Below are 144,179 nucleotides of genomic sequence, written 5' to 3'. Positions count from 1 at the left end.
GGGCCGATGGCGCGATATGGCAGCCTCGCTTCTGTCAGTCTGCCCCGGGGCAGCTGTGGCTACAACCGTAGCCGCCTCCACCAGTGTGTGAATGTGAGAGTGAATGAATAGTGGCATTGTAAAGCGCTTTGGGTGCCTTGAAAAGCGCTATATAAATCCAATCCATTATTATTATTATTATGTGAGTTTAATACATAATAATATTTGGGGAGGCTTTTCAGATGATGCCATGAAGGAGGTGATGTCACTTGATTGCTGAACAATCTGAGACATTGCATAAACTGCAAACTTAAAGTTTAAGTATAACCTTTATTTCCTTTAATTTGTTGTTTGGTTTAATTCACATCTTTATTTATTTTAACCAAGCAATGCATTGTTGCATGATGTGTCGCTAATGTTATTTTGTGATATGTGTGTTACATGCATTTAATTAATATTATTTCATATTTTTAAAGGTTCAACAGGAAAGTTAGTGCAGGCTAATTTGGGTACTCTGCTGACTATTTTATTTTGGTCGTCTTTTGTCTCTTGTGCCTTGTATTTAGTTTTCCCTTTCTTTTTGTCACATCTGATTATTTTCAGCTGTGTTTCCCTTGTGTTTCCACTCCTACCTGATTGCCCTCTGTGTCTGTGTTAAACCCTCAGTCTTTGTTTGATGGTATCAGACTAAATAAATGGTCTGTGTTATGGGAGTGATACACTCCAGCACATCTTAAGAAGATGCTGATGGTGTCAAAAAGCACCACAGATGTCGTCATTTCACACCATAAGTATCAACAGACACCACAAGGTTAAAAAAGTGAGACTCAAAACAAGTTTAGAAAAGGATTTTAGAGACCTGTGAGGAAGACTCAAGGATGCACATTACAAATACCAAACCTCCTGTTGGAAACAGTGAAGACTGTATTCATGCAAGTTCATCTGTAGCATACAGTAGGAGAACTGCCACAGAGAAAGCTGGAGAATGAGGTGCTTCCCTGTAGAGGTAAGAGGCTTTGCTGGACTTGGCATGTCAGTTAGAGCCATCACTAACAGTAGAGCAGTTCCAGAGAAAGCATTAGAAAGCGTATCCTGAAGGTTTCAGACAACTTTGAGCACTATCCAGTTTGATGTTCTGGAAACGTGAAACGATCAACGGCATCTTTACAAGATACCAACGATTGTACCCTTGACCTTTGTAAAAGGTAGTGTGATTGGCCTATAGATGTTTTAGTCAAACAAACACATCATTCTTTCTTATAATGCATTGGATGTGCTATTACAAAGAGTAGCACAAATGCCAACTCTACAGATAAACCCTAATTTGTTAGAACATCAACACACACGATGACAAAAACAATGGCATGTGATTACTGCAGCAAATATCTGCAACACACTTCCATTTAAGCTAAGGAAACCAAAAACGATGTGACATTTGTTAGATGAAATAATAGATTAATGGTCTCCCATGGGGAAATTTGGATAATGTTTCAGTTTAGTGTGATTTTTTTTCTGGTGTTTTGCATGACCTGCTGTTATTTTCAGTTTTGACAAACATTACAGTGTTCAGGGAAAATGAAATATAATCAGGACTGTCATTTAGTATTTTCAGAGGAAGGAACAGCCACACTGCAGCACTAGTGGTGGTAGATGGCAGTCCTGATGAATTCAATCTTGTCACTAAAAACTTCCACCTGTACTTCTTATATTGCAAAGGTTTTTTTTCTGTTTTTCTTTTTTTAATGGCTGTACTCTCAGAGAAAGCAGATAGCATGAAGATTACACACAAAGGTTTGGCACTGCAGCTGTGCATGTGTGTGTACGTGTATAAACAGCACATAGCTTCATTAGAAAATTAAATGTCCAGTCACAATCTGGAAACTGATCTGAAAGAGGCTGATTGTCACGGATTGCCGGGGCAAGCCGTGTGGAATGTAGGAAGGACCCAAAAGGCAGCAGCTCTGGTGCAGGTGAGTGTTTATTAACAGGGGTGGGTAAGTACAAACAGCGGTGGCGACAAAACATGAAACTGGAAACCTAAACTGGGTAAACTAATAAGACAAACCAGAACGAGGATGCAGGGAGGTCCGGAGAAATACATATGGGAAGACGCAGGGAGACCAAGGGGAAACAACACAGACGAACCAGCAATTACTAAGACAGAAAATACAACTTAAATACACTCAGAGAACACAGGGAGATTACACACAGGTGGGAAACACAGCTGGGAGTGATTAACATAACGAGAATAGGGAGGCAAACTGAAAACACTCACATAAGACGCAGACCTTCACAATAAAACAGGAACACACGGGCAGAACAGAGTAAACACTAAACAAAGGAAGAACAGAACCAAAATCGAAGAGAAAACACAAAATGCTGGGTCAAAAGGACCCAGGATCATGACACTGATAACTACCTTATATCTGGCTAGACAACAATGCACATGTTGGGTCTGTTTAATGGGCTTTGAATTGGATTCAAGAACTCAGTGGGGAAGCATCTCACAAATTTATAACGTTTTACCTGCACATGGCAGTATCCAGTTTTTTGTTGGTTTTTTTAATGGTAAGATTCTTTCAATTTTATTTTTGCCGAATAAATGTAAAAAAAAAAAAGCATTTTGAGACCTTTGCATTGTGCTTTTTAGGACTCAACATGTTGCTTGAAGGCTTTCTATTGTCATCTTTATTTATAAAGCTGAATATGAGATTGCACTTAACTACAGTTCAGTACGCTTGAAGTAGGTCCAAACATAATTTCAGGGAGACCTCCCAAATTTATAATTCTGTGTTAGAGGGTACACAGGGTCCCGTTAGCATGGCAACCACAACAAAAAAAAAATCACACACTCCCACACACACACACACACACACAGACACTATCATGTACATATTGTTCACCTACGCTCTCAGTCACACAGACATTTGCACCCACACGCTCAGCATGAACTCCTCCTGAAAATGTAAACTAAAAGCAAAACTCATATAAATTGTTGATTGACTAACTGTGGGTCAAATATAACATAAAAAAAAATTAAACAAGCATTTGTTTGTCAGTTCAGATTCAGGTAAAAAAAAATTAACTTCCTGTAAGTTTCCTGACAGAAACAAGTCCTCCAATCAAAAACACCACAAAGGTGTTTTATTAACCCAATGTCACGGATTAACTGTTAAAAATCACTGCTATCGCTGCAACCAAGTGAAATTCTTCCAGTAGGAAACAAGAAACTAAGGGAAGTCTCCTGTGATATTGTCCAACATTTCCTAGAATTTGTTCATTAAAATTAATTCACCATGACTTATCAGTATCCTCAAACTTTGGGAACAAACCGTTCCTTAATTATTACTTGAATCCTCAAGCTGAGCATATTGGCTGTTTTACTGGTTTGAAACCTAACAAGATAAATGAGGGACAGAGCAGACCGAAATCGTGATCGCTGACCAAACAGCAATGACTTGTATGTGGTGGGTAGAAACATACCCTGCTTTAGCATTGTTTCTGACTGATGTATTTAGTAAGACTTAAACTAAGGAGTGTGGAAGCTCGTTTCTGCCACTGAGATGTTTTTTGGTTTACAAACTGTAAGCCAGAGTTTTAGTTATTTTGAAATTCTGACTTACTCAGAAGTAACAAAATTTTGAGTCAGCAACTTAAATGTTTGAGATGCCAAACTTGGAATTTGGGGGTAACAAAATCAAAATGTCAATTTAATGCTGCCTGGCATTTTTTTATTATTATTTTATTTTTGCTATGAGAAAACAAGTTTCCCAGAAGGAGACCATAAACTGATGATGAAAATAATCAGCTTGAGTGAGCAGTAGCAATGTGTTCTCTTGGGCTTCTGTTTGAGGAGTCGCTCCCTGCTAGCTAGCACAAAGATTCATAGTTCAAAGTACTTTTGCATGTGCTTCAGTTTCTAGACACAGATATTTAAAAGTGACATGATTTTTCTCCAGTACTGGGTTGTTGAACTAATAATTATACAACTAATGACAATTTTAGCTGTTCTGTTTTCCATGCTAATTACAATGAACGCAATTAGCTTACAACGTTAAGCTAGGACGACCACCATGTTAGCATACGTGCTAAACTTTGGTAGGTTAACGCTGTCATTTTGCAGTGGGGCACAATGATGTGCATGAAGACATGCTTCCAAGTTTAGAGTAAACAATAAAGAACAGTATGAATGGATTTTTAAAGGTGGCTTGTAGTCTAAAGTGGTAAGACTAGAAAAGCGCTCTATGAATCCAAACTCTCTTTTAGCTCTTAGTCCAGGTATGCCTTTGTCTATCACCAAGATCAGGCTTTAATAATATGAATAGGCTGTAATGTATCAATACTTACCCTTTGTTTCATGTTTTCTGCTCCTGTTTTTCCCGCTGAAACAGGACAATCTGAGAATTAAAAAAAAAACTGTGCAGGCACATAATGCAAGTCTCAGTCTTCATTCAGTTGCCTCATTTAACCTAACTCCACACCTCACATCTAGACTTAGCCCTAATTTTAGCCTGAGCCCACCACCCAACCCTTCTGTTTTTTTTTAAACCATTGTTCAGAAATCACCTGCATAGACAAATAGTGAGGCACATGCACAAATCCACACAGACAATTGTAAAAGTCCTGATGTTTTTAATCATCTGTGGGGCCCCACCCTGCCAGATAAGCGTCTTGTTACGTGTCTGTAAAGAGCAGTAGGGAAGGTAGAGCCACCACGGCAGATGGCCCTATCAGTGTTGGGTAAACCAGCGGCCAGCGAGCCGTGTTTGGCTTAACGGCCTATAAGTAATTCATTGTGTTCACTGAGAAGGAGCATCTGTCGACCCCTCAGCCCCTGGAGACGCACACATACACACACACAGTTATGCATAGATGCATAGATAAACATACTTACATGAGCATTGGGTCACATGCACAAATGCAGGTATACCATACACAGTTGTGCACACACACACATAGGCACATGGGTTATTTGTAGTAGGCAGTGCAGGTGGCTGGAGAAAAAGGAGAGGTCTATGTTCCATGTGACTGTCTCTAATCAGATAACCACCACTGATCTTAGTTAATACTCACTAAGAACTCATTTACCTGCTAAAATGAAGTCAGGTCTGAAAACAGAAGAGGGAAAGTGAGATGATGTCGAGAAAAGGAGGCGGAAGAAAGACAGCCGTGCGCAGCTGCAGCTCGACAAGAGAGCCTGAGCTTAAAAGTCCAAATACTGGATTTTATTTATTTATTTTTTACACTAATGGTTCAGTCAATTTATGTTGTCTGTCACTTACAGTCCTTATTGAATAAACTCTTGTACACTCACACCTCCCTTTCATGTTGCCGTCTCAGCCTGTAAACAATTTTATGCTTCGACAGCCAGCGCTATTATAATAATGACATGCAAAGGCTATTCCTTTTGACACAAACATCAACTTGTATTTCATTTCTTAATTCATAAGCATGGCTGATAATACCTGCAGCATGGCAAGCTGGAGCACTCTGCGATGTGATAGTAATTTCATAAATTGCTTTTAATTGGAGTTGGAGGCTGAAAAGACTTCCATAAGCTAGATAAAACAGAGTGATGGTGGCTAATAGATGTAAAGGCTCTTAAATAGGGACATTAATATAAACAGCCTGATGTCATGATACAAAAAAAAACCAAACCAAAAAAACTGTTTAAATCTGATAATAACCTTTTTTTATGTTAAGTGCTGCACTCTCAAATGATAACTAATCATACTATTGTTATGTATTTATTCTTAGGGACCTTTTGTGAAGACAGTTGTTTTATATAGAGACTAACCATATAGTAAATGAACAATTTTAGACTCTGATTTTTATTACTCAAACAAAATGCAAATGTAGCAGTTGCCAGGTGGAGAAAAACCAATGTGGGCCAAATTCAGCGGTGGTTAATCACCAACGAATGGGAGCAGTTCCAAAAGGTGGACTGGCAACGGGCAAAATCCAAAAACTAGGCAAAACAATTCACACAAATCACAATGAACTTGAGAAAATAGCTGGAAAGTTGTACTATTATATAAGGTTCACATTTTGTCAAAGGCAGTGAAAGTTATAGAAAACAGTAACAGAAAGGTTCTCTTATAATTACATCATTTGAAAAAAATAAGAACATTGCAATACGACAACTGGAATTAACAAAGTAAAATGAGTAAGATGCTGTTTTATTCTCCTTGATTTGTGTGCTACAGTACAGCATGACAATTTACCATTGATTATCTGCAGTAAGCTCAGCTAGGTAATCTAAACAAGTAATACAGTCTATTTATATTCAGTTAGACATTATATATATGATAATTTGGTCCCTGTTCTTTTAGCATTTATTGTGCTTCAAGAAGAACTGTAGATGGTAAATTCAGCCCTAAATGTTAAATCAGTGTTTGGACTTGTTTTAACATCAGAAATTGTTGCTTTCTCCACATAACTTTTGAATATAAATATCCTGCTTTTTAAGGCGAATAATTCCATGCAAATACCCAGTTAACACTGCTGCTATGTTGCTGCACGTCCAAGTAATAAGAACTCTCTTGAGAACCTGTCGACACTGGATCTTAAAAAAGCAAACTCTGCCATTTTGCAGCTGCTCCCATATAATGCAGGAGGCCAGGGAGGCAGATGCAGGGTGGGATATTATACTATACTATAACATGTGCAACTGGACATGCTTTTCAAAGCTAGCGATACAACACAGCAGAGTTACTTTTACAAATACCATTTCCAAATACTGCCAGTGACTGATGGACATGTTCTTAAAGCGTGGTTGTTTCCTTCAGCTAGCACTCCACCAAAGGAATAATAACAGAAAAGTGGCCATCACTCTGCTTTTCAGCTCACACTCTCAAATGGCAGAAATTACAGACCTGCTTCGGCTCTAGCCGTTGAGACGCGGCTGTAATGTGTACAGCCGTTCGGTCCCCCACCAAGGCCATTCGCCCCTGACTGAATTGGGAAAGTGAGAGGGTAGTAAGGCAAGTTCAGGTGACCTTTTTAAAGCTCTTTCTTTGAGCATAGTCTCTTTTTCTTAGGGGGAGGAAAATGGCACGATAATTGTGTCCCTGACTTTTCATCCTGCGCAGGTAACCTCAGTGAGGGAAAAGTTTGACCCTGTGGAAGGAACTGGCTGCGTCCTGTTCATGATCAGTACTGCCCTGATGTCTCGTGCTTCTTCTCTGCTCTGCCCACAAACACAATGGAAAAACTGGGACGCATGCCTATCTGAGGAAATTATAACTGTCATTGTAAGATGGCAATTTCCTGGTATATGCAACAATCAAGAAAAATCAATGGATAATTGGAAGTTTTCACATTACATAAGCATGTAGCCTGGTACGTATACTGCATACTGACAAAGAAGCACCAGCTGCATTTTCACTATGCTTCCTTTACCCCCCTGTGCTAACCCACATCTAAAATTATGCCTCAGTTGAAGAAAATTGAAATTGAAAATGTGGAACATTTAGCAGGAGGGTTCCTCATAACCAATTACACACGAGAACCAGAACGCAGCTTCCCGAAGCCGAGGAGTTATTTTCGGCTAAACTAAATAACAGAAGGTTGGAGAAAATGTATGATTAATTGAGAGAGATGTGGAAATTAATTAAGCTTAATCCCCCCCCCCCCCCCTTTGAAAAAAAGAAGAAGTCACGTTCAAAGATGATTTTTTATTTTTTATTTTAACCAAGTATCTGATCAAAATTGTTCATGATGGATAAAAAAACAAAACAAAAAAACAAGTGGAGACAAATTCTGTGGTAACCTAAACACTTCTATTTATTTATTTTATTGTATTGTCTAAATGAGATGTGTTTGTGGGTGGAAACAAATTTTCCACTAAATATCAAAGTAACACTTGGCCTGTCCCTCCCCACGCCGCAGGCTGGATGGAATTTGTGTGGAACCAAAATCTTGCAGCAGGAAACACACTCAGATTTACAGCTTCATGTCAGTAAATGTGTCTTTTATCACATGTGCTAAAATACTCTTTGTAAACACACCCACACCTTCAGCCACGAGGCCGAGGGTAGATGGTGAGAGGCATTATGTATCAGAGTGGGTTGTAATTTATTTGATTGCATTTTGCTCCCAGGTTGAAATCAGCAGTGTGCTTTTATTTTTCGGTTTATATGTTCTATTTTTGTATCTGTTGCATTGCATTTATTTTTATTAACAACACATATCACTGCAGTCTTCGTGTAGTTCAATCACTCTTTATGTTAGAGTGAAAAGTGTGACTTTACACTCCCAGCCTGTTGCAACAGATAGGAAATAACTGTGCTCTTTACTGGATGTTGTCTGTCTGACAAATATAGAGTTACCAAAGAAAGCATCACTCCATAAAACACCAAAAATAGCTTCCAAATTGCTGTTTATTTATTATACTAATAGTTTATTCCAGCTGCCGTACTTCAGTTAATGTGACTTTTTCCCTCTGTGTGTCAGACTAACTTTGCACTCTGCACAGAGATTTGAGGACATGAGGAGCTGCTTTTAAAACAATGTGTGAAAAACACTTCTGTTTAAAAAATAAAAAGCTTTTTTCCATTTATTTATTTATTTTACACCAATCATTTGAAATGTTTGCTTTGGTTCGATTGACAGTAAACATACAAATCAGCTGCTTAGGAGAATTACCCGACGTATGACTGATTGTGTACGTGTCTTTTCAGTCTCTCAGTTAGATCCAGCTTTCAGTTGCCACACCAAGATGAAAAAGGTGTAAGTGGGATTTTGGCAGGTGGGGGAACACTACGATTGAGTGTAATGTGGTATTAATTTGTGAGTGCTGGTGGATTAGGTAGAAAGATGTGATGCTGCTTTCAGCCGACGTCTTGAATTCAAGAAGATCTGTGCAGATGTTTCAGATTTATGGCTGATTTCCGACATATAAGACTGGCATAAAATTTAAAATTCAGCAAGTGAATCTAATCAGCATCACCTTGATTATAAACTTGTGTTTGCTAACCTTCCTGTAATCTTACATTGAACACCATCAATCCAACATGCTGCATTACCACAAAAGAACCCGCTTAGCCTGCACTAACATGCCTATTACAGTATTTTCATACAACTTTTGCTTTAATGCAATTTTATCCAAGCTTTGAAGAATTTCTTTTTCAAAAACACATCACGTATAGATCCAACATCTTATTTAAAAACTCTAAAATGAACTAGAACATTACAGATAAGCTTTAAATTTCCAGTTTATGAAACGCTGCTTGCTGAGCCAGGCCCCACCTTTGAAAATAATCTCTCATCTTCCTCTCCTGTCTGGTCTTTCTCTGCGTCTCAGGGGACATAAACCTTTTTTTCCTCTCTCTTCCTGTGAAATACAGCAGCTGTACATTTAGCTCACAGACACACTGTGAGACAAGCTGTGCACAAGTTGCTAGTTGGACTTGTTTGAAATTACCTGACACTTAAAATATTACTCCCTTTACGATTTCTTCTCTTCTGTAGTTCTAGCCAGATGCTGAACCACAGCTGTGACCACAACTTTTTGCAAACGCATCACAGGGACGAGAAGGAAAAAGGGATGTAATGAGCGGGCTGTGGGATGTCATTATTTTCTTATTACCGTGCAAGTATCTTCATGCCATCACTGGAAGCAATGCCAGGCTGCAGAACACAAAAAATTAAATCATTGGACTGTAATATGCATTAATCAGATTTTCTTGTTCATTAATTGAAGGCGCTGGAATGCCGCCCACTTTAACCCCTGGTTACCTCCATCTTTACATGCAGTCCATAGTGGTACTCACCTCGGTGATCAGCTTCTCCTCCATTGTGATACAGATAACCTGCACCCTGCCTGCTCTATCAGGATGTTTTCATATGGTGGTTTTATTAGCTGGTTCTTGAAAAAGTTAAACATGAAGCCTGAGATGCATACAGTACATGTGAGTCCAGTCTTAGGGGTCTGGTGGCTCCTAAAGCACCTGAGCATGTACCGGGTTTGGTTCGTTGAGCAGTCCGTGCATAAAGGAGACACACAAAAGTACATCCCTCGCCCATCTCTCCACTTCCACCTCTTACACAGTCCGGCAGCTTACACTTTGCAGCACTGAAGAGGCTGCAGCAAACTGGTCCACCATAATGCATTTGTGATCACTGTAATTTCTCAGAAAAAAAAAAGCAGAAATCATCCACTGTCACAAAAGACATGAAAAGTTCAGGTGCATAAGGATTGGAAAGTTACAGTGTTTAAATGTCCTATTGTGCTCTGAAATTACACTGGATCGAAAAGTTAAAAGCTTTTGTTAAATGCCAAACACACTTGTCGAAGTTAAAAAAAACAAAAAAAACAAAAGCTGGAGGAAATGGTAAAACAATGTATTTCTCTTTGCTCCCAAAGATTCGAATAACCTTTTCTAAGTGCCATTATATAGGAGCTTTATCAAGCCAAGGAATTTGCTCTATAGTTTTCATCCACATGTCCTTTAATGCAAATGCTCTTTTAAAAATTTCTATTATAATGATGATAATAATGGCAAATGCATTTTGTTCAGCGCCGTTACTTTTTTGTGCCAAAAACAGGGTGTCCTTTCCCCCTTAAAAAAACAAGTTTGTGCAAAAGTCTTACCCTAGTCGTGATTTATATATATATATATATATATATATATATATATATATATATATATATATATATATATATATATATATATATATATATATATATATATATATATATATTTGTACCACTATGGACTGCATGTAAAGATGGAGGTAACCAGGGGTTAAAGTGGGCGGCATTCCAGCGCCTTCAATTAATGAACATCTGATTAATGCATATTACAGTCCAATGATTTAATTTTTTGTGTTCTGCAGCCTGGCATTGCTTCCAGTGATGGCATGAACATACTGGAACAGGAGCTGGAGATCGACCCACTGACCTTCTGATTGGTAGATGACCTGTTGTACGACCTGAGCCACAGTCTTGCTACTTTTCCGTGTTCATTACAAAATCAGTTTTGGATGTCCAACACCAAAACATGTCAGAACCTCCACCATGTTTTACACATGTACAGACTCACTGCTGTACCTCTCTCCTGGCTTCCTCCAGACAAAATAATGATGATTTGAACCAAAGACTTCAAATTTTCATTTATGACCTTCATTCATTGCATCACGTGTTATACCTCAACCTTTCTCCTGTTTCCCCTCCTTAGGAATGGCTTCTTAACAGCGACATACCCACTGACACCATTTCATATGAGGCTTCACTGAATAGTAGCTGGATGGTAGATCAACTGAAGGGGCAGATGGATGTCTCAGGTCCTGTGTTGGGCCTTTACTGTGTTTTTTCCAATTTTTAAGGACATGACTGTCAGATTTCCTCTCCTGTGGATAGTTTTTTAGGCCTGCCACTTCTTCTTTTGTCCTCTTCTTGTCCCGTTTCATCATATTTTTTAAGAATACGCTGCACATCAAGTTCTTAGTAACTCTTTGGGAATCAAAGAGTGCAAAAATACTATTTTATGTCTGTCAAACTGTGTTTTCTTTTGGCATTTCTTACAGATTCAGCTAAATAAATCCAAACAAACAATGTGCTTTTGTAACAGGCTGTGAGTAATAAGAGTGCCTAAAATTTTGTTCTTTGCAAAATTATCTGTTATGTGCAGTTATGTACACAACGCTAGTCCATCCCTTGAGTTAGGTGTCTTTTTCATGCTTTAATTATTCATGGGTGAGTGGTAAGAGTTCCAGATTTTCCAAGTCTATGTTGTTGAGTGGCTTAAACAAACAAAAAAACATTCTAAAAATGGTCGGCTACAAGGCCTGGACTGAAAATAAGTGAAAAAGCAGCAAACACACATAGAAAAACTCTGATAGAAATCCAAGACCATTTTAAACCATTGAAAGAAAATCTGCCTCCTTTCGAAGCCAAGTGTAAAGAAATGAGGGGTGGCTCAAGACTTTTGCACAGTACCGTACATTAGAATCTTGTTTTCTTACTCCCCATCATTTTCCCCCAGTCTGCTGAAAAGAGGACAATTTAAAGTTTTCACATTTCTTGAATCTGAGGTAGGTTGATTGTGCCGAGAGCATGCAGTTAAGAGCAAAATATCTGTGCTGTTTCACCTGGAGAAAGAGATGTGGACAAAAGCAGGAAAAATAGTGACCATCCATTTTGGGCTGTAAAAAGCCCAAAGGGATGAAAAAATGATCTTAAATAAGCACTGTGTCTCCTCGTAGCGAGGCCAAAAAAAAGTGTATAAAAACACTCAGATGCACACTCACCATCTCCTCTCTACTTCATGGGCTGATGCTAAAAGCTGAGGCGAGTGTCCTGTGTACTGCGCTTTATTAGAGGGAAAATAACAGAAGAACAACCATAGCATGGTACATAGTTCCTATTTTGAATTACTCCCGTGTGGATTTTTTGCTGCAGCACACAAAAACCTGTACATATGCGGGCGTGTACAATTTTCAGGCACACAAACGCGGGCGCCGCTCAAACACGAGCGCTCACGGACGCAAACACCACACACCACATCTTGAAGCGAAGGTTTAATCAGACATAGCTGAAAAGGAAAATGCCATTAGATTTTAAAGTGGATAATTTCACATTCTTCTCTCCATTCATTTTTCGTTTTTCTTTTCAAACTGGCCTTTTATGCCCACTACATGTGCTTTTATGGAAAATTACAACATTTAATCGAGACTCTTTGGTCAGAGATAATTGCACAAAGAACCATTAGCAGTCTTCCAAGACCAATGTGCTCTGAGCATTTTTCTTTTTCTTTTTATAATGCTATTCTCCATCCTCAAGAACATGCCTCATTGAAAGAGGATAATCATAATTTAATTATCTATCATTATGGGGAGCAAAGCACAGGTCACCTTGGGTTCACGTATGCTACGTGCTGCTATAAACAAATCAGTTAAATGACATAGGCTAAACAAACAGGACAGTTATATACACTGTAGGTTCAGTGGCCAAAGGTCTGTTGTTTTTCCCTGCCAATTTAGTCAAAGCAATTATAATCATGTTCAAAGTCTTTGGGAGCACTTGCTCCTCACCTGCAAACCCACCTACCGATCAGCAAATTGGCACTTCAGTGAAATCAGCAGGTGTGCATTTGGCTCATTTTTGGCCACTATAAGGTTCTCATCGAAATGCAGTCCACTGCAATTACCCACTTAAAAATGAGTTCAGTGAAAGGATACACTGGGATGCTCAGAAAAATGAAGTAGTAATGGTGGGACAAAAATATCGATACCGACTTCCTCTCGTAGTTCGCTATCTGATGCTAAGGATTGATGTCCGCATTAGCACGTGCAGAATTATCAAAAGAGTGAGCACCAGACAGGCGGGAGCTAACTAAGCCGAAGAAAAGGAAGATGCTCACAGAAGGAAAGCAGCGGGCAGCGGGGGAAAGCAAATCAAAAAGCTGATAAAGTGATTTTTTTTTAATCTATATGAAATGTTAGTGAGAGAGTATGTTCCAAATCATGCTAATAGGTTTTCTGAAACAACAGGCTATTGAAATAAAGTCACATTTAAATTTTTTTAACATGATTTATACAACCACCGGTTTGTTTTGGTGTTTGTGGTTTTGGTTTTTTGGATTGTGTATTTGTTTTTTGTCAGTGGAGTTTTTTTGGAGTGCTGGCCCCACTAACATTAAAGGAAAGTGAATTTAAAAATGTGTATTAAGGACTGAAAGTTGGACTTTTTGATTAGTAATTTAATTTTCTCAGTAAAGTTTTCATTGATAAATGTAGGTATTTGTAAACTAAGCCTATTTGGAATTATTGCAAAAATGACTTAATGCCTTTCAGTCAATCTTTAAAATGAGTAAAATACAAAAAGAAATGTTATAGAGTACAAGGCACTATATTTGCTTCTAAAATACAGTAATGGTAAGATAAACAGCACCGTTTTTTATTTTGTTGCATTTCCTTTGTTTTTATCTAGCTGGCATTGGAATATTTTTATACTTCAGCTTGTGTTGTTGCTCCTTTTGTTGCTTTTGACTGCTGATCGGCCCCTGTATGTTTTCTATATTGTTAATAAAATTTGGGGAAAAATAAACTGTCATTTGATTAAAGACATTTAAGTTAAGTTGGCTACACTTTAGCTTATATAGTGTAATCACAAACGTGTCATTTGATAACAATAATCGATTTATTTATTTATTCATTTCACAAAGGTATGTCTGTTACTGCCATTTAATAATTTTTAAAAATCAAAGTGAACTTTGTGTTTTAATAAGTAGCATTGGTATTCTGTATAGTAAAATCTTACAATGACAAATATAGTACTGTGTACTCTGTCACTTTCTTTTTTTACATTTGTTGTTACTTTACTTATTTAATGCTACAAAGCAGTAAATAAGTAACATAAGTACTGCTTTGTTTATGGTGATTACTGGCTTATTAAATCATGGACAGTATCCCCAGTATAATTTGACAGGAAGACAGCAGTAAATCAGATATAAACTCTTGCAGAAAACCATCTCTGAACAAACAATGATTTGGTCCTTCTTGTATCAGATGGGCTACATCAGCAGAACACCATGCTGGGTTTCCCTCCTGTCAGGTAAGAACAGAAAACTGAGGATACAGTTTGCACTGAGTCACCAAAACTGGTCAGTAGAAGATGGGGAAAATGTTGTCTGGCCAAATCAAATGGCTTCCACAGTCACCAGATCTCAGTCCAACAGAGCACATTTGACATGTGGTGGAACACAATTTGCATCACTGATGTGCTAGTACTACCAATAAAAATGCTACAACTGTGTGACGCTATCATGTCAATATGGTCCAAAATCTCTCAGGTGTTTCCAGCACCATGTTGAATCTGTGTCATGAAGAATGTCATGAAGAATTAGGGCAGTTCTGAGGGGGCCCAACCCTGTATTAGCGATTTGTACCTAATAAATGTCAATGAGTGTACACTACATTACATTTATTAGAGGGTTATGACATTCTCTTTTCTAGAGTCTTGCAAAAAAGTTGTTAAAAACCAAATAATTTTCAAGCTTTTCATGTATGCTAATACATCTGTATTAGGGCAAAGATCTGAGCAAGTTTTCTACACTGTACAAAAGTATCACTACAGCCATGTCAAAGATTAGCTTTGCACAATACTCTTTGTAGTCCCTCGTTGTCACAGACTGCAATGTCCTCCTTCACCTTGGAAGGACGTGGGGGCGCTGTTTTAAATGGCAGCCCTTTGGCGTCTGCGGTCTTCTTCTACGTTTCCTGATAAGCTGTCTAACAACAAGCACAGCGGCTCATGAATCCAGAGACTCCTCGGGCTTTCTGGGATTTGGAGAAACGTGGCAGGTTGCAATGACTCAGTGGGCTGAATGAAATTATTTTAGCGTATGCGAATAAGAGGAGACTCACGTTGGTGGCTAGTTGTGAACGCTTCGGAGGTAAGTTAAACTCGATCTCGTCAGCCAAACTTAACGCTGTTGCTAACACAAGCTGCTGGACTTGGAGAAGACAGAAAGCTTCTTTTTAGACATGCAACAGTTTATTTTTATTGATCATTTTATCAAACGTCCAGGTACGCAATTTACGTTAAAGGCTCAAAGAAGGCGCAAAAAAGAGAAGAAACCATGTCTTACAGATGGTTTACTTAACTTAGCCCATTCTTTATATGTCGTATGTTTGTCTTAAAATGTTAGGACCCATTTGTTAAGTTTGCTTTTTGTTAACCATCTGTGTTGTCCTAAATGTGACAGCTACTGATGGTATGGGCCATACGTGGATGTTAAAGTGAAATAATCACTCTTGTTTTAGTTTGGGCATATATCTCCAAAATCTCACACAGTCTGTTTCACAGGCCTGAACATGAAGACAGGAAGAAAATTTAAAGGTTTTACAAGTTCTTGGATTGCGTAGTTTGCTATAGTCTATCTTTCTGTCATAATAGCAGGTGCACATGTAAAAGTAAAACTCGCCATCTCTAAAACTTTGACACTTTGACAGATATCAAAACCATTTAACACTTTCATCTCTCACTTTCCCTTAAAACACACATGTAACAGGTGATGTAGCTGCTTACCTGTAACTGCTAACAACCCAACTACCTACTGTGAGGGGGTTTAAGAGTCAGACAACTATGGATGAGGACTTCCCAACCTTGAAACCAAGACGCATCCAAAATCAGAATGTGGTCCATCGTCTTGAGAAGCGTAGGATCTGCTCCGGTCGACCTGGAGCTCACTGGTACCGAGTGCGCTGTTTCCACCAGAACCTGTTCCCCAACTTCACTGTGGTTAATGTGGAGAAGCCACCCTGCTTCCTCAGAAAATTTTCACCAGATGGACGTTGTTTTATCGCCTTCTCCTCTGACCAAACCTCCCTAGAGGTAAGAGGAGACAAACCCTCTATTATTTCACATTCCCTAAACCAAATATCTTGTGTGATTCTTATCTTCCATCTGGTCCAGAGTGTAACTCACACAGTCTGTTGAAATACGAAATTCACCAGAAAATATTGTTGTTGTTGTTCATCATACAGATATACGAATACCAAGGCTGCCAGGCAGCTCAGGATCTGCTTAGAGGCCAAGAAGGAGAGACTCTTCTCACCACCAACGATCAGCGCTCCCTCAACATACGAGGACGCCTGTTTGAGCGCTTTTTCTCTTTGCTCCACGTTACAAATGTGGCCTCGAATGGAGAGCACCTGAACCGGGAGTGCAGCCTCTTCACAGACGACTGCCGCTATGTCATTGTCGGATCGGCTGTTTATGTTCCCGAGGAGCCGCCCCCATTCTTCTTTGAGGTATCAGCTTAGTAAAAAATTTAAAAAAGGAAGATGCAGAAATGATTTATTTTTCTCCTGCTGCTCCTTTCATCTACATTTCTCCCACCAGGTGTACCGCAACAATGAATCCGTGACTCCCAACCCCCGGTCTCCTTTAGAAGACTACTCTCTCCACATCATCGATCTCCACACTGGTAGGCTATGTGACACCAGGTCCTTTAAGTGTGACAAAATCATCCTGTCACACAACCAGGGCCTCTACCTCTACAGGAACATCCTGGCTGTGCTGTCGGTCCAGCAGCAGACCATCCATGTCTTCCAGGTGAGTGCTTAAATAGCATGTTGCAGTGATGGGACAGTCTGTGATATAAAGCGTTAATAATTTGCTTTTGTGGCTGTGTCAGGTGACTCCAGACGGAACTTTTCTGGATGTGAGGACTATCGGTCGGTTCTGTTATGAGGACGACCTCTTGACTCTTTCAGCTGTTTATACGGAAACTCAAGCTGAGAATCAGCCAGGCTTCGCCCGTCTGTACACCGACAAAACCATCAACTCCCTCAAGCACAGACTGTTGGTCTACCTCTGGAGGAGGGCAGAGCAGGACGGCAGCGCCACAGCCAAGAGGAGGTAGTGATCATGTTGGATCAGTCGACTTGAATGAACTGCATATAGTGACAGAAAGCCCTTTACAGTTATTTATCTCTAGTACTCACTTACTTATAACTTAAAACTAAATCCTCAGCCACATAAAACATTAGGGTGGAGAGCTTCCTGTTCCTGTGCAGCATTTCCTGCAGAGATAATAATCTTCTTCTCCAATATGTTGTCAAACTGTTGACAGACTCAAACTTTATTGCCTGTTCTGCAGTTTTGATAAGCTGAGTGTGGTGGCATCAGATCTCCACCTGGTTGTGGTTAAAATGGTTGTCTAACTTGTAGCAGATGTCGAGAGGGGGTGAATAACTGTGAGCTGCTTTTCTAGACAGTAGAGGTGGAATCTCCGCTAAGTGTAATTTGCTATTTGCTTATTTATTATTAAGTTTGTATGTGGGGAAAATCCTGCTGTGCACTGCTAGGAGAGCAAGATTAGGCACTTTTGAGTGAAAGGGATGTCAAGCTCAAGTTCAAGGGCAATCTGATATTGTATATACTTCAATATTTAGACCCAATTAATTTATATCCAAACAGCCAAATATTAAGGACCGCTCCATAATTTAAGATCTGATAAAAAATAACCTTTGTTGTGGAGAATAATGGCATACAAATGTGGACAGGGAAAAATGTATATCTATGTGGATATGCTGCCGTGGATTTGCGGCAGATGGCCGCCCCTCCCTGAGCCTGGTTCTGCTGGAGGTTTCTTCCTGTTTCCTTCCCACTGTTGCCAAAGTGCTTGCTCATAGGGTCATATGATTGTTTTTGGTTTATGGTTTTTCTCTGTATGTGTTATTGTGGGGTCTACCTTACAATATAAAACGCCTTGAGGTGACTGTTGTTGTGATTTGGCGCTGTATAAATAAAATTGAATTGAATATGCTGACAGAGCCTTGAGGCCTTTAAACACGGACACTAAAAAATCATGCAAATGTTTTGTGTGTCACAAAGATCTTTCAGACTCACCTGTTCCTAATGCAGCTGTTCACACTAACTGCATAATTTAAAAGAACAAATTTGTGGCTTTTTTTTTTTTTTTTATCCTTTCAATATGCGAATAAACCAATCAGACCACTGCATTTGGCAACAAGCGCAGTTATAACTCACAATGCGGACTGCCACTGAATATACATTGATATGGAAATGGTAAAATAACGCTGTTATAATCCTATGTTACCTTAGACACACAGCTAGATTCTGCTCCAGGACAGTTGGCTGTCTGAAATTATTTCTCTGCCTCCTTAGATTTGGTCCTAACTCTGCCAACAAAAGCTCAAACTGCACCACTGACATCCTGACATATGTACGCACTTTTCATGATGGGTGTGTTTGCTTGTATGTTGTTTATGGGTTCTGCATCTACTTCTGGGAAAGCACACCAAAGGTGGATGTAGAAGGAGCTGCGAGTATAGGACTCGCCGTGTTTATGTTCTTCTTCTTCAAACGATAAATTGTTTGTGCCATCTCTCAGTGTTGGATTTTGCTGAATATGGAGAAAGAGCCCGATTGTCATTCACTCCAGCCATTCTTCACTCACTTATGTCCTCAATGCATGCGAGGCACTCCGCCCTTCTATAAATGGGCAGCAAAAGATGGCAGAGGAGAGAGAGGCAAAAAAATCAGATGCTCAGCCGGATGTTGAGGAGGCTCCACATTATTGGATGTAATTATCAACTCAAATTCCATTATCAGAAAAATAATTCAATTTTCTTGATTATTGGTTGCCATATTTTGTATCTCTATGCCTGTATGGACGAATAAGAAAGCCTTTGTTGTCTGCAGAGGGAGTTGTACTAAATGTCATCATAGGTTGTGATAGATGTTTATGATTGTTTCCAGGCTCTCTAATGAGAACATTTCTTTAATCTTAGATTAACTTAGAGTAAAGATTTTGGGGGTATTTTAATTTTGGTTCAACGTTAAAATCAAATGGTATGTATGGCTTTGGAGAATTGTGATGCGCATTTTTAAACTTTATCTATCAAGTGGTTGATTTGAGTCGTAATCAGTACTGAAAAACTAATCATCAGCTGTAGCTCAAATCTGAAGCCTGAAACAGCACCGTCTTATCTCTTGGCTGTCACAGAGTGACACAATTATCTCCAGTTCCTTGGCATGTATTTTCATCTGTTTGTCAATTCCATTTTGAATTTTATACAAAGTCATGGATGTTGATTCTGATCTGAAAAGTAAAGCCATTGTACACTCGATGTATACTATAATTCCCAGAAACTAGGGCTGGGCCATATTATACCGGTATAATGTTGGGCAACGATAAGAAAATGAAATATTGCGATAGAATATGGGTCAAACGCGCAGGGCCTTTGTTTTCATATGCACATGGCAGAAAAAGCATGGCGGCGACGGAGATTGAGGAGGGCAAAAGCGGATCGTTGAATGAAACTGATGAACCAGAATTGATTTGTAAAATTGCTGCAACTTCAGTGTGGAACTGGTTTAGCTTTCGTCCGTCAGATACACAACAAAGCACAATTTTTGGTAGAGCATGCTAGCGGGCCGTCGTCATTACCGTGTTTTTTGGAAAATACGGCACACTTAAAATCAATCCTTTGATTTTTCTGAAAATCGACAGTGCCCCTTATAATCCCGTGTGCTTTATGTATGAATTCTGGTTGTGTTTACTGACCTGGAAACGATTTTATGTGGTACACGGCGCTCGAAAATCTGTCAAATGTTTTAGTACGACTTTGCTGAGCTACGAACCCGCACCACTTGATGGATTGTCGGAGCATTACGGCTATCATAGGCAGGAGCCTCGCGGAGTGATATGTGCTGTGCTTCAACATAATATTACCGTATTGTGTGTGTATAACTTCTTTTTAACCTCAGTGGATATTATACATGGTTATGCTGAGGATATGTCGGCCAGTTTCCACTGGAAATGCCTTTTGGTTAAACTGTCAGCAAGGAATTTGCGTTTGCACTGTTAAATTTTTATATTACTTTAATGCACAAAAAACAGCTGCTTGTTTAAATAAAGTTGTGGAGTTGTAAAATATTTTGTCCAGTGACAATTATGTCGTCAGTTCTATCGTTATCGCAAATTTTCAAATGTATATCACGATAAATATTTTTTGGTCATATCGCCCTGCTCTACCAGAACACCTCCCTCATTGCTCCTGTGATTTGTTTATATCCCTCTTCACAATGAGTCACATCAAGGCGCTTTATATTGTATAGCAAAGATCTTACAATATCAGAGAGAAAACCTCAACAATCAGACATTTGTCTTTTGAACAGGCACTTGGGGACAGTGTGAAGGAAGAACTCCCTTTTAACAGGAAAAACACTCAGACAGAATCAGGCTATCACTGAATTCATGCATGTTTTTCTGATTGCCAGACAGATTTAAAAAGAAGTAGGGGCGGCCTTATACATACATGGCACACATGCCATATATCTGTTTAATTCGTATTCGTGTGACCTTTACTGCATGCCAGTCCACTTCTTTTTCTACCCAAAATTTCCTCTCTGGCTCTTCACATTTACTGTCTAATAAAGTGTAAGATGGTGACTGTGTTAAATTTAAAAAAAAGAAAGAAAGAGCAGACAAATATTCATATTTAAAAGTTAAATTAAATTTGCTTGGCAAAATTCTGACTTGTGTAATTGGCAAGGTTTTTCAGCTCAGCTTATTTAGTGTTATCTTATTTTCTGTGTAATGCTGTGTGAGTAAATTAACTGCTGAAGCACTGAAACTCTTCATGATTTTGTCCACTGTGCATCTATGATTAATTAAAGGCCATCCAGCATGTAAGTTTCCTTGTTTGTTTGTTTTGGGGTTTTTCTCGCAGGTTTTTCCAGTTTTTTGATCAGCTGAAACGTTTAAGGATGTGGAAGATGCAGCTGTTGGATGAGCATCACCTCTTCATCAAATACACCAGCGAAGACGTGGTCACGCTCAGAGTTACCGACCCCTCGCAGGTAGAGAGAGCACACAGAAAATATGATCTGAGTTTGAATTCCTCCCTCTCCTCTCTTTGTTGCTTTCCCCAGCCTCTCTCTCTCTGTCCTTTGTTGTTTGTGCTGTGTAACAGGAATTCCTCTTTCAGGTCTCCAAGGATACGCTTGTCCTACAGATTCTGTTCAGTTCTGAATTCACTGTGGCAACAAATAGACCTAATTAATGCTCAGTTTATTTTCAAGAAATGTCACATTTGACTTCTGAGCTAATCAGCCATTTTTAATTTACCCTTGAAGTAGGGCTGCTCAATTAATCGAATTTTAATCACGATTACGATCTGGGCTTTCAACGATCATTAAAAATGACTGAGCCGATTATTAGCCCCTCCCTCATTTATCCGCGACACCTTAAAGGCCGGTCCGTGAAAATATCCGGTTGTTCAGTGATGACGCGACGAATCCTACTTCCGGGTCTAAAGTAGTCTGCGTTTAATATGGCTTTTGTGTTGTTAACATGTTTAATGTTATGTATTTTCTTCTATTTGATCTCAAAAAGCTCCTAAAACAGTCAGCGACCACTGTTGACCTCCCTCGGCTTTTATTACCGCTAATCATTTATTTAAGCTCAGTTTTTAAAACCTTACGATGTAACTACAGCCCAGCCCATGCAGCAGTATATGAATGACTAACCTCGTATTGTGGATGGATTATCTCAGTTGTTCTCCTGGCTGAAGTTTGGTCCTTTTACAGCATCCTGCCATGCGATTACATTTGTTCCTGACCACCGAGAACACTCACATTAACTTTTATCGAGTGGAAAAAAAGTTAGCTTGTTTATATTATGCTAACATAGCTGTGTCGCTAGCGGTCACGTAGCACATCATTATATACCAGCTAGCCCAACTTCAGTAACCCTACAAACGTCACTGCTGTTTAGTTTTCTGTCTTCATTTATGCTGGAAGTGATAGCAGAGCTGTACGTTTTAATTTGTTTCCAAAACCCCGCAGTCAGGACATGCTATATTGTATTTAGATAGAAGCTAGCGAGCTAACTCCCTGCTAACTTCTAACTCCGTTAAATGTCATAAATTCCGTTTTCATGGATGCCTGGATGTTAAACTCAATTGTTACACCTGGTAGAGGAGAAGGCTGATCATTTTATTAAAGATGAAATACTTTAGACAGTTTTTCAACTCTCAGTAATGCCATAGTGATCGTTTGATATATGGACCTGCAGCGGAGTTAGTGACGTCAGACTGAACAACCGGATTGTCGGGCATAAACCGGTCCGTGGCGCAAAAAAGGTTGGAGACCGCTGATTAAGAGGACCCGAGGGAAGCTCGGAAAGGTAAGCAGAAGTTATTTGGAGAGTGACTGCCGTTGGTTGAAAAGAGAGTTTAAAAAAAAAAAAAAACTTCAGTGGTGTTGCACACTATTTTATATTATTTTTTTAAAGTCATTGTTAACCCTTTAAAGCCGGTCAGAGCAGCACGCTCCGTTTTGCGTAACTATTTTTAAATCCCTGTAGAACCTGAACCGTGTAAGCTAGCGCAATAATTTGTTTTGCATATGAAACCGGAGGAGTTGTACTTACATCTTATGCCATCAGCTTGTCCTCGGTCACGGTTTCCTTCCACATATAGCTTTGCAAAAATTGCATAAAAAGCGCTTGCAGGAACAAAAACATAATATTCCAGAAACACGCTTTGCCGATCCGATCAGCTGTTCGTAACACTTCCCACAGTGAAATGAGGCACATGCTGTTTTCTTTGCAAATTTGCATCATAGGATTGTTTTTTGTTTTTCCTGCAGTATATAAAAATTGGTGTATCTCCAAAATAAAACTATGAAGACACTCAAAATTACGGAGCCCCCCAGGGGACATGGGAGAAAAAAAAATTAGGGAGGAAAAAAAAAATTAGGGAGGGAAAAAAAAAAATTAGGGAGAAAAAAAAAATTAAGACGGACTTTTGCGAGATCTCGCAAAAGTATTGCGAGATCTCGCAAAAGTATTGCGAGCGCTCGCAAAAGTATTGCGAGCGCTCGCAAAAGTATTGCGAGCGCTCGCAAAAGTATTGCGAGATCTCGCAAAAGTATTGCGAGCGCTCGCAAAAGTATTGCGAGATCTCGCAAAAGTATTGCGAGATCTCGCAAAAGTATTGCGAGATCTCGCAAAAGTATTGCGAGATCTCGCAATAGTATTGCGAGATCTCGCAAAAGTATTGCGAGATCTCGCAAAAGTATTGCGAGATCTCGCAATAGTATTGCGAGATCTCGCAATAGTATTGCGAGATCTCGCAATAAGTATTGCGAGCGCTCGCAAAAGTATTGCGAGATCTCGCAAAACTCCAACAATGGCGGCAGCTACTTAGTTGTAATATTACTCTTTCTGGGTCACAAAATACACTTTTAAGATATTTTGAGGCGTGAATGCAGTTGTGTAAACGTCAGATACCTGCTCGGTTTACAAGACATCACATATTTGCAAAAGAGCTCCGACGTTTTTGGAGATCTGACACCCACTAGCTCGAAGCTAACGGGAGGTCGAGACCTACTACAGCCGGGAGGAACACCGCTTTCCCGGCACATCGTGCCTCGACCTCCCGGTCGGCTTCGAGCTGGCGGCCTCCGAAGAATGCGGCTAAAACTTTTGCGAGATCTCGCAATACTTATTGCGAGATCTCGCAATACTTTTGCGAGCGCTCGCAAAAGTCCGTCTTAATTTTTTTTTTCCTCCCTAATTTTTTTTTTTTCCTCCCTAATTATTATTTTTTTCCTCCCTAATTTTTTTTTTTCTCCCATGTCCCCTGGGGGGCTCCGTACAAAATAAATTTCCTGTGGTGGGAAACTATTTTTTGCAACTTTATTGTATTTAAAGTTTTGAGGGATAAACCTCTTAAATTTCTCCAAGTAGAAATATATGTAAACAAAACAAAAGCGATTTTCAATTTTTTTTTGTAGTATATTGCACTTTTTTGCAATTTATGTAATTACTATGGACTTAATGCATACATATTATTAAAATATGGGCTATAACAGTTGTATTGATGTATAGCAACTTGAAATGCTCCCACAAATGGCACTACAGCATGTAAAAAAAAAAAAAAATAATATAAGCTCTGGTGGACTTGGTTCCATAGTAGGTCTTAAAGGGTTAAATAAATATCGTCAAATAATCGTGATCTCAATTTCAGTGAAAATAATCGTGATTATCATTTTTGCCATAATCGAGCAGCCCTACCTTGAAGACTTTATAAACATTGCCATATTCAACTTGCAGTGACCCTGTAATGTAAACATGCTGAAGCCTTCAAAGCTTTAATGATGCTAGAATGAATGTCTCGTGTCTGACTATGTTTTTTTTTTTTTTGTTCTCTCCATTAAAGGCCTTGATCATGGTTTTGAAAAACATAGCTACATCAAAGTATTAATTACCGATTAAATTAATTAAAGTAAATAATTACAGAATGATTTGTTGTGTTTCTCTAAATTTCCACTCCCCTGTTTGGATCTCTCACAGCCATCCTTCTTTGTTGTGTACAACATGGTGTCCACGGAGGTGCTGGCTGTCTTCGAGAACACCTCCGACCAGCTGCTGGAGCTGTTTGAGAATTTCTGCGACCTGTTCAGAAATGCTACCCTGCACAGCCAAGCTGTCCAGTTCCCCTGCTCTGCTTCATCAAATAACTACGCACGGCAGGTCCAGAGAAGGTACCGACTAAAAAATAAAGTGAAATGATGAAAAAGTAGCCACATGGTGATGATTAACAAAGTCGGTGCATAATGCCAAAAACTACATTTTATCTCATTTGAAGATTTCTGCCAAAGTGAGTCTTGCAGATTAGGCTTCAGTTAAGATTAAGATTCTTACCATAGACTGTATATATAAAACGGCATAAGCCACCATACCATCACAATCTAGTTTTGGACTCTTGGAGCTGTTTTTTAGCATTTTGATCACTGCCATATTGGTTTCTTCTATAACCAGAAGTAACCATATTTTGGACAAGATGATGATAGATCATCTAGCATTAGATAGCTAAGTTGCCATCTATTTCTAACGTGCCTGGTTAGCGAATACAGATTGTATTGGTCTAACAGAGAGACACAGTAACAGACAACAGTAACAACTGCACCACACAGTAAGCTGTATTATTTGGTGGATAATATACCAGAGGATGACATCGGAGATTGCAGAATAAATCTCGACGAGGCCAGGCCAATGATCGCAATGCATGGAAACGGGTTGTGAAGGAAATTCGACAACCATTGGCACCCACAGCAGCGCATGAGTCGATCCAGACCTAATGCCAGCAAGGGATCAAAGAAGAGAAGAAAGATACCAGAAAGCACCAACAGTACAAATACAACCAGTTCAGTGACTCACGTTAATGAAGATGAGGCCAAGCTACGAGCTATTAGCTACAGCTCTCTGTCAGTGTATAAGACATTTACCCACCATACAGTTGTTATGAAGGAAGAAACTGTTCATACAGGCCAAAACCACTTTTTGTTCCAGGCTGTAATGTTGGCATTAAAAAGCTGTGAATCAGGTCTCTGGACGTGTCATGACATTTTTATTTGTATTTTTATTTAATTAGCCACTATCTGTGTTATGTACCCATAATGCTATCTGTGGACACTGCTGCTAACCAAGCTTACTAGCATTAGCTGACAACTAGTCCAAATATATTCATGTTTGTCTTCAAAACCCAAGCTATAAACAGATGTTCCTAATGCCACACAGCATCAAATGTCAGGGAGGATTTTAAGACAGTGGTCAGGAAGTGAAGCAGATCAGCAACGATCGCCTAAAGGAGGGAGGAAAGGAGTTTTAGGACTTAATCTGGATATAGAAGAAAGACATTAAGACGGTTAGTGTGGCTGGAGGAACTGTGATTGAATTTGGTGGTTTGACTGGCCAGCATAGGTGACAAAATCCTCCTGTGGAGGGTAAAGCAGAATGGGGTGGCAAGGAAGGGCGCTGGAGAAGGAGGAGACGATAAAGGATAGTTTGAGTGAGGAAAAGAGCTCAGAATTGGATTTTAGAGTGGTGAAAATTGATGTCAGACAGGAGGAGGGGAGAAATTGAAAGCTGGTGAGCACATTCCGCAAACCCGATTTGTACCACTTACAACTAGCTGGCAGTGAAGCCCAGTTCAGAGGGCTTCAGTCTAGCACAAGCCAGGTAGAGTGAAACAGACAGGCCGGTAAGACTGGAGATAATGTAGTATGAAACAAAGTGAGAGCACGTCTGAAAAATATGGATCCCGAGCTTAGAAGAGTGAAGGGAGAGAGGAGGAGTGAGACCACTGAGTCACTGCTGAGTGCTGGAAATATATAGTGAGAGTTTGGAGACTACAATTTATAAGAAGTTCTCAGAAAAGTGTTTTTTATTTTAAATGCCATTTATGGAAATCTATTCAATAAATGGGGAATTTGCACATAAACCCAGCTGCAGTGGAAACGAGACAATTCAGGATCAGCTAATGTTGAGCTGTCTGTCTGCCGCTTCAGATTTAAGGACACTATTGTGAATGCCAAATATGGCGGCCATACCGAAGCGGTGCGTCGGCTGCTGGGTCAGCTGCCCATCAGCGCACAGTCCTACAGCAGCAGCCCTTACCTCGACCTCTCCCTCTTCAGCTATGATGACAAGTGGGTGTCAGTTATGGAGAGGCCTAAGACCTGCGGAGACCACCCCATCAGGTATGGACTTCATCAGGATGACCAGTCCTCTTGTAATCTTAATGCGTGACGCGATTCATGCTAATTAATGTCCAGAAATTAGGCTTTCTCCTTCTTGACTGCGATTTCCACTACTATCTTGTTTTAATTTATCCTGATTGTTTTTCATTTACATATTTAAAGAAATCCAGTGCCAAAGGACATTTTTGTGTTTATAAACGTAATAAATAATTGTGATAAACAATTGAGATTAACATTTTTTTGACCAAATAATTGTGATGGTGGTTTTTGTGCCGTAATCCAGCAGCCTTACTGACTATGAAACTTGGGTAGTGATGTGGAGGACACACTGTCGCTTAACTAAATGGTTAATCAGCTGTAAATTAAACATCAACGATTTCGATAAAATGTTCTGGAAAAATGCAAAACAACCAAAATATGAAAGAAAATTTAACAAAACTTCTCACATGGTAACTTTCTTTTTTTGTAAGTTTAGAAAAAAATAATCATTTGAGGCCATTTTTGTTGTTCCCACTGGCATTATCTTTATATATCCCAGTAATAAAATGAAAACATAGGCGTGAAAATAAAACATTACTCAAGATAAAAAGGGAATGGCTCAGGGATCTCAATCTGTCTGGTTAGAAACCATAAACCATTGTCAGCCCATTTCACCTGTGTGAGTAAATGAAGTGACAACAGGTGCACTGCAGAATGTGCAACAGGCAACGCACAAAAAGGCAATGGCTTTGCAGGTGCTGGCCATAGACTACTGCGGTGTCCTTATATGTCCTGACTGATTTTTCTCCAGTTCTGCTTTTCGCTGGTTCGCAGGTTGCACAGGTAGTTCAGATCCTCCAGCATGGCGTGGTTTGCTCTGTTTCCTATCATAGTCTCAACAGTGTGGAAGAAATGCAAGGATACAGAGACAAGAGGGAGCTGTTGGGGCTATAGAAGGCCATCAACACAGCAGCAGAAACCAGTATTTGCTCTTTTCTGCGAGGAGCAGCACTACCAGACCCCTACATAATAACCTAAAACGGACGGCTCACGTGCCATGTGTCTGACCAAACTGTCAGAAACAAACTCCATGAGGCCACAGTGAGAGCCTGGTGTCCTTCAGTGGGACCTGTGCTAACAGACCAGCACCGTTCAGCTCACCTGGCATTCGTTAGAGAGCACCAGAGCTGGCAGCAGTAGCAAACTTACACCTGTGCTTTTCCTGTCATTACACATCAAAATGTCTGTTGTGGAGAACTTAGAGCTAAAATCACATCCGCATCATTTCTCTAGATTTACCATTCACTGACCTATCAGCAAAATGTAACAGACTGTTATTAGTTACAGCGTATGAAATCATTTTCAGTTATGCACTCTATACTGAAATCATTAAAAACAGCTGACTGGCACGCTCTGGCCAATAATTATAAGAGTTGTAGAGGTGCCTTCATAAACAGCTTCGTTCAGTTGTAGCTTCTGTCTTAGAGGCGCTGGATGCGGTGATGTGCGTGCCGTTATAAAAACCGCTGTTAGATCAGACACTTTGATTCAAAAAATATGAGAATTAGCAAATTTTAAATTCTTTAATGTTGAGCTGTGATATGCTGTCACACCAGTCAATTCTTAGTAAGACTGGAGCCAAGTGCAGAAGAAACATTCACTGAAATTTAAAGTCATTTGAAATAAGCAATGGACACTGTTGTTTTCACAGCTAGGCTATGATTGCCTGACCCATTATTAGGGCCATTTGTCACTTTTTTTTTTTTTTTTTTTTTTTAAGCTTATCAACTGATTAGCAAAATTATTGACAGGTTAATCAGTCATAGTCTTAGCCGCTTGCTCCCCAAAAAAGATGAAAGAACAATACTTTGGATTTTCATCATAGAGCGTTCTAGAAAAGAAGAGACTGGACTAAATGAGTTTAACGCAGCTTCTGTGTCTCTCATCTCTGACCCACCAGATTTTATGCACGTGACTCCGGCCTGCTGAAGTTTAAGATCCAGGCGGGCCTGCTGGGACGGCCGGTTAATCACGCTGTGCGTCGCCTGGTCGCTTTCACCTTCCACCCTTTTGAACCCTTTGCCATTTCTGTCCAGCGCACCAACGCAGAGTACGTGGTCAACTTCCACATGAGACACGTGTGTGCGTGAGGAGCTGGCGTAAAAATGGACTCACACTTGGAGATAAACTGCGGGCCTGTTGGGCTTCTGTTAGCAGCTACTGGTGACAATACAACAAACATGTCCTCCATCGGGAGGCACAAAACACTTTGTTCTCTTAGTCGCCGTCTCCTCCTCCAGAGAAATCAGCAGCCTTCTCTCTGCATTCTTCTCCTGATGGAAACCACTGTTCCTCTCCTCTTTCCCCTGCCATCACGCAGCACTCACTGCACCTCAGCCCCTCTTCTCTCTCGGTGAGAAGGCTGCAATTCTGCCATTTCCCTTTTGCCTTCTCTTTGCCCCTTCCTCCACCAAACAAAGAGCGACCTGTAGGGAGGAGAGGGTGGAATAAGTGTAAATGGAGATGTGTAGAGAGTGATTGATGTGCAGCTGAGGTGGGAGCTGTAGGTAGCCGGACCTCTTAGAAGGAACCAAAGGTGTTTTCTTTTTCCTGCTGTGCACATTCAGGTCTGAATTTCTTATCCAGTCGGTGAGCAGCAGTCAAGAAAACTTTTTTTTTTTTCCCTCACATGGATGTGGAAAGAGGTCATGTTATTTTAGATTAGTTTTACAGTTTGTTTTTTAATTTACATGCTACTGTTTGTATATATTTTATGGCAATAAAATGATCTACATTTTGCGTTGTGTGTGTGTGTGTGTGTGTGTGTGTGTGTGTGTGTGTGTGTGTGTGTGTGTGTGTGTGTGTGTGTGTGTGTGTGTGTGTGTGTGTGTGTGTGTGTGTGTGTGTGTGTGTGTGGATTTAAGCAGCGTTATTGTCCCCTATAAATAATTGCCCTGTTTATTCTTTGCTTCAGATTCTTCTATATGAATTCATTTATTCACACACTTTAGAGTGCAGAAACAAGTAATCTGCATCGTTTCTCCAAATGAAATTTTCTATATTTTTTCCTTTTTCATCTCTAAACCTGAACAATTTTTTTTTTTTTTTAACTAGCTGTGCCTTTAGAGGCTTTATAAAGCACCAGAAGCGATGCTGGCACTCGTTGGACCTGCGTACAGAGAGCAGACAGGACACAGTGTAAGTGTCATCATATTTAATTTGAAAAGCTGATCCCTGCAGTCTGTTCTGCTGCACTGTATGGGATCATAACGATGCCATGTTATACCCACTCCATCTGTTCTCCGCACTACAGCGCTGGCCATGTTTTTAAGCTTAAACGTGTCACTAAAATGCACGGATACAAACAAATCTACAAATATGCAAATTAATTAACACCTCTCTCCTCCTTCCTGGCACTGATACGAACATGTAAAGGCAACAAGGCACACACCGAGCCAGCTGCGGAGAGGTCACAGTAGTATGGAAAGCAGGTGCTGAGGGATTAAGTGTTCTCATAGCCTCTGGTTACACGTGGACATGGGAAGCTTGTGTGTGTGTGTCTTTGTCTGACAGACGGACTAAAAGGGCTTCGAGGGAAAGGGAAGATGGATGATAGAAGCAGTGAGCAGAGGAGTGACAAAACGGTAGACTGATACTTAAGGAGGCTGTGTTATGTCATTGTCATTATAGCGTGTTTGTGTAAGCTTGTGTGTGACGACAAGCTGTGATAATCAACTAATTACAGGAAGAGCACGCAGCGGGCACACACAGGCCTACATATAGGAGGACACAATGTGTGCTCTCCTCAGCTCTCCTAACAGATTCCTTCCCCCTCGTATTCTCCGTGTGTTTTAAAGCTTGCACTGACAGTTAGGCTGGAAATTGACGCAAGCTCTATTTTCTGCACAGATGAATTAAAAAGCAGTCAGGTTACTGTGGTGCTAAAGTTACAGTCTTCAGTGCAAGCAGGGAAAATAGATGACTGCATGAATCTGACGCCTCCCAGTACTTACTACAATGACAGATGTGTTGTATCTGTCTCCTTCCTCAGAATCAGGTAAACACAGAGCCTTCTCCCTGACCTTGGTTGCTAAGGAAACATAACCGCTCTCTGCTTGGTAACCTAGTCTTTTCTAATTACTGTTGTCTAGGCAACAGCGCAACCAATGTAATCCAGAAAAGGCCACAATCCTAAGTGTTTCCTGTTGCAGCACTAGTCTTCACAGATCTAACTGCACACAGCTGCATTTAATGTTTCGGACAGCAGAACCCAGTGAAAATGTGCAGGCTGGTGCAGCACTGTGCGTTACTCTGTTGTTTAATCTGAGCCCTTCACTCCATGTTCAGTGTGGTTCACAGCAGTCACAGATGCACGACGACCAGATTCTCTACATTTTTTGTTTTGAGGTGATGTTATTTTGTTAGCTCATCATCAAAGCAAAAATGATTCAAGCTGTGTGCGCTTTGGGATGTTATGAAAGCATTAGGAAATTCATGCACAGAGATGTGTTTCCATCACTCCAGAGTACGTTCTTTTTTTTGTTTCTAACTCGTGATGTAACCCTGATGCTGCCCTTAAACCACGTTTTGCACCTCAAACTGAACTGGACCAGCCTCATGTCTTCACAGGACTCAAGTGTGAATGAAAACTTGAAGTTTAAAACACATTTTGAAGATGCCTGACTGTACACAACGACGGATTCCAAAGTTCAATATGCAAAATAAGCCCCCAGTATAACTTACAAACTTTGATAACTATTAAAAATGTTGCACCTAAGAGCAAATAGGAGTTAATAGCTCAGGTAGATTTGAGGCCAAACCAGAGATATGCTTGTAATCGTCATACAAAGTTCTCCACTTTGCTTGTGGTCAAAATTGGTGCTTCCAATTCATTAAATGTTTTAGGACTGTACACCTCCTTCCACACTCAATCCCTAAATGTCTATACTACTGGTGGATAAATGAGAAGAACAGCAACAGCAGGTAATATATTAATAAATGGTGAGATATTTATCTTAAAATAAAAAAAATGGATACATTGTTAAAACTAAAAAGATTTTAACAAATGGTTCAAATAGTTCGCTTATAATAATTAATACAGCATTGGACAGATTGATGGCTAAATGGTAAATAATTAACTAAAAGGATAGAGTTAGTTTAACTTCCAAAGATTAAATCTGAAATCTGACAAGTGGCAATTGGATGCTGGATTTTCTTTTTTTTCCTTCTTTTTTTGACAGGACAGGGAAAAAAGCTGTGAACTACAAGTGTGGGGACTTTCACATATGCACAGCTGGTTTAGAGAACTGCAAAAATGTAACTGACATGTAGAGGAGGAATGAGATAATTGGTGCATGAGAAAAGATGGATATGGTGTCTGGTCCTGTTTCAGCCCGGGAGGCTGTTAGTCAAAGAGAACATAGCTCACTGCACATATCATACAGGCATGTGAAAAATAAACTCTTCACAGGTCTCTATGCAGTCCTGTGAAAAACTAAGTACACACCATACACACCATGATTCAGTAGCGTGAGGAACCACCTTTAACAGCAATAACTTGAAGTAATTGTTTTCTGTATTACTATCAGCCTTTCACTTGGTTGTGAGGGAATTTCTTTACAGCGTTGATTTGATTCATTGATGTTTGTGGGAATTTATTTATGCACAGCTCTCTTAAGGTTCTGCAACATTTCAATCAGGTTGAAGTCTGGACTTTTAACTGGGCCATTGCAACACCTCGATTTTTTTTACTTTTCAGTCCTCCTGCTTGCTTGAGATCATTGTCCTCCAATTTGGGCCAAACTTTAGCTGTCAGACAAGTTGCTTCACATTTCTCAGGAATACTTTTCGTATTCAGAGGAGTTCATGGTCGACTCAATGACTGCAATGACTCGATGACCATATTCTGGGGCCAAACATCTCCACTTTGCTCTCATCTTTCCAAAGGACATTGTTCCAGACGTTTTGTGGTTTGATCAGTTGCAACTTTGTAAACCGAACTATTGCTTTTCAGAGAGGCTTTCTCCTGGTAGCCTTTCCAAACATGCCGTCCTTGTTCCTTTATTGTTTAATTGTAATGTCATGAACATTAACATTTAACATGTTCTGAGGCCCGTAATTTTAAATTTACATGTTTTTTGTTGTTGTTTGTTTGTTACACTTTCTGGGAGTATTGCACAATCTGGTGTTGAGGTGAATTTGCTGGGACATCCACTCCCAGGTTGTGACATTGTGTTAACTCACAACTAAATGATCCAGACCAGAAAAGTGCCAAAAGTTCTGCTTTTACAGAGTTGGTGATACTTGCTTATAATTAGTTAATATATTTACCCTCTTAATTCCTATAGAAGCAGTAAGGACATACAGGGAGTGCAGAATTATTAGGCAAGTTGTATTTTTGAGGAATAATTTTATTATTGAACAACAACCATGTTCTCAATGAACCCAAAAAACTCATTAATATCAAAGCTGAATGTTTTTGGAAGTAGTTTTTATTTTTAGCTATTTTAGGGGGATATCTGTGTGTGTAGGTGACTATTACTGTGCATAATTATTAGGCAACTTAACAAAAAACAAATATATACCTATTTCAATTATTTATTTTTTACCAGTGAAACCAATATAACATCTGCACATTCACAAATATACATTTCTGACATTCAAAAACAAAAGAAAAACAAATCAGCGACCAATATAGCCACCTTTCTTTGCAAGGACACTCAAAAGCCTGCCATCCATGGGTTCTGTCAGTGTTTTGATCTGTTCACCATCAACATTGCGTGCAGCAGCAACCACAGCCTCCCAGACACTGTTCAGAGAGGTGTACTGTTTCCCCTCCTTGTAAATCTCACATTTGATGATGGACCACAGGTTCTCAATGGGGTTCAGATCAGGTGAACAAGGTGGCCATGTCATTAGTTTTTCTTCTTTTATACCCTTTCTTGCCAGCCACGCTGTGGAGTACTTGGACGCGTGTGATGGAGCATTGTCCTGCATGAAAATCATGTTTTTCTTGAAGGATGCAGACTTCTTCCTGTACCACTGCTTGAAGAAGGTGTCTTCCAGAAACTGGCAGTAGGACTGGGAGTTGAGCTTGACTCCATCCTCAACCCGAAAAGGCCCCACAAGCTCATCTTTGATGATACCAGCCCAAACCAGTACTCCACCTCCACCTTGCTGGCGTCTGAGTCGGACTGGAGCTCTCTGCCCTTTACCAATCCAGCCACGGGCCCATCCATCTGGCCCATCAAGACTCACTCTCATTTCATCAGTCCATAAAACCTTAGAAAAACCAGTCTTGAGATATTTCTTGGCCCAGTCTTGACGTTTCAGCTTGTGTGTCTTGTTCAGTGGTGGTCGTCTTTCAGCCTTTCTTACCTTGGCCATGTCTCTGAGTATTGCACACCTTGTGCTTTTGGGCACTCCAGTGATGTTGCAGCTCTGAAATATGGCCAAACTGGTGGCAAGTGGCATCTTGGCAGCTGCACGCTTGACTTTTCTCAGTTCATGGGCAGTTATTTTGTGCCTTGGTTTTTCCACACGCTTCTTGCGACCCTGTTGACTATTTTGAATGAAACGCTTGATTGTTCGATGATCACGCTTCAGAAGCTTTGCAATTTTGAGACTGCTGCATCCCTCTGCAAGATATCTCACTATTTTTGACTTTTCTGTGCCTGTCAAGTCCTTCTTTTGACTCATTTTGCCAAAGGAATGGACGTTGCCTAATAATTATGCACACCTGATATAAGGTGTTGATGTCATTAGACCACACCCCTTCTCATTACAGAGATGCACATCACCTAATATGCTTAATTGGTAGTAGGCTTTCGAGCCTATACAGCTTGGAGTAAGACAACATGCATGAAGAGGATGATGTGGACAAAATACTCATTTGCCTAATAATTCTGCACTCCCTGTACTTACTGAGCACATTCAAAGTCTGTTAGTGTTTCTGAGTCATAACTATAATATGAACAGCACTGTGTGAAGTACAAGTCTGTTTGTTGCACCTTTCTGAGCAAAGTCACCATGGTGCACATTGACAGGCTAATAATTAGCAATAGCAAGAGGCTGTAAAGTTTACGTTTAGACATGTTATTTAAGGGACTGTGTGAAAATTTATCAGGAGTTAGCTTGTAATGTGAAGGACGCAGTGGACTCATATTATTTGTATGTTCTATAACCTGATAGATATTTTAATGGGCTTGGAGATCTGCTGAAGAAATATCATATTTTCTGTCTTATGGATAATTTATTTTAAAGTTAATAAATAAATAAATATAGATAGATAATTTTTGTAATTTGGGGTCAAACTTGGAAGTACTGAGTTGGGTTCAGGAATAATTTTCTCTACTTTTTTTATTGATTAGTGGACAGATATCAATTTCAAATATATAAAATAAAATATTCTTTTTGATTAATTATGGAGCCTCTCAAATGAGCTCAACTTCAAACTTTAGACATCAGATGTGATTATGACACAACTTGCATTTAATTTTATTTATATAAGTGTTCTTGTTCTGTTTCACACACCATATATCTAATGACCACGTCCACAGTCTGAAACCTGGACAGAATTTCCTGATGCTGTGTTCCACTGAAAAGCTTGAATGCCAAAAAACAAAGGAGGCAGCCACTTGAACGTGGGGCTCAAGTTTACTACAGACTGGTGAAAAACATCAGCGGGCTGGTGAAGAAAAGAACAGATAATCATATGGATACTAGGTGAGTGGGGGAAAAAAGGTCAGAACAGATTTACCAGGAGGGGATTTCATTATCCTGTGACATATAAAGAGCAGACTGAATGCCCAATGATGAGAGAAGGGCCACAGTTTTATTACACTGCAGATGACTGCTGCATTTCTCAACTGTATCACTGTTTTAGTCTCTTACATAGCCATGTTTTCCTTCTTTTAAAGAACTATAACTTGCAAATAAGGTGGTAACAATGTTCTGGTTTCTCTAAATAATCATACATACATAGATAGATAGATAATGTGAACCGACAGTTCTTCTTGAAACTGGCTGTCTCTACTGTCTGTGCTTATCTTTCTGAATTAATATAGTAAATCAATGAGGTTTAGAGCCCACCACACAACCTCTGCCTTTGCACCTTTCATATCCTTCATCTGTCATGTTATTGACCACACTCATATTGTCCCTCCTTGTAACATATAACACTATAACAGTGTCAACATTTCATATCACACAAATTAGCACTTTATCCGTCTGTACAGCAGACTGAGACTTTGCGAAGGCCTCCTGGTGAGAAGCATGAAATCACACCACCACCACCTAATGAGCGGGGGGAGCAGGAAGGAGGTCCAAATATTGACAGCTAATACTTGATTGAAGGGTCGGGGTGTCCCCCGGCTCGTAGATGTGTGCTCACACACACCTTCATGCGCTACAGCCGTCTCTGACGTGCACAGAGAGAGGTGGATGCCTCACACACAGTCCTCAGGCCCGGCACCCTGCTGAGACAAATACACAGCTTGACTGTAGGAGATCATTTCTAACTGACTTCATTTCTGGCCCAGACACACCCAGTTGGGTGCCAACACGTACACATACACAAACACTGATTTGTCTTCATCCCTATAACACAAACACACCTGACTGAGCAACGGTTGGGGGGTTTCAGGTGGAAGTCCGCAGGGAAGGTTTCGCAGTATGGTCGACCTAAAAATATAAAGTACTGGGAGGTACTTTGTGGATAAGCTGTAATCCTCTGAACTGGGAAAGAAAGATAAGAAACAACCTCTTAATATGTACGCCTTCATGCTTGTGATAATATGGCATAAAAAGTAGCGGAGGGCTCTTCCGATATAAGATTTATATTATTACAGTAAAAGGAAAACTGAGTGTATTCACTTCAGATTCAGCTGGAAATACAGAGCGTCGATATCCGTGAATCCAGCGCTGTTCGCTTTCACGTTACAATCAGCAACAGGTGATCAGAGTTCTCCACCTGCTGGACAAAAATAACACCTGCAGCTTCTTCTTGATCTCCTCGGTAAGTAATCGGGTACTTTTACCCAAGCACTGCATTTATAGGCGCTCCTAACATTAACTATCAAATCACTTCACTGCACGCAAAATGACCTGTTGTTACTTCGTGGATCTGACATCTTCATGTATGTCCTCGTCTCACAATTGTGGCAGCAGCTTTTGTAAAACCCACAAAAACAGCTAAACACGATCCTACTGCTAGAGGCTGAAAATGTAACCTTAACATAATGGCTTCTTCATCCAGGTTAGGTTTGGCATCAATACATACTAACAGTGACAATCAGGTAATTGGCGCCTGGGCACAGACATGTGGCCTCATCAGGAAAACCCATCAGTCAAATATATTTAGGGACGTTTTCAACTGAAAAGTGATTGACTGAATTATTTTTGTGCTTTTATGATTTTGTTTTGTCTCTTTGTTGTTTTTTTCATATCTGTTTTTTTTGCCTGTAGCAATCACATTTTCTCTTCCTTATATTTAGTTTTCAAAATCTTTTATGGTTATGCTCGCCCTTCAGTCTGTAGTATGGTGTCAGTTTAGTACACACTGTTTACAGGGGCTGTGGGTTTATAACACAACAGATACATAATAATACACCATCACTACAACAACTGAATAAAGTATTATATGTGTTGGAAATTTTGTTGTTCATATGATTTGGCTGATTTGATGTGTTTTAACCACAAGATGGCACTAAATGTTGTGGCTATTAAAGCAGTGGTGGAAAATCTATTTGTAGTCTTTACAATAAGTAAAAACTCCATTACATCTGTTTGCACTCGTTCCTTTTGTGTAACATGGAACCAAAAAATTTAACACTTTCTGAAAAATTCCTAATGTTTCTCCTATTTTGGCTCCTCCACAGTTACAACATGCTTGTTAGTGTACAGTACCAAAGAAAAGGCTGCAGAGGTGCAGCTGCTGACTGAGATGATAACATTGCATGCGTGTGGCAGGGATACATACGATTCATCAGTTAATGTTATGGTGATTTTTCTAAAGAGGTATTCTTTTTCTTTCTTGTCTCGTGTTTGCTGCATGTGTTCTGTATAATTACTGTGGATTACTGAATAATTTATGTGGATTTTACTTCACTTATAAATCAGCACGTGCTCCCTTAATTCTTTTAAATAAATGCTATGGATCAACTACTTAAAAGAGATCAGACAAAGCATTACTGGTATGAGAAAAAAAGGAGGAGGAGCAGGTAAACCAGTTTTTCAACAGGGTTGTTAAAAGACTGAACCAGCCTTGTGGTTTCTAGTGTCCCTCCTTAGAATACCTTTCTCCAGCACTACAAGGCCATGAATGGCCGTCTCCTCCCACCAACACTCCCCCAGTCCCTCAACAACAACACTGAAATACTTCCCAGAAGCAGGAGGGCACCTCCACTCATTTCTCCTATGTTCCTTTTATAGACTGCTCCTCTATATGCCATATACTCATCAAATCCAGCTTTCCTATACAGTTCCATGTTTTTGACCTCTCTCTGAGGCTGAAAAAGATCCATGCTTAAGAAGTCCCCACAACTCTCAGTAACTTCAGTGGCTTTTATGTACAATGCTATGAAGTCCTTCAAAAGTCAATTCTACAGCACTTCAAGCTTTTGGTATGTAAATATTTGGACCTGCTGAGGTGTGTGGACTAGAATGGCATCATTGTGAAGGATGCTTCACAGAGCAGAAGTGTTCAAGAAGTATGGTCATTAACACCAGATAAAGAGGACCTATTCTGCTCATTTCCTGCTCTATACTCCATTGGAGTAGCGTACACTTGCATTCTTTTTCTTTTATACTGGCCTCAAGGGCCCAATATAAAAGAAAGGTCGTCGACTGTCTGAATGGGGCTGTTTTAGCCCCCTAATCCAGCTTTCTTCCGATGGGCTGCCCCCTGTTAAAAATCTTATTATTATTATTATTATTATTATGTTAATTTTTTTGTAAAGCGAAAATGGTCAGATTTCTGAAACTGAAGATAAACTGTTGATATACAAATTAAATTTGTGGCCATTTTAACAATGTTTTCTTTCCATAAACATTTAAACATTTTATTTTATTTTATTTTTTGATCAAATAAGCGTATTTTTTTAATTAAATCATACATATTTTTTAATAGGTTGGTTCAATTTTAAATATCGTCCGTGTGGAGACAGTGGCCGTTAGGGGGAAGAAAAAATAAATTAAAAAGAGGAGGCAGAGGAGAGGAGAGGGGTGGTGCGTGACGTCATGGGTCATGTGACTGGTTTGTTTTGCTTGCTCCAGCTCGCGCTGACAAAAACAGAGGCAGAGGAAGGAAGCGACGACATCAAACCAGCTAGGAGCTCATCTCTATGCGTTGGTGTGTCGCCAAGAAGCTGCCAGCACCGCGGACACGGATAGTTTAATACGTTGTTTTTAGCTTTTATATCGCTGCTTCGAAACAGACACTACCTCCGCCTTCACCTACTGCCAGCTGACCGACTTTGGTGCAACATGCCTTCAGAAAAAACCTTCAAACAAAGAAGGACATTCGGTAGGTCTTACAGTTTCCTAATTTTAACATGTCTCGCTCTGCTTTTCCGCCTTGGGTCGTGGGTTTTCGGTTGTGCCCCGAATTGTCCTCTGAACTGCCCAAAAGTGAATCACAGCGTTGGCGTGCACAGGCCAGGTGGGGGTTAGTTGTTATCCCCGTGCCGAGTATCAGCCTACATTTTGTCAGGCTGCTTCTACTTTCTGCTGCTGCTGATTAACAGAATCAGCCTCCTCGTTGGGCATGTGCTCCTTTTAACTTATAGATGAAAGACAGTTGCTTCCACTCGTGGACTTTGAGCTTTAGATGTAGACGAATATGATGAGGCTGTGAGCTGCTGGCTCGTGTCTCTGTAATGTTTACTTGTGCGAGAGCAGTGCGAGGAAAACAAAGTGGTGTCGAAACGCAGGGCAGAGAGAGGAGAGCTGCAGGATTGGGGGATGGGACAGTTTGTGGAGGAAAAGAAAAGAGTTTAAAAGAGGAGAAAATGTAAAACTGCAACTGAACACGTGGAGTTTACGTGTCCTTCTTTATTTTCTTTCTTCCTGTTTTTCTTTTTTCTTTTTTGGTTTTGGTGCACAGGCCATATAGCCTCGATGCAGAGGATACTTTCACTTGTGTTTCCCAGCCAACAGAGCTAAATGTAAGGCCTGCAAACTCACTGCCGAGTTTCCATAACGCAACGATTATTTAACATTCTTATCCTGTTTATTGGGTTTGCTGCTTGTAACAAAACGATGAAAATCATAAACTAAGTTCAACAGACTTGATGGCCAGAACTTAAAAATATGGAACTTTTTTTTAGTGTTGTCGTTCTAGTTTTTGTTTGGTGTAGTTAGTTTTGCTGCTAGAATTTTGAACATCTTTTCAAATCATACGAATTATTCAAATTTGATTTAAAAATAGCATTTTTATCTCAATGAAAAGATGAAATTTGGATGAATGTATTTAATATTTAAATAAAATAATAATGATACCAAAGAGTGACGTTATAAAAGTAGATAACTTTTTAACTTATGTCCGTATCATAATTACTACCTAATAAACAAAGATGTGTACTTGCTGCCTTCAACGTTAGAAGTATGTTTCCCAGCATGACTAAACATGCATGTGCTTCATGTTATATGTCTAAATATACACAAACAAAGCGTGTGCGTTCCAGCCTGCTCTGACAAACGTGTTATGTGTACATATGATGATGTTAAAGTTGGCATGAAGCTGTGACAGTCCAACAAGTCTGGTCCAAAAACTACTGGTTAACGTGGTCATGTGAAAATTTTTGTAATATTGCCATTTCAGAAACAGTTTTGTGTGTATACATGAATGTTTACTCAGTGATAAGGGTCACTAGCTGGTAGTCATGTTGCCTTTTATCTAATCTTTGTGTTACTGTCCTCTGTGGACAGAATAATCTAGCCCCATGTGTTTAGTTTTGTTTTTTAACATAAATGATCCGTTACGTAGTTACTAGGCTTGTCATAGAATGACTCAGGAACTTAAAGGGAGTTTCCCAGTGTCCCCTTGAGGTAACTGACGAATTCCCAATATTACATAACAAAGATGTATTTAAAAAGCACATCCTTTTAACCTCAAAGTCATTTGCTTCCCATTTAGTTGGTTTTTCTCTCCCCCTATTGGTCTGGTCATGAGAGACTGACGCATGCAGAACTTCCTTGTTTCTGATTGAAACGCAGTTATGGAAAAATGTAATAATAGAAATTTTTTTTTCAGTTTTAGCATGAAAATAAACATTTGTGTTTTGGCCGCAGCATGTTAATCAGTTAATTTAGTTAGACAGTCTTACAGTGGCCGCACAGTTTTCTGAACAACAACTTCTTTCAGCGGTGGGTCACAGGGACACCAGAGACTAAAAGCTTCAGGTTTTTTTTTAATTGTCTCTACTCGACTCCATTCAGGTAATTCAAGGTCCAAAATCTGATGTTTAGTTCAAGTAGGTAGTGCTGCTGCAAGTAGAAGGTGATATTTTTGGTCATATGTGCTGGTTGTAGACTGTGTGTACAAAAATTATGTTGCCACCTGTTGGTTTTGGACTAATTTTTATCCCTGTTTTCTGGAGTCAAAAGCATTAGATGACCAGCTGACGCCAACAAGCTTGGTTAGCAGCTGTATCTATAAGCTGTACAGGTGCAGTGCAATGACATGCATATCTGCTAACCATTGCTAATAAACAGACCAATTAATAGTAGAATTTCAATCCAGTCTTTGGGTTATCACTGTGAAGAAAAAACCCAATTATTAGTTCTGCTTTCAGCCAAGATTTCCAAGGAACTAGAATGCACATGTCCGATAAACGCACACAAGATTTGCAATCCCAGTAATCAGTGCAGACTTTGAATAGATAATAAGTGGATCATAATTTTTTGCCTAATGATCTGCTAATCACTGCAGAACAATGCTGTTGCACCATGAGTGGATTTTAGAAAAGCCCATCTTGTTTTCACTCGAGCGCTTTACCCCAGTAAGCAGTTTGTTCCCGTGTGATTCTGTGCTCCATGTCTCTAATCCTACTTTTTCTTTTTAATTGAATTGGACCTATTATGGTTTTCGTTATGTTCTTACATGTATGCACTGTTAAAATAGTGGTTGCTCATACTGAACGTGACTAAACTTTCAACTTTGAGGCACGTGTGTACAAGTTTACCCTGTGCTCTGAAAACGCACTCTGTTTCAGACATTTTTTTTCTGCTCTTGGCTATGTATGATGTCAGTAAGAGCAGGTATCAGATAATATGCTCAGCAACAGCACCCACCTGCTGCCCTCTTTGTTTAGGACAGCCAGTAAGGATTCCTAAAACAGCTTGTACCAAATGAGAGAAGACATATTCTAAACTATAGATCTGTCTAGTACATAAAGCTTACCGGTGTTATAAATGTTTAACGGGACGCTTTTTTAATCTGTTTCAGAAATTAGTAGGCAGCCACTTACAGCTGTGACATTGTTTGGTCTGATGTGCATCACCTCGCAAACCTGTTGAACCACAGGTTGTAAAAACAGTCACAGTCACCTGATACGAGAACCAAAGATATTATTGTGCAGATAGGGATATGTAAAACAAACAGCATGCAAATAGGATAGGATTTGCTGCCAGCTTTTTTCTTCTTTTTGCCTTATTTGTCATTGACCGTGTTTGTCTTTTATCAGCTCATTCCGGTTGATGCCCACTGACCTTTTTTCTGCTCCACAGAACAGCGAGTAGAAGATGTCAGACTGATCCGGGAGCAGCACCCCAACAAGATACCTGTGAGTTCAAGTACATGTTTAAAATGTCTGAAGCTGACAGTGATGTTGGTGTGGTTGTGGACAAGTGTGATGTGCAAAGCAGCACACAGGAACTTTCCGCAGTAGAAAATGTTACCGCATATTTCCTGGTTGTAGCTCACAGCGACTGATTAAATGTCTTTTGTCTGAAAGAGCTTTCTGTTCCTCGATGGGATTTTCCAGTCGACTCTGTTGGAGATGCATTTATCATTTTAGCAGTTGTGATGTAGCAGCTGTTTTTTTTCTGGAATGTTGTGTTAAAAGTGGGTGCAGCTGCATTACCATGTAAGTGGCCAGCACCTCTTAGCAACCACCAATAAACAAATGCACACCTCGTGTTTCACCTGCTCATTTTATCAGTGAGATAGAGTATCAGCACAGCTTTGCACCTGTCGTTTCATGTAAGGGCTCTTCTCGTCTGTGTGTTTGTGCACGCTTCCTGTGTGCTCCCCGGGGTTATAAACTGCCGTGTCACAGTAAGTATGAGACCAGAGGCAGATGTGCTGTGTCACTGTAATGTAACTCCACCCAGACAGCCACAGTGGAGCCTGAAGGAGGTGGAGAGGCAGACTGCTAATAGCTTTCACATTAGGGTCAGACTCAGTAGTGTCCTGCTTTCACAATACACAGGGGTCAGCACATGTCTAAATACTTCAGGTGATATAGTAGTCTCGCATCACTCTTTCGCCACATTTCTTTATGTTTTGCTGGGAAAAGGGAAATGTGTTCAGTGATTTTAGGGCTGCACGATTAATCATTAGAAAATCGCGATCTCGATTCATACTTATGTGCGATCTCATTTCCAAATGACAACGATTTAAAAAAAAAAAAAAAAAAAAAAAAAGACAACGACGATTGTACCGCATTTTGATCCGGGACGTAATCTGCATGAAAACAAGCGCTCACTCTTCCTGCTCAACAAATGACAAGGGCGGAGCCTTATACCACGTGATACAGAAGCTGTGCCGTGTGATGCTAAAATTTTTTTTTGTTTCCTGTTCTCATGCTGTCCTACCATGGAAGCATAGCATGAGTAGGGGTCTCTTTTTTTCCTCTTGTACTTTCCCCAGTGTAGTGTACATTTCAATGTTTTGTTCTGATTCTACCAATCTCTGACCTGTATCCCCATGTAATGTTTGTGCTATATGTGTAAGGTCGGGGGGGGGGTCCTATTTCACTGCAGGGCAACCTGCATGTGACGAATAAAGCTTTGATTGATTGATTGATTGAAATTAGCAGGGAAAAACAACGGAGAGCACGTGACAGGAGAAAATCCGTCCCGGTCAACCACCCAAACATCAATAACGGAAACCTCATACCCTATACACGCCGAACTCCCGCAGGCACAAAGAAATTACGGAGGCTATTATCACCTGACCAAAGATATGGCTCCCATCAACACTGTGCAAAACCAGGGATTTAGGAAAATGATCAACACCCTAGACAAACGCTACACAGTGCCGTCCCGCAACTATTTTTCTATTGTTGCACTACCTGCTCTATACACGCAGCGTCGAGCAACGGTGGAGACGGAATTTCAAGCAGTACAACATTTTGCGGCAACCACAAAACGTGAGACATTTGTTGTTTTGATGTTCAGTTTCAACTGTTACGAAGTTGATGTGCAGTTAATAAGTGCAATAAATATTTATATTGGAAAAGAAAATCGTTAGAGAATCGTGATCTCAATTCTAAGCCAAAAAATCGTGATTCTCATTCTATGCAAAATCGTGCAGTCCTAAGTGATTTATTGAAATGTGCAAACATATGTGTAAATGGAAAACAGAGTGTAGAATTCTACTGAGTCCCATCTGTCTTTTCAGGCCAAGATATGACTTTTGGGATCCTCAAAAGAGTGTCCTTTCAGGTGCAGGTGTACAGCAGAGTGCTGTCCTGTTGAGGTGGCCTCCTACCTGCTCTGTGTCATGCATTTGTGGAGTGATTGTTGGGTTTGGTTGTTTTAGAACTGAAGGCGCTTTTTGGACTTTGCTCCTCCCTGCGCATGTTGAGGTTTCGCCCTGTTAAAGGGGAGTTTTTACTTTCCACTATCAATTGCTTGCTTATAGGAGCTTATCTGATTGCTGAGGTTTCCTCTGTGTTATTGTAGGATCTTTACCATGCAATATAAAGCGCCTTGAGGCAACTGCTGTTGTGATTTGGCGCTAAATAAATAAAGTTGAATTAAATTAAAAAATTGTAAAATGTCTTCATAAACATAAAGAACCCACTTATTATCTTTTCAAGCACTTGAAACTGCCACGACCTGGGTGATTGAGAGCCCACACAGACATGCTGCCTGCAGACAATTTTAAATTATAAGTTTCTTCTGTGCAAATATTTGAATTACCAGGTACTTTGTGCAAGCAGGAGCAGGTTCAACTGTGGGATGAAATCCTCTCTGGGAAAGCAACCGAATGAGCTCTGGCCAGTCAGCCAGCTGCACAGTAAACTTTTAAAGACTGAAGAAGTTGTGCACTAGTAAATCAATCATGGATGACATTGGCTAAAAATAATAATGAAATGCTCTTTAAAAAATTATCAAATATTCATGGTCTGTGTGGAAGCAGACAAATAGTATTTTGTTATCTGAAATAATATATGAACCAATTACTTTGAAACAAAACAGCAAACCAATTTCCAATGTCCAAAACTGATTGCAGCTTCATTTTCACTTGCATTGCTTGATAAACAGCCCCTAACACGACAATATTGAAAGTCTGGAGAAAGAAAAACAGTACATTTTCTCATCTGTGAGGCTTAAATATTAGAATGTCTTTATCTTGTACTTACTAATAAAATATAAAATTAGGATTTCTGAACTAAACAGCTGCTCTAACCTTTTAACTTAATTCAAACACTAAAGTCAGTCTACACATCACTGGCCTGTGAAAGCAGCCTTGTCATTGTCTTGTGGCACTTTCAGCAGAAATGGTGAAGAGGTTTACTGAGGCCGCTGCTTTTCTGCCCAGATGAAATGCATTAGCATGCCAAGCGAAAGCTGAGGAAGCTCTGGGTCAGCAGGTCTCACTGGATTAGTGCTAGAACCCCTTAGTGCTGTGGTCTGGACTGTAAATCTGAAGTTTCCCTTTGTCAACAGGTGATCATCATGCTGGTATTATACTCACTTCTGGACATGCATACAGACAAGTAATTGTTCTCATTAGACTGTTTTCCAGTTTGCACTTGGTGCCCTTGTAGTGCAGCGTCTGCACACTCACAACTTATCGAAGGGCACGCAAGCATTCACACAATTTGTGTTCATGTGATGATAAAATGTAGGTCACTCAGACCCAGGCAGCCTCTCACACACTCATGGACTTCTGTGGGTTGCACTGGGTGGGTCGAGCATGTAGGACACTCACTCAGTTGCAAGAATTTTGTGTAGCTGACGCCTGTTCTATCACACAGTCCGCTAATGTTGTGTAACGTCAGGTCGCAGTTCATCAGATGTTTGCGTTGTCACAGGGGCCTCCGCGGGGTAGAGTCTACAAACCTTCAGTGCTGTGATGCATGGCTTCATTAGTACCAATGTGATCATTACTAAATGCCATAACTTTTTGAAGGGTTTTCCTTCGCAAATACATTCGCTCTGATTGGTTAGCTGACCCAGGAGAAATATGGCAAAGTTGGTTATGTACTATAACCTTAACTATATAAGCTCTAGTATAGCCTTAACCTCGTAAGAGCTGTTGGTTTGTAACAAAAACCAGAAGTTCAACCAGGTTTCAATCAGAATCCAACAAAGGACACAAGAAGATTTGCACTGGACTATTTGTGGTTTTAAACCATGTACCATCAGACAGTGCGGTGTTGCCTCGGTATATTTAAGCAACACTGAACAATAACACACAATAACACCATAATATTGGTTTTTCATTTCCTGAAACGCGAGTGCATGAAACATCTTGTTCACTCCTGCAGCCGACAACAGAACATTGTTTGTGTTCTGCTCACAGTGAGACATGTTAGAATTAGCAGCTTTCCTAAAGTGGAAAGAGGGAGTAATGCCTGCTGCTAGGCAGGCTCTAAAAAAAGAAAGAAAGAACAGTGTCTACATTTTGAATAAGACACGTTAAACACAGAGAAGTGTCTTAAATATTTGCGTAACAAACGAGGAAAGTTGTGCTAAAAAAACACAACCCCACTGCTATATTAGTTCTCCACAGCTATCCAGTCATTCATCATCATTGTCACCCGAACTGGGCTGGATTTGCATTCTTGTTTTCCCTTGTAGTTGCGCTCCATCAGTTAAAACAGCTAATTAAGACAAAACATGTGATCGGAAACTAAGATTGTGAGTGCGGCCTGAGTGACAGTGATTGGTTGTTTTTTGTTAAGAGAAGCTTTGATTCGTTGAACTTATAGGCCGCTTCAGAGCGTTAAGTAGAGGCTGACAGCCTTTGTTTAATCAGCACATCACTGTGAGTTAAATTGGGTTTTGCCAGCCTTTAATACAGAGTCTGATTGTGATTCTTTCTGAAGTGGAGTCTAATCCTGTGGGTTTGAAACCCATCTTACATATCTTAGTAAAACAATGGCATTCCCTTTCAAGTCTAACGCAAATCTTGATCTAGTAGATGTGGATTTAGATTCACAGGGACCCGACTGTGAGGCAGAGAGCTGTGTTCTTTTATTTAACCTCTCCATCTGATATTGGCAGCTCAAGCTTCCTTATTACATCTCACTGGTCTCAGACACACAAAGGGCACAGGAAATGCACCATTCATGGAAGCTGACCAGCTAAAAGAAGAAAAAGAGGAGAAATGAATTGCTGATAAAGTTTTTGCCTCCTGCAGGTGATCATTGAGAGATATAAAGGAGAAAAGCAGCTCCCCGTACTGGACAAGACCAAGTTCCTGGTGCCAGACCATGTCAACATGAGTGAACTCATCAAGATCATCAGGTAGACGCTGACCTCTTCTCCCCTCCTCACCATCTCTCCTTTACATTCATCATTTTCTCCTCTTCAGTTTTGTTTGCTTTTCTTAAATATCTCCAACTCCTCTTTTGTCTGTCTTTTCCTTCACTTTCACTTCTTTTAATTTCCTTTCATCTCCTCTTTCTTTGGCTTTCCCTTTTCCTTTTTTTTTTTTAAAAAACGTCTTCATCCCTTTTCCTGGCATCAAATTTCCTTTCTTCTTTCTTTCATCTGTTTTGCATATTTGTTACATACAAAACATATTTGCATATATATTCTTCTTACTTACTCATTCCATGTTCTGTATTTTTAATGACCTCAATATACCAAACCTTTGTTGCACTTTTCTGAGCTAGCAAACATATGGATGGATGGATGGATTGAGGGAGGAAGGGATAAATAGATGGATGCCATATTTTTTCCATACATTTCCTTTTCTCTTTCTTTCAATCTCATATTTTATTCACTCTCCTTCCCCTTCTTTCATTTCCTTTCACAAGTTCTTTTCCACTTCTTGATTTTATTCCTCTCCTATCCATAGTTTATACTTAGGATATTTTTTCCCTCTCACTTTCTTCTATTGTCTCCCCTTTTTCTCACTCTTGTCATGTCTTTCATTCCCCACCAGGAGGCGCCTCCAGCTAAACTCCAACCAGGCTTTCTTCCTGCTGGTTAACGGTCACAGTATGGTGTCTGTGTCGGCCGCCATCTCTGAGGTGTATGAGCGAGAGCGCGACCAAGATGGCTTCCTCTATATGGTATACGCCTCCCAGGAAACCTTCGGCGCTGCCACGACTGCCCAGTGAACAACCTTCCTTCATCCTTCAGTTTCTTCTTCCACTGGACCCGGCGACTGGACAGTTGTAGTTTTTAGTTTCCCCGTCCCCCCTTTCATGTCTCTTGTCACATTCTTTTGAGTATTAACTGTAAGAACTAAAACACAGACACAAACTGCTAAATCTAAACACAGCATCTGATCGTCTGTCAGCTCATTTTGGTCCTGGTTATTTGTCTGTGTGCCGCCACTCTCAGTCTGTAGCATAAAGCCGCAAGGGGTGACCAGAAACAGCAGAGTTTAGGTAGAGAGATCCCCACCCCACCTAAAATGTAACCGACTCAGGCCAATAAGAGTCTTTCCTCTCTGGATAAATCCTGTCCTCTGGCATTTACATGTTGATGGCATTTTCAGTTTCCAGTGTTGTGGCTAAACGTCTCCTAGGCTGTATTTATGTTAATGTATATATAAATTTCAGGTAGTGATGTTACATAAAAAGGTGGTGAGGCTCACCACTTATCTGTGTCTATATATACATTAGACAATGAACAAAGCCAGCCTTCTGTTGCAGTTAGAAGATAAAGCTTGGGGATTTCTTTTGCCAGAGAGATTTGAAAATTAAGAAGAGAAGATCCTTAAGCGTCACGTGTCGTCACATTCCCTTCACGGTCTTCCTTCTTTGCCGTTTTTACACCTTGCTGCATTTTGTAGTCTGAAGCATCCTCGCTGTATGATGTTAGGAAACTGCTTTGCTCTTGAAACAGATGATTGTAGTCCACCGAAAAGAGAAAAAGAAAAAAAAAAGATGCCTCGTTTGTTGGTGTACAGATATTGTTGACTTTGAATATAAAAGGGGTTCCGATGTGAGTGTAACCAAGTTGATTTTTGGACACTATAAGGAGCGTGGTCTGATTGCACGAGTGACTGGAGGATTGATGGTGTTGCTGGAAGGAAAAAAAAATGCAGAACAGGGGAGGAGTTTGCCATGTCCTCATCCTTTTTTTTTTCTTTTTTTTTTAAATTCATTTTTTTTTTTTTTTGCAGAAACAATGATTGGAGAGAGCAAAACACAGGCAGGTTCACGAACATCGTGTCTGGCTGTGGGTTTTTTTTTTTTTCCCTTTAACCCACAGGGCTGATTTTTCCCAGAGCTGTCACTGCTGTTCAGTTTCACTTCACTGAATTACAACAAGCACTGTCACTACAGGGGAATTTAGGAATTTACACCTGCCCAGTAGGTTTTTAAAGGGCGGCACTCTTTCACAGATTTGAGTTTTAGCTGCTTTATATCACAGTATTTTTATCTTTTTGGTTCCTTGACTGTACGATGTGTTGCGACTATTCGCTGTCTGCAGTACAAATAGTTTAAGCTACTGTGTGTTTGTAACAGAGGGGTGGAGCATTTGTGTGTGTGGGTGTGTGCATTGTCCTTTCCGCCTGCTCCTCTGTTTCACACACATCCACATACAGCAATATCACACAGCCTCCTTTATGTATTTATGTTGGTATTTTGTAAACAATAAAAGGAGGGAAAAAAGGTTCCTGTATTTTGTTTTGTTTTCCTGACCATTAAACCCTAAATTGACTTCATTACTGCTACATATGTGAAAGGACAGCATTAAAAGGTGATGCTGTAGTTTAAACAATAGAATGCCATATAATGACGTCTGTGCTTACATGTCCAACAGCTGATCACCGATTTGTATAAAAGATGCACATAAAATACGTGATTGCCCGACTGACTAATCACCTTGTCTGTTGCTTGTTTTAATGCTGAAGGGCAACCCTCTTCTGAGTTCTTTACACTGAAAATCAATTAGATTGAACCAGAGCAGACAGGATCATAGCAGTAACAGCAAAAATGCCAAATGTTAGGCAGCTTAGAGAATTCTACTTTTAAATACCACAAATAGGAACCACAAATAAGCCTAAAGCCTTAGAGTAAAGTGCCCTAATATAGTGATACAATATTACGAGATAAGATGGGGCCTGATTATTTAAGACCTTGTATGTGAGGAGAGGCATTTTATATTTGATTTTGGATTTAACGGGGAGTCAATGAAGAAGTATGCCCTCTCTTTCTAGTCCCTGTCAGTACTCTTGCTGCAGCATTTTGGATCAACTGAAGGCCTTTCAGGGAGTTTTTAGGACATCCTGATAATAACTGCATAAAAGTAATTCAGCCTAGAAGTAATAACTGCATAAACTAGCTTTTTAGCATCACTCTGAGACGGGATGTTTCCAATTTTTACAGATATTCCACAAATGGAAGAAAGCAGTCCTGCATATTTGTATAATATGTGCCTTGAAGGACATATTCTGGTCAAAACTGGCTCCCAATGTTCCTCAGTGTTACTGAAGTAGTGAAGAGTTAGGATCTGGTTAGACAGCATGCTATTCAGCTTAGGTAAATCCTTCAAATAACTAGAAAAACAAGATTTTGTACTTCCTGATAAAACAAGGAACAGACAATACTAAATACTGCCAAAAAAAAAAAAACCCAAACAAACAAAAAACAGCCAGTGCAGATATTCAGAGGACAATGGAAAAAGATGTGAAAGTGACTCATACCTTTGACTGCATATAAATGCCGATGCATGTCTTTGACAGTCGCTTAGCCAATTACCGTGGAGCGTGTCCACTGTGTCATCGTCATGTTTCGAAAAGCTAAAATGACGGCAACAAAAACTTTCAGCTTGAGGCTCCGCCTTTTGTTTGTTTTTTTGTTTGTTTTTTTACACATTGTATTGTACATAAACATTCACCTTCAACCTTTTAAGGATTCTCGGAGCAGCCGGTCCCATAATAAATAAGCCACACAGGCACTGTGATAAAAGGGAGAATCCAAAATTATTTAATTTTAAGCCATAAAAAAATCTTACCAACAAAGACCTGGGTAATTAAGTCCAAACTTTCAAAACACACAAATATTTTAAAAGCATATTTAAACAAAGATTTTGGAACATGCATGCATCAAGTTACCAACATCCTTAAAGAGTAAGTAAAACCTACAAAAGTGGAACTTTTTCTGTCTACAAACCATCTCTGTTCTTTGGTATAATCTATATAAAACAATGACAGGATAAACTAGCAATATAAAGAAATTTCCCTCATCTATGTAACTAATGGAATAAAACACAGAACAATTTATTTTACATTATGAAAGTGAATTGCCGATACCTCAAACAAACGCGTACATACTTAATGTTCGGATTTCTTATTTTAAATAAACACCCCACACATCCCTGTGCTGTGCCCTCCAGGGGTACAAAGAGAGTTTCATCTGAAGGACCAGCTGTCCTTGTGTCTGTGCAGCTCTGGGTCCAGCTCAGCAGCTTCCCACCCGCCCAACCCCACCGGGTCAAAGACCCGAACACAGAAGCACTTCCTATTGCTTTCTTAAAATTCCAACATGCTCGACATACTTAGACCTGTACAAACAATGTACAAAAGAACAACTCCCGCTTACACCACAATTATGAAAAGAGAAAATTGGCACTTTGAATGTTCGTCCTGATGTAAACCACATGATATTTTCTGATTGTCGTTGCTGCATTTGTGCACAGAGGGTCATTTCGCCCTCTGGCATGCTCAGAGGTAGAAAGGCTGCAGATCGCCAAGAAGTGAATAAAAATGGCTGACAGGTCCCCAATGCATGCCACTGCATAAAAGCCCAACTAACATGGAATTTGAGTGATGGTGATGTTATCTGCAACCAGAGTCTGTGCAGTACCCATCAGGGGTGGAGACATGGTATTGAGGTCTAAGCACAGTGCTCTTAAACATCAAGCAACCAGAAGAAAGAAGATGCTTTCCAGGCAGTCCAGAATTCACAGCAGCCTACAGACCCAAAAATGTTACATATGAGGGGTAAACATGTTTCCACCATGTTTTTCATAAAACAGTTTGAAACCTTAGATATCGTTCCATTTTCTGTTTTGTATATATGGGTTTAATTATTAGTAAAATCCCTTTCTCCCCCATTAGGAAGGTCTCGGCACTTTGAGACACTTTTTGGCGTTCATCATTTTGATTTAAGGCAAGCCAGCAGTGGAGAAGAAGTTATTTAGCAACACTTTCTTTTAGGAGAGTCCTCAGTCAACCAATCAGCATGCATTAGCAGAGTGCTAGCATTTTATGGGTAAAAACAACAGCGTTGTAAAAAACAAACAAACAAAAAACTAGAGGACATAACTGGCAGTTTACTTCAATCAGGCATATTATTAATGCTGCATTTGTGAAAACTAAAATAAAGCATGTTCTTCTTTGTATAGAAGCAGGTGAAAATAATTATTTTACCTATTTAGCTCCCCTGGGTTTGCAGGAAGTGAAGCTGTTCCCTCTAGATCTGCTCTGACGTAGCCCAGCAACCACCACCTCCATTGTGCAACTTTACTGCAGCAGAATCTGAACTGCCCGTCTTCTACACTGGTTGGGTCGTTTGCTTACCATTCGAATCACCCATTTAACACAAACTTAACTTCCTGAAAAAAATGCCAAAGTCCCTCAAGATGTGTTAGAAGATTCGTGCAGAAAGTTCCTGTGTACACTTCCTGAACAGTGGCCAACAGGTGGCTCAGAAACGAATTAAAAAATCAAAACAAACTGAGCAAATGGAAAAATGAACACTCAAACATCACCGTGATACAATACGCTTCAAAGAAACTATTTTGGTAGTCTTGGATGAAGTGCTGTGTGATAATGTTTAGCCAGCAGTGCTGAGAAAAAGGCATGCACTCAATACCACATGTTCATCCCCTGGTTGTTACTTTGGTTGCACATTACATCAACCATCAGATTTTCCATCTTTACATACAGACTCGGGCTGAAGATGCACAACAGACACCAGTTTTCCTCTTAGATCTCCAGTTGCTGAAGGTGGTTTCCAGTTCATGCAGTCTGTGTGACAGTTAGAATTCATTCATTCAACTGTTAGCACATTTAAATACGGTGTTCCTGTTTAAATGTGGCCGACAGCTCTGTGCACACCTGTATAAAGGCTGGTGCACGAGATGTAAAGCACCAAACCAGACATTTGACTCCTGCTTGTTGATAACCAGAAGCAAAGCAAATGAATAAACCTCTGAATATGTAACTGGTAGATTGAGGCTGTTTTGAAATCAAACAGAGCTTAAATCCAGGTGAATATGTGAATACTGTGACTCAGGATTTGGTCAGGATTAACTTTGGAACTTTCGACCACCTGAACATACAGTGCCAGTTTTAGAAATAGTAGATTAAAGTGGAATCTTTGTGTGGACATGCCAACCATGAGAAGCAACGAGCCAACACTCAAACGATTAGCTGTGGTACTGTGAGATGTTGTGCACCAGTAGATCCTGTGAAAGGAGGGATAGCACTGGTACTTGATTAGAGCAAGAGGCTGCGTATTCTGGAAGACCACATCTGAAGTGCTGTGGTTGTCATGGTGAATGCCCCATCATTTGACTGGGAAGCTTCTTTTCAGATCATGTGACTGATTGTCGGTCTGTAGTGTTTTCTCTGAGGAAGACTTTGAGCTACATCTCTGAGATCAAGCATGGTAGAGTTTATAAATGTCCACTTTTACTTGTGCCTAAAATCTTCTTTCTCCTCCTCTAATCTCTTTGCAAGCTTTGGCTTAAAAAAGAAAGAAAAGAAAAGAAAGAAAGAACGAATACCAATGATTCAACTCAGCAGTCTTTGAACAGACTAACAGTGAACCCTCTGCACTAAAGGAGCAGGCTGTTTGTCTCCTGTCCCTTTTGGGTTTTTTTTGTTGGCTTCAGCAGGACCACGAGGTACAGTTTAGTCTGGAGTTCAAATCCAAAGCCGCCTCTGCTGCTTAGTCTCCTGAGTCCTTGCTGTCAGAGTGAGGTGTGTACTTCAAGCGAAATGTCCCTGAGAAACACAGCAGAGTTGTTAAAGTGATGCCTTGGAGATGTCCCAATCTATGGCATCCCAAAGGGTTCAAAATTATATAACGGACACATGACATTATGAAGGAAGTGGGTAAAATATGTAAATGAAGTCACAAATATGTTTTTAGACTTAAAATTTTAAGTAATGAATGAGAAATTTATTCAAAACAGATTTTAATTTTTAGTAACATCAAAATCTGTTTTGAAATATTAAATTATACTGAAATAAAGAACTCCATCTCACTAAACAGGTCAAGTTTTACTTTTGTATATTACACATCATCATTTCAGTTAATCCAATTACACATTCAAATTAAAGTTCGTAATACCTATAATTCATTTTACAAATTCACCATTTTAATTCCTGCATAATTGTTATACTTTTGTGCATTTGGGCACAGTTTGCAAACTAAATCGTGTGAAGAAAACGACTGAAAACTGAAGTAAAATTTGTTAGAAACAAACATTTTATATTTAAATACAAAATGAAGTAGAAATATCAGTTATTATATTCTCAAATGTACTGTCCTTAAAGCCAATTGCATTTATAAATGTATATCACACCTTAAATATGGTATTTTTCACACTCCGTACTCACTGACTCACCTTGCTGTGTCGCATCCATGGGTGGCTGTTTGCAGTCCTCGGCTCTGTGTCCGTGGGCACCGCAGTTATAACATGACAGGTTCCCTGCTGTCCTTTTTTGCCCACTGTTTCCCATGATGCCATGGGGCTGGTAAAAGCCGAACCCCTGCTGCTGGTCATGTGACAGCGGGCTGTGGCGGTAGAGGGGCGGCGGTACCATCATTGGGTAGGAGAATGGTGCAGCGCCTGTGCCGGCGTTGCTGGACGATGCTATCAGGGGGCTGAGATGGAGCAGAGGACCCAGGGTGAAGAGTGAGGGCCCGGCTGAGAACGGCTGCAGGTAGCTGGCTGCGGCGTATCCAGGGAACGCCCCGTAGGCGCCGCAGTTCCCTCGACAACCGCAAGAACTGCAAACACATACGGAAGGACTGTGACCAGAACTTTGATCCAATGAAGAAGCAGAGGAGGGCGAAGGAGAGGGGCTGGAGGTATGCTGGGGTGGGTAGTAAGTGTTGCCCGGGACTGCAGCCACAGGAACTGTGCTTGCTGTTGCCATGGGAACATAGCTGCCTCCACCACTGGAGCTGCCAGTCTGAGAGGCGGATTTTGAGGAGGTGCAGGAGGAGGAAGCGGAGAAAGACGCGAAGGAGGATGAGGATACAGGGGGGTAAGAGTAAAATCCAGATGGAGAAGGGGAGGAAGAGGATGAGAGGTGGAAGTGGACAGGGGGGTGGGAAACGTGGTGGTGGCTGTTGGAGGTGGAGGTCAGAGCGCAGCTGGTTTCTACCATCAGACTAACACCACCTCCCGCAAGACCACGACAAACCACAGAGTCCTGGAGTCCAGACGAGCCATCCATGTTGACCCTGGAGAACAGGTTTTCCCGTCTTACCCCCACCCCAGCCCCCACCCCGAGCCCTGAACTGAAGCTTGCACCGGCCACAGGAAGGCTCGAGCCCAACGGCTTAGTCCGGTCCTCTGTGGCCAGCGGAGGGGGCCTTGGCTTGCGAGGGGAGGTGAGGATGCGTGCTGGGTTTGAGACCGGGGAGAGCAGCGTCTGTGGGTAACCGCCCTGTGGGTGATAAGCAGATTGCGGGAGGCCGAAGGGGAGGTGGGAGGAGCATGTGGGAGGAAGAGGAGGAGCTGGATCGGTTTGGACGGGCAGAACCTGGGCTGTGGGGCGACTGGAGCCTGTCGAGTTCAGAATGAACATGCAGGGCCGATCCTTCTCTGGACCACTTCCTGCTGTATCTGGAGCCAACACACCTGAAAGAGATTTGTGTTTATATAACATTTGCATATATATTTGGATATAAACGGTATGGAAAAAGCAAAAGTCTCTAGTTTTGCGTCATTGATCTTATCGTTTTAACAAACTTCTATTTCTAATTTTGTTGACCTGTTTCTCCTTAACGTCAATCTAGACTTTAAGAATTGTTCTTCGTAAATCGTGCTGACGCGGTTTGAATTAATTCTGCAGTCGTGAGATAAAAACGTACGTCTGTGAATGTCTCTGGTCCTGTCAAAGGTGGAGTCGCAACTGTGTGGGGTGCGAGGGGAGCAGGAAGAGCTGGAGTAGCCCGAGGACGAGCTGCTGTCTGTGGAGACAGGGTGGTGGTGCGGCACGGCGTCCACCTCCACTCGCAGTTCTCCTGCAAAACATTTGAATACAGTTCAGTTCTGAACTGTTGTAATCCTTCCTGGGTCCAGTGAAGTGAGTCTGCTTCATTATCTATATCTAGTACATGTCTAATGGAACCTCATAGTTCTGGAGCACGTTTATGAAACCGATTTGAATTTGAAACCAAATTTTCTTGGAGAGAAGAGCAGGTCGGCAGCTCGTGATGACCATATTATTACACTCCCTCACTATGACATCATAAAGACGCAAAAGGGAAACATTTAAAGCAATCTGAAGCCTGAGAGTGATTTGGCCATACTTGGAAACAACCCTGCTCTCTTACCTGCACCGGAGGTGGAGTGAGCTGAGGGTCCCATGTGACTGGAAGGCGTCACCCTGGCAATGCCACTGCACGGCCGCTTCTCCATCTTCATCTCCCTGCTGGGAACACGCAAGCATTCGAGTCAGAAACACAGTCTTTATCAAGTGTAGCGAATACTTAAGATAAGTATGTACTATACTGTGTTTATTAAAGGTCAATGAAACAGACACATACGGTGGCTAACTAGACACCCAGGCGGTAACAGTCTAACAAGACACAGTTGAGGAAACCAGCAGCCATGAGCAGAGAGGTCAAGACCTAAAGCCGACTGACTCATTGGCTTTGTGCCATCATAAGTGGACTAAGTGAAGTATTTTCTGAGATCCTTAAACAAAGGAAACATGCAGCTTCCCATGTGTACTTCTTTTAGATAGCTCTTTTTGACCAGAAATTCTTTCCATCATGTTCCCACACCAAAAATGTAATATTCTCTCTGTGAGCATTAGGGACATCCTAGCAACTTGAGCCACTTGTGTGCATCTTGAATCAGTATTTCAGCCATGAACAGTAGAGAGCAGCAACTTCCTGATAGCCCAGCTAGCTGCTTCTTACACACAAGTTTCAGCTGTTGTTTAACTAAGCTTCACTGAAAGAAAATACAAAGGACTTTTTGTCTAGAAGCAGGTGCACTTATTTTAATCATAGATCTTCATTCACTCCTATTTATTAAGGACTATCTCACAAGCGCCCCCTGCTGTGCCCAGCTGAACTGCAGGCAATTTCTGTGCTACAAAAACAACTAGTGTCTTTTACTGACCACATGGGGGAGACATTACCCACTTAACGTGCTCCTCGGGTCTCAGCTGCACCTCTACAAACACAACTATCTCTTTGGAAAATCACCACAGGAACTTTTCCATTTTCTGAGTCTTGTTCAAGCACGTACACACGCAAATACACAAATCGCCTGCCTAATGGGAACCTGTTGATTCTGGGAATGGAAACACAGCTGAGAGAAAACAAGTTCACGCTCAGGTGTGCGTGTGCATCCGGGGTGCGCAAGTTCAGATGCTTGTGTACTTAAATCAGAGCCTGTGTTTTTGTGCTTCTGCACGTAAAACACATCTTATCTCTCCGGCCCATCCTCAGCTGGTTAACCATTGATGCTGTATGGACCATTGGTGCAGGATGTTTACCGGGGAGAGCAGCAGCGGGTCAGTCTGTTTGCCAGTTGTTAAACAGGGTAAGGCATCAGTCAAGTCAAAGAGGTGATTTTGGAAAACAACTGAACTGCAGAATCAAAACTATCAGTGCCACAAGCACACAAACCAACTTCGGTCTGTATACTAATATTGGAGATGGTAGAGAGACAAGTTTGTGACAAATCTGAGTGACTTCTCAAATATTTTCTTTCTTTCTTTTTTTTTTAAAGACAAAAAAACTGAATTTTTGTTATCTGCCCTTACTCTGCAGACTTTTGGAGTTCTAGTTGGGTCTTCAGTTTCTTCTTTGCTCCTTGGGTGAGGTCGTACTTGTTCAGGTCCTCCTCTGTCAGAGCTAAAAACTGCAATTTATACAGAGGAACAAATTCAGAAGCTTTCAAGGAATCAAAACGTTGATCAAGAAATATGCAAATACATTATACATGCACAGGAGTACGACGTTTTATACACACAACATGATGTAATCTAAAGATGTACCCACCTCCTCCATGGTGAGCTGTTTGAAGACGGGGTAATACTTATGGAGGCGGAGCCTGCGGAGCCAGTCCAGGATGCCGTTCTGCTCTGGCGTATTAGGCTGAGACTGGGAGAGCGATTGATTATGGGACTGGGAGCGGGACTGTGAATGTGAATGGGACGATGGTTGGGAATGGGACAGGTGCAGAGTCTGAGGCTGCGTACTGGGCTGGCTGCTGGTTTGTGCATGAAGGTGGTGCTGGGAGGGCTGTGGGTATAAATGAAGCTGACCATGCTGAGGATGCGGTTGGGAGGAGCTGTCGCCCCCGCTTCCTGCAGAGCCACGTGCTGGCAGGGCTGGCACGGGGGGAGGGAGAGAGGAGAGCTGTGGGGAGTGCTGGGGAGGAGGAATGGAAGGTAGGAGAGCCGGAGTCGGAAGAGGAGGGGAGGAAAGGGAGGACAAGTGAGGAGTGCAGCGAGTCAAGATGGAGTTGTGGGTGCTGATGACGGGCTGGACGCTGGCCACTCTGTACACCACCCTGAGAGACAGCAAGAGCCAATGAGCGACGTTGGTACAAGTGCACTTCTAAGACTGTACATGTAGATGTGTTTTAATGCAACGAGGTCAAAGAGGGGCAAAACTCGTACCTGTTACCTCCTTTGTACTGCATCATACAGCCAAGATCTGTGCAACAGATTCACAATAAAAACCATCATCACCATCAGGCGATAGTCACACAACACGAGGCTAACAGTCCACAAAAATCTGAAATGTCAGTCAACTGGGCGAACATTTAAGTAGTAAATATATAAGATTTATTTTATTTATCCCAAAATAGTTATATTCACTTGTTACAGCAGAAAAAAATATTAAGCATAAGATACAACAAATATCTTAAATAAGAGCTAGCGGATATGCAGGTCAATAAAATAAAATAAAATTAGAGAACGATGAGAACAATCAGTATTATATGCACAAACAGCCATAATGATAAAGCTGAGTTAAAATGACTCACTGAATTTAGTAAAAAAAATGGCAAATCTCACAATGATGAAGTATGTTTAAAGGAGTAAAAGTAAGACTTATAAACCTAAGAACATTATTTAAAAGCATGGTGGTGGTAGCATCATGCTATGAGGCTGTTTTGCCAGTGATACTGGGACAAAGTGGATGGAATAATGGAGCGCCTCCTCCAAATTCTCAACAGCAAAACAACTGCAATTTGGACACAAGTGGGTGTTCGAATAGGACACTAATCCCAAACACTCACCGAGACTGGTTTTGGAATGGATCAAGCAGGTGAACATCAAACCTCTCAAACCAATTCTACCAAGAAAATATTCAAATGTCCAGCCAGAATAATACCAGAAGCTTGCTGATGACTACCAAAGGTCAAGGTGCAACTTGACAAAGGATATTTAAGCAAATACAAGTGTATGTATATATTTGAGCCTGTGTATTAGAGAAAAATCCAGAATAAATTCAAACAGTTTTTTTAAAGATGTATGCTGTACAATCATCCCACCATAGCAGAACAGTTCAAAGGAATCATTAAAAGCCCCAATATTACCGTAACATTCATGCCCATGACGAGTGTAGGTACATTTCTGATTGCACCTGAATGGACTAAATATATATATGTAGGCAAAATGTTAGAAATGCTGTGAAAACATGTCCTTATAGCTAATTCCAACTGTTGCAGTCTGTGCAGAATTCACTGATGGGTGTGTTTGTGGAGCAAAACCGGACACATTCATTTTAGCCTTGCTTCTCCTGTGAGTCTGATACCCACTCACAGAGGAATAAACACATGCACAAAGTACAACCACACATAGAAACACACTGCACTGGTGGCTATAAATACCCTCTGGGATGAAGTCACACTAATAGATCGAGCACTCACACACACAGCAACATGAGGTCACCACACTCTAGGCTTCCCAACACAAACATGCCATGCTGAATTCCCACACCGGACTAAAATAGACTGCGTCCACGCCCTCCAACACCTCAGAGGCACGCACTGAAAATCCTGCCTGCAGTCTCACCTCCTCACTACAACCAACCAGGGCTCAGACTTGCAGCCTTGTCCTTTCCATTACCTCTCATTCCTTTCTCATCCCCAAAAACCGAACACAGGCATAATATCTTTTATCTTGCTGTTCTTGCCTTTGATCTTTCATCATCGTCTATGAATAAGAATGTCTCCTCCTTTATATCTCTGTTGCTTGCTATAATTTTTTTGCAATGAAATAATGACTTACTGGAGCTGGAGGTGAACGGGCAGGATGGAGCTATAGGAGAGGTTGGTAGTGAGGATGCAAGTGGGGAGGAGAGGGGTGAGGAGGGACAGTTGGGTGAGAGAGGCCTGGTGGAGGTAAAGAACAGCTGGACACTTTGGTGCTGGAGGACATGGCAGGGCAGGGCTGTTAGACACCTGAGTGGGACAACAGAAAGAAAAGGAAATGAAGTGGGAAGTAGATTAAAAGCTAAAGGAATAGATGCTCTGCTGTCAGATTTAAACAAACGCATATATCTAACTGCAATAGGAAGAAACTTTAACATAAAATCTATATTTGTACAGACAGACCTAACATTTCTAATCTAAACATATCTCTGGTCTGTTTATAAGAAAAAGCCACAGGGTGCCTTTAAAGCAGTTTTGCCAGGAAAGAGTGAGACGAAGAACAAGCAGAGGACAAAACTTTATAACTTGATGGGCCTTTCAAGCGCAGGTGCAACAATAGACTGAGTTTTAAAAAGGCACTGAGCCATGTCAGGAGATTGTTTATGTTTTTGTAGACAATAAAAAGCCAGAATGCAAAACATTTGGATCTGTACGAGGATTTCAAGTTGATATGTTTAGACGTTCACTTATCATCTATTAACAATATGTTAACATCCTGAAGTGCTGCCAGTATTTTATGTGAATTGGGAAAACTAGAGTTTACATAGCAATGCTTCACACAAGACTTGTTTAGGCTAGCATAGTGATGGATTATACTGTAAGAGTACTTCTAATACATTAAGGTTAATTTAACACGAGTAGCTTTGCTAACCAAAGTAAGATACTGTGCAAAAGTCTTGAGCTAACCCTCATTTCTTTATATCTTGCTTCCAAGGAGCCAAGCTTTCTTGTAATTGTATTTTAAGCAGTCTTGGGCAATAGCTCTCCAGGCTTCTGAAGGTCTTTTAAACAGCTGGATTACACTAAAGTGTGAAATTTCTCACTGTAACTTCTGAAGCTGATATGAATTATCACACTTTTTCTCACAGACTGTAAGCTGAGGCTACGTCTACACTAATCCTGATAAATTTGAAAACGGCGTTCTTGTCTAAAAACGCTCGGCATCCACACTATCGTGGGGCTCAAGAGTTGGGAGTTCGCCTTGTAATCGGAAGGTTGCCGGTTTGAGCCCCGGCTCGGACAGTCTCGGTCGTTGTGTCCTTGGGCAAGACACTTCACCCGTTGCCTACTGGTGGTGGTCAGAGGGCCCGGTGGCGCCAGTGTCCGGCAGCCTCGCCTCTGTCAGTGCGCCCCAGGGTGGCTGTGGCTACAATGTAGCTTGCCATCACCAGTGTGTGAATGTGTGCGTGAATGGGTGGATGACTGGATATGTAAAGCGCTTTGGGGTCCTTAGGGACTAGTAAAGAGCTATATAAATACAGGCCATTTACTATCGTTTTCGAACAGTTGTTCATCCACACTGACACGACTGAAAACGCTTACGTTCCTGTATTATGCATGCGTGAAACGTAAGACGATTCGACCTGTGTCATTTCTCTCTGCCGCAAAATGTCGAGGAAAAGCACAGAGTTCTTTAAATGGACTGACAATGAGGTGGAGTTGTTGCTGCGAGTAACTTTGCAAGTACAAAGTTGCAAAAGCGAGTGAGAATTAAAGAATTTGAAGAAAAGCTATCTGGAGCATGTACAGACTGATATTAATCTTTAATAGGGCTGTCAAAACTGAGAGCAAACAAAACAACTGTTGTATAATGCCCTCCGCTATCTTTGTTTGATTGGTCACATGACTGCATCATATGACTAAAATGCATCACTGTTTCCGAAAGCCTCCGTTTACACAGTCTACACTGTGACGCGAAAATGGTGTTCAAACGAAAATGTGTTAGTGTGGACACGGCCTGAAACAAACAAAACACCACCTCAAAAGGATGGGGGTTCTGGGACTAACCTGGGATCCAGTTCCATGGACTGAGGCGGGAACTTCTCCACTCCATCAGGAAATGCTCGTGACAGCTAAGTGAGAAACATTTTTTTTTTTATAAAAACAAAGTAAATAGAGCTCTTTGTGTCATTACACTGCTATGCTGATGATACCAAGCAATGCCTGACTGTTCAATCGCAGCTGATGATTTCTTAATTTATAGGCACAGTTGGAAAAGGTCAGGCTCATAAGGTTTAATGTGCACCTCAAAAACACAAAAACATCACAAAAAGATTTGTAATGATAAAATACGATATTTATCATGTTTTATGAGAAAACATAAAACATTTTTTTACCATAAAATCTAGAATTACACCAATCGTGTAATGATTGATTTGATTTGATTTCAAACAAAGCAGCTCTATCTCCTACTCACTTTGAGACACATATTAGTTTTACTGTGCAATAAAAAGTGCCTGAATGTAACTCGGGCTCATTTTCATTCGTGTGTTGAAATGTTGGTCCTGACCTGAGTCAGCAGCTCTGCTACCTCCTGCTGAGTTCTTACAACAGATACTACCAACCCATTGGTCCAGCTAACCTGGAGGAGGAGAGGAAAGGAATGGGAAGAAGGTAGTGAAGGAGTAGGGAAATGAGGGGGAAAAATATTTAAAGAAAGTCTAAAAAAGTTAGGAGTCAAACAATACATGCCGGCATGTACTCATATTTATAAGGTACCCACCTCAAAACTATACTCGCTGGAGTCTTCAGGCTTGTGAGGAACTCCTTTCAGCACCACCCTTTCAATCACCGCTGAAAGAAGCACAGATCGTTCCGCAGATGATTAACCACATGTCACATATCTGAGACAGCTGCTTCAACACATCACTCACTCGGGGTTGATACTGTAGGTTTCAATGGCCTAGAGGAATTTAAACAGAGCTTACTCTCGCAACATGATGAATCAGAAAAGGACAGAATGACAAGCTAGAGGTGAAGCAGTTTCGAGTACTATGGTGTCACTGGGCCTGTTAACTACATTGTCTCAGCAGAAAAGTCAAAGGTCAAGGGTTGGGGTGAATGTTGTAGCGAGAAGTTTAGCATAAGATTGCTGAGAAATCTCTGTGACTACTTTCTTTTTTTAGCTCTCTTTGTATGAAGTTGTAAAAGAGATTATCCCCCTGCGACAATGAAACGTTTGAATGCTTAAAAACGAAGTAAAACGCTGTACAACATTATATAAGTGTTATCATCTCTTTATAGGAAGGTTTGTAGCTACTTTAGATTTTAGTCCAGTTTATGAAAGTTTAAAAAAGTGAAACTAATAGTCAGAAAGTTAGTGGTGAAATGAGAAAGACTATCTCACAAGAATTTAATCAACAGTTATTGTCAGCGAGGCTTATTTAAATCAAAAACAGCAAACATTTCTTCTCTTTCTAAATGTGAAGAGTTTCTTTCTTTTTTCTTTTAATTCGTATAATTAGAAAATGAATATATTTGCAGCGTTATGTGAAGAATAACTGAATCTACCAGAGTCCAAGCATCAAATCAAATATGTAATGCTGGCACTGTGGAATATCAGAGGCTATAAAGCCTCTGATATTCCACAGTGCCAGCATCTGTGTTACATATTTGTGCAGCATTTTCTATATAAATAGAAAATGCTTTCATTACACTAGCACCCAAAAAGATACCAGGGTGTAACAACTCCATTATTTAAAGAGAATTAAGTTGTTATCCCACAGTTGTAAAGAGAAACCTTCCATTGTAAATGTGAGATGACAGCGTGCAGTCCTGAGCGTTGAGCAGGAGGCAACCACTTAAATTTTCTTCATTTAAGAAACCACACTCCTTGGCTAAGATGTCTCAGACAGAAAGGAGAATAAGACAACAGGCCTGAATTTTCTGACGGTGAGTCCTACGAACTGTTTACTGGTTTTCGGTTTTGGTCCGATTTGTTCTGAGATTTTAGAATCTGGGGCTCTGATTTAACATCCAGTGAATACTCTAAGACCTTGTTCATGCCTCAATCAGGGGATTAAATCCAAACTCCATTTTTCACTCCACATAAGCTAAACAAACTCCCAGTTAGAGGTGGACAATAAAGACTTTTAAAGTAAAACCACAAGTATGATGCTGGTTTTACTATAAACAAGATAAATGCTTACAAAAATACTGCAATTAAACAGTAAGTAAATCTTTTTGCCTCACATCAGCATTGAAAACATCCATCCATCCTCTTCCCCTTATCAGGGTTGAGCCTATCCCAGCAGTCATAAGTACACCTTGAACAGGCTGCCAGTCTATTGCAAGGCTAACACATAGAGACAGACGACCATTCACACCTATGGGCAATTTAGAATCACCGGTTAATCTAAACCCACTAACTGCATGTCTTTTGACTGTGGGAGGAAGCCGGAGTACTCAGAGGGAACCCGTGGGGAGAACATGCAAACTCCTTACAGAAAGGCCAGTTGGTGGATTCGAGCTCAGGACCTTCTTGCTGTGAGGCAACAATGCTAACCACATGCTGTCTGCATTAAAAAACACTGACACAAAAAACAGTAAAGCTGGCCTCAGTGATAATACTAATCATAGAGAGTATAAAAGATGGACGTCACTTCAGGTTTTGAAACGTAAACGTCTTTTTAAGGGTCACTAGAGTCTCAATCATTCACTCGTTTTGGGTCATACTGCATTGAGCTTAATTTTGATTAAGGCTGATTTAGGCTGATTCCTGCTTTTCTTTATCAGAAAATTGGGGTCATTCCTGAGCCCAATCAAATAATAAATATAACTCTACTCATTTTATCCATAAATTAGATATAAACTATGAATACTGTCTTATAATATAGTTCAATTTATGAAGCGCCAAATCATAATAAGGTCTCAAGGTCCTTTATATTGTAATGTAAAGACCTTACAATAATACAGAGAAAACCCCAACAATCATACGACCCCCTTTGAGCAATCACTTGGCGACAGTGGGAAGGAAAAACTCCCCGTTTATAAGAGCTTCCCCCGCAAATGCTTTAATAATGAACTACTTGACAAATAAATAACAGATAACAGATTAATATAAGCAGCTGACTCTCCGGTGAGTTTTTCATCGTGCAGAGGAACTGTAACTCCATGCTGTTGGACTGCAGGTGGCGACAGTAGTCCTTGTTGTGCTTTGCAGGCTTGGTGAGCTCATGCAGCACCATACGAACCAGTTCTCCACCTGATTATACTCTGTTGTGGATACATCCAGCTGGAGATAAAACAGCCAAGCAGTTATTCCTGTTATACTTCTTTGAAGACCACTTGAAGCCCATCACCTGGGGACTTGCTTCATTGTAATGTAAAGTCTCTGCAGACGAGTCTGTTTGGTCCTGAAAAACACTGGCAGACATGTGGACATCTGCACACACACTTGAACTCTCCATCTGATGATGATATTTACATCTCTGGAGAGGAAGCTGTATAATATCGAGGACTATATCCAGTAGGAGAACACAACACTGAAATGGCCTCAGGGTAGCTGATTAGCTAGGTGTCATTTTCTCATGTGAAATTAAAATGTTAAATTACTGGCGAGCTCCTAGTAAACACACATTAGACACACATATTTTAGCAGATACACCCATGCTATCAATTTGAAACTCTCACGCTGCGTTGTTCACGATTTATTGCATTCACAAACTTGGGTGTCCACGCTGACCTCCCGACTAGGAGGGTGACAACAATACCCCACCAACCTTTTACAGCTGAGGGGTAAAGAAAAAAGAATCTCTCTCCAAGCAAATTCAAATTGTGGCAAACTCTGTGATAATGCTTTGAATATTTGCATATGTGCACACATGTTGGGTTTTTTTGGTCTTCTTTTTGTTGTGGATACATGCCTCAGGCACAGTGGCAGGTTAGAGCTGCTCCACCGCTGTTAGATCAGAATTGGGTTGAAAAAGTTGAAAAAGACATTGAGGTGCATGTGTGTGTGTGTGTGTGTGTGTGTGTGTGTGTGTGTGTGTGTGTGTGTGTGTGTGTGTGTGTGTCTCTACATGCCAGGCCTTCAGGTATTGATTTAGGACAATTTGAAACTGCACCTACGTGCAGAGACAAGCAGTGAGGAAGGAGGAGACATGAGCAATATACAGAGAGATAAAGGAGTCGCGCATCTCTCATCACTCTGTCGGGAGTGAGTTGGCAAGCAGCTGTGGAAGGCCTGCCATTCAAACTAATCTGGGCTGCCACACACACACACACACACACACACACACACACACACACACACACACACACACACACACACACACACACACACACACACACACACACACACACACACACACACACACACACACACAGCACGAACCATGAAACCCAGCAGTGTCAACGTCCCGATGAAGAGTCTCATTTATCCACTGAGGAGACATGGCACAGATAAATATCCTTCATGTGGCCTCTCGGTCTTTATTACTTTACAGTTGCAAAAAAGATTTTTGTGCGAGCCAGAAAACATGCTGCAAACCAACACGTGGCCTACTCCGTCTGGCTAGAAGTGGAAAAAATGCAGAGGGAAAATAACAGGGAAGGTTTCACTGTGTGTGGAAATATGCACAGTTCTCTGCAAGTATACTGAACACACACAGTATGTGAATGCTAGGTGTGTGTGCGTGCACGTTTTCTGCTGGTGACAGCTATGTGGTGTGACCATGATGTAGAGAGATAGTTGAGTATTGTGTTACGGACAGAGGCGAGCACCCGCCCTGTAGAGATTCATCCCACCTTAAACCGTACCGTACACCCCAACACACCAGCTGCTCACTGGGTGACAATGTGGCTTTAAAACTGTACGACAGCTCTTTGCTCCCCCAGCTTCCTGTGAAACACTTTCCTGATTATTTTATGGTCTCAGTCGGTATTTTAAGGTCTTATTCAAGACAACATGACATAAACATTTTAAATTCAAGTCCCCACTAGAGGGAGAAAGCACCATAAAGGAGGGCATGCCCAACGTGACTGACAAGCTGCTAACCTGTGAGCATGCACAGTCTCTTACACCTAATCATATCTGCTCCGCATCTTTATAAACATATTTGTGGAAGAGGATGCGCAAGAAGGATATATTGCTGGGTTTTACCACAATATAAATGTTTTTTTCTACCCGTTTGGCGATAGTACCACCCACCCGAGCCTGAAACCAGGTGCATCTCCACTGCAGCCTACACACACCTGAGCCTTAGGGCAGCATTCTTTCAGTGCAGTCAAAGTGTTTAGATGTGCCAGCATGTCACGTCTTGTTTGGCTGGGTTTAACTGGGTGTATAGCGTGACACCCAGTTAAACCCAGAGGGCAATATATTCATACATATTCTTAAATCCATGCAGTGGGTCAGAAATTGGGCAATTTAGAAATGTAAAACACAACTTTTTATTAATGCCGGCTCACCTTTTCCAGAATTCCCCTGCTGGCTCTTAGTTGCCGCATCCTGACTTTGCCCAGCAGGTGGAGAAGAAGGCAGATGAGGGGGCGGCAGAGGAGGTGGTGGAGGAGGGGGAGGAGGAGGTGGTGGTGGAGGACGGAGTTCTTGGTGGGGAGAAGTCAGGTCCTGGCTGACTGTTTGGTCTCCTTGTCCCAAAGCAGCTCCTAATACTGTGCCGGTCTCTCTGGTCTGGCTCTGGAGGGGCAGAGGTGAGAGGTCACGACCACAGAGCGAAGATCAGAGAGAAGCAGTTACAGTTCGGGTAAATATTTACTCCTCAGCTTTAGCCATGGTTGGTAACCACACTGAAGCATGACAATAATTTACTACCAAAGAAAGTACATGACTCACTGTCACATGACTGCCATGACCCACACATTTTCGGTCTTATTTAATGAAGCTCGTAGCTTTTTTTCTTTATATATTTTCTTTCAGACGATACACAGCGAAATAAAACAGAGTTCAACTGACAAATTAGAAGTTTGAAAAAGCAAACAGTGAATCAGCTTCCTCACAACGCCCCCTCCCTTGAGCTGTCGCCTTCACGGGCTCACAAAACACACGACGTTCGACAAGCATCGAGATGGATGCAACGCTTAAAACTCTGTGCTGTCGCCGCGCAAACAAACTCTGAGCGATGCTCTCTCTCCAGCGGCTGGCACGATGCTAAAACCAAGTGAGGAGAAAGATCTGGCAGCGCCAAGCAAACCAATATTTAACGAGGCCCGTCGAATGAGAGGGAGTTCTTATTTATAGCAATGCCCTCGAGGGGCAGTAGTAGGGAGGAAGAGCTGACATCCAAACATCTACTTAAATTGGAGCTGCTGGCTGAGCTGCTGCTACGACTGCTATGACGAGAGACGCCCAAACAAAGCTTGCAAAGCTACTCCGCAACATGCAAACTATTGCATGTTGGTCACATATGGATTATTAAGTTATTATGAAAACAGTTTTTCTGGTAAAAGTCATTTCAGTTATGTTTAGTTACCTTTATGTCCTGAATGCCTCAGAACAAAGTCCACAATGCAAGCCAAGACTGTCAACTAAGTTAAGACTCGTTAAAGCCACTTTAATCAACAACGATAAATACTTCAGATGAACAACAGATGAAGTGATTGTGTCTGACATCAAAGGGCTTATCTTAAGTGGGAAAGCATAAGAGACTTAATACCCAACTCTAAAGTATTTTGAAGTAGTTTACAGGGATGGCAGGAAGCCATTTTCAGCTAAGAATCTGCAAACAAATAGCAGGGAGGACAAAGAAGTTAAAGAGTGTAACGTTCGCCTCAGGAGCTGCTTCAGATATATTAAGACTGTATATAAATAATGGCTGATGCCACTGTGTACTACAAGCCTTGAGTTTAGTCTGTGCCCATCAGCATATTTGCTTTTCAAGTCTAAGGTGACAATATCTGTAAGAGACCATAGAGTTGGAGGGTTATTGGCTAACGGTAGCATTGGCAACCAAGGGGGCGGGGATGCTATTTTAGGCTACCAAAAAAGAAAAAACAGGCTTAAAACACAATGTAGTTACTAGCAAAACTTAGCAGACAAATTTTGAACAGTGTCTCTTGGCATAACCAAAGCTGAACAAGATGAAACCTGTGCGACGCTAATTACGAGCAGCTTTAAGGCTCCCTCACAGGGAACTGAGGCTAAATTATGAGTGTTTATGAGAACAGCAGTTTTGGCATTTCCATGTTGGTCATTTTCTTCAACACAAGTGGCTGCACTTGGTTAACACCAACGCAACCCCGATAAACAGAATAAATATTAGACATGCCTTCATCACATGGCCTTTGATGCTCATGCTAATGTCATCTGCTGGACGTGAAAACGGGCGAATTTGTGCTAACAAGCTAGTCGTAAAAATGTTATAAGGTGATAACAAATTAATGATGGGTTTACAGCTTAGCTTTGGAGGTTGCCTACAGGTTTATGGAAAAAGAGAGGAAAAACATTTCTATGATTACAACAGATCCTCACCAAGTCTGCTGTTTATAAGGTGACGTTAACGCATGCTTTGGTGAAAGCAGAACTTTAACATGCACCATTCCTGCGCTACAAACTGTCAGCCTCGAACACAAACAACACAGTTTGTGAATCCCAGCAGAACCCTCGCGGTTATGAAATATTACCCCAGCCCAAAACCAGCTTTGCAGTCTGTCAGGATAATGCACTGTTTACGTGTTTAGCTGGAGAACTACGTTATTCTTTTGTGTACACAAAGCAGGGAACTCACAGCTGCTGAAGATAACTGAGTCACAGAAGTTCAATCACCAGACTTGAGGCTGTTGTTAAGTCGTTCTTCCCAGTAAAATAAGTTATTGTGTAGTAACAAACCAGTTAACACCCTCACACTCGCCTTTATTTTAAGGTCCTGCACTTAAGGCCAAGGAGGAGTATTTTCAAGTCTGAATTGACGGGATGATCAAACACCCATCAGACTTTTCACTTAACCAACTTAATTCAATAAAAATGCCCTGAGAACCATCCAAATCCATTTAATGGGATAACACTGTAGCCCTTATTGAGGTCAAGTCCTATTTGGTAAATAAGGTTACAAATAAAGGTTTTTTCTTAAGTATGACCAGGAAATGTATTAATGCACTAAAAGGAGAAGTACTCATAAGAAAAATGGTCCCAGTGATTGTTCTATACTTTCATAGAGTGTTTACCTAGTTTACTATAAGCTGCAGCTAATGCTAATGGCTAATGAATTGAATCAGAGAATCAATCCATTTGTATAGAATTATATTAAAAAACTTCCCCATGAATTGTCATTTTGAGGTTTTGCAGACACAAACAATGCAACATTAACTTGACCCCCATTTTCGGACATGTGACAATCATAGTGACAATGTAGGATCAAGTTAATGATCTGGCAACCACCTGTTGCTAAGGAAAACGACATATTCCCCAAATGGGTGGCAGAAACCTCCTTGTGATTCCTTTGGTCACTAGCATATTGCTGCAGTTGCAATTTGATTGGGAGTTACAGACGTGTCCACAAACACTGTCCAGCTACTCTGCAAGCTGCAGTGAAACTGGATATGAAGACGTTTCACCTTCAAAGTAAAAGCTGTCCCTTATGAAACATGTTGGCTGCAGATTTATTATTGCCCGACTAGTAGTTAGCGAATATTTGCAGACAAACATGAAAAACTACAGGCAATCAGTAATCGCTGTTCAGGCCTCTGAGTTCCCTAAACTGTTTTTTTCTAGTATTGGATCTGGATGATGTCAGTTAGATGGGCTATCTACAACATGGTCATCTCGGGCCCTACCCACATCCTGTTCAAACCAATCAGAGGGAGGGTGTGTTCTGGTTTCACAAGGAGGATAAACTGAGGTTCCAGTATAAGGTAAATAAGGATTACTTTGAACTGTGAATCATGCAAAGCTACTGTGATAGAATCCCAGAATAAAAATGTGAAACTGTAAATTAGCATGAGAAGTTCATTTTAAGTACAGTAATGTGAAAAAAAAAAAAACAGTGGGAAGCATCAGCTCTTTAACTGCTGTTATGTCTCCCGGTTCCTCGGAAATTCCCCTTATAATGCTGAGTCATAAAATGAAACACAAAAAGATTAGTGTTACGAGACTTCAGCTGATATGCTCTGATGATTCTTCAAAGGGAAAAAGCCAAAACATACTATAGCCTAAAATCAAACAGGCGGTAGATCTGAAAACAATTAAGTGTGCTACTGCCACATCCGCATGCTACTCGGCCAACTTCTGCTCCATCTGCAGACTGCAAGTGAGAGGACGGAAACTCAGACTGGAGGTACAAGAAGCAAAAGCAGCACTCACGAGAACAACAAGAATAAGCAAGATTATGAGGCAGGAAAGCAGAAAAACAAGGAGTGTGGAAAGAGACCTTCCAAGTAATTCAAAAAAGCTGCAAGTAGCACAAAAAACAACAAAAAAAAAAAAACCCTCCTGAAAACTGTAAAACTCAGACTGGGAGCTGACAGCTGCCCCTCCTCCCCCTGCATTCAGAAACCAGCTCGACTCTGCTGTTAATTCTGACACTAGCTTTGTTTTTATAGACGTATAAAGCTCTCATATAATGAGGCAATTATTCAGGTCTGTGCAGGACCACCAGATGTGGGCAGCATACTGCATTTGCTGTTTATACCAATGAGCAATTGCTGGATCCTGCTGGAGAAAATCAAATTCCCGACCACTGCTCCCTCCCCGGAGTTGCTCAGAATCCAGCTGCTTTGTGTTAAAACGAGATCATGAAAGTTGGCTTTAAATCCTGGAGGAGGAAAATACTGGAGTGGCACTAAGGTCTGTCCTATGTGTAGTTGAGAAAAGCAGAAATGCTGTTAATCTCACTAATAACAGTTTTTCTGTGCATTCTGTGAATTTCCCAACAAACATTCATTAAATTCAATCCTGTTTTTAAAGCTTCATTCATTTTTGGCCACTTGGGGGCAGTAGATCAAGTTGTAAACAAAAGAGCAACAAGTTAGTTACCTGATGATTGCAAACAATCCGAGTCATGTTAGCTTTATTCTCTGTAGATGATAAAAGCTGCACTTTGGGCCTTTTCACACCTAACTCGCTTAGTGTGGAATTTTCTTTGGCATGAACTGAAAATTATAGGTGTGAAACTTACCACAGACCATCAGGCACCAAACAGCCAATCCTGAGACTGACAAAGAGCTGGATCAAACTGAACCAGGGTTTAGTTTGTTTCCAGTGTCAAAACACTCTTGGATGGTTTGGAATTTTGGACCAATGACAGGAAGAAGAAAAAGGGGCTGTCATCAGCACTAAAAGAAAAGAAATGAGCCATGGCAGCAGAGGTAGGTCATGTAAAGTCCTTCAGTGTGCTCACATAAGCTCTTTGAACTAAAACTACAAGGATAAAATCTATGCAGTGTAACAATAAATAAATGAATAAATAATCATGGTATGGACTTTCAGGTTCACCAACTAGTGGTTAATTATGTAGTTGAAGTTTGATGTCAAGCACACCAAAGAACTGTAGCATGCATTGGTTTAAAATGTCTTTTTTATTTCAAATAATTCTGCCTCTGGAAGTAAAGTTGATGAGAGCTAAAAGAATAAATAAAAACAAAATAGGTTTTGGAACACACGATCACTGGAATAAAGGTGCTGCACCAAAAGCTTCCTTGTGCTTGCTAGCAGACTGCCACGATTTGCCTCCAGTTTGAATGGAATACACCCACTAGCACTAGCTAGTTTGCTGGCAGCGCAGTAGTAATTGAAAAGTTGTGATGTAAACTGAAAATGGAGACAGGTCGCCTTCAAAAGGCACTACTCTTACCTTGAAGGCAAACAATCTCCATCTTTATATGTGTCGCACATTTCAGTTTCGCCACAATTTAGAGAGTAGTTTGCAGAAGAGTCTGCATCTTCCATGCAGTCTGCAGAAAAATGCACATTTTTCCCTAGCAACCAGCGGTTGCCAGTTGGTCTCTAGCCCTTTGCTACTGGGGCTTTAATCACTTGAACCCTACACTGTGGTGCACAAAAATGGCTGACAAGTTAGCGTCACATGACTAATGGTCATGTGACAACAAAAGCCCCAAGAGCATGCTGGCAGGCTTAGCTTCAAAAGCTCAGCAGACACAGTGCAGTTCTTATTTAATCTGTGCACAGCATTAATTCACTATATTAGTCTTCCTATGCAGCAATAACCTGCAACATCTATGTTAACACCTGCATCAATCAATAAACCACCCACCAGGTGGAACACACAACACATTAAGTCTCTGTTTAGTATAGATATAAAGACAGAACAGCAGTCTTATGCTGTGCAGTTGTAAAACTGAAAGTACAGAACTGGCTTTAATAGTTTTGTTGTATTAATTATGAGTGTACAGCAGCTGTATTAATAGGCAGTACTGTTTGGGGGGGTTTTATTGTTTCTTTTTAAGAGTTACCAAAGTATATTAGAGCCATAACCTTTACATATTAATAAATTCTTAATGAAAACTCATATTAGTGCAGATCAGAGCTTTAAGTTAAGGTTTTGTGCATTTTCCCATACCACTGATTATGTGGAAATTTGGTAGTGGTTACGTGTTTTTGTGCTCCTAGCATCGTGGCTAGCATAAACCCTGCTTTCAGCTATTGTGTCACACGTGGCAATCCACACAAGGCAGCAGCAGGCTCAGCTGAAAAGCTGCTATAATGTAGATAATGCACATAAAACGCCATCATTCCCTTCAGAGCGCCAAGAAAAGGAAAGACAGACAGAGAGAGAAACAGAAAAGAGGAGGGAGAGAGAGAGGGAGAGAGCATTTATAACTTCCTGGGGATTCACTGGAGAAGCACACACACACACACACACCACAGAGGGTTGATTTCAGCATAGAGAAATGTGCTGACCTGCACTAAGCAAGAGCCAAGGGCAACAAAACACTAAATACAAACGCTCCTCTCTGAGCTGGGTACTTTCCCTTCAGTGCTTACACATGTTTAAAACGGAGTGTCTGCCTGCTTCTGAGAGAGCGTATGCTGTGTGTGTGTGTGTGTGTGTGTGTGTGTGTGTGTGTGTGTGTGTGTGTGTGTGTGTGTGTGTGTGTGTGTGTGTGTGTGAAAGAAAGAAACAAAGTACCCAAACTACACATTTATGATTCATTTCAAAATAATCCCTCAAATCTCTGCAACACTATCTCAGTTGTTACTGTATCAGCTGGTTAATGAACCATTTTGGGAAATCTCCTCCAACAGACTCCACCTTTCATTGCAACACATCCAAGCTGACAGACCACATGCTTGTAATCATTTTAGCACCAATATACAATATTTATGGCTTTATGAGTGTTGTTAAGAGATACTGTTTGTTTTACACAAAGTGCACTTTTCCAATTTCTAATCATTTGTCACTGGATGGGGTTTGGTCCATCCTCAAAAGCCAGGTTGACGGTTCAAACTCCTTGTCCTGCTGACTTGAAAACTAGAATATAACTGACATGAAAATTGATAACACATGTGCTTGATTTCCTTAAATTACTATGCAAAAGTCTCAAGCCACCCCCCTCATCTCTTTATATTTTGCTTCCAAGGAGCTAGACGGTCTTGTCATGTTTTAAAGTGATGTTGAACAGTATTTCTCCAGGCTTTCACGTTATTTGTTCCCATTTATTTAGTTGACTCTATAAAAAAATGCCAAAGACAACAGAGTTTGACGGGCATAAAACAATATTTTTTCACAAACAAGGTGAGAGCTACTAGTGGAAAACATGACATGTCTCAGCATGGTGTGCTATGTGTCCTCAGAAAATCTGAGCAACCTGGACAGGTGGAGGACAAAATAAGTAGCAGGCCTAAAAAAGCCATCTACACCAGACGAACAGTATCTGAAAGTCATGTCCTTAAAAAACTGAAAGAAAAAATCCAGCAAAGACCTCAAACAAGACCTAAGAGATGCATCTGGCCCTTCAGCTGTTTGACAAGCATCAGAAATGTTCTCAGTGGAGGATGGCTGTGACAAAGCCATTCTTCAATTCAATTTATATATCGCCAAATCACAACAACAGTACCCTCAAGATACTGTGTATTGCAAGATAAAGAGACAGAAAACCCCAATAATGAAATGACCCACTATGAGCAAGCACTTTGGTGACAGTGGGAAGGAAAAACTCCTTTTTAACAGGAAGAAGCCTTCATCAAAACCAGGCTTAAGGAGGGGCGACCGTCTGCTGCAACCAGTTTGGGGGTGAGGGGAGGAAGACAGGACAGTCAGATTTTGATCCACCATGCAATGCCATGTGGAAAGCATCTGCAGCTTCAAAAAAGTAAAAGTGCAAAAAACACACAACGGGACACTATCAGTCAGACTGGCCTCCCCAGAGCCCAGACTACAACATTAATGAAGCAGTGTGGGATCATCGAGAATTCAACATAAAGGCAGCCAACTTCAGTCTGTGTTAAAGAATAAATGTGATCATATCAAACAACCTGTTAAAATTATACAAACTCTGCTTTTGACTTATATACTGTATTTCACTGAACCTATTTGCCATTTTTCTAGCACAATATTAAGAAACTGTATATTGTAACGTGTTCTTTCACAGCTTTCACCCTCTTTGTTCAGCTCACAGTGTGTATGAGGGTTGATGTGTACAGCCCGGCACATCAAGCCAAAGAAAACGAGCTAGGATTAGCTCGACTGGTCTCAACATGAAAGATATATTTTATGCCTTGAGCGTCAAAATAATAACATTCCTATGATGAACCCTGAAGCTGCATTTAATAAGACTGTTATATTTATTTCCAATTGCTGAAGTTAATAAATAAATATTTGCTGAATGTTTAAACTTTAACAAGTTGATATAAATCTGATTGATATTGTGCTTATAAAAAGAACATTTATCATTAATTAGTTAGCGACAGGCTAGCGACCTGTCCAGGGCGTAAATCCCTCACCCGGAAGTGAATGGATGGAAAGTTATAGTTAAGTAGGCGTTCACAAGGACAAGTTCGCGTTTGGAGGCAAAACCCCCCTCCCCCCAAAAACAAACTCAAATACATTTTGTGTTTGAACTGAAGCTTGGTGTAGTGTTAAACTATTCCTACCTTGTGCCAGCAGGTGCAGTGTGTGAGGCAAGCTTGGCAGGCAGACAGAGGCAGGTAGGCAGCGCTGGCATCAGGCAGGGAGCAGGCAGTGGGAGACAAGGGGGACAGAGGCAGGGACACCGACTGACGGTGATAGTGGTGATGCGGCTGAGCGTAACAGATGGCAGTTCGTTCACCGCTCGGCCCTGCAGCTTGAGTTTCTCCTCCTCCTCCTCCACTGCTTGCCTGGAACAACAAACACACACAGTACCAGGGTGAAGAGCACAAATATGACTACCTGCAACATGCTGAGTGACAGCGTGATCCATTTATCTATTCATCTCTGGTCTGCACAGGACACAAAAAAGAAATGTGGAACTACCCTCCTGCTTATTTGTAGGAGATTTTCCATCATAATGGAAGTAATTAAATTAAATTTTAGTCATATATAAGAGTTTTTCTGGGAGGAGATGTTTAACTGTGAGATTTTTCTGAGAGAATGTGGAGATACAGAAATTCTTTTATTGCTGCCATATAATCTGCATCATTATACCTGCATTAATAACATTCTTCACAGCATTATTTCATCTAATAATATTTCTCACAGTATTGATACTGCATTACAGTTGTTTATTGAAGATGTCCATTTGAGGATCCTTCCATTATGTTGACTTTTATTACAAGTACGGTTAGAAGTATTTTATACACATTGCATATCTGTGCTTATTTTGAGTTGATGTTCAGTTCATTAAGGGTTTTAAGCTTCACTGGCGTGACTGTCCAGGTGATACATGCTGAGGGAAACTAGAACATAGAAGGATAACTGCAATGCATGCTTATAGTACATATAATACATATAATCTAGGAATGTGTCTGGCCTGAGGCCTCAACTCATTTGGTGTCTTAATATATTTTATTCTACTTGGTAACAGACAAACAGAGTCAATAATTAGCCTCAGAGACCCTGAGGGCTTGAAGTTTATTACCTTGTATGGAAGGTGTTATAGAAAAGAGAAGTTGTATGTCTGCTTATAGCTATTAAAGATGTACGATTAACTGTGACTAATGTCTGGAACCTATTTTAATCTGTCACTGACGCCATGGGGGGGCGTGTACCCCACTGCTTTATAAGTGTCCACAACATGTATTTTGGTCAGAAGACATATGTTGATGTTTTCTCCGGGCTGTTAATAAACTCATCGTTTGATTGCACTTTTCTGGGGCTTCCGTGGTTTGTGACACTGCTCTACATTGATTGATTTCGCGACAGAGAATAACATTGTTATCACTAAAAACGATAAACTAATTCCTGCTCCTCAAAACCTTCAGTTTGCAAAGGACAGCCAATCCCAGCAGAGATAGCTTAAAGAGATTTTAAACGGCTCATTTCAGATGATTAAAGATTATCTTCAATTTTAAATGAAGCAAAGTAAAAAAAAAAAACAGAAAGAAAGAAAGAAAGAAAGAAAGAAAGAAAGAAAGAAAGAAAGAAAGAAAGAAAGAAAGAAAGAAAGAAAGAAAGAAAGAAAGAAAGAAAGAAAGAAAATATTGAGCTTGAAATAAGCACAGGTAGCTCCTCTTCAATCTATTCAGCACTGATAACCCACCACTTGTTGCTTTCACCTACAACCATGTAATTTACCTTGTTCAGTACTGAACAGCACAGACCAAGGTCTGTGGCATTCACAGGCAGCCTGTCATTTACAGTATCTCACCTGTAATTTGCTGCATAGGTAACATGAATGTGCTGCACACCTGTAACCAGCTGGTGTTTCACTTGCTGTAATCACACTTTCTTTTCTGACCAGAAGAGAAACCCTCACCTCTGGCCACGCACCAGTAATAACCCTGGATGGCGAAGCTGAGGTGATCTGAATTTCCATTTTCATCTTGTTTAACTATTTTTGCAGTGGATAATCACAGGATCTTAGTAAATCCCTCAACTGGACTTACGTTATGTATTTGGGTTATATCATTCAAACTTGGTACTGTTTTCTGAAGTGCCTTTCACTTCCTCTTTTTGAGGAACCACAGAAAAATCTCACTGAAAGTCTCTTCCTCTGTGCAGGCTTTTTCCATCTGATACATAAACTGAACCTCCTGAACAGCTGTGTCAGCACCTAAGTGGGAGAATTCAAGTGAAATAGCCTCATTTCCTGTCTGATAATTGTGCATTTTCCCTCCAGAAGTTAGATCCCAGCATGTTTTGCCAACGTTTCTTGAAACAGTTCTCAGTCTGCCAAAAAAGTTGGCACACGATTTCATATCACACTCTGTGCTGTTTTAATGCACCATCTGCCAATCAAGCCAGAACTTCCTCTGACACGTCTACCAATAAATACGGCTCTTGTAAACAAATAAAGTGTGAATCCCCCTCCCCAACTAATTTCTCTCCCTCTGAAGGAGTTATAGGTGCACTTTCTCACCTGCAGGATGTCCTGGATCTGGCTGAGCTGCTGCCTCAGCACCTGCTTCTGGTGGAAGCTGAAGGCGGGGTGGTTGGATGCCATGGTGAACAGCAGCAGAAACTGCTCCTCTGTCCTCCCATCGTTCAGCGCCAGGCCGTAGTTATTGATCACCGTGTCTATGTGGGTCAGGGTCCGGTACAGGACCCCCGCAGCCTCCCGATTGTCTGAACCGAGCAGTGCGAGGGACACCAGCAGCTTGCTGCGCACCACCTCATCTGTGATGTTGGTAAGGCCCGACAGGTCGACGGGGTTGTTGGCTTTGATCTCCGCATCCCGTAGAGAGTGGTAGTCCTTGCGAGCCAAGTCCTCCAAGCACGAGCCGAGGAAACGGAGCTCGATGGGGACGCAAAGGTCCAGCAGGCCGCACAGGAACTCTGCCCTCTGGGCTGAGTTGAGTGAGGAGAACCAGCGGTACACCCCCTCTCTGTGAACACAGCTCTGGCTCTCCACCATCCTCACACACGCACTCACACTGTATGTGGACCGGTACAGTAACTACAGAATTCACTTTAAAAACGACTTGAAGGGAGCGCGCTCGGGTGTGCGCACAAATTGCGCAGGCGTCGTTGGCAAACTCAGTCCTAATTTACCAACTTAGGTTTAAGCGGCTGTTTGCCACTTCAACGTTCTCGGTGTTTGTCTGAGAGCGGCCGCAGGAGTGAAATTTAACAAGCAACAGTCGTTTCCTTTGTTGTCGGAGCAGAGACGACACCTAAGCAGGCCTTCCCGAACCAGAATCTCCCCAAAGTCGTCTCACATGGAGCCAAAGTGGACTGGTCTGCATTCACCACGGAGCACGGCAGCCCAGAGTCCCTCCGCCGTGTCCCCCTCCGCCGGTCGGACCGCGGACCCCCTGACGGCTCAGAAACAGTGGTTGCACAAAGGCAAGCGAGATCAAAACACACCGCCCCATTCAATGATACCCTCAAACACACCGAGACTTTTTGATCCGAGCCGCCAAGCCAAAAGGCACAACAACAAGCCCTTCCTGTAGAGTTGCTCCACCGTCCTCATGGCTTCCCAAAACTTGTACGAGGAGCCGCGGGCACCAGCCAAAGACTGCCGGATTTCAAGTTTGTAAACACAACTAGTAGATCCCGAAGCTACTGCTGGTTACCAGTGGAAATACCACGAGAACATTTCTTAGACATTACCTCATCAAAAGCAGCTGTGGATTAAAAAGAAATCTCACTGACGACTCTGGAGGCGTTTTTTAAAGAAGCCATGAAGGAATTTGGTGCACATTTTACTTCTAGGTTCTTCTCATTCTGCCATGAATCTTGGAAGCGAGAAAAACAGCTGTATATAACATTATCCCAACTCTGGTAACAAGACCAACCTACCACAGAGAACGGTCTGCTCTGATTGGCTGCGAGAGCTGTCTTTAATCGAGGCTCCTCCTGCGATTGGTTCAGAGCGATATCCGTTGCCCTTTTATTCCACATCTTTTTCTCATGCGTTCATACTCCGCTTAGTTATTAGGTATTTAAAGTGCCAGACACACACTCAACTGATGCTTCCAAGGCAGTTTCAGCTTCATGGAATAAAGAGAACTGCAACAGTTGTCTTTATTCCAATATCGAATCAATAATCTCCACGGAAGAGAATATGCAGAATAGTAGTTTCCTGTCAGTACTGGTTCACTTTTTTTTTTGGGTAAATTCGGGGATTTTTTTTGGTAAAGTTCCCTTTAGTCGTTTATTTAGTTATTTATTTCAGTATGGCATCATCAGTGTATTTAAAAATGCATATCATGACTTATAAACTGTCACTTTTGAGGAAGTCCTGGCACAGTATTTTACATTTCCCCTCCACTTAGAGGTGAGTTTTGCTAATAGTTACTGATCTTTGAGTACTTCTGAGCAGAATGATGTGTGTTCAGAGTTTGATACTACTTCATGTGCCTTTAAAGTCGTGTGCTGGGAGTAAGACCTGAGTTAAAGATGTGGGCAGTTTGGTGTTCTTCTGAATGAGGCTGCAGTCGTCAGGGAGTGCAATTTAAGTGTATGGCGGTTGAACTGGCATTAATCTTTGGGAATGCACCATGTTTTTATCCCTTGTGACCCGTCCGTAAATTCATGTCCCACAAAAACATTTTTTATTTTTTTATTTTAGTATATTAGAATCTGGTCATGCTGTTTTGAGCTGGTAATGTGTCCAGCGTTTCCCCCCTGACTTTCGCCCAGTTTTAGCTGGGATAACTATCACTTAACTACTTATCCAACTTAGCTAAGTGGATCTGGTCGTCTCAGTGTGAATGTCAGGACCTAAGACTTATAATAGGATAAATCAGGTTTTCCACTTCATGTCTGGGTTCCTTTTTTCCTTTTAACTGTTGTGGCGGAACAGTGTATATATTTAAACTTTACAGCCTTTTTGGTGTAGTTCATATATAGGTCCAGAAGATGGCAGCAGATGGCTATGCTGATGCCTGCTGCAGCGGCACATTGCCGACGGACGTGGTGTTGTGTCCAGCGTAATATTTGCCTCCTCACAGATGATAAAAAATGTACACACACCCTAAAAGTGCTGCTTAAATTCTGATTTACGTAATAATAAAATGCGCTAACTCTAGTGCACTGTGTCCCCTCACCTCGCCCTACAATGTAGTTCTAATCTTCTTTCTCTTCCACCTGCAGTTCTCCCTTGCTCCATCGTCTCGACTGTTTCAGCACATTAGTCTCTATAGGTAAGCCCCGCCCATAAATAAAGACCCCGCCCTCTGCTGACGGAGGAAAGGTCTAAGGTTGCTATAGTAACCATACCCCTCCCTCCCAAGCAGGTTCTGTACCACTCCCTCTCTGCATCAGGGATGCTGCAAAAACTGCACACACAGAAAGTATGAAAACACAACGCAACGCAAAGAAAGAGAGAGAGAAACCAAAAATACAGGAGCCAAGTCGTTTTCTTTCAAACACTTTCATTATTTTTCTCCACACAACTGAAAAACAGAGTAACTCCCAGAAACGGAAAGAAAGAAAGAAAGAAAGAAAGAAAGAAAGAAAGAAAGAAAGAAAGAGGAGAGTGAAACTATAGAGAGAGAGAGAGCTTGGCATGCTGTAGCATGCTGCAGACTAACGGGGTGGTGCAGGGCATCGTCACCAGGCTGATGACATACAGCAGAGCTTCTAGACCGAGGTGTTGTCAGAACATGGGGAAACGCCAGAAATGAGCCTACAGCCTGAGAAACGCTGTCGGACAGAAAAGCAACAGCAAACCTCTCTGCCCCTCCTGGAAGTTGTTACTGATGGTGAGGGTTTCAGCCATCCTGCCATCCGATCATGAGGAAGGAGAAGGACGAGCAGACACGCACATGCACACACGCACACACACACACACACACAGATGTTCATATACGGTACTCTCTGAGCAGTCATGTGCACACATGGAAAGAAACAGAGGGATTGTACTGGGCGGTTTGAGAGAAATCCAGTTGATTAAAAAGCACGACAGCTGTCTGCGACAGTCTTGCGTGTCAGTAAGCGTCTTGCTCAGCAGAGGAGAAGTGAAGGAATGGAAAGGATAAATCCTCACTTGGCGCTGGCTACTGCTTACTACAACAGCATTGCATCACCTAGCTCCAACTAGGGACTTCAATCTGTGTCGCTTAGTTGAGTAAAATCAATGAGAAAGAGGCCGCTCTCCAAACTGTGCTCCTGTCAAAACCTAACATGTTGCTTCTGAAGCTTCTGAAGCTTCCAGATTCAACGCACAACTAAGATTACAGCACATATGCATGCATTGTTGTACTTGGATCAATTTGCTCTACAAAAGCAATGCAGTTGGGCGACTAGGATTTTTTTCAGACATCTTGCAAGTATAGTATAAAAGATGTTGTCATTATCTTCAGGTTAGGTTTTAACAGAAGCAGTCGGAAAGCCGTATTTGTGAGGCTTCAATGGAAGCGGTATTTTCCTTTAAATACCTCAGCTGGTGGTACAGCAGGCGCAGGGCTCTGCCAATACGCTGTGCTGTGAATGTCCACCAACTCAGAGGAAGTTCCATCCTTTGACCGGTGTGTGTGGAGGTGGGGTTGAGTGGGAGGGAGAGAGATGGAGCGAGTGCAGCTGTCAGCTGATGCTAGTCGGCTAGATGTTGCTGTGCGCCGACTCTGTCCTCGTGAGATGCTCTTGTAAAGTTCATGAACAGCATGAAAGGCCACTGTGCAATTTTGAGACCACACACACAAACACACACACCGTCACACCTACACACACAGGCATACACTGTGATGGCAAAAACATCCAAGCTTGATAGAAACTCGCATTTCACTGTGAACATGATATCCAAACATGCTGCTCCTCACACACAGTATGCGATAAAAATTAACCAGATAAAGAAGAAGAAGGATGGGGTAAAAGCAATGAGTGTGTGTGTGTGTGTGTGTGTGTGTGTGTGTGTGTGTGTGTGTGTGTGTGTGTGTGTGTGTGTGTGTGTGCGTGTGTGTTTGTGTGGACAGCGCATACACACTCTGCAGCTCTTGAGTGTGTCTCAGCCAACACAATGGAACATAAGCACACAACCATCAGTAACAACACCGGGGCAGGCGGAAGAACCAAAAGGCAGGAGTTTTAGAAAGAAGGGGAGGAAGGTTACAAAATAAAGAACATATCCATCAATGTATTGTACATGAGAGAAAATGTTAATAAATAAATTTTAAGTTACAAATCTGTTGAAAACTATGATTTGAAGATGAAAAAGTCTGTCTGGTCAGTCCTGTCTGTGCACTTGCTGTAAAAGCCAGCTGCAGCTTTCGTGCCTGAGAATCAGGCAGCCCACTCGAGTCTTGACGTGAACCTCTGAAGCTCACTTAAGTCCAGTTTCTGGACTATATTATCTCACTGCAGTCCAGTCATCTGGACTGCTTTACCCCTCCTTTGTCCACCCCTTTGGGCTCTGCACTTCAGCATTTCTTCCAGGACGGCCGGACCAAGCTCTGCTTAGTTTGGGTTAGCCACCTTTAGCCCAAATGAGGGTGGAGCCTTCCTTGGTCCCAGCTGGTTGCAGTAATCTCACCAGGAACACGAAGGGGCAGCAGATTCGCCGTAATACTCATATGAATTTATAGTTGTTGTAGCATAGGTGGGCTGACTCTGAAAGCGGTGCTGTTTTTAAATAAAAAAGTGGATAAACAAAATAGCCACTCCAATGTTGAGCAGAATCACCATGACAACCAGGATGGAGCTGTATGCCTGCGTGGGAGAGAAAGAGAGAAAAGAGAGAAAGTGTCAATAATAAAGACACACACACACAGAGCTCACAATAGAGGCTGTTTTCAGTACATTCAACCTGAAAACCACTCACATTTATATTCATCCTTTTATCTCCTCAGATATATATATATATATATATATATATATATATATATATATACACATACATATATATACACGCACACATACGCCTTGAGGTATATCACCTTGAGGTAATTGTTGTTGTGATTTGACGTTATATATAAACAAAACTCAATTGAGCTGAATTTACAGTGGTGCACTTTCACCCATCTCTAAAGCCCTAAACTCACTCCCCAGCAGGATATGGCAGGTTTAATTCAGCTTCAGCCAATATGACAGAAAGTGTGACTTTGGTCAACAAGAAAATGAGAATTCCTGGCATCAGCTAAAATACTCTAAGGCTTGGTTGAACTGGAAAACCTTTTCTTAACACTGCAAACCCTTTGGAGGCTATAGTGGAGATCCTGTTTTCATTATTGCCATATTTTTAGTGCTCACACGTGATTGTCTTAAACAAAACAGTATTCATTATTCTTCTGTTTATCCATTCATTCATTTTCTTATCTAATTTATTCTTGTTCTTTTTGGAAACTGTGTTATTGCACTGCTCACTGCATAACTGCCGCTGTCAGATGAATTCTGGTATTTCATCTGTGGCATATTACTAGTTTACAAATCCTGTAGTTCTGGGATTTTCAGTACAGATCATCTTGAACACACAAGTGTCAAGTTAAATACAGTGTTGTGACATTTTTGAAGACCTAGTCCTAAATCTCTCCAGGACAACAGAAGGAACTTGGAATATCTCTGCTTTTCACAATAAAAGCCCCTAGTTAGTTATGGTAAGTTACCATATTCATTAAGGTATGTTGGACCGGCACAGTAAACAACTCCCAGTTAAAGCGAGCTTAGGATACTGACTTAAAATATGCAATACATGTTGGTTTCTTAATTTAAGCATTTCTCTCAAAGACAAAATTTCAATATCAGATCATGGAACTCTTTAAACAAATGTGAGTATTTTGTTTTTTATACTATTCTGCTTTCCTCTAAAATATATTTAAAAACTGCTGTTAATTTGCTATTTTATGATGTTGTAATAAAAGTCTTAAAAAAAAGTATTTTAAGGTCTTTTTTGTATCCATCTCTAAGCTCAGAATATATTGTTTACAGAAGAATAATACACACACATACACCAACTAATACAATATTATTACTTTTCATTCTTGTTATTTGATTTGCAGTGGAGGTGATACTGGAAAACATGACACACAAAATAATATGTTATCTAAAATATCCATCCTTTCTTTTCTTCTGTCGTTATCAGGGTCACAGGGGGGCTGAGTATATCTCAGCTGTCATCAGTGACGGGAATAACAGCGTTACAAGCAACGGCGTTACTTTTTTCAGTAACGAGTAATCAAACTAATTGCTATTTCTATCGTTACACCGCCGTTACCGTTACTAACAAGAAAATGCGGTGCGGTCGCGTTACTATTTTTCAACAAACAGATGGTTGAAGCTGTGTTCAGCTTATCGCGTCTTATATCAGTTCCACTGAAGTAGCTGTCTACGTAAGTAATCTGGGCGCTACAGTGATTAGCAGCTCCACACGCTCCCGCAGGCAGCAGTCACTTTTTGGCACAACACCTGGAGCTGAGGGGGCAAAATAATCGCATGAGTGCTGCTGTTTGACTGAGAAATACTAAAGTTGTCGTGGTAAGCCAATCACATGACCACTTCAAGATGACAAAGCAACAAGGTGATATATACCAGTTTTTAAATTGTGTCAATAGGCCACGTAAAGCCAGAGTCATGATAAACAATATATACGCGGCGTTTTTTCCTCAATAGTTTCGTCACGTTTACTGTCTAAGGACAGCGCAGCGAGCACTCTCTGCTTATGAGCAAAAAAACCAAAAACAAAACAAAAATCAGCCTGTTCGTGTTGATGGAAAAATGTAACATGTCGACCAATCAAAAATGATATGGCAACATGACATTTGGTTGTTTAGGAAGAGGGGGAAGTTTTAGGAGTGACGGCGAGAGAGAGAGAGAGAGAGAGAAAGGCAGCAGAAAAAGAGAGAGAGCGAGTTTTGAGATGTGACAGATTTGCGACGTTTAGCATGTTTGGAGTGTGTAGTTAATGTGTTGTCTTGTGTAGTTAGTGTGTAGTGTTGTGGATAGTTTTGTGTTGTGTGTCAGAACAATGAGGCGACTGCTGTCTCCAGGTAGAAACAGGAGTGATACACCTGCTGTCAGACCTGCAGGTATCAGGCTGTGATGTTCTCCTTTATAGTGGACAGAAATTATTTTTTTGGAGTGGCACAAATAATTTGTGTTGCATCTTATTGAATGCAGAACAGCTGATTGTTCTGTAAATAGTTTGAAATGGTTATTTAAAAAATCAAGGTAAAAGGTAAATGGATGCAAATAACTTTGTTGTTTGCAAAACTTGTGCATAGGATTTTTAAAACTGACAATTTATATTTGCATTTAAAGTTATGAAATATGATTCATTAAACATGTTTGTGGTTGTTACAGTAAAAAATATAACTTTTTCTACTCGGATTTTATGGGGTTTTTTTGTCTGATTTTAGATCAATTGTGTTAACACAGTATGTCAAAATGAAAGAATAACTGTAAATTCAGACACGTGAGGTTGTGCTTAAAAGGATGATACCAAACAAGGCAAAGTAAATAGTTTTTAAAGGTGAAATGTAGAGGAAACATCAAAAGTAGTTAAAAATGGCCAATTCTACCCTGGACCCCATGGTTAAAGTTTTTTTTTTTAAAGTAACGTAATAGTTACTTTTTAAGTAATTAATTACTTTTAGAATCTTGTAACTCAGTTAGTAACTCAGTTACTTTTTTGAAGAAGTAACTAGTAACTATAATTAATTACTTTTTCAATGCAACTTGCCCAACACTGCTGTCATAGGGCAAGAGGCCAGTACACCCCAGACAGATCGCCAGTCTGCTACAGGGCTAATACACACAGACAGACAACCATTCACACTCATTGGTAATTTAGAGTCACCAATTAACCTAATGCCACTAACTGCATGTCTTTGGACTGTGGGAGGAAGCTAGAGTTGATGGAGTTAAACCCAAGACCTTCTTGCTTTGAGGAAACAGTGCTAACCATTGCACCCCTGTCCATGTAAAATATGTAACCTAAAATAAATGTCACAGAAAAGAAACAATTTGAAAGGGCCAAGTTGCCTTTTTGACCAGCAGTACTTGAGAAAAGACCAGCAGGAGTGGTGATGCATGTAAAAATCCAAAGACAGCTATTGGGTTTTACTTACATAGCTTCTGTTAACTGTTTTAAGCCTACCAGAAATTTTTGTGATCTCTTTGTTGCCTTGCATTGTGTTACCTGTCTTCTTGTTAAAGACTTTCAATAAACACAAACAGGAAAAAGATCGAAGGCGAAAACTGCACGTGAATATAAATACTCCATTTCTGCCTTTATCGAACAAGGAAGCCTAAATTCTCTGAGAGAGTGAGGTCAGAGGTGAAGCTTGGCTGCACTACAGAAGCCTTGAGCTGGTGTCACTGTGGTGTCTTGCTCAGTGACACTTCAGCAGATGCTTGCTGACAACCTGGGTCATGTGGGTGAAGGCCAGTCTTTCTGACCACCTGTACGCTGTGGGTAATTATGTGCAAGTAAAACGAGTATATCCACTGACACGACCACTTTTTGTCTTTTGCAAAATAACGCACTGCACTGGCATTAGCACACACAGAGCGGATTTTTACTCTTAATAAAAGATTTACCGAAAGAGGAGGACCTGCAGAAGACCTATGGTTTTAATTAAGTCTACCTCTGAAATAATTTTAACAATCGCTGCAGTGGGAGAGGGAAAATAGGACTCCGTGAACCTCTACACACACTTATTAAGCTGCATTAGTGCAACACAGTTGTAAATGAATCTGTCCAGAGGCTGTAAACAAGGTTTGTGCTGATCAACACAGCGATAGGCTTATCACAGATCCGTGTCATAAATGATTACCAGACCACAAGTGGATGATTCATCTGATGGCCTGTTTTTGTGTGTTTTATTTAACCTAATTTATTTAAAAAATGAGGTCCTTATTTGTGTTATCACACCACTTGATACTAATGACTTCCATATTGACACCCAACTTCTAAGAGCACCCTTTTAAAAAAGTGGGTACTTGATTATATAATAGATTGGCCTTAAGTCTAATTCCTTCATTGGTTCTGGAGAACGTTTATTTGTAACTAGTATTTTCAATTAGTAAAATATATGGAGCACACACCACAAACATATATCTTCATCCGCACAATATTGCTAAAATTAGAAATTTCATGCACTGTTTTTGCCAAGGCTGCTCTAACAGCTCCCTACACAAACCTCAGCTGATCCAAAATGCTGCAGTGAAAAGACGGGTACCAAAAAGAGACAGAGCATATTTATCCCACATTGGGTTCTCTTCATTGGCTCCCTGTTAAATTTAAAATCCTTCTCCCAACAAAGAAAGTCTTAAAAATTTAGTCCCATCATGTCTTAAAGATCTCATAGTATCATGTTATCCCAACAGAGGCCTTTGCTCTTACACTGCAGACTTTTTTGTACTCTAAGTAGAATGGGAGGCAGAGTTTTCCGCTATTAGATCCCTCTTCTGTGGAACCAGCTCCCGGTTGGGTTTCAGGAGAGAGAAACTCTCTCTAAGCTCAAAATAATACTAGATCAGATGACCATCAGCCATGTCTTAATTATGCTACTATGGGCTAAGACTTCTGAGGGACTTCTCATGCTGCACTGAGCATTTCTCTCTGACTCCTAGCATGTTTACATCCCACTTAACTTTTACCTGTGCTCTCCCATAGTTCGTGTTTTCTCCCCTGAACCTGTTCGCTCCCAGAGCCTGGTTTGCCTGGAAGTTTCTTCCTGTTCAAAGGGAGTTTTTCCTTCCAACATAAAGAACATTGACATGACTTTTATTGTGGACTGGTCCAGTATAAATAAAACTGAAGTGAATTGGGACTGAGCTGGATGCTGTGTGCCTCTCAAATGAATAGCTGCACTTTGTGGAAAACACAATTACTTGCTATCATGCTGAGAGTTAGAAGATTGATGCAGCTGTACTACCTGTGCACTGAAAACACCAGCTAGCGTGTCTACATTACAATATGTTTTGGTAGTAAAAATTTAGCATCAGTATGCATGGTGCATTCCAAATTTAGCCTCAATAAAAAAAAAAAGAAAGAACTGGACTTTTGTTTGAAGTCTTGTTATTTACACCATCACGATGCCCAGCCTGAAAAAATTAGTTTTTCAGACCTGAAATATTAACACTGGAGGACACAACAATTAAATTACCGTAATGTTTTTAATTAAGAGAGTATCCATATAGCTATAAAAGTCTGCATTAAAGGCACTCGCTTGTTGGTAGACGCAACAAGTCACAATACAACTGTTTTTATCCGTCAAACAGTCCTACACGGCATCAAAGACAGAGGTTCTGATAATTAAAGCAGTGATTCAGTTTTGAGGTGACTTTGAAAAAATCCTTAACACAAGCACACAACATACGCCCCAAGCTAGTAACCTTGGTGTGCGTTTTGATCCTCATCTGAATTTTGAAGTGCACAGACAAAATATCGCAAAAACTGCCTTTTTATCATCTTAAGAAATGCTGCAAAAGCACAGCCATATCTCTCCCACGCAGATACAGAGAGACCTGTTCGTGCTTTTATCACTTACAGGGGTTGACAACTGTACTGTAATGGTTTCTTTTGTGGCCTATACCAAGGAAGATTTGGATGAACTGCAGAGAAGCCAAAATGCAGCAGGTGTGCTGACCAGGATTAGCAGGAGAGGACAGATTATTTTTTGTAGTAGATTTGTCTTTTTCTGCTTCTAGTTTACTTTAGAGACTGATTACACGTCTATTTATGCTTTTTATTACACATTCCTGCTAATTTTTCTTTCATCTGTCTCGGGCTTTTCACCTGTTCCTCCACAATCTGCAACTAAGACTAATAAAGAAACAGTCTGGGATCCTCCAGAGGTAGCTAATCTTAAAGATATTTTCAGCGCTTGTCTCAGATGTATCCGCTAATATGCTTTTTATTTTTAAATGTAACTTTAGTTGTTTACTTTTTAGATATCTTCGTCATCGAGTTACTAATGGTTGTTGTAGGACATGGGCCATGGGGATGCAGCTTCATGTAAATATGAGCCTATGGGATGCACAGAGGTTGGCTTCTGTGTTACGTGATGCTGAGTTGATGTTCTTGAGTGACTATTTCAGTCCAGAGTATTCATGTTAGAGCAGACACGGTAAAGAAAACACATCTTTTTTTTAAGTAATTTTATTGTATGCATCTTTCTGTTGCAAACTTGTACGAACACTTCATGGACGGATGTAAGTGATCAATCGACTGATTGATTTTGAGGGCCTGTGTTTGTGCTGCTGCACATCTGCATGCGGAAGGGGCCCCGGTGTCCATTCCCATGGCGTTCTCGCTGTGTATTTATCTGAGTGTGATAGTATCTGTGCATGCTGTGAACCTGTCTTACACAAATCTCACTTGTTTCTCTGCGGCTGCAAACACACAAACACACACACAAGCACCCTACCTCCACCCCCCCCCCCCCCCCCCCTTTGTCACTGACACGCGCCCACTGATTGGCGCCGTTGGAGCAAGGCATACGCTGTTCCCTAGCAACAGAGCGCTGGTTAACCAATAGGGGGCCGTCTGTGAGGATGGGGCTAGTTTGCCAGTCTGCTGTTACTAAGGTGCAGAGAGGATTGCTGGGGTTCTGTGTATCTCTATCAGTGTGTGTGTCCATGTGTCTAAGGCTTTGTGTTTGCATGTAGCAGGTAGCAGCACACACTGAACTGATGAGCAACCGGCCTCAGCCACTAAAGCCATCACACTGCTGCAGAAAAATTCTGATTAAAGTGAGCAAGTTGTTTGAGGAGCGAGGAACTGTATTTAGCAGTTTACACACAAGCAAAGTGAGAGTGCGAGAGGGAGAAATGGGGTGCGTCCTTATGTGCTCAGTGAACGTCTGCGGCGTACGATGTGTGGTTTTCACTTGGTGATTTTCCTGTTGCTTTCATTAGCTAATGCCGCGACCATATTATCACCCAGGATTAGCGTGGATGGGGCCATCCACCAGCCTAAGTCAAGATGAAGCCAAAAAATTATATTACAGCAGCATAATCCCTCCCCGCTCGCTCACAGTACAAAAAAATCTTTCTTTATTTCATAAGGTTAAACCTTGTGCCTCTCCACCCGGATTATCTTAATATGTGGGATAACATTGTGTTATGTCACTGGGGATGGGATGTATCCTCATGACAGTGGGCAATAAATCCTTTTAGTCAAATCAATGTGTGGCAGTGACATGACAGATATGAAAAACGCTCCATTCAGCTGCTGTCCACTGATACTGAAGCCAAGTGGAGAATTTCATGCTAAAATTCCGAGTAATAACTTATATTTTATGTAAACAACTTTATATGAAGTCAAATTGCTTAATGTAAAGTGTAATGGGTCACTTATGTTATACCCAAAGTTGTTCAGTGCCTTTTGGCTTCATACTTACTTGCATAAAACGTGTTTGAGCAGCAGAGTGTTTCCAGGAAATAAAAGTTTGATAAAATCTCTCTTTACTTGCCCAGCACTAAATTGCAGGCAAAGTTAATGAACAGCTGGTGAACTCAGAGCTACCATTCCACTTTCTTTAGGGTTCAGAAACTAGATTCAGTTCAGACTCGAGGACAGTAGAGGGCGCTTGGAAGATAGTCCTCAGTGAATAGAAGTGAAGGGAGCTAAAAGGCTATAAAGACAAATAAGGTATCAAAACAATCTAAAACCAGAATAATGTTTATTTTCTACATGCTTTTTATGAAAAAGACAGATACAATTTCCAGAAGAAATGGTTATTTTTGTAAATATGGCAGGTCCATGAGTCACTAACTTACTACAAGTCCTGTAACTGTAAGAGAATGAGTGTTCCTGACGATATCAGAGCTTATCTCGTTACAGCGTTACAGAGTTATTAAGACATGCTGTCTGAATGTGTTCATAAAGGCCCTGAACCACAGACTGTACATAAAATATGGACTTGGCCACTGTGGCATCACTTAAAGCTGCTCTTATGGAGAACATCATCTTGGCTTTTATGCAGCTAGCAGTCGGAGTGTTTCCACAAGAAGGTGAAGTGCTACATTATCAGCAAATGCTACACTGGTCAACAAGCATTTTTCTACTTGTGCTTTTACAAATTTTACTTGGTGACCCCAAAACTGACAACTATTTTTTATCTAGCATCAACAAAAAAAAAACATTTTTTCTTTTTGTTGTTGTTATGATCTTCTAGTAATTGGATAACTAGGATGACCAGGTGGGAATGCTGATGCATTTTAGCATTTAAGAGTTACATTTGGTCTCCAGGTTTGGTCTTTGTGGATTCTGAAATTCATGAACTGATGCGTGAGTTCAAAAAAACTGAAGCCAACTACATCAGCAGCATAGGACGGATCCGTGCAGGTTGTCCAGAATTTTCTTGGCAATCACAGAGCAGAGAATTATGCTGAGCTTGTGGATAACATGCTGAAATCATATCAGCTAATGAGTGCCAGACTGTCACTGAAGAAGCAGTTTTTACATTCTCTTGTTGACTTTTTCCCACTAAATCTAGATGACAGCGATGAGCGTGGGGAAAGATTTAATCAAGATATGAAAGTGATCGAAAACTGATATAAGGGAAAATTTAATTTGAGCATGGTGGGTGGCTACAAAAATACTCAGTACCTCAAACATCTTTGAGCGCACATTTAATTTTGAGCTAAATAGACAGAAACACGCTTTAATGCATCTCTGAATAAAACACCTCAAAAAAATTTTGCCAGGAAAATTTCAGCCATAGTGTTAGACATATATTATATTGATTAAAGTTTCAAAACGCCAATGATGTGTATCTCAGTAGCATAACATAAAAATAATCTAATTTCAGCAACCTTTAACTTTAATAGGTTTACATGCATGTGTTCTTAGAAAAATTCAACCCCATACAGTAAAGGAAAAATTATCTGCAGAGACTTTAACCATTGTTTTAATCACACACTACATATATTATTTATATACATTCATTGCTCCAAAATGACCAGAAAAACTGGTAATGCTACTAAACAGGTGGACATTAACCTCTCCATAATCTTAATTGGTGTGGTTAAGATGGGCATTTTGGTCCCTCACATTTACTCTTTTTTGGGGGAGGTCTCCACTTGATCTGAACAGCCACACTGGAAGGCAGCGTGAAAAGGTGGTTGTCATTAAAGCACTGATGGGGATGTGATGGCATTTAGCACACATTTTCAGAAAGTCTCACTGGGGACACACTCATGGTGCTTTTTTGGCTAGTACACACAAAAAGTGGCACAAATAGTTGAGTGATAAATGAAAGAAGAGTACTGTGGCGTACAATACTGCAGATAACGGGTGACACAAACACCTTTAAGGGTGATGTCACCCTTAAAGGTTAGTTGCCTGGATCCAGCCACTCTTACTGGATTGTATCATGTCATCTCAACAAGAACAAATTAATTTGCTGAATTTCATGCAGATGCTACATGATTTAATTACGTTCACCATAGAAACATGGAATTATTTAGTTCAAATTACAAGTTTGGATCTTGTGCATGTAACAACCACCCAATTTCATTTTTTGAGTTGACTCACGAAATTCACAAGATCACGTTAGATGTCAAACCACTGGAAAATCACCACACCGCGTGTATGCTGTTACTATTTCTTATGGTTTAACTTGTCAGGGACAACAACATAAAGCATCATCAAGCATAGCTTTCCTACTTTTGTTAAGTCTGTATTGACAGATTAATGCCATGGTGATTCGTGCTGTTGCCTCAGAGCAAGAAGATCCTGGGTTCAAATCCACAATGTGGCAAAGTTTGCAGTGGGTTCTCTCTGCGTACTCTGGTTTCCTCCACAGTTAAAGGGTAACTGGTTATTCTAAATTACCCAAAGGTGTTGAAGTGCAAATGGTTGTTTGTCTCTGTATGATAGACTAGCGACCTAGTGTGTACCCTGCCCTTGTTACCCTATCACTTCCGCAGCCCAGATAAAGATAAGGAGATGGGTGGATTGGAAGTTGCTGTAAATCCGTTGAATTCTTTTGTTGAACATTATGTAATATGAATACAACATGTACTACAGACATAAGTCACATTTCATTCATTCAACAAGATTATCGTTGGTGTAACAAACAAATATTTTAGTTCCTGTAACAAGACTTTTGATGTGCCAAAGTGTTTAAACAATATAAGACGGTTTTAAATAAATCTAATTAGACTAACGTGGTACAAACATGTTGATTGAACAAAAATCAAATTAATTGAATGTTAATGTTAATATTATGTAAAACCTACACACATATATCGTGTTGACACAACACAACCAAGATGGATTAATATAACATGATTTGTTTAGATGGAATATAAGAGGCAAGATAAAATTACGTTCATCCAATGAATTATTTTTTTGAGTGCAGCCTTTCCAGATGTTGTGTTTTTTTAAATGGGCTTGTTTAAGTCATGATTTATGTCATGACTTTATTGAGACAGGGCTGCAGAATCCTTCCGACAGGTTTAAACACAGTATTATATGAAGTTAAGCTTAAGCACATTAAGGCAATTCTCCCAAACAGACTTAGTGGAGGAACTGCTTCCACACATATATAATTACTGAAACAGGTCTGTATGTTTCTTTCACATGGCCACATCCACAGGAATACGACAGTATTTATTAAGACGACCGGATTCAAACCAGAGGAAAGGTTTGTGTTACTGTTCAGTAAAACAAATCAAACTAATTAAAGAAATTGCTGACTCTGCCAATCTGCTCTGCAGCTGTTTGTTCCTGAGAATAATAAAAATGCTTTCAGCACAAATTTATCAGCACAAAGCGTGATAATAAATGAGAGAGCTCATCACGGTCAATGTGCATCAGGCACAGCATATGGCCACAAAATGCACAGAAACCAGAGTGGTGTACTATTGAGCAAGTTTGGCATAGGCAGGATTTCTGGGAGCTAAGAGGTTTAACTAATCTTAACTGAAGCCCAGATCATACAAATTTATAAAACTCTTGCATAAAAGCCCTGTGACAGACTGGTGACCTGTCCAGGGTGTACCCTTCCTCTTATCCCCTGTGCCTGGGAATGGTTCCAGTCCCCCCTTCCCCTCCCCCGGATGGATGGATGGATGGATGGATGGATGGATGGATGGATATTGCATATAGCTGCTTGTGTCCTCTCTCATGCAATGCAACCACACACACAGTACCCCAAGAAAACTACTTATTGTTGTTTTCAAGGCAAGGAACATAAGAGCTGAGTTTTGTGCCATCAGAGGTATTTGTGTTGTAACAGTTTAACTTTCAGGTCTGATTGCAACCTTAAGATTTAAAGCTGAAAAAAATGGTCTGAAGAATCATTAATCTAACATTATAGCAGTCAGCTGTTATATTCCAGTGGCTAGTGAAGCGCAAGTGATGATTTAGACGTTAAGTGCCAGAAATCAACAGCTCTGTGGGGAAAAAATCCCTTGTGCCGTTTTGACCTCGTCTTTTAGAGCTGGTAAAGTGTCGGCGTGTAAGAGAATAAGACGGTCTTACCGAATTGCCTTTGCTCTGTGTGAGGCTGTGGTCCTGCTGCATCGGTGTGATGGGGGAGGATTTAAGAGGGGGGGAGAGGGTGAGGTCCCGGCGCAGAGGCCGTGAGTCCAGCTTCTCCCCCTGTCTGTCCAGCTTGTGCGCTGAGTCCTTTCCCCCTTCCCTCCCCTCTTTCCCTTCCCTTCCCTCCCTCCCATCTCGGTTCTTATGCCTCTGTCGCTGTACGGCGTGTGAACGCCCCTCTCCGTGACCGTGCCTCTCCTCCCCGTGCCCATGGGGCTTGTGGGTGGTTGAGTCTCTGGGCTGTAAAGGCTTCATCTCCATCTCGTAGTTGCTAATTTTCTCCTCGTCCTGCTCCAGCAGCCGGCCTCCCCTGCCGTGCACGCCCCTGTGGCTGGACGTCCAAGAGGCAGATGAGGATGACTCTGTCCACCTGGCCTGTCTGTGATTGGAAGAGCTGTGCTCCCGCGACTTGTGATTAGAGGAGCTGTGTTTGTGTCCGTTGGTCCGGCTAGTGCCTCTCCCACTGACCCCACCTCCTTTTGACAACATTCCCCGTCTTTTGTCTTCACTCCAGCTGTTGGCCCGTGGATACTCCCCCTTCCCTCCTCCACCTCCAACACCTTCGCCTCCCACACTGCCTCCCTCCATCAACACCTGAATTTCTGTCTGCACCACCCCCATACCTTTCTCACCTCTTTCTCCCCCCTCCCTTCCCCTGTCCCCATGGTCCACTGCGCTCTGCCGGTGGAAACGGGCACTCTTGGTGCGTTGCGACGGCCGGGCAGGTGGCGGCGGAGTGTGGGGTGGCGAAGACGAAGGCGGGCTGAGATCAGGGGTTGCAGCGTCGTTAGAGGGGTCGTCAGAGGCTGCGCTCTTCACATACAGGTCAGGACTGTCGGCCGTACCAGCGCTACTCGACAAACCCTCGCCCTCCACTTCACTGGACACTTGACGTTTGGGACGCTGCACTTCCATACCTGCAGAAGACATCAGAAAGGCATTCAGGATGAGAAGGAGGAGATGAAGGAGTTTTACTTGTTGGAATTACCCAATCTGGGTTTCTAAATGATACACCAGTATCACTGTAGAAAAAAATAACATAAAACTTATATAAATAAAAAGTAAGGGCCTGTTGTAAAAACATGATGGGGTTAAATCTTACAATTACATAAAATATATCATTGCAATTCCAATTATCACATGCAACTGTTTTAGGCTGGTGAGTAAGTGTGACAACACCCACAGAAAATAATCCCACAAGTTGCACAACACTGCATAAAATCTCGTTACATGTGTAAAAATGACTGGGTTAGAGTGGGGGCTGAATTTAACACTGTCAAGAAAACAATACAATTTTCTTTAGACATTATGTTTGCAGTGTTTTCCCTACTCCATCTGCTTACAGGATTAAAGCCACTGGGCCAACAGAACTCTCATTTCTCCCACATCACCAAGAAGCCAAAGAGGAAAACATAATGATCAAAGCAAAAATAATTCATTTGATTTAATTAATTTGTGCATGTGCAATGTGGGGTAGACAGAGCACAGAGCACATAGGAGAGGAGACAGAAGAAGAAGAGAAGGGAAGTCATCAGACGACTGTAGCATTTATGGTACAGCAACCTCCAGCTGCTCCAGTCAGCATGTTGAAGTATTGTTGGGCAAAATACTGAACCCCAAATTCCCCCGATTCAGTGTATTCATTAGAGTTTCAGTGTATATGTGACAGAGGATAAGTGCTCAAAAGCCCAGAATAAATGAATAAATGTTTGTGTAAAATGTGAAACTTTGGCTTGTAGTAAAAAAGCATTATTAAGTAAGTCTCTGTTTGTGCAGATCTTTGGGATTGTGGGAATTTAACAACACAAAAACACCAAAAAGCTTGCAGTGTGTAGCCCAATCACACAGTATAAGAGATGGTTGTAGGTAGATGTCACCCACTGGTTTGTCAGGTTCCTTTTTGATGACTATATAGGTCAAATGCTGACTGATTAAAAAGCTGGCTTGAACAGAAAAGAGTTGATGTCAAGATCTCTGCGAGCAGTAAAGACTGTACAAAACATTTTTCAAAAAGCATTTGTGTAAATTGCAAACAATGGTTGCAGTATTTGATAAGTATTTTTTGTAAATTATGACTTTTCTCCATAGCAGCCCCTAAGTGACAGGCCAACCAGGACACTGCCCCCTTCTGACAGTAAATAGCTACAACATGGGCACAGCAACTACGGACAAGCCACGCACAAGCATGCCGGGTTTATGGCTAGTGTATCACATTTGATACATACAGTTTTTGTGAGTTTTTGAGACTTTTACAAAAATAAATAAATAAATAAACTTAAAAAAATATCACACGGTAAATTGTGAATATTCTAGCTACTCTCCATGTTTTTCTGAAACTGTTACGTAAACAGTGAACAAAGCACAGTAGGGAGTTCTGTGTCTGCTGAAGGACTTGTGCACTGCAGCAGTTTCCCTCCACTCAAAGTCCACTTGATTAACATTAACAAATCAGCTACATGGCGCCAAAGTTGCCTGGCAATGCCTTCCAAATAAAAAAAAAATATGTCAAGTATAAAAACACAAGCCATCACACTGATTTTTTATAAGCCTGTTTAAAAAAACATTTACAAAAATTAAACTGGGAGGAGAAGAAGTGTAAAGATCCTTCCATTATCGATCTTCTCATCCATTCCACCTTTACATCTTTCTATACAGTCCTTTATTTTTTGTCAGAAAGCAGAAGAGGCGGCAACAGTAAGGTAGATGATGATTATCAAAACAGGTTATCAAAACAAACATCCTGCAAAATGTCAGCGCTGATGCTTGTTGACAAAGATGCTCTCACAACTCTGTGCGTGTGAGGTTTTTTTTTAGCTGTGCGAAGAAGCAGACGAGCAGAATTGACGGCAAAAGAACAATCACTGTCATCTCAGCTCCGTGTGTGTGTACAGCGCACGGCATGAAGTCACTGTGTGCGTGTGTGTCACGCTGCATGTTGGACTGTGTAGGCTACCTGCAGCGTTCTACAGGTATGAGTGACAGTTGCAGAACCGCAAAGCTGGAGGGTGGTTGGCGTTGACCTTTACCACACACACAGCTCTTGATGTGTTTTGTGTGTTCGGGGTGTATGCTTACGTATTGCTGCCTGCTTGGCTTGGTTTCTGGATCTCTATAGAGACGGATATGAACATGTGCTATATATAAAATTTTTAATCAGTGCATGTATGGTTGCCCACCATTTCCTGGGTGCTGGAAAGAAGGGGAGAACTGCTTGGCAGTGACCCTCGCGATGCGACTCTCTTCCTGGGCCTTCTGAGCTGCTGCTACCGCCGCCTCAGCTTTACCCTGTGCGTGAGCCGTCCTGAAACACAGAATAGTAAAAATAATAACTTTAATTTATATAGCATATTACAAATTTTCTGAGCAAATTTTCTGTTGCTGAGCATTTTGACAGCAGCAACTAAATGAAGCAAACATTTGAAAAAAACGCATATGAGGACAGCTAAACCATAGTAAAAGTAAAAGAGAGAGAAACGGTTTGGGAAATGTATTTAAAAAAAATCAGGAATGTTTTTCCCCTAAAAATATATTGAAATATGAAACTTAAATATAGTAACTGACTCAGCCCACTCAGCCCTGAGCTGTAGTTCATTTGCATGAACTACAGCTCAAAATTTCAATTTAATTCAGTTCTATTTTTATATAGCACCAAATCACAACAGCAGTCACCTCAAGGTACTTTATTTTGGACAGTAAAGACTCTACAACAATACAGTGAAACCCCAACAATCAAACCACCTCCTTTGAACAAGCACTTGGTGACAGCGGGAAGGAAAAACTCCCTTTCAACAGGAAGAAAGCTCAAACAGAACCAGGCTCAGGGAGGAATGGCCATCTGCCACAACCGGTTGGGGGTTAGGGGAGAGAGACAGGACAAAAAAAACCCAAAAAAACCACACACTGAGGAAATCGAGCCACAAAAATAATCCTTGATCGTCTGGTGCATCTCCTCAGCTCATCCACTAGCTGGAATAATCAATTGTGTCTCCTTTCCCCTTCCTTCAAGCAACCATATTATGATTGGCAGACCATTGCAAGAAGAAGGTTTGACCAGAGAGTGGGTGGGGCTTTTGCACTTATGGCTTCAACTGTGCGTACAAATAGACACAGTTGAGGCTATAATTCTTTTATTTTTATAAAAAGTTTGTAGAACAGTGTTAAGTAGGAGTTTTTAGCTATACATGTCTAAAAATAGGGAATATAAAACAGTGCAGTACATTAGAGGGAGATAAGGAAAAGAATAGAATAAAAGAAAAACCACTGTCCAAAAATACTGTAATTTTAAAAAAGTCATTAGAAACTGTCCTTTCGAACAATAAAAGTGCCAACAATGCTCCACAGTGTTTCAGTTTTTCACTGATACAGGGGTATTTGTGGCTGAGCCCCGGCTTATTCACACAGCACCTACAGAACACACCAACTTTGCTCCATTAATTAGATCCCGGTGTTTGTAGCCCAAAGGGTGATGTCGCACTGTAGTAGCTTGAACACTTGCATAGTTAAAAGGAAGGTTAAAATCTGTTTATTGTCACAGTTATTCTAAACAGGGACTCCCTTTAATAGATTTTTTTTAAATAAACATTGCTAAGTATCTAGCTCATTATATAAAAAGCGAAGACACTGTGAGCAACCTTTTTGGCTGACTGTTTCTCAAACTAGCAGAAAAAGCCAACAGCAGTCATATTGGGCATCACAGCATCACGGCACATTTTTACTGATTCTGTACCTTCCTGGAAATCCAATGGAGGGATTTACACCACTCTTTAAAAAAAAAAAGAACTTCATTTAGTGCTTTAAATGGCAGAAAGTGCTGTCTGACACGCATGTCCAAAACCTACTATAACTATTTGAGTGGTTTGAAATCTGATAACCAAGAAAGTCACAACATAAGACTGATATGTTTTTCATATTCAACAAACCATTCAGTAAGGCCTTGCCCTCTGTAGTTACAGTGCTTCTGCTACTTTGACATATCTTGCATTAAAAGAAATGCTATTCTGCATACCTTGGCTGTATGGGTATTTTCCCCCAGAGAAGGTGGGTTATCTGGGTTTCCAAGGCAACAAATGTTCATATTAAACATGGATAAAGTTTAGAAAGTGAGGTCAGTGTATGTACAATTTCCCAGAGGAACCCACCTGAGGGATTAATAAAGTTTTATCTTATCTTATCTTAAGTATCTCTCTGAGCCAAATATTCAGTTCCAGGCAGTTTATTTTCCTACTGTTGGCATCAGCTATAACCACAGAAGCTCCACCCACCTGCTATTAAAACATTTTGCTTTGCAGGGGCTGCCAATCAGAAGAAAGCAGGCTTAAAGGCTGTGCTTTAAAGAAGAGAAGCTAAACGATTAATTTTAGAGAGTGAATGAACTGAAGTGCTGCAGTATAAGACAATCAATGATTACTTTTTGAGATGTGAATCATGCACAGCACCTCTAGTAAAGTCCAAGAATTGAATAAATAAATAAATAAACTGAGGTGTAAATGAGCATAATAGAGCGTCTCAGAGCCAAGCAGGTGATTTTTGTCATTTTTACTCTGTGCAGAAATTACGTCTAAGTAGGAGAAAATTTATGAATGCCAAAAAAAAACACAACTGGAGAAAAGGTCATAATGCTTTGGTTGTATAATAACATTTTTCCTGTCATTATGGAAGCTTGACTAACACACCTACATCAATCACATCACTGCTGTGCCCATATAAAGCATTTATTCTGGGGTATTCTTATTAACAGAACCGGCATTATTCATTTTGTGTTTATATGGAATCTCTTTCATAAAAGACACCTGAGCCAGAAGGTGACAAACACGCGCAGGCATCAGCATATTACATGATACCTCAAACAGAAGCTGCGGAGGGACAATTACTACAGAGCCACAATATGATGAGATAGCATGCATTCATCTGTTTACAGGCGCTGTAATCTTCTGCTTGAAAATGTGTTTACTATCACAAAATAATTCATCTCACTGCCTCTCAGGCTGTCAGGCTTTTCACATCCCCTTCATCTCACTAACAGCCTCTTTTTCAGTCTCCTTTTTAAAACCACTCTCTCACTCTTTCTGTTATTCCTCATTTTTCTTTTTGCCTCTCTCTAATTGCCCCTGCCTTCTTTATAACAAACCCCTTTTCATGTACCTCTTGTCCCACCCTCTTTTCTTTCTCTCTGGTAATATCAAATAGATCTTTTCTCTCAATTACAACCCTCCTCTCCCCATCATCTCTATATTTCCATTCACCTATCTTCCTCTGTCTATCCAAGGGCTCTCCACTCGTCTACAAAAGCGTCTCCATCCATCCCTTTTCCCTCTCTGGGCAGTAACAGTCTTGATGCAGTGTTGCATGTCGATGGCTATTGATTTTTTCTTCTCGGCCTCTCTGTTTCTCTTTTCCCCTCTGTGGACTCTCTGCCAGCATCCACTGTGTCAGGCTCACAGCATACACAACACCACCATGTGAGTGCACGCCTCCTGGTTGTAAGGGAGGTGAGGTATAAAGAAAGGGAAAAGACTGTTTCCTTAATTTACACAGCATAATCAAGGATAGTGCTTTTTTAATAAATAAAAAAATCTTCATGTGGTTTAAATGTCACGAACACACAAGCCCACTCTTAAAAAAGTCTCTCTGTCTAATTCTGTGTCATCCTTTTCCTCCACAACTTCCTGTCCTGCTCTTCCCAGGGAACAACCTGTTTCTGGATGAATCAACTGCCTGGAGAGAAAGGAGCTGCCTGTTCAAAGAGGGCTCGATTATACAACACAGCATCCTGTCCAAGAGAAGACGAAAAAAAAGAGCTACAGATGGAGGGCAGGAAGAGGAGAGGAAAGGAAGCAGAGCTGGAGGGAGGTGATGAGGAGGAGGGAAGGAGGACAAAGGACAGGTACAGTGTGAGGATGGAGAGTGAAGAAGATTGGTGTGAGACTGAAAGAAAGATTGAGTTAAAAGATGTTACATATTCAACGTTACCAAATCACTGTCGGGTTAATTGTGGGAAGGAGGATAACCAGTGGTATCCTAGTCATGGCAGGAGTGGACAGGAGGAAACAAGCTGCTATATTTTTATGCAGACCTGGATTTTAGTACTATCATAGTCTTATCATATTCAAAGCTCAGTTAAGAAAATAAAAATAAATAGGATACCAAAGGTTTTGTTGTGCTGTTGGGAAACGTAGCTGACCGCAGTTCCAGATTTCAAAGTAAAATTTGAGATATCAAAATAAAAGGATGACCAAAATGAGCAAGTCGGACAATCATTCACACTCCCATTCATACCTGTGGCCCATTCAGAATTGTCAGTTAACCCAATCCATGCATGTCTTTGGACTGTAGGTGGAAGCAGTCTGCACAAGAACAGGGACAACATGCAAACACCACATAAAAAAATAAATACAATGAAAAATAATTAGGGGCAGCTTGCCATAAACTTGTAGTATGTGTAAATGTGAGTGTGAATGGCTGTCTGCCTCTGTGTGTTAACCCTACAATAGACTGGTGATCTGTTCAGGGTGTACTCTGCCTTTCAGCTTTTGAAAGTGGCGATAGGTTCCAGCACTCCACCCTGTAGGCCTGAATTGGATAAGTGGAAGAAAATGGATGAACAAACAATGTGTTAATAAAACACAGCAACAACAAAACTGACAATAACTCTGCTGAGAAAGCAAGGAAAACTGTGCTCACGTGTTAGTGACAATCACAACAGAGGCCAGCCTGAAAGCTTATCCTCATATATCACCTATTTAATATCATACTGTAAGACTTCAAATTAGCATTTGAGACAATAAATTAATCAAGAAAGTTTTTACTGAGGTCACATATTGCATGAGAAGTAGATATATTTCCTAATACACGTCTATATAAATAAACTTCTTGTTGCAGCCGGAGGAGTCGCCCCCTGCTGGTGTTAAAAAAGAACAAATTTTAAAGCCATTTCAGCATCGGCTTCACTTTGTAAACGTGGACCTGTCTAAACCTGTCTACATTCATCATTTGTATACAGTCTATGATCTGAAACAAACCGGTGGCCTGACTTAATGCCAGACAGCAAATCTTTGGGTTTGGGGCTGTTGCTAGGGAACAAAAAAGCAAGTTTCTCAAAACGTATGATGGCTACTACAGATACAGTATCTGCACCACAGAGGTTGTGTAGAGCACCTGCTGTGCACAGTAGTGCTAAAATAGATCCCTAAAAGAAAGAAATAAGGCTTAATAAAATATTGTATATTCATACAATCCCCACCCCCACATCTAACTTACATCTCGGAGACACCTTCTAAATGTTCCTTAACTGACGGCACACTTTGAGAAAGCCGCATTGATGCTTAAAACGTGACACATTCAGAGGACACTAAATGAGCAGGGATATCAAGGCCAAAAGGACAGGCGAAATAATAGGACAGGGGACATGAGGAGAATGAAAACAGAGCGATGCAGGAGATACGGAGGAAGACAACAAAGTGCAATGAGATGAGGTTAGGAAAGAGACAGGAAGAGAAAGTCTAATCCGGGGCTCACGCTCTAAGCTCCTCCATCATCTCTGTCATCGCTCTGAACCAGTTGATGATGATGAGGATGATTCATATCTCACAAAGCTTCCCGGTTTGCATCACTGCTAATAGTGTGTGTGTCTGTATTACTCATGTTGTGGGGATATAAATCTGTCTAAACAGTGCCGGGACTCCAACAAAAACAAGCCCCCATAAGGTAAATCTGTCAATTTCAGCATGGACACTTCCGCTGTGTCTCAGTTGGGATATTTCTGTTCCTAAACTTCCACGTATGGAGGCCAATCCATAACTTTTAGTGTTCCACTGTGGGTTTTTTCTATCCAGGCATGCTTTTACGGCATTGGGATTTCCACACTTTGCACAGAAGATGTCAACTTGTCTGCAAATGCTTGCTAGCTACTAGCTGAGCTGGAGTAAAACAGCTTTAAAAGCCTTAAAACACGCCAACCAGAAACAGAGACCAGTGGTTTCCAGGAGGTCACTCGTCTCTAGGCCTGTGTGACTGTTTCAAAGCAGCTCTTATCAGCCTTTAGCAACGACTTGCCAGGAAATGCGCATTATTCCCTTGTGACTGGTGCTTGCCGAGTAGTCACAGGCAGTGTCTAGGCCTTATTTATTTGACTCTATATTGTCACACATCCAAATTGGTAGAGAGAGGCTAAACTCATGCGGTTAAGCTGTCGTGTGACTGCAAAGCCCCAGTACTTCATATAATCATGCTCACAATAGTAAGTGTAAATACTGGAGTACACAGTATGAAATACAGTTTTGGATTAAAGTTAGAATAAATCACCGGCAAATGAATGTAAGTCAGTGTAACGCCCTGTGAAGTGATGGAAACTCAATGTGTGTGTGTGTGTGTCTCTGTGCTGAACTTTAGGCTTACCAATGAAACGAGGTCACAGAACTTCAGCGACTGGAGTCCTGTGACACAGTGAGTCACTGGTACTGACTAATCACAGGTAGCCTGATGAGAAATCAGTTACATCAGCACATGTGACAGCAGTAATCAGGGCACATGAGCTTGGTATCGCACACACACACACACTCACACATATAAACAAATCTGGGATTTACTGTAACATCAGGCACGTGGACAGCTGACCCTGAATTTCTACCAGCTGTTGGATTCTCTTCAGGAGATAAACCCGACCCCTGACCTCACTGCTTGCTGCCCTGCCTTTAGGAACAAGTAGGATGTACATTCAAACTCAGCCTATGGACAATTTTAGACGCACATACACACAGCAAGAAATCGACGAAAAAGGGCCACAAATCCTCACACATTGTGCTTTCATTTTGCTCAAAGAGAACTGAAGCAATTATCCTGTGACTGTTTCACCTCTCAGGGTTTCTCCTGGTGTTCCACAAGGAAATACCCTGCTGTTCTGTTCTGGGACGCACACACACACACATACAGAGAGGCTGTTCTGTGCTGTGCTACATTGCTGCCCGAATCTGGGTTAGACATTCCTGTGTGTGTGTGTGTGTGTGTGTGTGTGTGTGTGTGTGTGTGTGTGTGTGTGTGTAGGAGAGCGGAGAGCTAGGCCAGGCTAAAACTGTATGTACAGTTAGGTTATTCTGGGCAAGTAAAGTTGTGCCGTTATCCTAAATCAGCAACCTGCTCTGAGCAAATATTTAAAGCATCACCACTTTGTTACTCATCAAATTAGTAAAATCTGCATGTTACCTCAGCAATATGCCGACAACTTCATGCTCCAGTCTCAGAACCCTGATGTTAAATGATGAAAAACAGGCCAAAATAAACGTACTATACTAATAAATTGGACTTTACCATTTTGTTTCCACAGAAGCATAAATATATATATATTTATGCTTCTGTGGAAACAACATTAAATGCTTAATACATCCTGAATTAGGTTGGAGCATTCACTAACAACGCAATCAATTGACATCATGATCTTTTAATGACCCAACTCAGGATGATATGTTTACAAATCCATGCTTTCAGAGGGGTTTATTGTCATATTGTTGCCCCTTACTGCCCTTGAGCTGGCACATCTTGCCCACAGCTTTGACAACAAATCAGCAAATCAAAGAACCCCCCCACAGTTTTGCACCTATGTGCCAGTTATGTGTGAATAAGTGATTTTAAAATGCCTTACTTGTATAAGCTTCTACATGTTTACTAGAAAATGGTTCTTTCATACACATGTTTACCTCTCTGTGTAATTTCCTGGGCCAAACATAACCAAACTGTGAGTAAGAATGAAAGTAATCAGAAAGTAAAACCTAAAGGTAAAAAACTGGTTCCAGATGAGTCTGGGATTTCAGGTGTGTTTGTGCCAACACTGCCCTTCCTATTGTGGACTGTGGGCTTTGTAACAGTGGAAACACTCAATCACGCTAGAGTAAAAATAGAACAACAACCTCCTTATGACTAGGAAAAATCGGTTGTTGCCCAGTGATTGCATTGGATTTATTTTGCAGTCCAATTACAAGTATTTGCATCAACTGTTTTTGATCTCAAGGCAGTCAAACAGTTCTTCGACTCAGAATGAGTGCTTGATTCAACTGATTGTACTCTCATTATACTCCTATATTCATTTATATATACTTTCCCCCACAATCCTTATCTGGTCATAGCACATAGCTGAGCTTGGTTCTGCCAGCGGTTTCTTTCTGTTAAAAGGGAGTTTTTCCTTCCCACTGTTGCCAAGTGCTTGCTCAAAGGGGGTGGTTTGATTGTTGGAGTTTTCTCTCTGCTATTGTAGCTGTAGAGGTTACTCCTGTTGTGATTTGGTGGCAGATACATAAATTAAAATGAATTAAATTGAATATTAAGTGCCAGTGCCATTTTGCAGTTACATTGTCATCCTGATGAAACTACGTCCCATTTTGTGGAGGAATCTTTGAATCCCCGTATAACATCTATGAGGTTCTAAGGGGCTGCCACGGTGATGCAACCCCGAGATCATCTCCAGCTGAACTTAAACAAGGAACCCTTTAAAAGCCATGTCAATGCGTAAATCACTAAATTATGGAGCCGTTCTTATTGCATTATTGTGAAGCACTTAGGTATACCTTTGGTTTTAAATGTGCTATATAAATAAAATTGTATTGTTACAGCTCAGACTGGACTCTGATTGTAAGCAGAGTCTAGAAGCAACCGATTTATGATTTTCACAAATTTATCAGTTTTTTGCCAACTTCAGTCCATTCAATCCCAAACTGTTAGCAGACGTTTTCCTTCTTCTTGACTTGTTATTGCTATCTTGATACATCAAAGTCATTTTGAAGGCAGCAATTGACTGCAAGAGGTCACAGACCTGGTTCCTTTGAAGCAACCATTTCAAAGGCAATGGGATCGCCAATCGTCCCACAGTCTACAGACATTATTTTTGCTAATGCGGTAGTAAAGCTACTTTCAGCTGGGGGTCACCACAGCAGGTAACTCCGCATTTGTGATTGTTTTATGCCAGATGCCCTATCTGATGAAACCCATTCAGAAGACCTTACATGAGTTTTTTCAGATAGTTGAAACAAACAAATACAGGTGCGGGAATCACAAAGTAAAACAGGAAGTACATGGGGGTTCAGACAGGAGGGGAGAGAGAGAGCACAGGAAGAACACAGCCATAACGGGCAGGGGAAACATGGAATAAACACAAAGAGAGACGAGGGCTCATAAATACACAGAGGGGCACACAGGGGGTAAGAGTCACGAAGGGAAAACACTTAGGGAACAACACAACAGGACAACTCAGGAAACATGGCCTAAATAAGGAACGAAATACAAAAATACAAGAAACTAAGAATACTGGGCCAACATGGCCCAGGACCATGACATATTTAAGTTCACACACAGGTGTCCTACGTAGCAGTTTTAATAGATGAAACTCAACAGCAAGAGACAGCAAAAACCTGCAGAATGTTGGAAAAACAAAGCAGTTGTCCACGGGCACCACCTAGATTGCTAGTTTTGTGGTCACACTTGGGCTTCAATAAACACAACACAGCACAGATTAAAGCTACATGAAGATGTGTCTAAGAAGACAGTTGCAGCTCAGAAGGAAAACACTCTACCAGTTTGTTTCTTAAACACAACCATGACACAAGCTACAGACTGGCCACTACCATTAATCTAATTTTAAGTAAAGATATGCCCAAACGCCTGCAATACCGTAGTTTGCATTTAACTCAAAATCCCAGCACACATTGCAAAACTATTTATATTGATACGGATGCCTAGTTTCGGTTTTGTTCCAACTGCTTTCATGCAAAAATTTCATTTAAATATTGTTTGTGTCAAGATCTGGGTTTATCTGCTTTAAGCATGCATAAAGTGGCACCCTACTTTAAACAAGGACACTCCGTCCCTCCTCAAAAATAATTCAGGCCTACCCACTTGTGCATGAGCTCTTGCCTTCCAAATATTCAAGCACAATTTAACTCAGCATTCATTAGCTTAACTTTTACGGCATTAGTCTTTATTCCATATTTTGTGTCTTAGACCTGCAAGATCAAGCTGCAAAGCACCGTTTCCAACCACACAGCTACATTTCATGTTATGTTAGAGACTTAGGATAAGATTTTAGGTTGTATTTTGGATAAACATATAAAAACTGAGGTATGACTGCAACAAAGAACAGAATATGCGACCTAGAATATATATATATTTTTAAAAAGAGTTCAGAAAGAGTAAAAATGAAACTGGTGCAAACCACAGAATTAAATGGTGACGAGGAAAGAACAGATATAAACCAGGAAACCCTGCGAGTATGAAATGAATTATACCAATAATGAAATTTAAGTTAAATTGTTAAATAAGTCAGCATTTTATTAAAAATGAAGGAAGACACTAGGCTTAAAATTGGAATGTAATGACCTCTGAAAGCGAGAAAAACTTCATTATTTCAAAGTAAAAGTCGCACCACTGACGTCATTCTGTGTGGCAGATATTTTATGAAATTTAAAATAAAGTTTTAAATAAATATATTCTAGATATATTTTAAATACGGTGACTGAGATAAACACTGAATATTAGATGAATAAACTTTGTTTATTTGAACACCAATAACTAATATGACTATTTAGTGAACTGAAGGGATTTTTATGCCTTTAAAACCAAAAGTCAGCACTTTCAGTGTTTTACAGAGTGACCCAGATGTATCAGTCTGTGTCCAGAGAAAGGTCCACAATCTGAAGCCTAATTTAGCATCGACAGGTAAACTGGAAGCAAAAGTTACTCACCCATAACTCAAGTAGCTACTACAGCAAACTAATGCACTTTTTTATTTTTTATTTTAAAAAATGGTCTCTGTCAAGTTGAGCATTTAAGAACAGTTAAATTCATAAAGTAGTTCTCACAAGAAAGATGAAACCATGGAAACTATGTGAGCCAACCTACAGTATGATGTTTTGGCCTGTGCTGTAAAAAGCCTACAAGTCACTACGAATGCAAATATATTGTCATCATAATATAAGAAACCGAGCGGCTGATGTGTTTGCTACCTTTAATTTGTTTTTCTTTCTTCTATGTACGTGACTTCTCAACAGTGTGAGAGGAATTAGTTGAGCAGCTGTAGCTCGCTGTGGTCACACTGCCCTCAGCGGAAGACCGTCAGCAGGACTAATAGGATTGGATCTTTACTTATTCAGCTCCTCATGCATGCACTCTACAAACACAGACATGTTCAGCAGCTTCATTCACGATCTACACAGGTAAGCTTATAAGCAAGAGCAGGTTAGTCTGTGAGAGAGTAATTCAGCCTCTCTGCTCTTTCAGGCGCTCTGCCAGTGTTGTTGGCATAATGCGGAAATCTGCCCTCACTTCTAATGGGTTTTTTCTCTCACTTTATTATGCCTTTTTCTCTTCGTCCCACCTCACATCATTTCTTTGACACCCTCTGGTGTTTTCAATATTTCCATTTTAACGAGCTCATCCATCTCAGAAAGCAACTTGACATCTTGCGGAAAATTGGCGATCTGCTCCTAAACGTATATGCTGTACATCATTAACAGAGTGCAAAACATTACTGCATTATTGATCTGCTCCAAGGTCAACTGCTAATCAGAAAAAAAACAGCTCAGACAGCTGCTTCACACGCTGACTGACACTGTTGTCACTCTGCAGCCAGCTGTTTCTAATCACACTCTTCAGTATCTGTTGTACAGAAGAAAAGGCGTGATCTGTAGCTATGCAATACTAACATGACAACAAAGCATGTAAACACAAAGTCACAGACAGAGCCAAAGTTCAGATCTTCATATTTGGGTGAAGCACAACCAAAACTGAGAGAGGACAATGATCCACAGCCCAAAAAAATTTATGGATTATATATAAATTATTTTATGACCCACATTCAAACCTTTAAGATTAGAAACAGAAGTTGGAGGATGTTATAACTGATTACTAGGTTTAAAATCCAGGAAGATTCAGACATTTTTATTAGCCAATTCACTGCTCCTGTGTTCTTGTGTTGGGAAAAATATCTTAACTCAAAATAGTCAACTTGCACACACTAAACACTCACAGATATAGAGCAGAATCTGGCTAAGCCTTTAAATCGAAGCTTTAAGTTTTACCAGTAGTCCTCCAAAGCACTTTAATGCATTCCATTTTATAATAAACAAACAAACACAAAACCTACAAACTGAGCCTTAAATTTCTTAAGTCATCACAATGTTAGGCAGGTTATTGTGAGTGGGGCCAGAAGATCAGACACATTTATATAGGGACTCATGTGTGTGTTTAAGCGAGCAGGTGCCATCTTTGGGTCCGCTCCTCTCTAATACGTTCAAGCGTTTCGACCATGTGCTCCAGAAAGCATGAAGGCAACTTCTGGCTGCAAGAACAAGAGCTAGTTTGCTTTTCTGTGTTTGGCTCAATGACATGAAAAAAAATCAAAAAGAAAACAGTGTGAACAAATCAGAAACAGTACGAAGGGTGTGAAATCTGTTACACAAATAACGGCGCCTCTGCTGTGCAGGCCGTCCGTGCAGTGTCAAATTCTGCATGTGGAGTTCATGAAAGACAGCACATACTTAGCCAGCTGACAAAATTTATGTCACTTAGATATATGTGCGTAAATGCACAGATGCAGAACACCTCTCTCTCTTTACATGGGATGTCACACTTTGGTACCAAGTCGATGCTAAATCTCCAAAATCACAGCAGGACTTTTCATAACATAGATGCTACAGGTGGCAAGAGATCTACATGGAGATGTTTGAGTTTGAGTTGCCTGATCAGGAATTTAACAACTTCATGTTTTTTAAAAGAATTCAAAGAGTTTCATCTCGTAATGGCTTTTTTTTTTTCATTTGTATTCCAGTTTTTTCCTTGGTACCTGTTATTTCCTTCCTGTCTAAGCTCTACAGAAAGAGTTTAAAAGCAGCAGCTTTGTCACCACCAGAGGTACTGTAGCCATACCCTGGATCCTCGAAACAACAAGGTCTGGACACAAACTAGGCCATGGGCCTACTTCTGATGAGTCCCCACTTGACAAGAGTATCAATGTGTATCTGTGGCTTCAGGTCCCAGGACAGCTAATTATTTTCTGTTTTGAGTCCTTAGCTGTAAAAAAACAAAACAAAACAAATAAAAAAACAAAAATTGTTCTATATTGCTGTCCAAAAGTTTCTTGCAGCTGTAAAGAAGGTCAGGGCAAGCCCATTAACATCATCAGACAGACTGCTCTCATTGTTTTAGCTGAATGAACTCAGTTTTAATGAGAATCAGCTCTCATCTCCATTCAGCAGAACAGCTTTATCAGAGTCTTAACAGCTCCAGATGGGCTTGTTTGGCTTGCCAATTTCAATCATTCTGTAACCCTAATTTCACCTTAACCTGAATATTATTTTTAATATGTCACTGATCTCAATTACATGGTAAAACAAAGCCATCAGCAATTGTTTTTAAGCAGAGGATGGACAGGTGAAAGACAGAAAAACAGCTGTTTTAAGATGGATTAACACATAACAGCACCCCGTGGATATAAACATGTTGATGCCTGGGCTTTTGAGATGCAGCCCTGGCACTGCCATCTTCCTTGGGGGTTCTGACTCACCCCAGGTAAAACTTGTTCATTTATTAAAGACGTGCCAGAACCTGGAAACACAGTTTTGCTATGAACATGTTTAAATTGATGTACCTAGTAAGCTGACTTAATAAAGAGGATAAAAGCATTGAGGCAATATAATGGACAAGTTGTTTAAACTATGGGAACCATTTTATAATAGTATCATATTAATCGTTTTAAACATTACACGTCCTGTGAGGTGCGAGTTTACTGCTTCTAAAGGATTCAAGAGAGAGTAAGTAGCAGCCAGGTGCTGCTAATCAGATTCATTTAAATAACTGATTATCAGAAAGTGTGAGCAACTCTGTAAAAGCAGAAATTTTGGCAGTTTGCTGGTCCCGAGCATTCAGTTCAGGTGTGTATTAACACAATTACAAAATCTTTCCAGTTATGGTCATCACAACAACTTCAGACCATGCAACATTCAGATAAACGACGAAAAACCCAAGAGCTACATCTTACAGGCCATGTGAAATTTGTGACAGGAAAATAAGAAAAAGACTGAACAAATACGGCTTGTTTGGAAGAGCTCCCAGAAGAAAGCCTCTTCTCTCTGAAAAGAACACGGCAGCACAGCTCAGGCTTGCAAAGTTGCATCAAGACTTCTGTGGAGACGTCTGACCATAATGCACAGCACGACATTTGGCAAAAACCCAACACAGCTTATCTGAACAAACTCCTCACACCAGCTGTCAGCACGGTGGTGGAGGGCTGATGATTTGGACTTCGTCTTGCAGCCACCAACTCCTCTGTCTTCAAAGTATTCTAATCTGTTGTTAATCTATGTTGGCCAAAACTGCATCACGCAACATCCAAGCACAGCAGCAAATCTACAACACAATGACTGAAAAGGAAAAAAGAATCAAGTCGCTGTAATGACCCAGTCAATGTCCAGACCTCAACCTTATTAAAGGCTCTGGCAGGATTTCAGGAGAGCTGTGCATAAACGAACAGCAACAAATTTAAAGCAACATTGTGAAGAAGAGTGGGACGAAATTCTCTGATTTTTGGTTAGCATCCTCTGCTAACAGAAATGCAGCATAGTATAACAGATAATAGTTTTTTTTTGCCTTTAGATGAGAAAAAATTCACAACAACATTTTTAGTAAATATGCTAACACTTCAAGAAATATGCTATTAGCCTTATTGCTGATGATTACTGCAGAGCTGTAAATATGAGGAAGGTCAGAAAAGCAAAGCAAATTACAATCTCAGGCTCTTGGATTTGCTCTATAACATAAAAAAACGACAAATTATGAAGTTAGGGGGGAATTTCCCTTAATGACTATTTATTTATCGTTTTTTTATTAACACTTAGAGAAATTGCCTGATCAGGGTTGTGTGGGTGAGATTTGATTAGCAGTGGCCTTAAAGCAACCCCACACCTGGCATCATCTGTTGATTTAAGTATCACTAAATTCTGATTGGTGTATAACATAAAAAATGACTTTAAAAGCACTTTTTTTCAGATGAACTGTGCCAGCTTCAAACAACTTGAATTTTAAATTAACCAGGACCTAGAACATGACTTCATTAAACGGTATCGCGCCTATAATTCCCTACCTGGAAAGAGCAATCTCAGCCTTTTGCCGGGCGATATCTGCTGCCTTCTGCGCTCCCTCCACGGCTCGGTCCACCTTCTCCCTGATCTTACTGGCTCGGAGGGGGATCAGGTTCTTCCTCTTGCCGCTCACCAGGATGTTCTGCTTGTACTTCCCTTCCTCTTTTGTGCCATCAGGAAACGTGGTGCAGCCATAGCCGTGCCGCTTGTTGCTGAGCCACTCCCCTTCGTACTGCAGCCCATCGGACCGCCGACTCACGCCGAATCCGGTCCGCTTGTCGTTCTTCCACTCCCCGCAGTAGGTCTCTGTTGCTGTGGCGTCCACATCGTCTTCAGCGACTGTCAGCTCTGTGTCTGCATCTCCAAGGCTGGAAAGGGTGAAAGGTTACATTAAAATAGTAAATAATCAATCATGGAAGGATCATAAAATGTTGAAATGAAACAGCCAGAGCCAGACTTCTGTGCCACAGTGACTATATTAAGAATATCTACTACTGCCAGCCATTAGTTTACGAGGTGGCGACTCAACTCAAAATAAGCCGGCTCAATCCAGCATACCTGGAGTTTGACGCCAAGCACTTCCATGTAACATCTAAGCCAGATTAAGAAGCTGAAGTTCACACAATGAATGAAACTGGCATTAAACTTCTCCTCAGGCACCGGTCCAGTGGACCAACATACTGACCTTTGACCTATAGTCTCCTTTGGAATGCATGCCAATCCATTTAAAGGCACTTAAGAAGAATGGGTGTTTGTTTTTTCCTTGAATCCCTGTCCTCCAAATGAAGGACAGGTCACTTCATAGTACGTCATTCCACTACCCTGCCACAGAGTTGATATCTGACTCACCACGTTGGACTAACCACGTTCCAAAGTCATTCCAGTCACAATCTTTCAAAGCTAGACTTCCTCTTGCGTGAATCAAGAAAGGAGACCACAGTAGGTGGTGTTATTTGTATGATTTTTGGTGGATAGACTCATGTTTGATTGACATACTTTTCAAGTAAACATTGCTGTTGAGTTAAAATCCTGCCAGAATTTCTTAGAGTGTTAAATGTCTGACTTTTACAGTAAATTTGAACTTTTCAGGGATAAATATATTAGATTGCATAACTAAAACATGACAACGATGATGGGTATCAGTATGATTACTGTGGAACTGGTCAAGGAAGGATCAGTTTTAGTTAACCAACACAGTATGCTGGATTTCTAAGGTTTATTTTGGGGCTTTTTGCCTTCATTTGATAGTTAAACAGTGTGGAGTAGACAGGAAAGGGCTGCAGGTTAGACTTGAACCCAGTCTGCTGCGTTTTAGTCATAAGGCATATGCATACCTGCTCAGCCAGTGAGCTAAACTGGTGCCCTAGTATACAGCGTGAAACAGGCTTCAAACTAATGAAAAATTATGTTTGAGAACAAAAGGTTTGGCAGATTGCCCCAAATTTGGATGAAAACTATATGTGCAAAAAGGTCTTTGTGGGTCTTTTATATCTGGTACCCTGCAGCAGCCCAAACCTACCACCTCTATTGTCCACGTGCCATTACCTGATGGTAGAGTTGATATCAGATGCAGCAGAGGACACGGTACTCATGCCAGCTTCACTCCTGAATGAGCTCTGTTTAGACCTCTGGGAGGCCAAAGAGCTCCTGGACTCTGACTTCCTCAGCTTGAGACCTGACAGGATGGATCTTCGAAAAAGCCCGCCCTTCCTTTTCCCCTTCAGCAGCTCAGCCTCGCTGTGCGCTGTCAGCACAAAACCTCCCCGAGACACCGCGGGGCTGCTGCCGCTGCTGCCTGTGCTGCACATGGAGACGCTGGTGGTCAGCGTGCCGGGAAGGGGGGGAGGTCCAGGAACCACTGCCCCAGTCCGGTCCAGCAGAGCTGTCCCATTGCTGTGCTCTGAACCGGAGCGGAGAGAGTTTATGGAGGTACGAAGCGGGGAGCGGATAACGGCTGCCATACCGTAAGGGACGCTCTGACGAACTCCGTAGCCATGACGCATCCCGCCAACCCACTGACCCTGAAATGTTCCTGAGGGGGAAAGAAGAAAACACTGATTAGACCTGATCAAGATCACATGGAGATGCATAAACAAACAACAAAATCCCAACCACTGACAACAATCAGTGCTTTATGGCATTAATGAAAGTCATGAAGTGATAATAATTCGCACATAATGATTAATTTGTACACCTTTACTGTGTCAACTGACACTATAGTTCCCACAGCTACAGAGTCAGATACATAATGAATTCAAAAACGGGAAGAAAATGGATTTCTTTATGGGTTAAATGAGGGATTTCACAAGTGATCATTTCAGTCAGCTGTTATGCAAAATACTTACAGTCGCATTAATTAAAATGTGCCAAAAGGTGCTGCCTAGAAATACCTGTCGTCAACACAAAAGTGTTAAACTGCAGTTGTTATACGGGTGTAGGGCAGCTCAAGTTAAATCCCCATAGAGTTTGTTGTTAACATAATGTCTGAGACTGAGATCCCCGAGGCCTCATCCACCTGAGACTGTCTAAATAAGGGATTTAACCCCTTAACGCCTAATTTTTGTCAAAACTTACATAAACGATAAATTTTAATCAATACATTGCAAAAAATGTGGGATGTAGCAAATATGATAAAAAGATTAAAACGAATTTAAGCACATTAATATTTAATTGATTGTTTTTAATTGCCTGAATAAATGCTTAATTTTCAAAAACTTTAAATTTAACTTTAAATTTTCTGGCAACAATTTCACAATTCAGGCTTTAAAGGTTAATATCTGTCCCTAAATATGGAGTTCAGAGATATATACGGATGTGATTGCACTAATGGTAATTTAACTTGAAATGCAGCATTATAAATTGAACAAAATAAGTGAAAATAATTATTCTGTAATGAGTCTGAATGACAGACGTGCATGAACAGGAAGTCTTTCTGTAAAACGGTCACAATATACAGGAAGATAAGTAATGCCCACAGGATCAGCCACTCAGACTCTTTACAAGAAGAGCAGGTCCAGACTTTGTGTACAGGGGTAACTGGGATCTAACAATACCCATCAGCAGAAAGAAACATGTTTAGGTTTTGGTCTCTAATGTTAATATATCTGCTGATAACAGTGGAACTCAACTAAAGTCAATTAGTAAATAATGGACTGTAACTTAACACTGCTGTCAATTAATTGCTGGCAAGCCAGTGATCAAATTAGCAGGTGTACCCCCTTTACAAATACATTAACAAACAAAAATAAACAAACAAATGAAAACGAGATGGCGATGGAGGTTTCAATGAAACAATCCAAAAAGCCACAGCATGCTCTCCCAGGAGAGGCCATCTTTTGTATACAGTGTGAAATATTTCCAAAACCTACAGCATATACTACATGTAGACTCAAATGTATTAATAATTTCTCATTTATATTTGCCTGTATTTACCAATTTTGTCTCCTTAAGAAATTGTAGGAATGAAACTTTAACACCGTCACACATAGAGCAATTATGAATATCCATACGTTTAAGATTATATATATATATATATATATATATATATATATATATATATATATATATATATATATATATATATATATATATATATATATATATATATATATATATATATATATATATATATATATATATATGTTTTAGACTCACCACCAAATACGAAATGAAGAATTTGAAAAAACACTGCAAGCCTGGCAAAAACCACCCATAGGTGGGAAGGGTTTTTTTTTTTTTACCAGTAAATAGTAGCTATCAGCATGCACAACATCACAGCTTTCATCCTGCTAGCTGTCTGGCTGGGCTAGCTTCTCTCTGTTTTCTTTCTGCTTTGCTCTGCTGGTATCTTCACCATCGCGCACTCTTGTTTTTGATATTGAAGGAGAGGAGGCGTAAAGAGCAGTGAGGGGTTTGTGACATTAACACAGTGGGTGCTGCAGTTATGTGGTAAGGTGCACTAACCTACGGCTACTGTGACCCCGAAAGAACCATTTGATTTAGCAGAAGATTACTGAAGAGAGAGGGACGTCGGTTTTGGAGCCAAAAAGGTTTCCTGAGGTCAGTAAAAAAAACTCCTTAGCTCCATAGCTCAGCTTGACTTACTCATACCAAATATTAGTATTTATCTATAAAACCCTCTATTCTATGGTCTCTGGACTACTTAGTTCATTTAACCCAAAAATCCACATTTCAAAGTCAAACTAAAGACCTGAAATAACAATATAAAAACACCAAAACTACAATAGTTTCCCGGCAACATTTGAAAATGAAGGCATCTGCTTCTGGTTTTATTTCTCAATAAAGGCAATACAGACATGACCATTAAAGCATCATTAATGAGGAGTTCCTGAATGACTCAATTAATCGTTATACAGATGATAATGAAAATTTACTGGAGAACAGATTTAATCCAGTGATGTTTAGTTCATCTGTGAGTAATGAACACTTACACCACTTGCTGCAAAGTACTGATTTTTTGTACTCTCTGGTATTTAATTTAACTAATTAACTGTGAGTGCGAACGATTGTCTCTCCGTGTTGGCCCTGCGTCAGATTGGCGACCTGTCCACGGTGTCCAGTGGAGGCTGGGATAGGCTCCAGCCCCCTAGCAACCTGCAGTTTGGTGTAATTCATTCTGCATTTCATTCATTGCCAAGCATTTGTAGATTTCACTAGTTCCTCTTTTTTGTGTTCTCTGTGCTAAGGTGTTGGGAAGCAGTACAGGGGAGTGGCTTCCTTTTGTCACTCCCATTCATTCACACCATGAATCTGCACTGTCCGCATCCCTTGCTACATAACAGTCCCTATATCTCTGTGTTGCAGAAAAGTAGGGCATCTGAGTATGCATATGCATGCATGTGCCGTCATTCCTCTTTCTCTCTCTCACTCTCCATGGAAGTGTGTGTTCCAATAGGAGGCCAAGTAATCCATCCCGCCTGCCCATACCTCTGATGTAACAGCACTCTGATTCATTCTGTAGCGAACGCACTCGCTCAAAACCAAACTACATGACCATATAAGGACTGCAACCACATTCTCTGTCTCCATCACAAACACACACAAATGTTTCCCTAGTGGGCTAAAGTGTCGGTGAAATGGGAAGTGCTGAATGAAGACAATATTATAAGCCAATCGTATTCCAGGACACATGAGAACATGATCACACGGCACAACAAGCACCCAGACGCCGCTTTCAAAAAAGCCCGTGTGAGCGGTGGTGTTAAATCTGAACCTGCCCCCACGAAGTGCTGCCTCATACCACCACTCACCCCCCCCCACACACAAAAACAAACAGAGGCTGTGTCACAGACAGCTGGCGAGCACATCTGGCAAGGCCTTTGTAATCACATCAGCACACAGCTGTACGACCATATGAAAGGCAGATCAAAGAACACTCGCACACACATGCACAAACGAGCACCTGTGCAGCAGCTTGACGAGATCACCATTTCATTAAATGGCCGCCAGAATGCTCCAAGGCCGGCGCAAAAAGAGCGAGCATCACCTGCGAGTGCGTGTTTGTGCTGACAGAGCAGAACGGAAATAACCCGCTGCTACAACAGGTCACGTTCATTTAAAAAGGCAGTTGTGTAAATGATTTTAAAAAAAGAAGCACCAGCCGCATCCAAAAAGGAAAAAACATACAAAATAAATTTTTTAAAAGTACGACTATTACACTGATTTTTCATAATGCTGCTCCTGTACACAAATGTACAAAATGTAAAGGAGTAACTGCTCACGGTTAAAAATAAAATTAGAATATGAAGCTGTCGGCTTCACCCACAGGTACTTAAAAACTCATTATACCAACACTTTCATTTATTACCAATCCACTTGAAGATATTTCTAAAAGAAAAAGAAAAAATCAGGGCCAAGCCTTTTGCTAATAACCCTTCAGATAGAAGGCAACAATTTAATGTTTCGTACTTCAATTGTCAGCTTTTGAACTACTGAATTTTTTATAGTCTGGCAAAGTTGACTGTAGTTTTGCATCAACCATACAAATATGACAATAAATGAGTACACTTCCCAAAATAATGAACTATCCCTTTAAATTAACGGTATGAGTAAAATGTGAAAAATGGGACAAGTGTTGTTTCATTTGCTGTTACAGTAAAACCTCCAAATATGAGGATTTCTTATGCTATATACAGTGTACTATAGGTAGTATGTAGTACACTCTGAGGGCCCATTCACTGTGCTGGACAGCTTGTTTCTGAGCTACTAGTGTACTAGTGTCTCTGTGTGCAGATCATTGTTTACAGCGCTGCTGTTTACAGTCCAGTTATTATAACAGATAAATATTTAAAATAGCTAACAACAAGCTAAACTGTGACATAATAATTGAACCAAGAAGTAACCGCTTCGGCACCGTCCTGCTAAGCTCAGTGTGTACGATGAGCACAGGAACCCAGAAGAACGTGTAAATGTTTTACATTGTCCTGTATGCCCTACACATTTATGAACCTGTATTTATCCCACATTTCTAAACTACTGGATTATTATTAGCTAAATTACATCTAGGTTATTACTTAACTCTGTGATTCATAGACTTAAATACACTAATATTTCTGTAAATACTGAAAAAAGCAGTATAGCACAATACAAGATATCAGCAGCTTTAAAAATGCCTGCTACATTGAATCAGCACCTCTCTATAGCACTAACACACTGAAACATTGAAACCTTCAAGCATGTAGGAGTTATTGAAGGCTGTGTTAACTGCAGCTGGGTGCACCAAAGAAAATGGCAAGTGAGTGTGTAAATGAATAAATATATGTGAAGCAGTATGTGGGTTTGAGCTTTTTCATGACTTCTTGGAAGCGTATACCACTCTCAGTCTGCCTGTCGCTCTCCATGGTGCTGAAAAATACAGCGTAAGGCAGCTGGCAGTGATTTACTGCAATATCACACCTTACAGAGTCTTAACTGAAAGCAAGTGCAGTGGGGTAACTGTACAGGAGTTTTCTGACAGAAGATACACTGGATTGGATTATCCTGCCGTGGCTGCACTGACAAAACAAACACTGTTGGGATGTCAACGCCTCAACCTCAGGAGTACAGTCGCAAGGAGAATCTGCTCCACAGCTCCCACGCCGACAAAATTTCACTGATTCTGCCTGGAAGCCAACGGGAGGCACAAGCAAAGTGGACTCTCATTGCAACTACTGCAGCAAGGACAAGGCAGCTGCACGGAAAGAGTTAACACGGCGAGATCAAAGCTGCGGAAACATCACAGAGTCACAGCGATCTGATCACGCGCCAACCCCCAGGCTGAATTCATAATTGTCTCTTTAACAAATGCGCGTGTCTGTCCTCTGTTTCTAGGTTAAAAACCCTCTGCATTATAGGGTCTGTATTTCATTCACAGCAAACAGAAATCTTTAAAGTATTACTGGACTGTACACACACACAAAAAAAATGTGATTACACGGCTAGGTGTCTGTGATTCTTAGTCTGTGGTTCTTGTGTGTCCACATTATTGCATAGCAGACTACTTTACAACTCAAAGTATTGATTTGTGATGCACAGCACTTGCAAAGAACAAAACATGGAGCAAGACAAGCTGGAAGGAGCTCAAACTGGTTATTATATGAATTATAAATGTGTTGTTTTACCATGTCAGCACTTGCCCTTGTGCATATGAGAGAGATGGGGAGGGAGAAAAACATAAGACAAGACAAGGCCGAGTTTATCAAACACTTTTTCTCCTTTATGTTGCAGACACTCGGTACAAATGGCTGGTTGTTGCTTGTGGTCGTTGGAGTGAAACTGGTCACAAAGAGCTTTACGACTGCACCAAAAACCGATTGCTTTGGGATCTAGTAGGTTGCCGTGGTGACCAGCAGTTTGGAAGATGCTGACTTGTCGGCGAACACTTGCAAACTATTTTGCAGGGTAAAACAGCAAAACGTGCAGAATGTAAGCTGTGGTAGCAGAGATTAAATCTCACCAGCCGGTGGGGACGTTGTTTTCTGTCTTCATATTTTATGTGTTGCAGGAGTAAATCTGGACTTAGCAAAGCGAGAAACAGGCAGCAACTCACATGTGCTCTCATAGTGGAAAGTTGAAGAGCTTGAAGTCCTTGTCGTTTAGCCTCTCTGTTGCTTGCAAAGTTGTTAAAATAATTTCAGTCATCATTTTGGGGGCTTTAGTATGTTTTGGATTTATTATTGAAGGTGTTTTATATGAACAAACACCCTGTATATGGCTATGCAGCTGTAAGTTTTATTATGTTCTATCTGCTGTGTTTTCTGTGAGTGTTTCAGATGTGCAGCTATACTGTGCTTGTGAAAACTGCTCATCTACACTTGTTTTGTGAAGTTATATAACACTCTTCATGTCTAATGCATAGCTTGGCAGCAATTATTTAGCAGGCTTTCTTTTACATAATTTACTGTATGTGTGTTTGATGCTGGTTATACACCCATTTTAAAAATATTATTGTTAATTTCTGAAAGAAATTAACACGTTGTTTCTGTTTAGCATGCTGAAGGGAACGTCTTAAAAAAAGACATTACACCTGTGGCTTTTTGAAAACCTCTCAATCTGCTTAGGTCAGTAATGGCAGAACAATAAAAAGGGAAATTGCGTCTACAGTAATAAATCTCAGGTGGACAGATACGCTACAGATAAACTACATCTATATGGATACGCATTTCTAAATCATCAAAGACTTCCAGTAAGCCATCAGCAAGCTGGCTGCAGTCAGTGGTTGCATAAAGGCAGAAACTGCAAAAACAAGAGCAGAATTCACTCAGAAGGAAATGAATGGAAATGAGAGCTAAGCAAGGAAGAAACACGTTAGAAGCGCTTCATCAGCAATGTGATGCAGAGGCAGCCCTCGCTGAAGTCAACATCTATGAGGCTGTAGCAAGCCAAACAGAAGGGGGACGCATGAGTGCAAACCTCTCCCCTCCAGCAGATCCCTTAGACTGCACTAGTCAGTAGGTTAAGGATCACATGAAGCTGTCAAGCTACAGGACATGACAGCGTGCACCACATTTTTACCACTTAAGAAAAGAAAATGACAAGTCTGACTCTGGTAATAGACCCGATATGTCATACATGAAAAGTTTTTTCAATATATTTAGGCCTTCCATAGCACTTGAAACCCTCTCATCAAACATCTTCACAAGATAACTCAATATGTCTGACCATACAAGATTTGAGGTCCTGCTCAGCAGTGGTCCTCCAAGTTAGGTAAAGAATCCTCTGTGCACAGCAACGAGCTTTCCCTCAGTTTGGCTACAGTGTGGGAGAGGCTGGAAACGGCTATTTGACGAGGTGGATTGTTTTCTAAGATATTGAGTATGGATTTAAATCTTTCAGAGACAAACTGAGAGAGTTTGTGAGAGCTACAATCCTGAGTTGCTATACCTGAACAGAACAGGTGAAATAAAGTAAACATGATAAAATCAGGATGTTTTACATTGAAGGTGATCTTTCTCCACTCGCGATGCACTTTTTCAAGTTTCACTACAACTTGAATAATGAACTGGAGAGTGTTTTCAGACACATTGGCATCTTCGAAACTACAGACAACCATGGAGTTTGCCAAGTGGTCTCCAACATGTCTCTAGATCTGTGTGACTGAAGTTTTATTCAAACTAGCTGAAGTCTAGCAGACAGTGGCTAACAGCCCCCTGTGCTGGCTATTCCCCTAATAATGCATACGTATAAGCTTTAATGAAACTTACATGGGTCAGTACTGTAACGGTTCAACCCCTTATAGCTTATATATCATGAAGGAGGATCATGATGCTTCCAGCCCAGGCAGTTGCTGTTCATATAACACTACACCATCCCAAGTGCTTCTCGGGCAAACTCCATCTACGCAGTTAGTAACGCATCAACAACAGTGCGGGGCAGACTTCCAAGACAGATATTTAGAGTTTCATGATTTAGTCAGCACCATTAATCCTCACTGCAAACATAAAACTTCTCCCGTTACATAAGCTAAAGCCTGCAGATGGGTTGTTGTTTTGGCTTTATAGAAGGCACATAATAGTAATGACCCTAGGAAAAAAAAGATAAACAACAAGTTACTGAAAACTTGTTTTTTATGGGCGTTTTTCACTAAAAAAAATGTTTTAGTTTAACAGGGAGAATTAAATCTTATGCATCAATCCTCCTTAATAATTTTTGATTATATTATTCTTATTCTTCTTATTATTATGCTATACAGTGGAGCAGTCTGTAGTGAGAAAAACTACTGAAGAGAGGCAAAGGGAGAGAGAGCCCTGGGGACGGTGCACGGACACATCGGCTGGGGGAGAAAAACAGCAACTACACAAACAGAAGGAAAGACAGATGGTAACTAAAGACAGGTAGACAAGAAAACCGACAGGCAACAAGCCAAGAAAAAGGGCAGTAAAGTCAGGCTGTGCAGGCATGCAGACAAACCCACTAAACTGGTCAAATCACTGAACACTGAAAGCAAGGAAAGTCTGTTCAAAGCTAAACCTCTTCCTGCCTAAATCGCTGTGTGGGACTATTATCCGTTTAAGGGATTTTGCTTGGGCCCCTTTTTTCTGTCTGAGTCTTTCAGATTGCAATTTGAGGATTATTCATCTGCTCAGAAATTTCATAAAAAAGGCTTGCGATAACGCGATGACATTCTGATGACCTGCACATTGAAAAAATGCCTACAATTTTCTGTCATCTTGTAACCAGTGTTTTGGTGATAATAGTTTATCCAACTATGAATGGTTTGGCAAAAAACAAATACTGTCATGTGTCCTTAACCTCAGTCAGTCAGATTTCTTTGTTCCCCATAAAACATTTAGTCTGTTTAACATTCTCATTGTTTGCATCCATGTTCGTCAACTGGTGTTCTTTTGTTCCCCATTTCAGGCTTGCATGATTTGCTTCACAGTCACTGAGTTGGATGTTCTGGGCTGTGAAACAGTCGGTGGGATTTTGTAAGACTTCAGGATCACTTTGCTTTTTTGATGCATTTATTCATTCGTTGAGACCTTCATGTGGATCAAATTGGCTACATATTTTTTTTTATAAATGCATGTGTATAAATTACTTCCCATTTTCTTGTGCAACCCTTAATCAAATGGAGTTCCACAATCCTGTGCTAAGTTTTCAATGTCGTATATGTATGTGCATCTTTCTTACCAACAGAACACGCTTTACTTTCAGAAAGAAATGGTAAAGAAGAAAATGCATGATGTCAACGGCTCAATGAGAAAGAGCATGAAAAAGAAAAGCACAGTGGCCTGGCATTCATAAATAAACTAGCAGCATGACGGCGCTCTTACCAGACAAGTAAAAGATTCCTGAAAACCAGTGGAAGATGAAATACTGAAGGGGATAAGCAGCAAAGATCATAAATAACTCAAACAAGGAATCTGGAAAGGGATCATGACCTGGCAGCAACACGGGGAAGATGCTTTTCCTTTTACGTCAATACAGCAAATCGGTGACCTCATCAACTGTGCAAACTACCGTGGGATTACAATCCTATCCATACCAGGCAAAGTGCTTAACAGGATCATCTTGCACAGAATAAAGGAATTAGTCATCATTCAGCTCCACTGGGCTTCACAGAGAATAGATCCTGTACTAACCGAGATACTGTGTGACCACCGAGCAAGAATGGACGACAGCTTTCTGCTGTACAATTTAAAGTATTCATCACGAAAGGCAGCTCAAAAACGTGTCCAAAGAAGACGCTGTCAATTTTTACCTTGCTAGCAGCAACTTAGGATTTGGACATTTGGATTTGTCAGCCAGTACTATTAAGGTGACCTGGCATTACAGTACAATACCTATCAACAGATGGATGAGAATATAGTAATTTCATGTTCTCTTTCGTTTTTCCTCCTAAGTTTTCCCTGTCAACTGGTCCATACAAGAAGATGGCAGGTATTGAAAACCATTAATCAGTACAAATATAAATACTTCCTGGAAATGACGCGTTGCAAACCTTAACTAAACATGGTGAGATCCCTTTCTTTAATAGCTACAGTTAGATATAAGACTATCAGAATGACAGCACAGAATGATTTAAGAAAAACAACTTCAAATCAGATAACCAAGTCAGGGACACGTTTTAGGAGGCAGGCATCTCTTTTCCAAGGTACACACTTTCATGAATGTAAACATAGAGAGTTTACAACAAGGTGAAAATTACTGGTGACACTCAACAGCAAGGCCAGATTAGACATTACCAGAAAACATCTAAAATAGCTGCACAACCAAGATTAACTTGTACTCAAAAAATAGAAAGACAAAAATATGGAGAGGGAGAGCAACAGCTCACGATCCAGTGCATATCATATTATCTGTCAAATATGGGGGTAAGTATTGTTATGGCATGGGCATCTATGGCTACCAGTGGAAGCGGGTCAGCAGTGTTTATTGATGATGTGACTGTGCTATATACTCTGCTCAGATTCAGCCAAATACTGCAAAACTGATCAGACAGTGCTCCACAGAGCAAATGATTAATGACCCAAAGTATACCGCGAGAGCAACCCGAGAGTTTCCTAAGGCGAAGATATGAGATCTTTCACAGTCACTTGTTCTCAAGCCAACACTGGAGATAAAACTGGATGCAGACAAACAAGCAGACGCTGAAGCCGGCTGCAGTAAATGCCTGGTAGAGCATCTCAAGGGATGAAACACAGCATTTGTTGATGAGTTCTAAATTTCAAACAGGCACTACAGCAAAATATTTTCATCCAAGCGTTGAAAACAATCTTTATACTTAAAGTGGCATTAGTTTCTGCTAAACAATTCCTGATTAGTTAATGTAATACTTTAGTTAATTCCCTTAATCATAATCACATCTTGTTGGATTTAAAAATACAAAAAAGCTAATATTTCCCAAAGATGTATGGAGCTAACTATAACTAATACAGATTATTAGTAATAAGGTTACTGCCAACACAGTCAACATATCCAGTTTAGCAGTACTTGGGTCGCCCTTTAGCAAAAGCATTCAAATGTCTAATATTGCTATTAGACATTTGAATGCTTTTAGCAGTTGGTTGAGGGTGACTTCCTGACTCAAGGAATACTGCTACAGCAACCCAAGAGTTTCTCAAGACAAAGAAGATGGATATTCCTCAATGGCCAAGACAGTCACATAATCTCAAACCAATACAGCACGCTTTACAGTTACTGAAGACAAAACTGGAAGGAGAGACCCACGAACAAGCAGCAAGTAAAGGCCTGGCATCACAATGGAAGAAATTCAGCATTTGCTGACGTCTGTGACTTCTAGACTTGCATAACATAATTTTTAATTGTGTTAGTTTGTCCAATTACTTTTTTAACTTTTTTAACTTCTGGAAATAGGGACTATGCCCAGGAGCTGAAATTAAATTAAAGAAATTAAAGTCAGTAATTCATTCACTTGATTGTTTTATTTAAAATCCACATTAAAAAAGACCACAATTACAACAAAATAACAAAACCAAACAAAGTTTCCCTGTGAAAAAACCCTATGGACCTAACTTTACATTTGGCCTCAGCCATAAATGTAGTAATATTACAGTAAAGGCTGTAAAATGGTGAGATACCTACATGTTTTTTAGTTCCATTGTAGAGCCAGGATTAATCCTTTTAACAGCTTTGCCAGATGGACAATTGAGCTTTGTGACTTATATAATGTTTTTTCTAATCTAACCAAGTAGTTTTGGTACCCAGAACTAATCAAAGAGTGTGTGAATATGAAAGTAAAAAATAAAAGGAAACAACAATGGTGCCACACAACATCTTGAAACAAAACTCAACATTCTAAAAATCCCATGGGACAAAGCATACATCATCACTAACCCTCTAGTGACCTTGTTTGGATTTTTTAGGTGTTCTCTCTAAAAAGAGGAAATAAAATAACAAAGGATATCAATACTGTGCACTGCAAAAGAACAACTGAAAAATAAATAAATAAGAAAGGTATCTCACAACTTTAGGGCTTTTATTTTGAAAATAACATGCTTTGATTTGACTTATAACCTTCTATCATATTGCAGACCTCCCAGGAATTTATCTTGAGGACTTCCTGCTTTTACAGAAATACAGTTTACACAAATAAAGGTGAGCATGTCAAAAACAATCTATAGCTGCTAGAAATGCTGAAGGCAGAAATGAAAGGAGATGGCCAATCACATTCAATAGCATTCAGTTAACTTGTTAACTGAATGCTATTAAAAACTACCACTAGCAAACCAACATCAGCAACTTTGCTAACAGCAAACCTACCTTGATAATGACATCAAAATAACATGATTGAAATATTTATTTATCTGTAAACAGCTTTAATCGTTGCTTATAATGTTTTAAACCAAAATGCATAACATCTGCTGGTTTCAAATGTTTCTTCATCCGAATGGACAGTCTAAGAATTGCAGGTAAAATACTGGATTCACCTGACTTGCATGACACTTCCTTTGAATTTACTTTCTTTCAAGGCTAAAATAATCAACAGGATAAGCCTCAGAATTTGGGAAATTTCAATATTTCTCTTTTTGATGAGATTTTACAAAGCAAAAAAATCTTAAAAATAAACTAATCATAAAAATAGACAGTAGAAGGACAGAATACATGAAACTAAGTTGAGTCAAATGAGAGGAAAGGGCTGTCTGAATATGCAATTCCTACTTGTGACTTGTCATAGTCACAAATAAGAGTTCAAACTGTTTGTGAATTGCTTTTCCCTTCCTCTCTTCCACACAGAGGTGAGAAGTGAAGGTTTTCCTGCAAACAGCAATCCTGAAGCTGACGGGGACTGAGACAACGCTCAGAAGACTTCAGCCGTGCTCACGGTTGTAAGCCTGTTAGGGTTGTCTGAGACCTCGAGCATTATCTTGGCCATGTCTAAGATAATTCTGTGTAATAAGTCCATTATATGCTGGTTACATGAGTTGCTATAGGGCATGAGCTAACTACATGGCCGACTGGGTGAAAGAAAGCAGAGTGGCACTTCTGACCGAAGTGATTCCTCCCACACACACTGAAAATATATTCTCTCAAATATATTCTTTTACACATGCTTGTTATTTTTCCTGTAAAATGCATGTCTCACTAATCAGCGAGCCAAAGGAAACAGGTTTTTGATCTCATTTGGCCCACCTACCGTTGCAGGGTGAGTTTAAAACAAGATAAGTGGATTTATTATTTATTATGCGGATTTATTATGCTTACATAACACGGCCAGAGCGAGAATAATTACAGCAGTGATAGCGGCTTTTAGCAGGCTAGCAGGGTGTGTTAATTTAGAACAATTATAAATCAGATTTAGCATATTTACCAACAGCTGGAGGACATGAGGGAGGTTCAGAGATACTTGTGAGCGGCCGCACACCTCGTGTGATTGAGCATCTGCCATGATATGAATGCTCTCGTGCTTTTTCTTGTCTTTTTGACATTTCATATTCACATAAGTTGGAAAGGGGAATTTTTAGGTCAGTTTGTACATCTCTGACAATAGCATATTCACCACTACTGCTGTAATCTCTAGCAGTTAGCATTGTTGTACACAGTGACAGCTGTAATCTCTCTTTGTGACTTCAACTCTCACTAAAGTGATTACTGAATCCGTCTACTGCTCTCTTTTCATTTTTCTACTCCACTCCCTCTCTCCTTCTCTCTCTATGTGGTTGGTAATCAGTCAGCTTAGCTCTTCTTCTCAGTAAACAACATTAGCCCGGAAGGCCAAACCAGCCAATCCAGGCTCGGCAGAGCCGGCTGGGCGGCCAATAGCAGCGAGGAACATCAAGTCCCTCGTGACACAGTGACCTGCTGCATGTCAGTGAGCATTGCTATGGAAACCCTACTGTACAGCGCGGCTCAGTGGAAATGCAGCAAATTGAGGGAGGGAGGAGAGAGGTGGGAGGAGAGGAGAGAGGGATGCTGGCAGACGTGGGAGAGTAACGAAGAGAAAAACTAAACAGCAGCGGTAGAGACGGAGGAGGAGTGTTTCCTAGAAATTTGGCATCAGGTGGAGTTGGAGGGGAAGTGTAGCTGACTCAAATTGCACAGCGTGTTTCAAAAGTATGTAGGCAGCAGAGCATCTTTGAATGCTGTGGCTTCTGGCTCATATTGCTCTGGAGATGACTGAGCTGTGAGTCTGTAAGGCAGATTTTACTGTGAAGCGCTCTGCACTGGACCGTATCACAAAACCAATGAAGGAAAATGATTATTTCAGCTTTAAGCTAAACATTTAAAATCACATTTAAGCTGTCTTAATAAGCAACAACAGTTAGACCTGGCATAGTTTAAGCTCGTGTTTTTTTCATGGAAATTAACAGCTATGGTATTAATTTTAAACTCCTACATCTTCTTCACAAACTTGGGTGTCCACGTGACACCAATAACCCTTTTATGGCTGAGGGGCAAAAAGGACTGACAAGTCCCAGGTTTTCTGACACTGTATAAGATTCATGTTCTTTTTTAGACTTTATTAAAGTTTTGCAGTCACATGACAACTAACTATGTGACGTTAACTTGTCCGATATTTTAGACATGTCACAATAATTGTGACAGTGTAGGGTCAAGTCATTCAGGCCCCTTTCACTCAGCCCTGAAAGCAGTGACGCCTCGTCAACCACCGGGTTCTCAGGATAAGTGTTAAGTGTAAGGATAAACCTTATTTGATACATAGCAGATTATATATATCGTGATTGCTAGTAATTTCCTTGGAGATTTACTTTCAAAATAAAAGTTTTTTGACTACTCTCCCTATTCATGACATGGACACTGTGATGTCAGTTCAGGATGTAGCCTTCGACTGCCGCTCGAATGAAAGTAGAAAAACCTGATGAACAGATTAACTTTGCTGCTTCTGTGAATACTGTCTGTATATTGAGCTGCACTTTATTTTCTGATAGCTTTCATGTTCTCTGAATAGCCTCTACTGTATCTTTCATTTGCCGAGAAAATACCTGTTGTACAGTCACTTATCCAAGTGATTGTACAACTTGGATAATGGAAAAAAACGGACTGAACTGTGCTGCATGTCTTCTTCCAAAGTGATGATAAAACAAGTAATTTTTACACATTATTTATGCAGCATTTGCATTCGAAGAAGCAATTTACACATGTCAATATAAGTTTGCATTAGCACAGATTAGAAAATAGGAAAAGGATAGAACGCAAGTAGGAAAAGCTCACATTCTCTTTACACACAGACCGGACAGCTAGAAAATATCGTTTTTTGGTGCAAACAACTTTTGGGCTCCACCAGCTTCTTCTTAGTTGCCGTTCACATTTATCCAGGCTTGGGAGGAACCCTAGGAGTCATACTAGCGTGTTACCCACTGAGGCTGGGATTTTGTTTCCTCCCAGTTTTGAACTGGGCATCTTTTTTGTGTGTGAGGCAAATGTGTTCATCACTACACTATGGAGGCGCTGATGCAGGTTTATAATTACAAGTAAAGTCAGGAACACATTCGGCCGCAGGAAGGCAAGATTCATGTTCGCATTTCTTCTTTGGTTACTGAACTATTTATCTTTTTCTGGTTATTGTTTTCTGTTTCTTAAATTCTGCACCAGCATCAATGGTTACTTCCTCTATTAAAACATATTAGTTTTATTACCTCACAGATCTATAAAAAGAACAGATGCATGCTGTTATAATAAGGACACTGTGTACTGTTGGAGCTAGATAACCACGCGTAACTAGGCCAATCTCTGCTGCATTTACTGTATGTGGGTTCAAATGATACAGTTACGCTCCAACATATCCCTCTCTGAAAGGCCCATTTTTGTCTTTCTCTTTCTTTCTTTAATGATCTCACTCGCCTCCTGATTAGAGAGTATCTCTCATAACAATCACGATAATCATCTATCCACCGAGTGAGCCATCTCTCAGTTTTCAGTTCATCATATAAGTGATCTATTCATCCATTAATCTGTACATCTGTTGAATCATCTATGCCTCCCTCTGTCAGTCCGTCCATCTGTCTGGTCATCTATCAAGCCGAATTATTCTCCTTTGTACCGAATCAACCCCTAAAACCAGTCTGGTCTGCGGATTTTATCGGGCTGCTCAGGACTGTGTGTGTTTGTGTGTCGTGAAGAGCAGTGTAATGTGGCCTGGTAGTTGTAGAGTTATGTAACGAGGCTTTAGCGGCACGTATGCTACTGTCAGCTCCATACTTACACACATACTACCAGATTTCATGGCTGTGCAGTTTTTGCACATGCATGCAATGTAGTGTATGCATGTGCAGTCACACCCACAGCGACTGAACTAAGTCACAACCTAAGAGACTCAACATTCAACTGATTTCATTTTCTAGGCAATTGTGATGCAGATTTGGAAGACTTTACAAATGAAAGAAGAAGAATCAAATGTATAATTACATGTTTTGCTTTTTCAAACACAGACATATTTCATGCATTTAAGCGACCAACATTTCATCTGGTGTCCCTAGCAGACTGATGGATGCTTTTGGGTGTTCGGCACAAATAGTGTGCTGATATTGGCTGTGTTTGTAGTCATGCTAGTGGCTCTTATGATTATCATTTCATCATAAAATTAAATATTTTGACACCTATTGGATGGAATAGCATCAAACTGTGAATGTATTTATGGGCTCCACAGATTTACTATGATAGTTTTTATTCCTTGGATCAAAATTCCAATTAAAAAGTATTTTAATATAGTTATTCTGGTCAAACTGGGGGGAGATAAGCCATATGCCACTGGGTTTATTGCTAATCAGTAAATTATAGCATGTTAACATGCTAATAAAGAATGATAAACAATATAAACGTTACATTTCCCTTGTCATAAAGATATCAGGATGCTGACTTTCGTATTTATTGCAGCATGTGACTGACTAACATGACTGTAGATGCGTAGGGCCAGTTTTAATAAGCAGGGGAAATTACTGTAATGGCTTAAAGTGGAGGGGGAAAAGCACCAGCGGGACTGGAATACTAATAATGTGTACACTGATGAACAGTCGGTTTATTTTTGTGCTAACCAGCAATTCTCAATCTGGAACGCTGCTGCCACCAAGGCTGTGTGGTAACTGCACACCATTTGGAAATCACAAGACTGACCTCCAACCGGTTCCCAACTTTTAATTTACTTTCTGATTGTTACTTTTCCTGGATAAACATTATTCACTGTCCGTGGTCCTGAAACAGGAAAAAAAAGAACAGTGGGAAAGATTTCATGTATTTTTTTGGGACTTTTTTCTGGCTTCAGGGGTAAAATTAAGCCTTCAAACGTCTGAAAATAAGACCCTTTAAAAGCTTGCTTAATCTCCTGAAAAGAAACACCAAAAATATAAGACTTACGAGTAGTTTTGGTGCATCTGGTATAACAGAAAAACATGCATTAGCAATCTATCTTTTCTGATAGCACTTTCCTCCAGCAATTCAAGCCCATTAATACAAGTAGAGAAAATATCCCTCCCTATAAAAGCAAATACTGCAGCCAGGTCAAGTGCAAGATGGATTAAAAACTTCTGTCCTATACAAACTAGTTCAAATTTTAGGTAACTAGGAAATTATGAAAAAGTGCACAAATGCAATGTCTGTCCTCTGTTCAGCAATGTTTTTGGGGCTTGTTACTTGGGAGCTGATGTCCTCTTCCATCCCTCTAACCTTTCACTCATCCCTTAAGACTGCGTGGCCTGAATTGAAGGACTCTAAATACACAGAGTGTCCTCAGCAGCTGAATTGAAAGTTGAGGGTTGGGAGGACACGAGGAAGAGGAGGAGAAAGACAGAGAAAGGAGGAATCAGAGACAGAAAATGAGAGCAAGTACATTTTCAAAAGCTGTCCTGGCGCGACCTCTTGCCTCAGCATGAGCATGTGTGTGTGTTAACAAGGCGTGATAGAAGAAAGGATGACCCTAGAAAACCTTTAGAAAAGTTCCTCCTACTGTGCATCTGCTCTCGGCCTGTCAATCATCAACCAGTAAGAGGCTGTTTTCACAGAGGACAATTGTCAATTATCGCTCATTGACAGGAACTGAGTGGTGTGCCTTCTGCCACACGCAAACCAACTCCCAAAACACCCACAATGCATCTGTCCTTCTGTATCTCCTATAGTTCTTACCTCCATCCGAGTACGTCTCTGTTCCGTATCCGTCCTGCAGGCCGTTGTTCCACGTCCCTTCGTACTTCCCGCTTGTCCCCGTGCTCTCCCGCACGCCATAGCGTCCTTTAAAGCCATTCGTCCACTCGCCTTTGTACACCCAGCGGCCTTTATTCTCAACGCCCACACCGTGTCTCTTGCCCTGAGCCCAGGTGCCCTGGTAGGTGTTCCCGCTGGGCCAAGTGTAGACACCCAGCAGTTCAAACCCATGGGCCCAGGAGCCGCAGTACTCGCCCTGGCCTTTGGGTCCAGTGCAGATCCCGTGACCGTGCGCCTTGCCCTCCTCCCACCCTCCGCAGTATGACCCCCCATCGTCAAAGTTGAACCTGCCGCCAGTGGACATGCATGAAACAGGTCTTGGCAATTCCCCTGAAGCCTCGACAAAAAGAAAAAGAAAAGAAAAGAAAAAAGAAGGAAGGAAAAAGGACAGGTTGGTGCTAGAACCAATCCATGGAGCGGAGTTTGGAGGTTGGTGAGGGTAGGGGTAAGGAGGTGAAGGAGGGAGTGGGAGGGAGTGAACTCCCACACAAATCAAGATAGGCCACTTTCAGTTTCCCACTAGCTTGGTGTGGAAGAATTGGAAATGAGGTGGACTAAAAAAAACAAAACAAAAAAAAAACGTGGCCCCTCACAGCTGTGTCAGGGCTCTCCCGGCCTGTTGGGGAAAGGTAGCAGGTTGCTGTTCACTCCATCCTCTTCGTGGGCTCTTTGTAGCTTTGGCTAGCACTTTCCAGCTTCTCTGTGGCCTTTCCAGGTGAGAGAGGAGGAGAGTAGGGCCAGAGCTGCCATTATTCTCCCTCAGCAGAAGTTTAATCCATGAGGCAGCTCCGCCGGCCTGCCATCGGCCTGCCTACACAGTCTACGACACAAACGCAGAACTCTTCCTCCTACTCTCTCGCCTGCCTTCCGCTCAGGCCCACTCAATCTGCCACCTCCTACCTGATGATGCCTCCACCTCTCTGGGGTGTAGAGCCGAGAAGTTTTCCCGGTGGCAGCCCTTCAAACCTCCGAGCCTCCAGCATAGACGCCACCCTGATCAGCACAGAGGCTTCAGCTGGAGCGGTGACATGATATTTGACAAAAGAAGAAAAAAAAAACAAAAAGGAAAAAAAAAGATTCTCCTCCTCAGATTTTTCTTTTTCTCCAAGTCTGTTGTTGACGATCAGACAAAAATATTTAAAGTGAGACTCTGTGGCTCACACCAGACTTCATTCTCAGCTTTAACACACACACATATACTGCGCTTTGCTGCACAGCCAGGGATCGCACACATGCATAGAGAGAGGGAGAGAGACAGAAATAATGGGAAAAACACAGAATGTAATCTGCTTGGCTGCCTGTTTCGTCTGTCCTGTGGTGCCGGAGAGCAGCAATGCAGTCTCCTGCCTTATGCACGCATACACTATATGCAGGCACACACACATATGCACACACACTCCTTCTGACAGAAAGTGCGCACACACAGACAATGAAAATAAATAACTGAACTGATTAATTTCTCTTCTTCTATTCCCCGTCTTCCTCTCTCTCTCAGTCTGACTGTAGGTCTTTAATCCACTGCGTCCATAAGTGGTTTATCCTCTGCGTGGGCTGCCTTCAGATTGCCTGTTTGATGAAATACCATCCATCTATATGATCCTGTTAAGGTGCGCTCTGTCCTCTTCAGCATCGCCTGCTCGTCTCCATGTTTCCCTATGGAGTGCCGGCTGACGCACAGCCTGCCTGCTGCCTTGGTCTTACAATCTCTTCTCCTCCTACGGCTGGATCTCTGTAGCTCTCTCTCTCGCTCTCTCTCTCTCTCAGAAAATCTGCTCATTAGAGAGGACTGTTCCAATGCAGCCACAACCCCCCTCCTTCCCTGCTCAATAGCACAATCCAGTTCTTAAAGAGATAGAAACGCCACACACAACTTTCTATTGCCACCCTCATCTGTAGCTTTATTTTTTAGACTGTTTATCATTATCTCGGCTTATCTCTAATTTTATTGGCCTGAATACACAAGGGCTGGATGATGATACTGATTCTAAAAGTCCTGAGGATGGTTTATTCCATGTCATTAACTTTTTGTCTACTGTGTAGTTTCTGTTTGCCTTGTTTGTCCTTTGTGGTCTCTCTTTCATCCCCCAAAGATTCATGCCAAAATTAATCCCCCTCCCTGATCTCAGTGCTCTTCCTGTTAAATGGGAGCTCTTCCTTCCCACTGTTGCCAAGTAATCGCTCAAAGAGGATTAGATTGTTGGGGTTTTCTCTCTGACACTGCAGGCTCTGTAGAATATAGCCTTGAAGAAATAATCATTAATCCATCGATTTTCTTAACTATTTATCCAAATGAAGCTTATGCTTAAGTGCAATAAGGAAGTTTTGTATTTACTAATCTGTCTGCTTTTTAGGGTGTTTGGTTGCTAGTCTGTTCTTTACATCACTTCCACTTCTATACACTGTAGAGATGGATAGTATTTCATCAAACAGGCAATCTGAAGGCAGCCCACGCAGAGGATAAACCACTTATGGACGCAGTGGATCAAAGACCTACAGGGCTCGTGGCTCAAGAGTTGGGTGTTTGCCTTGTAATCGGACGGTTGCCAGTTCGAGCGCCGGCTTGGACAGTCTTGGTCTTTGTGTTCTTGGGCAAGACACTTCACCCGTTGCCTTCTGGTGGTGGTCAGAGGGCCTGGCAGCCTTGTCTCTGTCAGTGCACCCCAGGGTGGATGTGGCTACAATGTAGCTTGCCATCACCAGTGTGTGAATGGGTGGATGACTGAATGTGTAAAGCACTTTGGGGTCCTTAGGGACTAGTTAAGCACTATACAAATACAGACCATTTACACAGCAGAACTCAATTCTGACATTATCGCTCTAGCCCAGCCATCTTTCTGCCCTGGTTCTTCAAGCCAATCAGCCTCCACTCTGCGTACTTTAAATCATACTGCTCATCTTTGATTCTCACTTGTGGCGCAACCCACCTCCGCCTAAACACAAGTCACTCAGTGCGCCATCCAAGCCTCCATCTTATCTTCTTCCCCACCGGTGCCTAGACTCTGATTATCCTTCCCTAATTCCGATCACTGCTGCGATTGTGTTCTGCTGTGATGGGCCATCAGAGGCTTATAGCCAAATAGCATTGTCTGTATATCAATAAACTTTCAGCTTCTTTTAAGGATCTCTCCTTATTGGACATATAGTTACGTGGGCTGGAGCCTATCACAGCTAATCCTAGGAGTTTCATTCAGTTCATCTGGACACGAGTTCAGTCTCACTTGACAGCAGATTCCACAACCCTATAAAAACGCATAGCTCCCTAATGATCAACACCAGCACCCCTACATAGCAATAAGTCATGAGATCAGATTCAAGATCACTGATATGCAAAGTTGTCATTGCCATTAATCACTGGCCATGTGCGCTATACAAAGAGAATTGATGAATGGCTGCAATCAAAGCATAGTTAGATGTTCAAAGATGTACTCTTAGGTCCACTCTTCAATTCAAAGATGATTGTTTGCTTATTACATAAACGGCCGGCTTGCCCTGGGGTGGACTAATTTCTGGTGTAGCATGTTTTGGGGCTTATAAACCACAGAGATCGAGCCTTTTAAAAATACACCCAGCTGACAGACACAGGATCACAGATATGGTTTTCACTCAGGCAGTTTTTTTCCTTTTTCTTCTGTCTTGGATCGCCTGGAGCTTTCTTTAGGTGTCTTCTCTACTTTGACAAATGCTCAGCTGGGATAACCAAAATTACCCAGATCATCTTTGATATGGTGTTCTTCTGCTTCCTTGGCAACTGTGTCTTTGGGGACAGTGTTTGCTCAGTGTTGCAGTTTTTTTAATGACACATAATTAGTGCTCCAGTGGATAATGAGAGTCAGACCTTAAATATTGAGCCACATGTTTTGGTTCACAGTTTTAATCAACTTTCAACTACTCACAATTATCAATGGTAATTCCCACCTATCATAGGGCTAAGGTTGGTGTACATCCTGTACAGGTTATGATCCGTAGCTGGGCTAACACAAAGACATACGACTCCACACTCTCAGGCTTACACATGCAGCCAATTTGTCATTTAACTTAAACCGCAAACCTTTGGACTGTGAGAGGTAGCTAGCGTACCAGCAACAAGTTGCGCTACTAAGAAATGCGCTAGAGATTTGAAAACAGATTTCAAGTAAATTTGTCGTCACGACCAATACAAATGCTGTCACATGGACTGTCACAAGTTAACTGTAAGAACACAACCAGGTGGATTTAGATGTGTTGTGTGGTTGTTGGCATAAAGATGCACAGGTGTGAAGCGTTAAGATGATGGTGCCATCACTGGGGATTTCACCCAGGAAAAGTGTTTCTCTGTGGGCTTAATGAGAAATTAATCAGAATCAGAATCAGAATACTTTATTGATCCCTGGGGGAAATTATTTTTTGTTACAGTGCTCCATTAAAGCTGTCTTGTTCCATGTTTGAATAAATCGGCAGACTCTTTTTATTCCTTACATGTCCACCACGTCTTCTGTGATGCTTCTGTATACTGCATGATTATGTTCAGCCCTTTGTATATTGCCTTGGTGTCGGATCTGTCACTAAGCTGGAAGGTAATCTGTTTCAATGGGAGCGCTGGGAGCATCCCATTATTGTTTTCTATTATTAGCATTTTTCATTTTTGTCATTTTAATTTCCTGCCTTTTCTTTATTTTTACAGACAGGTCGTCAGTAATCTCTCGATGCTGCCTGAGCCGTGTGCCAAACTTGCAATATGCTGCATATCCTGTCTTCTATGTTCCTTTAAAGGCGGTTGTGGCTCAGGAGGAAGAGGGTGGGTGTCTACTGTTAAGAAAGAGGGTGGTCCAAGCTCTGGCTCCTTCAATCTAGATGTTGAAGTATCTCTAAAGATGCCAAACCCTGAGATGCCCTGGATGCATCCATCAGAGTGTGAGTGTGTGAAGGTTAGGTTAAAAAGTACCTAGGCATAGAAAAAAAAAAGCCAGGGATGTGTATGTATTCTATAATCGATTTCAGTTTCTGCTCCATTTCTGTTGCAGATGTTAACATAAACAGCTCAAATTAATAATGCCTTAAGAAATCTGGAAATCTGCAGAGGAGTAATCAATTTCAGGCTCTCATTTTTCTCATATGTTTATCATCATAAAGCAACATCTAATCAAATCTGTCATAATGCAATCTCTTGAAGTAATGAATAACTCGGTGATGCATTACAGTTATAACTTTTTTCTTAAAAAAGGATTCCAATTTAATGATGAAATTCGATTAATCTACCCATAATAATATCAGTAATGCTCACTAGCACCTACAGAGGCTTCATGCTGGGTTCAGAAGAATCCGGTTTACTCTGTAGCAGGAGGGAGACACAGACTAATTAATGTGAAACACAGTGTCATTTAATTATTTCATTTAAGTGCATTGTGTGCTTAGCTAGAGTGCTTTTCTTAGTCTCTGATATGCAAACGTGTGTGGACCTGCAGCTGAAGCTGGAGCTTCTGAAGAACTTCAATGTACTGCTTGCATATATAAAACGTGGATGTGGCCATTGATTGGTTTTGGAGCCATAAGCTTTCAACATCATTATAGCTGTTAATTTCCTGGAGTCAGAAGTAACCATATGTATTGTTCAAAGGGTGGAGCGCTAAGTTATACACTAATACTAGTTAGCTCAGTTAGCAAACACACAGACACTCATATCTGCTAATTATTGATACTCAAAAAACTAATGAAATAGTTTAATTTTACTCACTAAAACTGAAGCACAATGTCCCTTGGACAGACTGGACCACACAACAGGCCGTTAGAAATCCTCCAAAAGACAACAGTAGCACAAGCACAGCATAAAGGCAGATTGGTGGCTAGCTAAATAGCAGAGCAGATTGACTACAGCTCTCACTATTGGGATACCCATAACTAAGACCCAATATCCAGGTGGATGAGCTATAAATAAAACTAGAGGAATACACTTTGGGTTATTTCATTTTTGGCTTAATTTCCTCAGTTCCTGTGGTTTTCTCGTGGTCTTCACTGAGGCTAAGCTAACTGCTGCAGAATGGACTAGAGATGTGGTTTTACCTTTTGTTTGTTTTCTTTCTTGTGTTTTTGGATGGGGGTATATTAAATGCTAAAAATATTAGATGTTTGTGTGCAATGGCATGTAAAGTACCAAGAAAAGCATTCCTTTTTGCTTTGCTGTAATATTTATGGGTGCCTTGCATGAAGTGCTGTACCAACTTTGGCCACTCCAAAGAGTTGTATGGCGTTATTTTTGTGCCACTATTCTGAGCGCACGTAAAAAAAAAAATGAGCGCACGTAAAAGGAATTTGCAGGTGCAAGTGTTGCATTTATTTTGAGCTAAGAAAAGCTAAATTTGAGTGAACAAAATTCATTGCTGCATGCAAAAAATGTATTTCCGTGTTTGCTATTATCCACAAGCACACACACACAATAGCAGCCCCTCTCGCTCAGTTTTTGCATTTGCGCTCGCTCGCTATGTGTTGCTTGCGCTCTCAACATTTCTGCCTGTGCGCGCTCAACTCTTCCTGTACACCGTTATATTTGTGCCACAAAACCAGCTAATCACAGACTTGCAAAAAAATCTGATTGGCTGTTTTGGTCTCCAACCAGCTCGAAATGACGAAACGCAATATCCTATTGTGCTATTGTATGTATGGATAATAGCAAACACTGAAATACATTTTTTGCACGCAGCAATGAATTTTGTTCACTCAAATTGAGCTTTTCTTAGCTCAAAACAAATTTCTCCTCAAAATGCAACACTTGCACCTGCAAATTTTCTTTTTACATGCGCTCAATTTTTTTTTTTTTACGTGCGCTCAGAATAGTGTCACAAAAATAACGCCATAGAGTTGCGTCTCCGAGTTTGGTTCCAGCGGGATTCAACTTCTTCTCTGTGATATTGCAGCCAAGACAGCTGGGGCTACGCTCCACTTGGCCATGTCTTTGTGTCACTTGTTACATAACATCACACTCAGGGTGAGGAAAGCGATTTCAATGGAGCATAAGCAGCTCACGAGGCAAGAGGTATGAACCACTGAACCTGCTGACATCTGAAAGGCTGCAGGTAGAGGAGCTGCTCCCGAAAACTTTGAAAACCATAAAACACTGGCAGACACTACAGAGCCTTTTCTACTTTAGATTCAGTTCTAACAAACCAAAATTGTTCTTTGCTGACCTTTTTGCTGACTCGTCCACTATGCTGGCCGGGGTTCGAAGCGCTGTTCTTTCTTCTCTGTGTGATTTCTGCCTCAAGTGTACCTCAGCGAACTTAACACCTCCAAGTGGATGTAATGTTTAATGCCAGTGTGGCTCATTTTCAATGTGTGATGTAAAACATAATACATTCACACCTGTGTCTCTCACTTTCTCCTACAAGACTTATCGCGTCCTCCTTTCCCATTCACTTTCTTCACACTGCTGTCCTTTTGCTGTTGTTGTCTTTGTCCTTCCGCATGGCAGTTTTCAATGAGAGCTAAGCCAATTCTGACCCAGATTATGGTAATAAAATCACTGAGGGTAGGGATTAAGGCTTAGACCTCTAAACACAGCAGACAGAGAGACAAAGGTGGGGGAAGGCTGAAGGTGAGCAGGTGAGCGGGCAACAGAGTGAGACTGGGTTGGTGTGATTTCCTGACCACAACAAATGGATTAGGATTTAGAGAAGTTGGAAGCAAAAGAGTAACGAAGGTTCACAAATCCTTGACATCATTTGAACAGATTCAATTACAGCACTGGCTTAATCACGGATAATGTCATGGGGTGAGGAGAGGAGGAAGACTGAGTGAATGAAGAGGAGCCCTGAATAAAAGTGGCACTCAGACGGTGAGGGGTGGAGATTGGCCACTTCAACTCCAAACTTGGAGTACAAACAGGGTTCACATTAACTGCAAATTAATTAGTCAAAGCAAGACAGCAGATATTCATATTTTGTTATCTTTATATGCAGGTTGATGTAAGGATAATTTAGCTAAGTCCACAAGGCCCCACCAGCTAATTCACTCATTTAAAAAAATGTGGGACAAAGTGGGAAATGTCAGCAATGCTGAGCGGTAATCTTAAATTTTTATGTTAAATAATAGTTTATCCAGGAATGTATCACAGACTGTCACACCTTTGTTTAGTGATTAGACAGGTTAACCTTCCTCTTCCTAATAATAAATGCCTTCCTTCCATACTCACTGGGTAAAAGCCAGATTTTAGAAAAGAGCTTGTGCTGCGTAACCATTCATAATGTGGGACATTACCTCAGGATAATGTGGGACAGAGGAGAAGGAACACAAATGGTGTGGAGTCCCACACAAAGGAGGACATCTGGTCACTCTAGCTCCAGCCACATTTAAAGTTCTCATTTTATTTATTTCCAACTCATTATTTTTATTCTAGCTTAGCAAGACTCGTAACGCCCCAGATTTAAGCCAGCTTTGTTGTGATTGGCTGCTCCTCACAATCAGAAGGGTTTAATAGCAGGTAGGTGCTTCTGTGCTCAGATGGCCATATTAGGGATATCTGATATCTGTAGCTTCAAAAGAAGCAAAGCACAACAAATTACAGTTTTTAAAAAAATCTATTTTAGTCTTTCTATTGCAGTCAGTGTGCAGTTGCAGCGCCTGTATGAAAACGGCTTTGGCGAGCATGGTTTCACTCATGTGTGTCAGCGTTATAGTGAGAATTATGACTCCTTAAATGCTCCGGGGATATAAATTTCAGCCATTAGGAATGTCAGAGGCCAGTTCCTCCATACTGGCTCAGACATTGATGGTAAAGTAAAGAAACCCACATCTGTCTCTAAACCCGTTTCTCCTCGCTGTTAGGCAACCTCATCCAGCAGCTCACTGTTTGCTCACAATCTGCTCGGTACATACAGTGGGTGATATCTCCAAGCAATCAATAAGAGTGCTCCTCTGCGTGGTCAATCATTACACAAGTGTGCATTTTTGAAACGACTGAATGAAAACCCTGCACGTCTATTTTTGCAATTTAATGTACAGCGAGAACAGAAATATCCAGAAATATCCCTCTGCCTCGAACTGATGCACTCACATTCTACAAGTTTCTGTCTTTCTCGCGCACACTCACGGCTGACGTATCTCTGACGACTGCACGCTACGTGCCCCCCACGTCAGCAGCACACCCCAAAAAAATCTCTTAAGTTATTTATAAAATCTTTTTTTGTACCGCAGTTGAAATAAAAAAAAAAGAGGGGTGGGTGGGGGGTGGGGTCGCACTGGGGGAGAGGGTGAACGAGAGGAAGGCAGCCATCTCCTCCTCTATTATTCATCAGTCTCTTCTCATCCCTTGTTTGCTATGCTGACGGAGGATAAAATAGGTCACCCAGGGATAGGCTGGTGCTCACACGGTGACTGATGTCTTTCCTGACATCGTGCACTTGCCCTCTCATCCTTCCCTGCATGCCTCACTCCTCTTTCCTTTTGCCATCTTCCTGTAAAACACTCCGGCTTTCTCTCCACCTTTCCCTGCTCTTCTGCTCCTCCTCCTCAAATGCAGTCATTCCCCGGCTCAGCTGAGCTTGTTTGCTTTTCCCAGTCAAAGCGAGAGAAAGAAAATTTGTTGCCAACAGCCATCTGCAGAGGGCACACCAACCCAATTATGACTTTGGAATAAAAGGAATGAATGATGCTGCGTGAAAGTCCATGGAAATGGCACAAAAAGCCTCTTTATATCTCAAGCCTGATGTTCTAGGTTTTGTTTTTCCTAAATAAAAAAACCTAAACAATTTCATTTGACAAAAGTCTTCAGCTAGAGA

At 40.9% G+C, this 144,179-nt stretch overlaps 4 protein-coding genes across 5 annotated transcripts; 2 read left to right on the top strand and 2 right to left on the bottom strand.

Annotated features, from left to right (window-relative positions):
* The first annotated feature begins 15,182 nt into the window (after positions 1-15,182).
* det1 (DET1 partner of COP1 E3 ubiquitin ligase) lies at positions 15,183-29,785 on the top strand. The gene is made up of 9 exons (XM_026172953.1): positions 15,183-15,377; positions 15,996-16,318; positions 16,471-16,737; positions 16,829-17,041; positions 17,124-17,347; positions 21,190-21,319; positions 24,819-25,009; positions 26,816-27,007; positions 28,947-29,785. The coding sequence occupies exons 2-9, from the start codon at positions 16,070-16,072 to the stop codon at positions 29,134-29,136; spliced, it is 1,656 nt and encodes a 551-aa protein (XP_026028738.1). The 5' UTR covers positions 15,183-15,377; positions 15,996-16,069; the 3' UTR covers positions 29,137-29,785.
* A 9,437-nt stretch (positions 29,786-39,222) lies between these two features.
* map1lc3b (microtubule-associated protein 1 light chain 3 beta) lies at positions 39,223-50,225 on the top strand. Its single transcript, XM_026172952.1, has 4 exons — positions 39,223-39,509; positions 42,713-42,768; positions 47,583-47,689; positions 48,333-50,225. Exons 1-4 carry the CDS (start codon positions 39,470-39,472, stop codon positions 48,508-48,510), a joined length of 381 nt encoding a protein of 126 aa, XP_026028737.1. The 5' UTR covers positions 39,223-39,469; the 3' UTR covers positions 48,511-50,225.
* A 1,085-nt stretch (positions 50,226-51,310) lies between these two features.
* On the bottom strand, positions 51,311-81,969 carry zcchc14 (zinc finger, CCHC domain containing 14). 2 transcript variants are annotated; one of them, XM_026172950.1, is made up of 14 exons: positions 79,187-81,969; positions 76,782-77,006; positions 68,186-68,414; positions 63,498-63,568; positions 63,285-63,356; positions 62,783-62,847; positions 60,852-61,024; positions 59,235-59,271; positions 58,612-59,125; positions 58,374-58,471; positions 56,929-57,026; positions 56,464-56,616; positions 54,986-56,230; positions 51,311-54,359 (listed from the first exon to the last, which is right to left on the bottom strand). In XM_026172950.1, exons 1-14 carry the CDS (start codon positions 79,679-79,681, stop codon positions 54,304-54,306), a joined length of 3,531 nt encoding a protein of 1,176 aa, XP_026028735.1. In that variant the 5' UTR covers positions 79,682-81,969; the 3' UTR covers positions 51,311-54,303. The 2 variants fall into 2 exon arrangements, with proteins under 2 accessions (XP_026028735.1, XP_026028736.1); XM_026172951.1 differs by lacking the exon at positions 56,464-56,616.
* Positions 81,970-83,634: 1,665 nt separating this feature from the next.
* jph3b (junctophilin 3b) lies at positions 83,635-135,521 on the bottom strand. The gene is made up of 6 exons (XM_026172949.1): positions 134,356-135,521; positions 115,864-116,350; positions 114,321-114,686; positions 99,382-99,506; positions 96,146-97,122; positions 83,635-84,420 (listed from the first exon to the last, which is right to left on the bottom strand). The coding sequence occupies exons 1-6, from the start codon at positions 134,735-134,737 to the stop codon at positions 84,340-84,342; spliced, it is 2,418 nt and encodes an 805-aa protein (XP_026028734.1). The 5' UTR covers positions 134,738-135,521; the 3' UTR covers positions 83,635-84,339.
* Positions 135,522-144,179: the final 8,658 nt, after the last annotated feature.

Source organism: Astatotilapia calliptera, chromosome 7 (assembly GCF_900246225.1).
Source record: "Astatotilapia calliptera chromosome 7, fAstCal1.2, whole genome shotgun sequence".
Taxonomy (NCBI): Eukaryota; Metazoa; Chordata; class Actinopteri; order Cichliformes; family Cichlidae; genus Astatotilapia; species Astatotilapia calliptera.
This window is presented reverse-complemented; position numbering and strand designations above follow the sequence as displayed.

Bases quoted from the DNA above. Each gene is read 5' to 3' on its own strand.
- zcchc14 (XM_026172950.1), bottom strand. From the start codon at position 79,681: ATGGTGGAGAGCCAGAGCTGTGTTCACAGAGAGGGGGTGTACCGCTGG. The intron at 62,848-63,284 runs GTCAGGACCAAC...TTTCTCACTTAG, and splicing joins TAGCAGAGCTGCTGACTCAG to CTGTCACGAGCATTTCCTGA. The intron at 57,027-58,373 runs GTAAGGGCAGAT...GCGTGTTCCCAG, and splicing joins GAACTCCAAAAGTCTGCAGA to CAGGGAGATGAAGATGGAGA.
- jph3b (XM_026172949.1), bottom strand. From the start codon at position 134,737: ATGTCCACTGGCGGCAGGTTCAACTTTGACGATGGGGGGTCATACTGC. The intron at 99,507-114,320 runs GTAGGGAATTAT...TCTGTGTTTCAG, and splicing joins GCTGAGATTGCTCTTTCCAG to GACGGCTCACGCACAGGGTA. The intron at 84,421-96,145 runs GTAAGACCGTCT...TCTCCCACGCAG, and splicing joins CACAGAGCAAAGGCAATTCG to GCATACAGCTCCATCCTGGT.
- map1lc3b (XM_026172952.1), top strand. From the start codon at position 39,470: ATGCCTTCAGAAAAAACCTTCAAACAAAGAAGGACATTCG. The intron at 39,510-42,712 runs GTAGGTCTTACA...TCTGCTCCACAG, and splicing joins CAAACAAAGAAGGACATTCG to AACAGCGAGTAGAAGATGTC. The intron at 47,690-48,332 runs GTAGACGCTGAC...ATTCCCCACCAG, and splicing joins GAACTCATCAAGATCATCAG to GAGGCGCCTCCAGCTAAACT.
- det1 (XM_026172953.1), top strand. From the start codon at position 16,070: ATGGATGAGGACTTCCCAACCTTGAAACCAAGACGCATCCAAAATCAG. The intron at 16,319-16,470 runs GTAAGAGGAGAC...TTCATCATACAG, and splicing joins CTGACCAAACCTCCCTAGAG to ATATACGAATACCAAGGCTG. The intron at 27,008-28,946 runs GTATGGACTTCA...CTGACCCACCAG, and splicing joins TGCGGAGACCACCCCATCAG to ATTTTATGCACGTGACTCCG.